This window comes from Salvelinus namaycush, chromosome 19 (genome assembly GCF_016432855.1).
Source record: "Salvelinus namaycush isolate Seneca chromosome 19, SaNama_1.0, whole genome shotgun sequence".
NCBI classification, from domain to species: domain Eukaryota; kingdom Metazoa; phylum Chordata; class Actinopteri; order Salmoniformes; family Salmonidae; genus Salvelinus; species Salvelinus namaycush.
The window spans coordinates 28,745,993-28,860,218 of record NC_052325.1 but is presented as its reverse complement, the minus strand read 5'-3'; the positions used below and the strand labels follow the sequence as shown (position 1 = coordinate 28,860,218).

Genomic DNA, 114,226 nt, shown 5'->3' with positions numbered 1-114,226 from the left:
TCTAAAATACAGTGACCCCCTCTCATATCATTACTAAGCCAAGCAATGCCAAGAGCTGAACAAAGAAAATAGTCCCATCATCCATCTGGTCTTGGGGCTGAGTTCACAATCCTGTTCTACTAACACACTGAAGCCTCAGGACCAGAACATCCAATCAATCAGAATAAAACTAATTACAACGCAGTCAAAACAAAACTACATTGCTTATTGGGAAACACAAGCACAAAGCAAAATGCAGTGCTATCTGGCCCTAAATCGACAGTACACCGTGGCTAACTATTTGACCATGGTTACTGATCAAAATCTTTAAAAAAACTTGACAAAGTACATGCTCGGTGAGTAAAATCTTACCATTGAGAAGGGTAGACACAGGAAAACCTGGCTCCCTGTAGAGGAAAGGCTGTGCAACCACTGCACAACAGCAGAACCTGAGACAGATCTGCATTTCCTGACAAAATGTAAAAAATATAAAACAATTAGAGAGTGTCATTTCCCCAAATTTGAAACCCTCATTCAAGGTTTGAGAGAGAGAATGACAGAGAAAAAGAGAGATAATGACAGAGAGAGAGAGAGAGATAATGAGAGAGAGAGAGAGTGTGTGTACCTTACCAAAGGAGAGCAGGACCTGTTTGTTGAGTTGTTGGCCAATAGCATACTCCAAGGTCAAGCTGGTTGACCAAACCACATCCATTATTATCATATTTCCCAGGATGCTCTATTGCAGTTAGATTTCTTAAAAATAGTTTGTTTCCATATCTGTGTTTTTGCATGTACATTGATTGATTTATTAATCAATTAATTCATTTTATGCTACACAAAGATAAATAACATACTTTTTTCTAAACTAATCCAATCTGTAAATTGGATTTATTGCACCGTTACTGAAATGGTTGTTCCCGATTAGCTGGTTTAGGTAGTCTCCGTTAGATAGGTTTCTAATTCTGACAGTCATTCTAAATGTAAATTGTGGGTAAATAGAAGTCCCAATTGTTGGCAAGCCCCACTCAGGCTGGATTCTAATAGGAATTAGACATCACTTTGCAAACCAGCATAATGTAGGATGATGCTGGTTGTGTGGGTGACCATGGTCCAAAACACAGTAAAGACTGGTCACCAGCAAAACCACATCTAAGGCTGGCCACCAGAGAAAACACAACAAAGGCTGGTCTCCATTCCAAGACTATGCTGGTCTGTGCTGTTTTTTTCAGCAGGTTACAGTACAGTATATCTGTTTATCAAAGTAAGGTGGATAACCCCTTGGTCCTGCTTTCTGACATTCCCCTCAGGTCTTGATGTGCATGGTGTGTCCAAGCAGCAGACTAATGAAGATCAGTAGTTTATATGAAAATCATTCCTGCATGTCTCGTCCTGGCCCTAAAGCTGATCTGGGTACTGATCATCTGAGTAGTGTAACGACTTTCTTCCTGAGATGAAGGAGAGGACCAAAATGCAGCGCGGTTAGTGTTCAACATGTTTAATTGAACATAAACGGTGAAACACTTACAACAATACAAAAACAACAAATGTGAAAGTCGAGACAGTCCTATCTGGTGCAGAACACAAACACAGAGACAGGAAACAAACACCCACAAAATCCCAACACAAAACAAGCCTCCTATATATGAGTCTCAATCAGAGACAACGACTACCATCTGCCTCTGATTGAGAACCCACACTAGGCTGACATAGAAACAGACAAACTAGACACACAACATAGAATTCCCACCCAGCTCACGTCCTGACCAACTAAACACATACAAAACAAGAGAAAACAGGTCAGGAACGTGACAGAACCCCCCCCTCAAGGTGCGAACTCCGGGCGCACCCCTAAAAACTCAAGGGGAGGGTCTGGGTGGGCATCTGTCTGCGGTGGCGACTCCAGCGGTGGACGAGGGCACCACTCCACCATTGTCTTTGTCCACCTCCTTAGCGTCCCTTGAGTGGCGACCCTCGCCCCCGACCATGGTCCAGGAACCTTCACCAACTCCCCTCTACAATAGAGGAGACAACTCAGGACAGAGAGGTAGTTCAGGACAAAGAGGTAGCTCAGGACAGAGAGGTAGCTCAGGACAGAGAGGTAGCTCCGGACTAGTGGCAGCTCCGGACTGGAAGGCAGCTCATGACTGGAGTCCAGCTCATGACTGGAGGGCAGCTCATGACTGGAGGGCAGCTCATGACTGGAGGGCAGCTCATGACTGGAGGGCAGCTCATGACTGGAGGGCAGCTCATGACTGGAGGGCAGCTCATGATTGGAGGGCAGCTCATGACTGGAGGGCAGCTCATGACTGGAGGGCAGCTCATGACTGGAGGGCAGCTCATGACTGGAGGGCAGCTCATGACTGGCTGGCAGCTCTGGCAGCTCCTGACTGGCTGGCGTCTCTGGCAGCTCCTGACTGGCTGGCGTCTCTGGCAGCTCCTGACTGGCTGGCGTCTCTGGCAGCTCCTGACTGGCTGGCGTCTCTGGCAGCTCCTGACTGGCTGGCGTCTCTGGCAGCTCCTGACTGGCTGGCGTCTCTGGCAGCTCCTGACTGGCTGGCGTCTCTGGCAGCTCCTGACTGGCTGGCGTCTCTGGCAGCTCCTGACTGACGGACGGCTCTAGCGGCTCCTGACTGACGGGCGGCTCTAATGGCTCGGGACAGACGGGCGGCTCTAATGGCTCGTGGCAGACGGATGACTCAGATGGCGCTGGGCAGACGGATGGCTCAGACGGCGCTGGGCAGACGGATGGCTCAGACGGCGCTGGGCAGACGGATGGCTCAGACGGCGCTGGGCAGACGGATGGCTCCGATGGCGCTGGGGAGACGGATGGCTCCGATGGCGTTGGGCAGACGGACAGTTCAGACGGCGTTGGGCAGACGGACAGTTCAGACGGCGTTGGGCAGACGGACAGTTCAGACGGCGTTGGGCAGACGGGCAGTTCAGGCGCCGCTGGGCAGACGGGCAGTTCAGGCGCCGCTGGGCAGACGGGCAGTTCAGGCGCCGCTGGGCAGACGGGCAGTTCAGGCGCCGCTGGGCAGACGGCAGACTCTGGCCGGCTGAGACGCACTATAGGCCTGATGCGTGGTGCCGGAACTGGAGGTACCGGGCTGAGGGCACGCACCTCAGGGCGAGTGCGGGGAGGAGGAACAGGGCTCTGGAGATGCACTGGAAGCCTGGTGCGTGGTGTAGGCACTGGTGGTACTGGGCTGGGGCGGGAAGGTGGCGCCGGATATACCGGACCGTGAAGGAGGACACGCGCTCTTGAGCACCGAGCCTCTCCAACCTTACCAGGTTGAATGGTCCCCGTAGCCCTGCCAGTGCGGCGAGGTGGAACAACCCGCACTGGGCTATGCAGGCGAACCGGGGACACCACCTGTAAGGCTGGTGCCATGTACGCCGGCCCGAGGAGACGTACTGGAGGCCAGATATGTTGGGCCGGCTTCATGACATCCGGCTCGATGCCCAACCTAGCCCTCCCAGTGCGGCAAGGTGGAATAGCCCGCACTGGGCTAAGCACGCGTACTGGGGACACCGTGCGCTTTACCGCATAACACGGTGTCTGACCAGTACGACGCCCTCTCACTCCACGGTAAGCCCGGGGAGTTGGCTCAGGTATCCAACCCGGCTTCGCCACACTCCCCTTTAGCCCCCCCCAAGAAATTTTTGGGTGAGCCTCTCGGGCTTCCAGCCTCTCTTACGTGCTGCCTCCTCAATCCAGCGCTCCTGGGCTGTGGCTGCCTCCTTCTCCTCCCAAGAGTGGCGATTCTCTCCCACCTTTGCCCAGGGTCCTTTTCCGTTTATGATTTCCTCCCATGACCATTCCTCCTGGTACCGCTGCTGCTGTTGCTGCTGCCCGTTGCCACGCTGCTTGGTCCGGGTTTGGTGGGTGTTTCTGTAACGACTTTCTTCCTGAGATGAAGGAGAGGACCAAAATGCAGCGCGGTTAGTGTTCAACATGTTTAATTGAACATAAACGGTGAAACACTTACAACAATACAAAAACAACAAATGTGAAAGTCGAGACAGTCCTATCTGGTGCAGAACACAAACACAGAGACAGGAAACAAACACCCACAAAATCCCAACACAAAACAAGCCTCCTATATATCAGTCTCAATCAGAGACAACGACTACCATCTGCCTCTGATTGAGAACCCACACTAGGCTGACATAGAAACAGACAAACTAGACACACAACATAGAATTCCCACCCAGCTCACGTCCTGACCAACTAAACACATACAAAACAAGAGAAAACAGGTCAGGAACGTGACAAGTAGAGATGTGTTCATATCATTCTATAATTACAGTTCCTCTTGTTGTCCTGCTGTTGATGTACTCATGTTTGTATTTGATTACATTTATATGAGGTGACTGAAAGACACGATGTCTCTTTTTCATGTGAATGTTTGTGCTTATGTTTCCATGTAGAGATTCAGCTGGTGGTGTTCAGTTCATCAGTTCTCCCCATTGATCAATATCTCCATTAAAACAGGTTTAGCGTCATCCTTAACCCTATCAGAGAAAATGTGAAAAGTTATCTGTCGTGTCTTTGGCATCATTAAAACTGAAGACTTATTTATCAAATAACTCTCTGTAATTATTATTACGCGATTAAACTGATTAATCATGTAACTGTAATTAACTAGGAAGTCGGGGCACCAAGGAAAATATTCAGATTACAAAGTTATAATTTTCCTAATATAACTTTCAGATATTTTAATATCTGATCAATTAGTCTTCGAATTAATGAGTTATTATTTACCTCACGTTAGTCTCATTCCAAACGTCGTAAATTGTTGGTTATCTGCACGAACCCAGTCTTCACTATGAGTCATCCATACATCAATTGTCTTAAAATCATTTATTTACTAACTAAGTAATTCACAGAAATGCATAACAAACAGTAGATATGGTTACAAGGAAATTATAGCGGATGTGCCCTAATGGGCTAAACCGGTATGGCGGCTTGTTAGACAGAGTGATAATTATAACAATTGAAATACTAATCCTTTGCACATGAACGCTCACTCATTCGGGAACAATTGCAATCAATATATATATTTACGCTCAGTGTGTCGTCGGGATCTCTGTTGAAAAGTTTGTTTCTGTTGGAGAGTTTGTCCGCTCTCTCTCTCTGTTGTGGTTAGAATGGATAGTTCAGAGTGACATTCATTCACGTCGTTATAGAATAGATGTTTTCGGCGGTTGTCGGTCTTCGCGTTCAATGATACCGAATTCCTAGCTGCAGACTAGTAATTAATATCAAAGACTTGTTCTTATTCTGTCGGTATCGATAGTCTAAGAGTTTAACCATGTGGTATGGTTAAAAGATTCAGCCATCTACTCAAACCTTAGCTTATACTCAGGTAAATGGTCTCTACTCAAACCTTGGCCCTCTCGTGGTAAGCTGGTCTGCAACCGTTAGCCATCTCGTAATTGAGGTAAGCTCGGTCTGACAATAGAAAACCTGGGTGGGGGTTTTATTCGGAAGAGCAGAAAAGGGCCTGTCCCATGATGCCAGACCATAACTGTGCTCATGGGCGGTCCTCTGATTTAGTTAAACTCCAAAGGGAATTGGAGTTTCCTTCATTTAACAGTCCAAAATCACATTACACAATTTCACAAACAGTATCATCCTCACTCATTCATCTTATACAACAATTAGATGTAAGCCTCATATCTGAGGCTATTGTATAAACAGCGTTATGGTAATGTGGCCATATTGTCTCCCATGAGTTTCACAAAATTGTACCAAATGGACCAGTTCGTAGCTGGATTCTTCACCGATCTTTTATACCTTCTCCAGAACATAAATGTCGTTCGGTTCTCCAGTTCGGAGAGGTGGAAGAAATTCCTTTGTTCTCTCTATGAAACTCAATCTCTCTCTATACTGTCTGGCCATGAGGCAGGATCTTCCCTAGGAATTTACAACCTCTCTGACCACAGCAGCCTGGTTGTAGGAGACAGAGAGAGATGTGCCGAGGTAGAGGGATGGTGCTCGCGGTGTCCAAAGAGGGCAACGTCATGACACCTGACTGCAGTTTGGCCACCTTTGATGGCCACTGGCACGCTGGAGAAGTGTGCTCTTCACGGATGAATCACAGTTTCAACTGTACAGGGCAGATGGCAGACAGCATGTAGGGCATTGTGTCGGGGAGTGGTTTGCTGATGTCAACGTTGTGAACAGAGTGCCCAATGGTGGCGGTGGGGTTATGGTGTGGGCCAGCATAAGCAAGGACAACAAACACAATTGCATTTTATCAATGGCAAGTTGAATGCACAGAGAAACCGTGACGAGATCCTGAGGCCCATTGTCGTGCCATTCATCTGCCGCCATCACCTCGTGTTTCAGCATGATAATGCACGGCCCCATGTCGCAAGGATCTGTACACATTTTTTGGAAGTTGAAAATGTCCCAGTTCTGGGATGCTCTGGATCGACATTGTGTTCCAGTTCCTGCCAACATCCAGCATCTTCACACAGCTATTGAAGAGGAGTGAGACAACATTCCACAATCAATGGCCTGATCAACTCTATGCGAAGGAGATGTGTTGTGCTGCATGAGGCAAATGGTGGTCACACCAAATACTGACTGGTTTTCTGGTCCACACCCCTACCTTTTTTTTAAGGTATCTGTGACCAACACATGCATATCTGCTTTCCCAGTCATGTGAAATCCAGAGATTAGGACCTAATGAATTTACTTCAGTTGATTGATTTCCTTAAATGTAATTCAGTAAAATCTTAGAAATTGTTGCGTTTATATTTTTGTTCAGTGTATACTATGATTAAAGAAAAGTCTCAGTTAGTCTAGAAATGTTTTTATTAAAGCCTCTAGATTTAAGCGCTATACTAGTACAGTGATAATTTCACCAAAACCTGTAAATACATATACTGTGTAAGAAAAATAATAATACATCACTCTTGCATATAAAGCTTATACTGATACTAAGCATGGCTATCAACTTGACTTTCTGCTTTACATTGCTAGATAAAGCTAACAAATGTGTACATGCTCAGGTAATACACAATGTTTCTACTTCATAAAAGCTCCCCTCATGAGCTTATATTGAAAGAAAGTGTTGGCAGCGTCCAATCCAAATCGAAGAACAGGCATGACTGTAGACTCAAGGAAACCACCTCCGTCCTTCCCAGGTGTGTTGCTCTTCTTGAACTCCTCTATCTCCTGTCTCATTAAGTCAGCCTTCTCCTTGTGGCCCTTCTCCAGCAGATCCTTCTGCTCCTGCACCTTGCACTCCAAGGCCCTGTGGAAGTCCCGTTCCTGTTGCTTCATCTCCTCCTTCATCTTCTCTTCCATCTGCTTCAACTTCTCGTCTTTGCTTCTGCGATCGTCCTCCATGGTGCGCTCCATCTCCAACCGTTTCTCTTCAGCAGCCTTCTTCTCCTGCTCCAGCACAGCTGATCTCTCCTTCTCCTCTGCATGGTCCAAAGGAAGAGTTGAGGTAGGAAAACACTCTACCTTCTGGACTACTCATATTCTCTCTCATATGGAGTCAACAGACAGCCCCTGATCTTTTCCATGTTCTGGAGTAGGCCATAACTTTTAGAATACTCTTTCAAACATCCCAGATCTATGTTGACTTAACATCCCAATGCTATATTTTGGACTTACCATAGATTCTTTTCTCATTTTCCGTCAATTTTTTGTCAGCCTGCAAGATGGAATTCTTCTCTAGACTCTTCTCCCTCAGGAACTGCTCAAGAATCTCCTCAGCCTGCAGAAAACACCCCCAAAGGCTACATGTTTTACCATTGTTTGATGGCAATCTAAAACCGGTTGGATGTGTTTTTGGTATGATGCTGTAGATGCCTAGAAATACTTTATGGAAGATAATGTGAATGATAACAGTAACAGAGGTTGATAGAAACAGCAATCCATCTACGACATTGAAACTACTGTGAGTGGATCGACCTGAAAGACGAGAACAACTCCAGTATTCAATATGGATTTTTTTATGAATGTTTCAGCCCTAGCAAGGATTCAGCTCGAAGCTCTTACCCCAACTCCTTTATCAGGCTCGGCTCGGTACTGTGCAACCATGTTGTCATGGTGATTGCAGTAAAGCTCATATCCTCCAGGTGTGGTGTAGATCCCCTCCTTAATCTTCTGGGCCATCGGAGCAGACAGCTTCTCCAGAAGGGCCGCACACTTCTTCTCTGAGGCATCCTCGTTCTGAATGAGAAGGTCAGCGTAGTGCTTTGCAATGGCCACCTGCAGGAGTCAAGACTGTTTTAGGGAAGCATTTGTAAAAAGTGGTCCTTGACAGAGTTAAGAACTAAGGCAGTGTTTGTACCAGGCACAGATCTGAAATGATGACCCTTACCGCCAACGCTTTCAAGAAATCTCCATTTTCGTCTTTGAAGGATCGTTTCATGAAAGCCTGCGTGGCCTGGTGGTCTGAGCGGAGGTGATGAGCTGAAATCTGACCCATGTCCACAGGGAATAAGGCCTTCACCTCCTCCATGCCCCTCTGGTATACTACCTGGCCCTCATCCACAGCAGCCTGGTTCTCAATTTGAGCCATGGCCAGCACCGCATTCTCCAGACAGGGCACAGAGCCTTTGGCTATGGTCTCCACATAGGTGTTAACCAAGTGGCCGAGCACTGCAATCAGATAGAGGCGGGAAGAAAAATATAAGTGTATACATTTGGTGGTACAATAACATAGGATACATTCAATGCATCTGTGCAAAATCTGCTGATATTTGACTTACTTCTCCCGGTTACGTTGTGGCCCCCTTTGACAGTTTTTGTACGGCTCTCCTGGAAAATAAAGCAGCAGAAAGTGTCTGCAACCTTTCGGAAGCTTCCACACAGGCCAGCCTCGTCCATGGAATCCAGGTGGGGCATGTTGGCAGGAGTTGTAGGGGTGGGGAATACAAAGCACTTGCGCGAGGGGAAGTAGTTCCTGATGCACTCTCGTGGGAGGTTGTACATCAGATTCTTTTTACCCCCACCTGAATGATAGTCAGCATTCACCATTACAGTTGACATTACTCTATTTTTAGGGCTGGTTTCCCAGACACAGATTAGTCCTTGTCCTGGACACAAAGTGTGTTCAGTGGAGAATCTCGTCTAGAGGCCTAATCTGTGTCTGGGGTACCGGCCCTTAGTTCACCAAAAAACACAATCATTAACAGACAAGCATATAAAGAGATATGCTTACATTAACATGAGGCAGAAGACTTTATGACCAATAAACAAACTGGATAAAATCATTTGGTTTATGTGTCTGTTTGATTATGAGTGTAATCCTACATTACATTTTCATAGGAATGATTTTATAATAGGTCATTTTGACAGGCAGAGCCAAAATCAATCATCTTGTTTCACAACCCCTATGTTCTCTGTGAGATAATGATTATTCCAACTGTATAATTGTTAATGGTGCACAATTCTATGTAGAGACATTGTGCACAGTTGATCATTGGGGTGGTGGCTAGTCACCTTTTCTGAGCTCCAGGGAATGCTCCAGATACTCATCTTCGGTGACGTTTCTGCCGTCGATCTCGAGTAGTAGAGTGAAATCTCTGATGGCCCACACAAAATTCGGAAAGAACTGCACAAACTGGGCGTCCCCTCCTTCCTCGTCATCGTGAGAGGATGAAGCTGCACTGGAAGAATTCACCTTGATCCGCTCTGTCAGCTCACTCACATATCTATAAGGCCGGTTGAGGATTGACTGATAAAAGCTACCAAAGTTCCAAAAAATACTGTGCGTCTGCATTGACATGTGCCTGCTACGGTTGTACAAGGACTTGCTATACAACAGTTATAGCATACAAGTCATTTCAGTTTCATTTTGAATGGACTGTGTCCACATGCACTGAGTAACCCCTAAGGGAATGGATATAACAAAGTACAGTGTATTGAACATTCTGCAAACACATAATTAATGCTGTCAGTAACACAATATATTGCTCCAAGTCTATAAGAACATTTTGCTCAGCATCCAATAGATATACAAACATACAGCACTTTCACTTTCAATATGAAAGGGAGTTCCAAGAAATGGCCCGGTTGGGGGAAATATCCCCTGTCCTGTTAAAGTCAACAGGAGAGGAAACAGGGGAGGTTTGCCATGGGGAAATAGATATTGGTTTAAAGGATACTGGAGGTTCTCCACGGCTTGATTGTCGATGGTCCCTCGACTGTTGTAGACCAGAGTACTGCTTAACAGAATGGCCAAGGAGAAGATCCAGGCATCATTCTTAGAATCTCCCTGAAACAAGTATGACAACAGCAACATGCTTATTGGTGATACGGCTAAATGAAATGAAATAATTTCAAATACACTATATATACAAAAGTATGTGGACACCCCTTCAAATTAGTGGGTTCGGCTATTTCAGTCAAACCTGTTGCTGACAGGTGTATAAAATCGAGCACCAAGCCATGCAATCTCCATAGGGAAACATTGGCAGGAGATTGGCTCAGTGACTTTCAACGTGGCACCATCATAGGATGCCACCTTTCAAACAAGTCAGTTCGTCAAATTTCTGCCCTGCTAGGGCTGCTCCGGTGAACTATTAGTGCTGTTATTGTGAAGAGGAAATGTTTAGAAGCAACAACACAACGGCTCAGCCGTGAAGTGGTAGGCCACACAAGCTCACAGAACGGGACTGCTGAGGGCTGAAGCTCGTAGCGCATAAAATCGTCTGTCCTCGGTTGCAACACTCACTACCGAGTTCCAAACTGCCTCTGGAAGCAACGTCAGCACAAGTACTGTTCATTGGGAGCTTCATGAAATGGGTTTCCATGGCCAAGCAGTAGCACAAAAGCCTAAGATCACCATATGCAATGCCAAGTGTCGGCTGGAGTGGTTTGCTGCCATTGCTACCATTGGACTCTGCAGCATTGGAAACACATTCTCTGGAGTGATGAGTCACGTTTCACCATCTGGCAGTCCGACAGACGAATCTGGGTTTGGTGGATGCCAGGAGAACGCTACCTGCCCGAATGCATTGTGCCAACTGTAAAGTTTGGTGGAGGAGGAATAATGGTCTGGTGCTGTATTTTATCGTTTGGGCTAGGCCCCTTAATTCCAGTTAAGGGAAATCTTAACGCTACAGCATACAATGACATTCTAAACAATTCTGTGCTTCCAACTTTGTGGTAACAGTTTGGGGAAGGCCCAGTTTGCCCATGATTTTGGAATGAGATGTTAGACGAGCAGGTGTCCACATACTTTTGGTCATGTAGTGTATGTGTGGTTAGATACTTGTTCACTGTGCTGGATTACTAATGTGAATTGTAAAGAGACTGAACTTTGACCTCTCACCTTCTCCACATCCCCCAGCCCCTCTGTATCCAGCAGCACCAGGGTGTGGTCTCTTTTTTCAGGGTGAGGCACACACCACATCCAGATTCCCTTAGTCTTGGATTGGATGGTGGCTCCCAGGGCAAAACCTAAATCAATATTTCAAAGACCGTTTTAAGACGAAAAAATTGAATAGACTTTTTCTTCTGAAAGAAATGTACAAATGCAAAAAAATTGGGAATTGTCTATTGAGGCATAGATTATTCAGATATGTCTCTCAGCATCAGTCAGTCTCTGTCTCACCTTTTCTCTTTCCAGCCAGCTTGTTCATGAGGTAGGACTTGCCGGTGCGGTACAGCCCGACCACCGACACCACTACGACTTTCTGGTTCAGTCCCATCAGGTACTTGATGGCACCAGGAACTACATGAAGCTCGCCATCGGCGTTTTCGACCAGACACATTGGGGAATCCATGGTCAAGTGGCTTCACAGGATGATTAGCCTACAGCCCCCAGAAATATTCAATCTTTAATACAATTATGAATTAAATATAGTTCAGGTGAATTATGTGAATATTATATAGATTAGGACTACCCCGAAGGTTATGTAAAAATATTATTAAGATCTGCATAATTAAACAGCTGAGCCATACGCATACAAAATTAAAAGTGAAGTTAAAATATTGTCCAATGTTAGCTTCAATTTCATTACGAAATTTGTCTTCAAACATGTAACTGTTTTCCTGCTATGGAAAAGCATTAGTCGATAGTAGCCTACTCACATAAACGACCTCTCCAAAAGCCTGCTCCAAACCAACTGCAAAATTGCAGAGGATGTCGCAATCTCGAGTACCTATTTCAAGGGGGTTTCAACTAGTTACCACAGCCACAAAGTGAAAATTGTCTGTGATCATACAAATGAATGAAAACAAAAAAAAATTGCTTTTTGGTCTTAATTTAAGATTAGGGATAGACATAATGTTAGCAGTGTGGTTAAGTTTAGGTTTAAAATCACATTTTGAGAAGGGAAATAGGCGAGGTCTAAGACGTTGTGGCTGTAGTAACTAGTGGTACCTATTTGTCTGCAGATACAGAAAGTGAAAGTTGTCTAGACTATATGTCTCTTATTTTCACCAGTTAAATAAGATATGGAACTGACGCATCCGACTTTGAATTTAAAAAAAAAGAATAATAATTGTTTTAATGGCGTTATTGAGCCAATGAACTGTCTTGTTCTAGATAGGAATAGTGATTCGTTCTAGTGCAAGTTGGAACAAGGAAACTCGGGTATGGTCGACTTGCTAACTGGTTGTAGTTCTACGTGTTGGCTATTAACATATCGCGTTCAAACCGTTAGCAAGTCGAACTTTTCTGAGTTCCTAGTACCTACCAGCACATGAACGCGGTATATGTCAGGTCATGTTTCACTGCAGCAGAGAATTTTTCGGGGGGGAAACGTCGTGCTTTCCCGGAAGCTTAATTGTTAACGTAAGAGCAACACTTTCAGTTTCAATATCACAACCGATCTCTTTTGCCGTGCAAACGCGGACGACAGACTGAACAACAACCTCACTGTACGGTACAGTGTTGCCGAGGTAAGCCTAAACTCTCTTTCACTTCTAAATGTGGCCTTTTTTACTATATGATATATAGCTATTGATTTGCAAAATGACTGGTATAATGTTGGCTGGTGATTGGTGATTATTTTTATTTTTTTACAATAAACATTTGCGGTCAATTAATCGATTGGATGACCACGCCTGTACATGCAAGCACATTCATAACTATTCATGTAGTCTATTCATGGAGTAGCCTCTACGAATCAGAGAGTGGAAGACTCCTCTCCTGTCTTTGAATTTGAACGTATTTTTCCTGTTGTCTGCTGTTATTATTTTTATGACACACATACAGTACCAGTTAAAAGTTTCGACACACCTACTCATTCCAAGGTTTTTCTTTAATTTGACTATTTTCTACATGGTAGAATAATAGTGAAGACATCAAAACTATAAAATAACACATATGGAATCATGTAGTAACCAAAAAAGTGTTAAACAAATCAAAATATATTTTATATTTGAGATTCTTCAAAGTAGCCACCCTTTGCCTTGACGACAGCTTTGCACACTCTTGGCATTCTCTCAACCAGCTTCACGAGGTAGTCACCTGGAATGCATTTCAATTAACAGGTGTGCCTTGTTAAAAGTTCATTTGTGGAAATTCTTTCCTTCGAAATGCATTTGAGCCAATCAGTTGTGTTGTGACAAGGTAGGGGTGTTATACAGAAGATAGCATTTGGTACTATTTGGTAAAAGACAAAGTCCATATTATGGCAAGAACAGCTCAAATAAGCAAAGAGAAACGACAGTCCATCATTACTTTAAGACATAAAGGTCAGTCAGTACGGAACATTTCAAGAACTTTGAAAGTTTCTTCAAGTGCAGTCTTAAAAACCATCAAGCGCTATGATGAAACTGGCTCTCATGAGCACCGCCACAGGAAAGGAAGACCAAGAGTTACCCCTGCTGCAGAGGATAAGTTCATTGGAGTTACCAGCCTCAGAAATTGTAGCCTAAATAAATGTTTCACAGAGGTCAAGTGACAGACACATCTCAACATCAACTGTTCAGAGGAGACTGCGTGAATCAGGGCTTCATGGTCGAATTGCTGCAAAAAAAACACTACTAAAGGACACCAATAATAAGAAGAGACTTGCTTGAGCCAAGAAACACAAGCAATGGACATTAGACTGGTGGAAATCTGTCATTTGGTCTGATGATTCCAAATGTGAGATTTTTTGTTCCAACCGCCGTGTCTTTGTGAGACTCAGAGTAGGTGAACAGACAATCTCTGCATGTGTAGTTCCCACCGTGAAGCATGGAGGAGGAGGTGTGATGGTGTGGGGGGTGCTTTGCTGGTAACACTGTCAGTGATTTATTTAGAATTCAAGACACAATAACCAGCATGGCTACCACAGCATTCTGCAGCGATACACCATCCCATCTGCTTTGCGCTTAGTGGGACTATATATCATTTGTTTTCCAACAGGACAATGACCCATCACACCTTCAGACTGTGTATTTTTAAAATATATATATATTTTTAAATGTAACCTTTATTTAACTAGGCAAGTCAGTTAAGAACACGTTCTTATTTACAATGATGGCCTACCGGGGAACAGTGGGTTAACTGCCTTGTTCAGGGGCAGAACGACAGATTTTTACCTTGTCAGCTCGGTCCAGCAACCTTTTGGTTACGACCCCAATGCTTTAGTGGATGTTGAGAATTGAATGTTCACCTCTCTACCATGTAAGGGCTATTTGACCAAGAAGGAGGGTGATGGAGTGCTGCATCAGATGACCTGGCCTCCACAATCAACCGACGTCAACCCAATTGAGATGGTTTGGGATGAGTTGGACCCCAGAGTGAAGGAAAAGCAGCCAACAAGGGCTCAGCATATGTAGGAACTTCTTCAAGACTGTTGGAAAAGGATTTCAGTTGAAGCTGGTTGAGACAATGCCAAGAGTGTGCAAAGCTGTTATCAAGGCAGTGTGGTTACTTTGAAGAATCTTAAATATAAAAAAAATAAATTGTTTAACACTTTTTTGGTTACTACATGATTCCATATGTGTTATTTCAAAGTGTTGATGTCTTCACTATTATTCTACAATGTAGAAATAGGAAAAATAAAGAAAAACCCTTGAATGATGTGGGGGTGTCTGACTGCTGAGGGCTGAAGCTCGTAGCGCATAAAATCGTCTGTCCTCGGTTGCAACACTCACTACCGAGTTCCAAACTGCCTCTGGAAGCAACGTCAGCACAAGTACTGTTCATTGGGAGCTTCATGAAATGGGTTTCCATGGCCAAGCAGTAGCACAAAAGCCTAAGATCACCATATGCAATGCCAAGTGTCGGCTGGAGTGGTTTGCTGCCATTGCTACCATTGGACTCTGCAGCATTGGAAACACATTCTCTGGAGTGATGAGTCACGTTTCACCATCTGGCAGTCCGACAGACGAATCTGGGTTTGGTGGATGCCAGGAGAACGCTACCTGCCCGAATGCATTGTGCCAACTGTAAAGTTTGGTGGAGGAGGAATAATGGTCTGGTGCTGTATTTTATCGTTTGGGCTAGGCCCCTTAATTCCAGTTAAGGGAAATCTTAACGCTACAGCATACAATGACATTCTAAACAATTCTGTGCTTCCAACTTTGTGGTAACAGTTTGGGGAAGGCCCAGTTTGCCCATGATTTTGGAATGAGATGTTAGACGAGCAGGTGTCCACATACTTTTGGTCATGTAGTGTATGTGTGGTTAGATACTTGTTCACTGTGCTGGATTACTAATGTGAATTGTAAAGAGACTGAACTTTGACCTCTCACCTTCTCCACATCCCCCAGCCCCTCTGTATCCAGCAGCACCAGGGTGTGGTCTCTTTTTTCAGGGTGAGGCACACACCACATCCAGATTCCCTTAGTCTTGGATTGGATGGTGGCTCCCAGGGCAAAACCTAAATCAATATTTCAAAGACCGTTTTAAGACGAAAAAATTGAATAGACTTTTTCTTCTGAAAGAAATGTACAAATGCAAAAAAATTGGGAATTGTCTATTGAGGCATAGATTATTCAGATATGTCTCTCAGCATCAGTCAGTCTCTGTCTCACCTTTTCTCTTTCCAGCCAGCTTGTTCATGAGGTAGGACTTGCCGGTGCGGTACAGCCCGACCACCGACACCACTACGACTTTCTGGTTCAGTCCCATCAGGTACTTGATGGCACCAGGAACTACATGAAGCTCGCCATCGGCGTTTTCGACCAGACACATTGGGGAATCCATGGTCAAGTGGCTTCACAGGATGATTAGCCTACAGCCCCCAGAAATATTCAATCTTTAATACAATTATGAATTAAATATAGTTCAGGTGAATTATGTGAATATTATATAGATTAGGACTACCCCGAAGGTTATGTAAAAAATATTATTAAGATCTGCATAATTAAACAGCTGAGCCATACGCATACAAAATTAAAAGTGAAGTTAAAATATTGTCCAATGTTAGCTTCAATTTCATTACGAAATTTGTCTTCAAACATGTAACTGTTTTCCTGCTATGGAAAAGCATTAGTCGATAGTAGCCTACTCACATAAACGACCTCTCCAAAAGCCTGCTCCAAACCAACTGCAAAATTGCAGAGGATGTCGCAATCTCGAGTACCTATTTCAAGGGGGTTTCAACTAGTTACCACAGCCACAAAGTGAAAATTGTCTGTGATCATACAAATGAATGAAAACAAAAAAAAATTGCTTTTTGGTCTTAATTTAAGATTAGGGATAGACATAATGTTAGCAGTGTGGTTAAGTTTAGGTTTAAAATCACATTTTGAGAAGGGAAATAGGCGAGGTCTAAGACGTTGTGGCTGTAGTAACTAGTGGTACCTATTTGTCTGCAGATACAGAAAGTGAAAGTTGTCTAGACTATATGTCTCTTATTTTCACCAGTTAAATAAGATATGGAACTGACGCATCCGACTTTGAATTTAAAAAAAAAGAATAATAATTGTTTTAATGGCGTTATTGAGCCAATGAACTGTCTTGTTCTAGATAGGAATAGTGATTCGTTCTAGTGCAGGTTGGAACAAGGAAACTCGGGTATGGTCGACTTGCTAACTGGTTGTAGTTCTACGTGTTGGCTATTAACATATCGCGTTCAAACCGTTAGCAAGTCGAACTTTTCTGAGTTCCTAGTACCTACCAGCACATGAACGCGGTATATGTCAGGTCATGTTTCACTGCAGCAGAGAATTTTTCGGGGGGGAAACGTCGTGCTTTCCCGGAAGCTTAATTGTTAACGTAAGAGCAACACTTTCAGTTTCAATATCACAACCGATCTCTTTTGCCGTGCAAACGCGGACGACAGACTGAACAACAACCTCACTGTACGGTACAGTGTTGCCGAGGTAAGCCTAAACTCTCTTTCACTTCTAAATGTGGCCTTTTTTACTATATGATATATAGCTATTGATTTGCAAAATGACTGGTATAATGTTGGCTGGTGATTGGTGATTATTTTTATTTTTTTACAATAAACATTTGCGGTCAATTAATCGATTGGATGACCACGCCTGTACATGCAAGCACATTCATAACTATTCATGTAGTCTATTCATGGAGTAGCCTCTACGAATCAGAGAGTGGAAGACTCCTCTCCTGTCTTTGAATTTGAACGTATTTTTCCTGTTGTCTGCTGTTATTATTTTTATGACACACATACAGTACCAGTTAAAAGTTTCGACACACCTACTCATTCCAAGGTTTTTCTTTAATTTGACTATTTTCTACATGGTAGAATAATAGTGAAGACATCAAAACTATAAAATAACACATATGGAATCATGTAGTAACCAAAAAAGTGTTAAACAAATCAAAATATATTTTATATTTGAGATTCTTCAAAGTAGCCACCCTTTGCCTTGACGACAGCTTTGCACACTCTTGGCATTCTCTCAACCAGCTTCACGAGGTAGTCACCTGGAATGCATTTCAATTAACAGGTGTGCCTTGTTAAAAGTTCATTTGTGGAAATTCTTTCCTTCGAAATGCATTTGAGCCAATCAGTTGTGTTGTGACAAGGTAGGGGTGTTATACAGAAGATAGCATTTGGTACTATTTGGTAAAAGACAAAGTCCATATTATGGCAAGAACAGCTCAAATAAGCAAAGAGAAACGACAGTCCATCATTACTTTAAGACATAAAGGTCAGTCAGTACGGAACATTTCAAGAACTTTGAAAGTTTCTTCAAGTGCAGTCTTAAAAACCATCAAGCGCTATGATGAAACTGGCTCTCATGAGCACCGCCACAGGAAAGGAAGACCAAGAGTTACCCCTGCTGCAGAGGATAAGTTCATTGGAGTTACCAGCCTCAGAAATTGTAGCCTAAATAAATGTTTCACAGAGGTCAAGTGACAGACACATCTCAACATCAACTGTTCAGAGGAGACTGCGTGAATCAGGGCTTCATGGTCGAATTGCTGCAAAAAAAACACTACTAAAGGACACCAATAATAAGAAGAGACTTGCTTGAGCCAAGAAACACAAGCAATGGACATTAGACTGGTGGAAATCTGTCATTTGGTCTGATGATTCCAAATGTGAGATTTTTTGTTCCAACCGCCGTGTCTTTGTGAGACTCAGAGTAGGTGAACAGACAATCTCTGCATGTGTAGTTCCCACCGTGAAGCATGGAGGAGGAGGTGTGATGGTGTGGGGGGTGCTTTGCTGGTAACACTGTCAGTGATTTATTTAGAATTCAAGACACAATAACCAGCATGGCTACCACAGCATTCTGCAGCGATACACCATCCCATCTGCTTTGCGCTTAGTGGGACTATATATCATTTGTTTTCCAACAGGACAATGACCCATCACACCTTCAGACTGTGTATTTTTAAAATATATATATATTTTTAAATGTAACCTTTATTTAACTAGGCAAGTCAGTTAAGAACACGTTCTTATTTACAATGATGGCCTACCGGGGAACAGTGGGTTAACTGCCTTGTTCAGGGGCAGAACGACAGATTTTTACCTTGTCAGCTCGGTCCAGCAACCTTTTGGTTACGACCCCAATGCTTTAGTGGATGTTGAGAATTGAATGTTCACCTCTCTACCATGTAAGGGCTATTTGACCAAGAAGGAGGGTGATGGAGTGCTGCATCAGATGACCTGGCCTCCACAATCAACCGACGTCAACCCAATTGAGATGGTTTGGGATGAGTTGGACCCCAGAGTGAAGGAAAAGCAGCCAACAAGGGCTCAGCATATGTAGGAACTTCTTCAAGACTGTTGGAAAAGGATTTCAGTTGAAGCTGGTTGAGACAATGCCAAGAGTGTGCAAAGCTGTTATCAAGGCAGTGTGGTTACTTTGAAGAATCTTAAATATAAAAAAAATAAATTGTTTAACACTTTTTTGGTTACTACATGATTCCATATGTGTTATTTCAAAGTGTTGATGTCTTCACTATTATTCTACAATGTAGAAATAGGAAAAATAAAGAAAAACCCTTGAATGATGTGGGGGTGTCCTAACTTTTGACTGGTACTGTACACACACACACACACACACACACACACACACACACACACACACACACACACACACACACACACACACACACACACACACACACACACACACACACACACACACACACACAGTGTCCTACTCAATAAAAAGTTATTATGCGTGTCCTTGCCTTCGTTTCTATAGGTCAGCATCATGTCAGGCCAGACAGTATCCATGAAAGAACCAGTATGTCTGATAGAGAACGACAGTGATGGGAAGCTGCGTGTGGTCCGCAGCGCACTGGACATCCTGGACAAGATTGACCAGCATGTGGTAGTGGTGTCGGTGGTCGGGCTGTACCGCACCGGCAAGTCCTACCTCATGAACAAGCTGGCTGGGGAGAGGAAAGGTAAGCACATCCACTAAAGCATTTTTTAAATCAATGTTCTGATCAAGTTTCATGAGCCTAAAATAAAAGATCCTTGACATGTCCTATATACACAAGAAGCTTATTTCTCTGAAATGCTGTGCACCAATTTTCTTACATCCCTGTTAGTGAGTATTTCTCCTTTGCCACGATAATCCATCCACCTGACAGGTATGGCATATCAAGAAGCTGATTAAACTGCATGATTATTACACCGGTACACCTTGTGCTGGGGCCAATAAAAGCCACTCTAAAATGTTCAGTTCTGTCTCACAACACAATGCCACAGATGTTTCAAGTTTTGAGGGAAAGTGCAATTGGCATGCTGACTTCAAGATTGTCCACCCGAGCTGTTGCCAGAGAATTGAATGTTAACTTCTCTACCATAAGCCACCTCCAACGTCATTTTGACAGTACATCCAACCGACCTCACAACGCAGACTACGCGTAGCCATGCCAGTCCAGGACCTAAACTCAGCAAAAAAAGAAACGTCCCTTTTTCAGGACCCTGTCTTTCAAAGATAATTCATAAAAATCCAAATAACTGCACAGATCTTCATTGTAAAGGGTTTAAACACTGTTTCCCATGCTTGTTCATTGAACCATGAACAATCAATGAACATGCACCTGTGGAACGGTCATTAAGACACTAACAGCTTACAGACGGTAGGCAATTAAGGTCACAGTTATGAAAACTTAGGACACTAAAGAGGCCTTTCTACGGACTCTGAAAAACACCAAAAGAAAGATGCCCAGGGTCCCTGCTCATCTCTGTGAATGTGCCTTAGGAATGCTGCAAGGAGGCATGAGGACTGCAGATGTGGCCAGGGCAATAAATTGCAATGTCCATACTGTGAGACTCCTAAGACAGCGCTACAGGGAGACAGGACGGACAGCTGATCGTCCTCGCAGTGGCAGACCATGTGTAACAACACCTGCACAGGATCGGTACATCAGAACATCACACCTGCGGGACAGGTATAGGATGGCAACAACAACTGCCCTAGTTACACCAGGAACGCACAATCCATCCATCAGTGCTCAGACTGTCCGCAATAGGCTGAGAGAGGCTGGACTAAGGGGTTGTAGGCCTGTAAGGCAGGTCTTCACCAGACATCACTGGCAACAATGACGCCTATGGGCACAAACCCACCATCGCAGGACCAGACAGGACTGGCAAAAAGTACTCTTCACTGACTAGTCGCGGTCTTGTCTCACCAGGGGTGATGGTCGGATTCGCGTTTATAGTCGAAGGAATGAGCGTTACACCGAGGCCTGTACTCTGGAGCGGGATCGATTTGGAGGTGGATGGTCCGTCATGGTCTGGGGCGGTGTGTCACAGATTCATCGGACTGAGCTTGTTGTCATTGCAGGAAATGTCAACGCTGTGCGTTACAGGGAAGACATCCTCCTCCCTCATGTGGTACCCTTCCTGCAGGCTCATCCTGACATGACCCTCCAGCATGACAATGCCACCAGCCATACTGCTCGTTCTGTGCGTGATTTCCTGCAAGACAGGAATGTCAGTGTTCTGCCATGGCCTGCGAAGAGCCCGGATCTCAGGCCCATTGAGCACGTCTGGGACCTCTTGGATCGGAGGGTGAGAGCTAGGGCCATTCCCCCCAGAAATGTCCGGGAACTTGCAGGTGCCTTGGTGGAAGAGTGGGGTAACATCTCACAGTAAGAACTGGCAAATCTGGTGCAGTCAATGAGGAGGAGATGCACTGCAGTACTTAATGCAGCTGGTGGCCACACCTGATACTGACTGTTACTTTTGATTTTGACCCCCCCCCCTGTGTTCAGGGACACATTATTATATTTCTGTTAGTCACATGTCTGTGGAACTTGTTTAGTTTATGTCTCAGTTGTTGAATTTTGTTAAGTTCATACAAATATTTACACATGTTAAGTTTGCTGAAAATAAATGCAGTTGACAGTGAGAGTGTAGTGAGATGCGTACTGGCGGTAGAGAAGTCAGGCGCAGGAGAGAGCGAAAACTGATTTACAACGGTGTCGTTTAATATCCATAAACCACCGTCAACAGAACAATACAATAAATGGGTCAAACAAAACCCGGTAAATACCAGCATACCGTGCATAAGCACTACAAGAAACAATTACCGACAAGGACATGGGGGGGAATAGAGGGTTAAATACACAACATGTAATTGATGGAATTGGAACCAGGTGTGATGGAAGACAAGACAAAACCAATGGAAAATGAAAAGTGGATCAGCGATGGCTAGAAGGTCGGTGGCTTCGACCACCGAACACCGCCCGAACAAGGAGAGGGACCAACGTCGGAGGAAGTCGTGACAGAGAGGACGTTTCTTTTTTTGCTGAGTTTATATATCCGGCTTCTTCACCAGCGGGATCGTCTGAGACCAGCCACCCGGACAGTAGATGAAACTGTGGGTTTGCTCAACTGAAGAATTTCTGCACAAACGGTCAGAAACCGTCTCAAGGAAGCTCATCTGCGTGCTCGTCGTCCTCGCCATGGTCTTGTCCTGGCTGAAGTTCGGTGTCTTAACCGACTTCAGTGGGAAGATGCTCACCTTCAATGGCGTTATGGTATGTCCAGGCATAAGCTACTGACAACAATACCGTGACGAGATCCTGAGGTCCATTGTCGTGCCATTCATCCGCCGCCATCACCTCATGTTTCCGCATTATAATGCAGGGCCCCATGTCGCAAGGATCTGTACACAATTCCTGAAAATGTCCCAGTTCTTACATGGCCTGCATAGTCACCAGACATGTCACTCATTGAGAACTTTTGGGATGCTCTGGATCGACATGTTCGACATCGTGTTCCAGTTCCCACCAAAATCCAGCGACTTCGCACAGCCATTGAAGAGGAGTGGGACAAAATTCCTCAGACCACAATCGACAGCCTGATCAACTCTATGCAAAGGAGATGTGTTGCACTGCATGAGGCAAATGGTGGTCACACCAGATACTGACTGGTTTTCTGATCCACCCCCCTATTTTTTATGTTTTATTTTCTGATTTCCTTATTTGGACTGTAACTCAGTAAAATCTTTGAAATTGTTTAATGTATTTTTGTTCAGTGCACATAACAATATGCATGACCTCAACACTGTTATATGGTTAAGGAATGATTATGTATAAGATAATTATTTCTCATAAAGATAGGGTAATAGAAATGTGAAACAGAATGTGTTAACTTATGTACTGCATTTGTCATTGAGTTAGAGACAGATATGCTGCACCAAAGTACAGATTTGTCCTGTTCTGACCACATTAAGATTTGATGTTTTTTTCTCTCCAATATTGGAAATTCGACACACACTGTTATTGCATTGTGGAAACTACAGTTTCTCTTTGTTTTACACCATAACGTACAACCAGACAGCAGAGCAAACATGCAAAAAACATTTTGTTCCGACCACATTTGTTCTAAGTGGGTTGTGTAGATAAGGGTGTCGTTTTGCACTGGCTGCTAGTTTCACTTTCAGTCTGTCAGTATTATATACAGTATAACTAGACAAAAATGGTTCATCTGAAAACCAGCAGCCTTGAGTAAACACTTTACATCCTGCTGCCTCTTTACAGATTCCATCCTAAGAACCATTTTTATCCTCTGTCCTCAAGGTTTTGCCCTGGGAGCCACCATCCAGTCCAAAACTAAGGGCATCTGGATGTGGTGTGTGCCTCACCCTGAAAAAAGAGACCACACCCTGGTGCTGCTGGATACAGAGGGTCTGGGGGACGTGGAGAAGGTGGGAGGTCAAAGTTCACTCTCTGTCAAAAACCTTTTATGGCTGTTTAGATGACAGAGTATAACACTGCTATGGGTAAAATCCCATGTTATCTCAATAAACTTTGTCTAGTACTGATAGCTGATGTCATCAACTGTATATAATGTCTAACTTATAAATGTATGATATATACCAATTGATTCTAAAGAGTATAACAAATAAATAATGACCCATGAGCTTAGTTATAAGCTTGTTTTACTCCAATGTTTGTATATGTAATTAAACACTGTATAATATCATGATTAACTACAATTATGATGTCACGGATGGTGAGTCATTGCACCCGTAGCTCAGTCTATGAATTTGAGTGGTTACATTTCTCCAGGCCCATCCCTCAGATTTTTTTTGTTAGTTTCTTTTACCAAAACTGAGGCAGGGTGCAGCTTTGTTAATGTTTCAATTAAGTATTCCAGCTTTGACCTTTATTTAGGTAGGGAGCCCATAAAACGGCGTATGGAGTAGACATTTAGTTACTGACTTAATTTCACTCTAGTATGAACAGAGTACCAATGTGTTCCTTCTGTTGTGTCTGCAGGGTGATGAGAAGAATGACAACTGGATCTTTTCCCTGGCTGTCCTGCTCAGCAGTACTCTGGTGTACAACAGCCTGGGAACCATCGACAACAACGCCCTGGAGAAACTACAGTATCCTTCAGCAGGCCTATAAAGAAATATAGTGTAGTGTTGTATGTCTGGATTCATTTCATCCCCAACAACCGAACTGACCTCAAAAAGCGCTAATCGCTCAGCACTATACTGTATGTTAGTAAATCTGGGTTCATTTTGTCCTCAACACCGCCTTCTACAGCTATGTGACAGAACTGACAGAGCACATCAAGGTGAAGTCCAACCAGCGAGACGGGGAGGAATCTTCAGAGTACCTGCGTTACTTTCCTTCCTTTGTGTGGACAGTCAGAGATTTCACCCTGACCCTGGAGGTTGATGGGAGACCCATCACAGCCAATGAGTACCTGGAGAACGCTCTTAAACTGAGAACAGGTGAAGGGAACACCAGCTAGCACAGCTAACTTAATCTCTTAATCTAAACCATGGTTAGATTGAATTTACCAATGTTGACAATACCTTTACAAAAGACATGTTGGATATAAAAATATGAAATGCTTTTCTTCCACACAAAAAATGTCACGGTTAAACATTTAATTTGTTAATTAATGATTGATGTACTTTTCCTTTCATTTACAAAGGTCATAGTAAGAAAGATCAGGCATACAATCTGCCTCGTAGCTGCCTGCGGAACTATTTCTCTCCTCGCTGGTGCTTTGTGTTTGAGAGGCCAGCCAGCGGAGACAAAATGAGACGTATGGAGGAGCTGACCGACGCTGACCTGGAGCCTGCCTTTGTGGAGCAAGCCAAGGAGTTCTGTGACCACGTCTTCAAGGAGGCCAAGACCAAGACCCTGAAACAGGGCCTGAAAGTTACCGGCAGACGTGAGTATTACAACACTGGTATTGAGGATGGAAAGCACTTATGAAAGTAGGTCATGATGTTTGATAATACAACTAAACTACTGCTGCTACTATAACCAGTTCCTCTATTATTATTATTATGATGATTACTACAACCACCATGACCAGTACAAGTAACAACGCATTAGTACTTCAATTCCTACTAATTCTACTACTTACTTTACTTCTATACAAGCACCACTGACCACTACAGTACTACCACCATCACTACCACAACTACCAGATATGCTGATTTCCTGCCCTCTCCTGCAGTGCTGGGAAACCTGGCAGAGACGTATGTGTCTGCCATCCGGAGCGGGCAGATCCCCTGCCTGGACAATGCTGTGTTGGCTCTGGCCCAAATTGAGAACTCCAGTGCCATCGAGAGGGCCAGGGCCCACTACCAAAAGGGCATGGCTGACTGGGTAGCCTACCCCACAGAGACCCAAGAGGAGCTGTCTGAAGTGCATGCTGTCATGGAGAAGGAGGCTGTGGCCATATTCATCAACAACTCCTTCAAAGACGAGGACCAGAAGTACCAGTTGGAGCTCATGGTATGGGAATGTAGATTCTATATTCAATGAGTCAATATTCAATTCAGTGATGCATGTATTTAACAAGATGAGGATAATTTGTCATTTGTGTGAGCTACCCCTTTATGCTACACTTACATGTACATTTTAGTCATTTAGCAGATACACTTATCCAGAGTGACTTACAGCAGCAATTAGGGTTAAGTGCCTTACTCAAGGGCACATTGACAGATTATTCACCATTTATTACCTCAACTGAACCAAGACGTTCTGGTACATTCTGAACCAACCTCTCAAACACAAAAATAGAAAGTGCTTCAAGAGGAGTATGAGAAGATCTGTGAGAGGAACTACAAGGAGTCCCAGAAGGCATGCGAGTCCAAAATCGAATGCATCTTTGCCCCCTTGGAGGAGAAAATAAGGGATGGCTCCTACATGACCCCTGGAGGATACAAAGAGTACTGCAACGACCTGAAACTGGCCACCAGCGAATACAGATCTGAGGGAGGCAGGGGAGTGAAGGTATGTTGGGGAGGTGGTGCTATTTTAGGATATTATGTAATTATCATGTTTTGTGGATGCTGGTCAAAGGAGTTATGAATGCACTGATGTGATGTTGAAAGTTAAATATTATGTGTGGTGGTTCCAGGCTGAAGAGGTACTGAAGGAGTACTTGGAAAGGAAGGCCATCATTGGTCAGACCATCCTGTCAGCAGACCAGTCCCTCACTGAAGCTGAGCAGAGAGCAGAAGGTGATATAGGTCACCATGAATATGCACTCCATGACCTGGCAACAACATTCTAATGACCACCAAATGGAGGCTTACCTCTCGTTCTCTTTGATATTTATCTCTCTCTCTCACATACTCTGTCTACCTGCAGCGGAGCAAGCGAAAAGGGAGGCATCTGAGCGGGAGAATCGAGCCATGGAGGAGCAGCTGGTTGTCCAGGAGAGGTTGAGAGCGGACCAGCAGAGGACGTATGAGGAGAATGTGAACCAGCTGATGGAGAGGATGGAGAGAGACAGTAGAAATGCCGTGGCAGAGCACGATAGAGTTCTGCAGGCCAGACTTAAGGTAGGAATTTAAAAAACACAAACATTGAGGACAACACTTTAAAACTACAGGAACTCTAGGGGTAAGATTAACTGTGTATGTGTTTTGTTTTAATGACACAGTCCGTGATGTGTAAAAACAAACCTTGTAATTTCAGGAGCAGAATGACCTTCTCCAACAAGGGTTTGATGACAGAGCACACCAAATGCAAAGAGAGATAGATGCGCTTAAGGGTGCGAAGGCACAAGAGGAAGAGAAAAAACCCTCATTTATGAGCACAGCTCTGGATACTGTTGGGACTGCAGCTACCTTGTTCCTTCCAGGAATACTTCCCAAAGTAGGAGGAATGGCTGTGAAATGGCTGTCTAAGTGGTTCTGATGTAGGTTCCCGAGGAGGATGATGAGCTATTATTCTTATAGACATATGGATTGACTGAATGTGTATTTATTGGTAGTTGATTCATGGATTTAGATTAAGCACTCAGTCAAGGTTTTATTTGATGTTATTTTTTTTTGTACGTCATTTGAATAAATAATTAGCATGCCTAATCATAATGAAGTAGAATTTTTAGAAAGCACTCTTAAAAATGGTTTTGCATTTGTTTTACTATTACCAAATAGGCCTACTTCTTTTTAACACTGACGACATTTACATGCAGACCAATATCCTGTTATTATTCGGGATACTCAAGTACTCTGTTTTTGAGTTGATGCATATAAACGTCATATTCCATTTACAATAACCCGAAAAAGCTTGTATCCCGGTTATGAGAATCCCGTATAAGATGCCTGGGATATGCTGATCTTAGACGGTAAACTGTGGCATGTAAATGTCCTATTCCGTTTACTGTTTTCCACGGTCTGCACAGGCTCAATTTCACATATCATTGGTGTTGTGTGATGATGTTTTCATCTGATTGTCAAACAAATCACTTTAAAAAGTAGGCTAAAAGCACATTTCGATCCACCATGATAATTTATTTTGCTGATACTCCGTACTGGACCATATAGCCTACTGGCTACTTTCACCCCTAATTTAGACACGTTTTATCTATAATTTTCGAGATTTGGTAGGCCATATTATAATTTCTGAGATTTGGTTGGTCATTTGTTTATCAACTATAGTTAGATACATGCAGCTTCTCGTCTGTCATGACTAAATATTGTAGTGCTCACCAGAATAATGTCTTACATAGATAGCATGAAGGCATTATTAATGTAGTTAACACCGGTATAGTTGTCTGTTTTGTTTAGGAACCAGGGAGAAAACGCAGTAACTCCAAAACAGTGGAACTATTGGTCCTGTGCAAAATGTCCAAATGTCATCAGTTGACTGGTTTTAAGGAAATACAAATTTGAGAACTATAAAACATGTTTCTGATAAGACTTTACTTCGTCTTGGGTGAATATTTGATGTCTTTGAAATACTGGCTGGTTGCAGAATAGTGTCATAACAACGCATTCACATTTTCTCAAGAGATGCTGAAATAAATATTTCTCCACTCCTGTTCCCAAGACAAAACTAACATTTATTGTATCATTTTACTGCAAGAAATGCATAATTCAGTAGGAGTTAATATTATATTACACTACATGTGAGTGGTTATAGGCCTAGAGTCAGTATCCTTATTTTCAGTTACTATTCCATTTAACCCATTTGAATTTAAATTAGGAATATTCTGTTTATTATTTTATTTATTTATTTCACCTTTATTTAACCAGGTAGGCCAGTTGAGAACAAGTTCTCATTTACAACTTCGACCTGGCTAAGATAAAACAAAGCAGTGCGACACAAACAGCACGGAGTTACACATGGAATAAACAAACGTATAGTCAATAACAAAATACAGAAGTCTATATACAGTGTGTGCAAATGAAGTAAGATTAGGGAGGTAAGGCAATAAATAGGCCATAGTGGCGAAATAATTACAATTGAGCAATTAAACACTGGAGTGATAGATGTGTAGAAGATGAATGTGCAAGTAGAGACACTGGGGTGCAAAGGAGCAAAAAATAAAAATAACAATATGGGCATGAGGTAGTTGGGTGGGCTATTTACAGATGGGCTATGTACAGGTGCAATGATCTGTAAATTGCTCTGACAGCTGATGCTTAAAGTTAGTGAGGGAGATATGAGTCTCCAGCTTCAGTGATTTTTGCAATTCGTTCCAGTCATTGGCAGCAGAGAATTGGAAGGAAAGGTGGCCAAAGGAGGAGTTGGCTTTGGGGGTTACCAGTGAAATATGCCTGCTGGAGCGCGTGCTACGGGTGGGTGCTGCTATGGTGACCAGTGAGCTGAGATAAGGCGGGGCTTTACCTAACAAAAACATAGATGACCTGGAGCCAGTGGGTTGGGCGACGAATATGAAGCGAAGGCAACCAACGAGAGCATAGAGGTCACAGTGGTGGGTAGTATATGGGGCTTTGGTGACAAAACGGATGGCACTGTGATAGACTGCATCCAGTTTGCTGAGTAGAGTGTTGGAGGCTATTTTGTAAATGACATCGCCGAAGTCAAGGATCGGTAGGATAGTATATTTGGCAGCAGGAGTGAAGGATGCTTTGTTGCGAAATAGGAAGCCGATTCTAGATTTAATTTTGGATTGGAGATGCTTAATGTGAGTCTGGAAGGAGAGTTTACAGTCTAGCCAGACACCTAGGTATTTGTAGAAATGTCATTTCCATCAGTCATTTCCATCACAAACCATCACAAACTGACAAGGTGTGGTGGAGATTTTCCATTCACCATTTGTATCTATGTTTTTTTGTCCATGGAACTAGGCTTGATCTGTGGCTGAGAAACCGCCCCATAAGGTTCAGCTTCATCTAGAAAAGTGTCAATAAAAACCAAAGCGAACATAATCTGTTTCTTAATAGTGTGACCCTATGGTTGAGAGAATGCCACTTCCTTTTCCTACCATTAGTGTACTGTACAGTGTTTTAGACATTACAAAGGTCATTGGATTTTCATTGAGCCCACACATTCACACCCCTTAATAGTGGGTCCAAAGGCAAGGGTTATGGGTAGGTTATCCATATGGGTTGAGAGAGCGATAGAGCGTTTTCTGTTATTGTGGATGTGTCTTCCTGTGGCTGCTTACATATTGAACAGAAACTATAAGTCCAGTTTTACATCCAAATGAACATCAAAGACCAAAGTATTTAATCTAGGAGCTGAAGGAATAGCTACTGTAGAAATTGCCGTCATAACATTTTCAGCAACCTGTTTGAATGACTCATCTCACTGCTATTTTCCCACTGCTATTACAAGGTGACTCAGTAAATAGGAGAAATGTTGGTGGGGCAACAGTTGATTGAATGCACTGCATTTTCCCCAAGGGAACTTCAGGTGTGCCATTTGTTATTCAGAAACACACAATGCGTGAGAGAGAATCAATGGCCTTAGCAATGGGGAGAAGAGGGAGAGAGAAGTCATGCAGAAGAACAACTCCTGACTTGTTATAACTTTCTGGTTGTTAAGAGTGAGATTAACATGATTAAATTAGCAAAAAAATTATAGGTAATCAAATTTTAGAACTCAAGATCAACACAGGAGAAAAAGATTGACAGAGAGTGAGTTAAAAAAAACAATCTTAATCGTGTTAGCTAGCCAAATTAAAATGTGTCCAACTAGCTCACCATCTAGTTCCAACTGTTTACTGGTGGTAACCATAGGAACATGGCCACTGAGGCAGTGCTAGCAGCAGAAGCAGAGACTAATAGACCCCCCCCCTTTTTTTGAATTTCCAGCAGTTATTGTCGTGGAAATATTCAGTCAATCATATTTCTCAAATACCTGAGCCTGTGAGTTCAAATATACTTTTATTACGTCTGTGGTGGCATATTTCTGCTTTACCAAATGAGGAGTTTTAACAAACTTCACACACCAGTCAGAGTTATACTTAAACTACATCTTTAATAATAAGAGCTTTGCAATAGCCTTTGACTTTCAATGATGCGCCATCTCTAATGAACCATTGAAAAGTCACAACAGAAAAGTACAAAGATCATTTATAGTCAAGATACACCCCTCTCAACTTACATGACGAACCACAGATCTTAGGAACAGTTTACAAAGAAATATTTTTACTTGAGAGAGAGGACTATCCCAGATAGCATTCACTATAAATTATCGTTCAGTTTGGCCCCTAAAACGAGGTTCTAATCTCGTTCCTGGTACTTCATAGCACAAAAACATTACCTCATGTTATCTGGAATGCTCTAGGTTTTATCACCCAAAGACATCGATAGCTCTGTCAGTGCTATCTATAGAGGCCCATCCTCAGTGGAACACACACACAATAGTTAACAGAACACTCTATTCTGTTGAATAAAACAACCATTATCATGCAATACAAGCATTATAACATAATCTTGCAATTTTCCACGACACGACAAGCCGAGCTGGTTCATGAAAACAACTAACTTTCCAGTCTTGGCACATACTTCTTATACATTTTCCTCCTTACATCACACCCATAGTAAACTCCTCTTAATGACTCATTCCCTCTGGCATTTAGCCACCGTTATCTTATTGCCTTGCACTAAGTTTAGTTTGGTTTCATATTAGGGCATGGAAACAGTAGAGCCACAGCAATAGTTTAAAAAGACAGACATGTTCTCGACTAAGACAGGTGAGTGCATGTAGGACCAGTCCTTGGCACTTTACAGAAATAACCAGACATGTCATCCTGCTAACTCCTCTGAAAGGGACACCCATGTTCTGGAAAAGACCCAAGCGGTGTAACCATAGCAACAGTATATCAGGCGATAACACAGTTACAGGAATAACCAGTCGTGTCCACACCCCGACAGGTGCATGTCTAATGGTGTCTAATGACCCAGGGCACACATAGAGTGCACTAGTTTTGCTGACTATCCTGAAATGTATAATGGCCACACATGTTCTGGAAAATTCTCAATAGAATCAAACCAGAGAAGGGAAGAATCAATTTTAGACACAGAATTCTGAGGGAGAACCCAGAAACTTTATTTGCCGACTGCTCACACAACAGGACTGTTGCAAACCTGTTATTTTACACAGACCACACTACTGCCTGGTATACAGCTGTAACCCATTTCAGCTATACCACAAAGAAAGGCATCTGCAAGAGAAGGCAAATCCACATTTTTGAGGACAGTGAGAAGGATCAGGAAAACAGGTTTCTGACGGTGAACATGTACCAGAACGGCACTGTCATGGTCCAGGGCAGTGAGGCTGCACTCAGCTCTTTTGTGCAAGACTTCCCCACCCTAAGGAAGATAGCGGAAACAAAAAAGACAAGGACAGCACCCCGACCTCTCCCCTCAGGCACCCCAACAGCAGGAGCCCAGGCCCACACCTACACCCACACAACAGGTCTATCCTCCCCCCTGCCTGCCTACCACCACCACCACCAGAGCCAAGACCACACTACCATCAGCCTACTGAGAGACAGGCTGGCTCTGTTAGAGGTATGGGTTAATGAGCTACACCACCTCGAGCCCAGACATAGAGCTACTACAGGACCAGATCAACCAGTGCAGGGCGCAGCTGAAGAACTCTGTCCAGGAGCTGAGAGAGAGCCTTACCACAGCTCTTGAGGAGGTAAAGGCCACCATGAGGAGAGAGCTGTGTGCAGGTAAAGGAGGAGATGGCAAAGGAATGAGTGAGTGCAGGTAAATGAGTGAGCTGAGTGCAGGTAAAGGAGGAGATGACAAAGGAATTTTCTGTAATCAAGAGGGTGCTGCAGCACAGAGAGCAAACTGTAGAGACCCCTAGAGAGAAGCTGCAGCCCCTCACCACCCCTAAAGCTTTATTTCAGGCCATACTGTTTCTAACTGCCTTAATCTCACCCATAGAACCAACAGTGACAGCACCATCAACAAAAATGGAAGGGATCTGTTGCAGCTCTGTCGAAGCCAGGGTCTGTACTTTGTTAATGCTAGGTTACAGGGGGACTCTTTGGGGAGATTCACCTATTGCTCACCTCTTGGCCACAGCACAGTAGACTATATGATTACAGACATTGACCCTTTCTCTCTCAGCTCATTCACTGTCAAGCCACTAACACCTCTGTCTGATCACAGCCAAATTACATTGTTCCTCAAAAGAACAGACATGGAAACAACCACACATTCACAGCCCAGTAAGCTATACAACATCAGAAATTCATACAGATGGGCCCAAAACAGCACAGAAGAATACTAGAAAGCAACCTGTAACCAAAATATCCAAACACTCTTAGATAACCTTCTGGATACCACATTCACTCACAGTAAAGAAGGCATCAATCTAGCAGTACAAAACATCAACTATATATTCAGGCAAACGGCAAAAGAAGCACAACTGAAATTGATAAAAAAACAAAACAAAAAAGACCACAGATGACAATGGGTTTGATGCAGATTGTAAAATTACAATCCAACCAAAAGCACAGAGACCCAAATAATGGTGAATTACGCCTTCATTACTGTGAAACTTTAAAATTATAAAAACGTACATTCTGAACCAAAAAAGCAGAGTGCAACAGCAAGCAGCTGACACTAATTGAGGAGTCCAGAAACACAAACAACTTCTGGCAAAATTGGGGGAAAACTACAAAAATCTAAATAAGAGGAATTAGTGATACAAAATGGTGACATATGGACAACCCATTTTAAAACACTCTACAACACCGTTCAAATTGACACAAACGCAGAACAATGCCAAATTCAAGAGAAGTTGAATGGATTAGAAAAAGCTATAAAGGACAATCAAAATCCATTGGACTCCCCAATTACTGACCAGGAGATCTATAAGAAACTTCAGGCCCTCAAATTTAAAAAAGCATGCGGACCTGATGGCATCCTAAATGAGATGCTCAAACTGTTTAATTTGAAAACTGTTTAATTTGATCTTGAGTGTAAGTTATTTCCCTGACATCTGGAATCAAGGACTCATAACCCCAATCTTTAAGAACGGAGACAAATTTGACCCTAACAATTACAGAGGCATTTGTGTGAACAGTAACCTGGGGAAGGTTTTCTGTAGTATTATAAATGTAAGAGTTCTAAACTTCCTTAATAAGCACAATGTCTTGAGTAAAAGCCAAATTGGATTTATACCAAAACATCGCACAACTGATCATATTTGCACCTCACACCCTGATAGATAATTATGTCCACCAAAATAATAGCAAAATATACACTTGCTTTCTTCCAAAAAGCATTTGATTCTATTTGGCATACAGGACTGTTCTACAAAGTTATTGAAAGTGGTGTACAGGGTAAAACATATTACATAATTAAATCAATGTATACTGGCAATACGTGCAGCATTAAAATTGGCAAGAAAATAACAAAATTCTTTAACCAGGGACGGGGCCTTTGCCAGGGTTGTAATCTGAGCCCTGCACTCTTCAATATTTACATCAACGTATTGTCCACTATTCTAGACAAATCCTCAGCCCCTGGTGTTAGTCTCCACAATTCAGAGGTTAAATGCCTACTCTTCACAGATGACCTATGCCTGCTGTCACCCACAGCACATGGCCTACAGCAGAGCCTGGACCTACTAGAGCAGACCTGGGCCCTGGCAGTAAACCCCCAAAAGACTAAAATAATGCTTTTCCAGAGAAGATCCAGATCTCAGGGAATTAAACCAAAGTTCTCAATTGGTACAAAATATATAGAGTACTGCACACACTACAATTACTTAGGTTTAAAAAATAAGCTCAACTGGACACCTTAATGATGCAGTGAATGAACTGAGAGAGAAAGCACGCAGGGCATTCTACGCCATTAAAAAACAAATTCAAATTGAAATACCTATTCAAATTTGGCTAAAACTAATTGAATGTGTCATTGAACCAGCGAGGTGTGGGGTCTACTTGCAAAACAAGATTTCACCAAATGGGACAAATTCCCCATTGAAACCCTACATGCAGAGTTCTGTAAGATTCTCCTACATGTCCAGAGGAAAAATACAAACAATGCATGCAGGGCAGAATTGGGCCAATATCCACTAATAATAAAAACTCAAAAAAGAGCAATTAAGTTTAGGAAACATCTAAAATACAGTGACCCCCTCTCATATCATTACTAAGCCAAGCAATGCCAAGAGCTGAACAAAGAAAATAGTCCCATCATCCATCTGGTCTTGGGGCTGAGTTCACAATCCTGTTCTACTAACACACTGAAGCCTCAGGACCAGAACATCCAATCAATCAGAATAAAACTAATTACAACGCAGTCAAAACAAAACTACATTGCTTATTGGGAAACACAAGCACAAAGCAAAATGCAGTGCTATCTGGCCCTAAATCGACAGTACACCGTGGCTAACTATTTGACCATGGTTACTGATCAAAATCTTTAAAAAAACTTGACAAAGTACATGCTCAGTGAGTAAAATCTTACCATTGAGAAGGGTAGACACAGGAAAACCTGGCTCCCTGTAGAGGAAAGGCTGTGCAACCACTGCACAACAGCAGAACCTGAGACAGATCTGCATTTCCTGACAAAATGTAAAAAAATATAAAACAATTAGAGAGTGTCATTTCCCCAAATTTGAAACCCTCATTCAAGGTTTGAGAGAGAGAATGACAGAGAAAAAGAGAGATAATGACAGAGAGAGAGAGAGATAATGAGAGAGAGAGAGAGTGTGTGTACCTTACCAAAGGAGAGCAGGACCTGTTTGTTGAGTTGTTGGCCAATAGCATACTCCAAGGTCAAGCTGGTTGACCAAACCACATCCATTATTATCATATTTCCCAGGATGCTCTATTGCAGTTAGATTTCTTAAAAATAGTTTGTTTCCATATCTGTGTTTTTGCATGTACATTGATTGATTTATTAATCAATTAATTCATTTTATGCTACACAAAGATAAATAACATACTTTTTTCTAAACTAATCCAATCTGTAAATTGGATTTATTGCACCGTTACTGAAATGGTTGTTCCCGATTAGCTGGTTTAGGTAGTCTCCATTAGATAGGTTTCTAATTCTGACAGTCATTTTAAATGTAAATTGTGGGTGAATAGAAGTCCCAATTGTTGGCAAGCCCCACTCAGGCTGGATTCTAATAGGAATTAGACATCACTTTGCAAACCAGCATAATGTAGGATGATGCTGGTTGTGTGGGTGACCATGGTCCAAAACACAGTAAAGACTGGTCACCAGCAAAACCACATCTAAGGCTGGCCACCAGAGAAAACACAACAAAGGCTGGTCTCCATTCCAAGACTATGCTGGTCTGTGCTGTTTTTTTCAGCAGGTTACAGTACAGTATATCTGTTTATCAAAGTAAGGTGGATAACCCCTTGGTCCTGCTTTCTGACATTCCCCTCAGGTCTTGATGTGCATGGTGTGTCCAAGCAGCAGACTAATGAAGATCAGTAGTTTATATGAAAATCATTCCTGCATGTCTCATCCTGGCCCTAAAGCTGATCTGGGTACTGATCATCTGAGTAGAGATGTGTTCATATCATTCCATAATTACAGTTCCTCTTGTTGTCCTGCTGTTGATGTACTCATGTTTGTATTTGATTACATTTATATGAGGTGACTGAAAGACAGGATGTCTCTTTTTCATGTGAATGTTTGTGCTTATGTTTCCATGTAGAGATTCAGCTGGTGGTGTTCAGTTCATCAGTTCTCCCCATTGATCAATATCTCCATTAAAACAGGTTTAGCGTCATCCTTAACCCTATCAGAGAAAATGTGAAAAGTTATCTGTCGTGTCTTTGGCATCATTAAAACTGAAGACTTATTTATCAAATAACTCTCTGTAATTATTATTACGCGATTAAACTGATTAATCATGTAACTGTAATTAACTAGGAAGTCGGGGCACCAAGGAAAATATTCAGATTACAAAGTTATAATTTTCCTAATATAACTTTCAGATATTTTAATATCTGATCAATTAGTCTTCGAATTAATTAGTTATTATTTACCTCACGTTAGTCTCATTCCAAACGTCGTAAATTGTTGGTTATCTGCACGAACCCAGTCTTCACTATGAGTCATCCATACATCAATTGTCTTAAAATCATTTATTTACTAACTAAGTAATTCACAGAAATGCATAACAAACAGTAGATATGGTTACAAGGAAATTATAGCGGATGTGCCCTAATGGGCTAAACCGGTATGGCGGCTTGTTAGACAGAGTGATAATTATAACAATTGAAATACTAATCCTTTGCACATGAACGCTCACTCATTCGGGAACAATTGCAATCAATATATATATTTACGCTCAGTGTGTCGTCGGGATCTCTGTTGAAAAGTTTGTTTCTGTTGGAGAGTTTGTCCGCTCTCTCTCTCTGTTGTGGTTAGAATGGATAGTTCAGAGTGACATTCATTCATGTTGTTATAGAATAGATGTTTCGGCGGTTGTCGGTCTTCGCGTTCAATGATACCGAATTCCTAGCTGCAGACTAGTAATTAATATCAAAGACTTGTTCTTATTCTGTCGGTATCGATAGTCTAAGAGTTTAACCATGTGGTATGGTTAAAAGATTCAGCCATCTACTCAAACCTTAGCTTATACTCAGGTAAATGGTCTCTACTCAAACCTTGGCCCTCTCGTGGTAAGCTGGTCTGCAACCGTTAGCCATCTCGTAATTGAGGTAAGCTCGGTCTGACAATAGAAAACCTGGGTGGGGGTTTTATTCGGAAGAGCAGAAAAGGGCCTGTCCCATGATGCCAGACCATAACTGTGCTCATGGGCGGTCCTCTGATTTAGTTAAACTCCAAAGGGAATTGGAGTTTCCTTCATTTAACAGTCCAAAATCACATTACACAATTTCACAAACAGTATCATCCTCACTCATTCATCTTATACAACAATTAGATGTAAGCCTCATATCTGAGGCTATTGTATAAACAGCGTTATGGTAATGTGGCCATATTGTCTCCCATGAGTTTCACAAAATTGTACCAAATGGACCAGTTCGTAGCTGGATTCTTCACCGATCTTTTATACCTTCTCCAGAACATAAATGTCGTTCGGTTCTCCAGTTCGGAGAGGTGGAAGAAATTCCTTTGTTCTCTCTATGAAACTCAATCTCTCTCTATACTGTCTGGCCATGAGGCAGGATCTTCCCTAGGAATTTACAACCTCTCTGACCACAGCAGCCTGGTTGTAGGAGACAGAGAGAGATGTGCCGAGGTAGAGGGATGGTGCTCGCGGTGTCCAAAGAGGGCAACGTCATGACACCTGACTGCAGTTTGGCCACCTTTGATGGCCACTGGCACGCTGGAGAAGTGTGCTCTTCACGGATGAATCACAGTTTCAACTGTACAGGGCAGATGGCAGACAGCATGTAGGGCATTGTGTCGGGGAGTGGTTTGCTGATGTCAACGTTGTGAACAGAGTGCCCAATGGTGGCGGTGGGGTTATGGTGTGGGCCAGCATAAGCAAGGACAACAAACACAATTGCATTTTATCAATGGCAAGTTGAATGCACAGAGAAACCGTGACGAGATCCTGAGGCCCATTGTCGTGCCATTCATCTGCCGCCATCACCTCATGTTTCAGCATGATAATGCACGGCCCCATGTCGCAAGGATCTGTACACATTTTTTGGAAGTTGAAAATGTCCCAGTTCTGGGATGCTCTGGATCGACATTGTGTTCCAGTTCCTGCCAACATCCAGCATCTTCACACAGCTATTGAAGAGGAGTGAGACAACATTCCACAATCAATGGCCTGATCAACTCTATGCGAAGGAGATGTGTTGTGCTGCATGAGGCAAATGGTGGTCACACCAAATACTGACTGGTTTTCTGGTCCACACCCCTACCTTTTTTTTAAGGTATCTGTGACCAACACATGCATATCTGCTTTCCCAGTCATGTGAAATCCAGAGATTAGGACCTAATGAATTTACTTCAGTTGATTGATTTCCTTAAATGTAATTCAGTAAAATCTTAGAAATTGTTGCGTTTATATTTTTGTTCAGTGTATACTATGATTAAAGAAAAGTCTCAGTTAGTCTAGAAATGTTTTTATTAAAGCCTCTAGATTTAAGCGCTATACTAGTACAGTGATAATTTCACCAAAACCTGTAAATACATATACTGTGTAAGAAAAATAATAATACATCACTCTTGCATATAAAGCTTATACTGATACTAAGCATGGCTATCAACTTGACTTTCTGCTTTACATTGCTAGATAAAGCTAACAAATGTGTACATGCTCAGGTAATACACAATGTTTCTACTTCATAAAAGCTCCCCTCATGAGCTTATATTGAAAGAAAGTGTTGGCAGCGTCCAATCCAAATCGAAGAACAGGCATGACTGTAGACTCAAGGAAACCACCTCCTTCCTTCCCAGGTGTGTTGCTCTTCTTGAACTCCTCTATCTCCTGTCTCATTAAGTCAGCCTTCTCCTTGTGGCCCTTCTCCAGCAGATCCTTCTGCTCCTGCACCTTGCACTCCAAGGCCCTGTGGAAGTCCCGTTCCTGTTGCTTCATCTCCTCCTTCATCTTCTCTTCCATCTGCTTCAACTTCTCGTCTTTGCTTCTGCGATCGTCCTCCATGGTACGCTCCATCTCCAACCGTTTCTCTTCAGCAGCCTTCTTCTCCTGCTCCAGCACAGCTGATCTCTCCTTCTCCTCTGCATGGTCCAAAGGAAGAGTTGAGGTAGGAAAACACTCTACCTTCTGGACTACTCATATTCTCTCTCATATGGAGTCAACAGACAGCCCCTGATCTTTTCCATGTTCTGGAGTAGGCCATAACTTTTAGATTACTCTTTCAAACATCCCAGATCTATGTTGACTTCGTGCAAGATTATCACCAATTGATTGTGAGAAGTCACTCCAACCAGAAACCTGAATGGACCCAGATAATAACATCCCAATGCTATATTTTGGACTTACCGTGGATCTTTTTCTCATTTTCGGTCAATTTTTTGTCAGCTTGTAGGATGGAATTCTTCTCTAGACTCTTCTCCCTCAGGAACTGCTCAAGAATCTCCTCAGCCTGCAGAAAATACCCCAAAAGGCCACATGTTTTATCATTGGTTGATGGCAATCTGTTTCTGGTATGATGCTGCAGATGGAAGCTAATGTGCATCATAACAGTAACAGAGGTTGATAGAAACAGCAATCCATCTACGACATTGAAACTAAGTGGATCGGCCTGAAAGATGAGAACAGCTCCAGTGTTTAATATGGATTTTTTGATGAATGTTTCAGCCCTAGAAAGGATTCTTACCCTAACTCCTTTATCAGGCTCGGCTCGGGTACTGTGCAACCATGTTGTCATGGTGATTGCAGTAAAGCTCATATCCTCCAGGTGTGGCATAGATCCCCTCCTTAATCTTCTGGGCCATCGGAGCAGACAGCTTCTCCATCCTCGTTCTGAATGAGAAGGTCAGCGTAGTGCTTTGCAATGGCCACCTGCAGGAGTCAAGACTGTTTTAGGGAAGCATTTGTAAAAAGTGGTCCTTGACAGAGTTAAGAACTAAGGCAGTGTTTGTACCAGGCACAGGTCTGAAATGATGACCCTTACCGCCAACGCTTTCAAGAAATCCCCATTTTCGTCTTTGAAGGATCGTTTCATGAAAGCCATTTGGTGGTACAATAACATAGGCTACATTCAATGCATCTGTGCAGAATCTGCTGATATTTGACTTACTTCTCCCGGTAACTTTGTGGCCCCCTTTGACAGTTTTTGTACGGCTCTCCTGGAAAATAAAGCAGCAGAAAGTATCTGCAACCTTTCGGAAGCTTCCACACAGGCCAGCCTCGTCCATGGAATCCAGGTGGGGCATGTTGGCAGGAGTTGTAGGGGTGGGGAATACAAAGCACTTGCGCGAGGGGAAGTAGTTCCGGATGCACTCTCGTGGGAGGTTGTACATCAGATTCTTTTTACCCCCACCTGAATGATAGTCAGCATTCACCATTACAGTTGACATTACTCTATTTTTAGGGCTGGTTTCCCAGACACAGACTAGGCCTTGTCCTGGACACAAAGTGTGTTCAATGAAGAATCTCGTCTAGAGGCCTAATCTGTGTCTGGGGTACCGGCCCTTAGTTCACCATCCAAACACACAATCATTAACAGACATGCATATACAGAGATATGCTTAAATTAACATGAGGCAGAAGACTTTATGACCAATAAACAAATTGGAAAAAATAATTGTCACTTGATTTATGAGTCTGTTTGATTATGAGTCTAATCCTACAATACATTTTAATAGGAATGATTTTATAACGTGTAATTTAGCAAGTGTCAGAGCCAATATCAATCTTCTTGTATTTTCAAACTCTTTGTTCTTGTGAGAATGATTGTTCCAACTGTATAATTGTTCATGGGGAGCACTATTCTAGAGACATTGTGCACAGTTGATCATTGGGGAGGTGGCTAGTGCTAATGTCACCTTTTCTGAGCTCCAGGGAATGCTCCAGATACTCATCTTCAGTGACGTTTCTGCCGTCGATCTCGAGTAGTAGAGTGAAATCTCTGATGGCCCACACAAAATTCGGAAAGAACTGCACAAACTGGGCGTCCACTCCTTCCTCGTCATCGTGAGAGGATGAAGCTGCACTGGAAGAATTCAACTTGAACCCGATCTGTCAGCTCACTCACATATCTTTACGGTCGGTTGAGGATTGACTGATAAAAGCTACAAAAGGTCAAAAAAATCATGTGCGTCTGCATTGACATGTGCCAGCGACAGTTGTACAAGGACTTGCTATACAACAGTTATAGCATACAAGTCATTTCAGTTTCATTTTGAATGGACTGTGTCCACATGCACTGAGTAACCCCTAAGGGAATGGATCCAACAAAGTAGTGTGTTGAACATTCTGCAAACACGTAATTAACGCTGTCAGTAACACAATATATTGCTCCGGGTCTATAAGGACATTTTGCTCAGCATCCAATAGATATACAAACATACAGCACTTTCACTTTCAATATGAAAGGGAGTTCCAAGAAATGGCCCGGTTGGGGGAAATATCCCCTGTCCTGTTAAAGTCAACAGGAGAGGAAACAGGGGAGGTTTGCCATGGGGAAATAGATATTGGTTTAAAGGATACTGGAGGTTCTCCACGGCTTGATTGTCGATGGTCCCTCGACTGTTGTAGACCAGAGTACTGCTTAACAGAATGGCCAAGGAGAAGATCCAGGCATCATTCTTAGAATCTCCCTGAAACAAGTATGACAACAGCAACATGTATTGGTGATCTGGCGAAATGAAATGAAATAATAAAAAATACACTATACATACACAAAAGTATGTGGACACGCCTTCAAATTATTGGGTTGAGCTATTTAATCACAGCCGTTGCTGACAGATGTATAAAATCGAGCACACAGCCATGCAATCTCCATAGACAAAGATTGGCAGGAGAATGGCCTTACTGAAGAGGTCAGTGACTTTCCAACAAGTCACATTGTAAAATTTCTGCCCTGCTAGAGCTGCTCCGGTGGACTGTAAGTGCTGTTATTGAGAAGTGGAAACATCTAGGAGCAACAACGCAAAGGCTCAGCCGTGAAGTGGCAGGCCACACAAGCTCACAAAACAGACCGCCGAGTGCTGAAACGCATAGAGCTTAAAAATTGCCTGTCCTCGGTTGCAACACTCACTACCGAGTTCCAAACTGCCTCTGGAAGTAACGTCATTACAAGAACTGTTCGCAGGAGGCTCATGAATGGGTTTCCATGGCCAAGCAGCCGCACACAAGCCTAAGATCACCATGCGCAATGCCAAGCGTCGGGTGGAGTGGTGCAAAGCTCACCGCCATTGGACTCTGGAGCAGTGGAAAAGCATTCTCTGGAGTTATGAATCACGCTTCACCATCTGGCAGTCCGACGGACAAATCTGTGTTTGACGGATGCCAGGAGAATGCTACCTGCCTGAATGCATAGTGCCAACTGTAAAGTTTGGTGGAGGAGGAATAATGGTCTGGGGCTGTTTGTCATGGTTTGGGCTAGGCCCCTTAATTCCAGTGAAGGGAAATCTTAATGCTACAGTATACAATGACAATCTAGGACAATTCTATGCTTCCAACTTTGTGGCAACAGTTTGAGAAATGCCCTTTCCTGTTTCAGCATGACAATGCCCCCGTGCACAAAGTGAGGTCCCTACAGAAATGGATTGTCGAGATCAGTGTGGAAGAACTTGACTGGCCTGCACAGAGATCTGACCTCAACCCTGTCAAACACCTTTGGGATGAAATGGACCGTCAACTGCGAGCCAGGCCTAATCGCCCAACATCAGTGCCCAACCTCACTAATGCTCTTGTGGCTGCATGGAAGCAAGTCCCCGCAGCGATGTTCCAACAACTATTGGAACGCCTTCCCAGAAGAGTGAAGGCTGTTATAGCAGCAAAGGGAGGACCAACTCCATATTAATGCCCATGATTTTAGAATAAGATGTTCGACGAGCAGGTGTCCACATACTTTTGGTCATGTAGTGTATGTGTGTTCAGATATTTGTTCACTGTGCTGGATTACTAATGTGAATTGTAAAGAGACTGAACTTTGACCTCTCACCTTCTCCACGTCCCCCAGCCCCTCTGTATCCAGCAGCACCAGGGTGTGGTCTCTTTTTTCAGGGTGAGGCACACACCACATCCAGAATCCCTTAGTCTTGGATTGGATGGTGGCTCCCAGGGCAAAACCTAAATCAATATTTCAAAGACCATTTTTTTAAATTAAATTGTTGTTTTTTTACCCCCTTTTCTCCCCAATTTTGTGGTATCCAATCGCTAGTAATTACTATCTTGTCTCATCGCTACAACTCCCGTACGGGCTCGGGAGAGACGAAGGTCGAAAGCCATGCGTCCTCCGAAGCACAACCCAACCAAGCCGCACTGCTTCTTAACACAGCGCGCCTCCAACCCGGAAGCCAGCCGCACCAATGTGTCGGAGGAAACACCGTGCACCTGGCCCCTTTAGTTAGCACGCACTGCGCCCGGCCCGCCACAGGAGTCGCTGGAGCGAGATGAGACAAGGATATCCCTACCGGCCAAACCCTCCCTAACCCGGACGACGCTAGGCCAATTGTGCGTCGCCCCACGGACCTCCCGGTCGCGGCCGGCTGCGACAGAGCCTGGGCGCGAACCCAGAGACTCTGGTGGGACAGCTAGCGCTGCGATGCAGTGCCCTAGACCACTGCGCCACCCGGGAGGCCCCGCAAAGACCATTTTAAGAATAATTTATTTTTTAAATATATATTTTTAAAGAATTGTCTATTGAGGCACAGATGATGCCCAAACCAGTTTGTGAATTCAGATATGTCTCTCAGCATCAGTCAGTCTCTGTCTCACCTTTTCTCTTTCCAGCCAGCTTGTTCATGAGGTAAGACTTGCCGGTGCGGTACAGCCCGACCACCGCCACCACTACGACTTGCTGGTTCAGTCTCATCAGGTACTTGAGGGCACCAGGAACTACATGAAGCTCACAGTCGGTGTTTTCGACCAGGCACATTGGGGAATCCATGGTCAAGTGGCTTCACAGGATGAGTAGCCTACAGCTCCCAGAAATAGTCAATCTATAATACAATTATGAATTAAATATAGTTCAGGTGAATATGATATAGCCTAGGACTACTGTATAGGCTATGTAAAAAAAAAAAAAAAAAAGATCTGCATAATTAAAATGGCTGAGCCATATGCATAGACAATTAAAAGTGAAGTTAAAATATTGTCCAATGTTAGCTTCAATTTCATTATGAAATTCATCTTCAAACATTAAATTGTTTTCCTGCTATAGAAAAGCATTCGTCGATTCTAGCCTACTCACATAATTGACTTAGAATGTAGAATACCTACCTGTAGAATACCTACAGTGCATTCGGAAAGTAGTCAGACCCCTTTTACCCTCATCAATCTACACACAATACCCCTTAATCACAAAGCAAAAACATGTTTTTAGAAATGTTTGCAAATGTATTACAAAAAGAAACTGATATCACATTTACATAAGTATTCAGACTTGTTACTCAGTACTTTGTTGAAGCTTCTTTGGCAGCAATTACAGCTTTGAGTCTTCTTGGGTATGACGCTACAGGCTTGGCATGCCTGTATTTGGGGAGTATCTCTCATTCTTCTCTGCAGATCCTCTCAAGCTCTGTCAGGTTGGATGAGGAGCGTTACTGACCAGCTATTTTCTCCAGAGATGTTCGATCGGGTTCAAGTCCGGGCTCTTGCTGGGCCACTCAAGGACATTCAGAAACTTGTCCAGAAGCCACCCCTGCGTTTTCTTGGCTGTGTTCTTAGGGTCGTTGTATTGTTGGAAGGTGAACCTTCACCCCAGTCTGAGGTCCTGAGTGCTCTGGAGCAGGTTTTCATCAAGGATCTCTCTGTACTTTGCTCCGTTCATCTTTCCCTCGATCCTAACTAGTCTCCCAGTCCCTGCCTCTGATGGTGCCAGGTTTCCTCCAGATGTGACGATTGGCATTCAGGCCAAAGAGTTAAATCTTGGTTTCCTCAGACCAGGGAATCTTATTTCTCATGCTCTGAGAGTCTTTAGGTGCCTTTTGGCAAATTCCTTGCGGGCTGTCATGTGCCTTTTACTGAGGAGTGGTTTCTTTCTGGCCACTCCACCATAAAGGCCTCATTGGTGGAGTGTTGCAGAGATGGTTGTCCTTTTGGAAGGTTCTCCCATCTCCACAGAGAAACTCTGGGTCTCTGTCAGAGTGACCATCGGCTTCTTCGTCACTTCTCTGACCAAGGCCCTTCTCCCTCGATTGCTCAGTTTGGCCAGGCAACCAGCTCTAGGAAGAGTCTTGGTGGTTCCAAACTTCTTCCATTTAAGAATGATGGAGGCCACTGTGTTCTTGGGGACCTTCAATGGTGCACAATTTTTTTGGTACCCTTCATCAGATCTGTTCCTCGACACAATCCTGTCTCAGAGCTCCACGGACAATTCCTTCGAACCTCATGGCTTGGTTTTTGCTCTGACATGCACTGTCAACTGTGGGACCTTATATAGATAGGTTTGTGTCTTTCCAAATCATGTCCAATCAATTGAATTTACCACAGGTGGACTCCAAACAAGTTTTAGCAACATCTCAAGGAGGATCAATGGAAACAGGATGCACGTGAGCTCAATTTCGAGTCTCATAGCAAAGGTTCTGAATACTTCTGTTTTCTATTTTTAATACATTTGCAAACATTTCTAAAAAAGCTGTTTACACTGTCATTATGTGGTATTGTGTGTAGATTAATGAGGAAAACATTTAATTTAATCAATTTTAGAATAAGATGTGACGTAATTTTTTAAAGAAAAAGTCAAGGGGTCTGAATACCTTCCGAATGCACTGTATTCCAAGGGGGGTTTCTACTAGTTACCACAAGTCAAAATTGTCTATAATATATTTATTTAAACAAGTTGCTTTTTGGTCTTAATTTAAGGTTAGGCATAATGTTAGCATTGTGGTTAAGGTTAGGATTAAAATAACATTGTAAGTAGGGACATTATAACTAGTGACACCCATTTGGCTGCAGATTCAGAAAGTGAAAGTTGCCTAGACTATTTTTCTTCACTTATTTTCACCAGTCAAAAAAGAGATGGAATTTACGCATCCGAATTTTTTATGAATTAACAAAATGTTAAATTGTGTGAACGGCGTTAATGAGCCAATTGTCGGGCTATTGTTCTCCCTAGGAATAGTGCTGCCTTCAAGTGCTATTTGGACTCGCTAACTGGTTGTAGTTATGTGTTGGTTATACACAGGGCACGACGTTAGTTAAAAAAAAGTCCCTACTCAGCTTCAGTGATACATGACCTGACCCATGCCGCATTTAATTCATTAGTAAATCGTATATGTCAGAGTTCCTAGTATCAACCAGCACATGAACGCGGCATAAGTATGGTCTTTTTTTGATACGTCGTGCTTTCCCAGAAACCTAATTTTAAACATTAGAGAATCACTTTCAGTTTCAATATAATCACGGATCTCTTTTGCCGTCCAAACGCGGACAACAGACTGAACAACAACCGCACTGTACAAACGTCGCCGAGGTAAGCCTAAACTCCCTTGCGCTGCAACATGATAGCTTTTTTACTATATGATATATAGGTATTGATTTGCAGTAATGTAAGCTGGTGAAACACCAGCCATCACAAGTCGACTGTTGAATTAACTTTATTTTAACTTACTTTACCTGTTGTCTGCTGGATTTGTCCTTATGTAAGTGGTCATCTGAGACAAAATCCACAGGGACGTTTTATTAGCCCTATTTAAGTATGCTGGTCTGACCGAGGTAAAGTCAGTTTCAGGTTGGATATTCGACGGTTTTCCTTACATCCTTACATTTTCCTCACATCCACCAACAGCAGTTAGGGACCGTCAACATAGTGACAAATCAAATTTTTCACATTTCAATAGCTCTTTAACTATTACTCCTAACACTTTCAAAACTGGTTGTAGCGAACCCGATGGCATAGACACACATTGCACTCCCTTTAGTTTGTCCATTTTCATCTCACATACATTTAAGTCATTTAGCACATGATTTTACATGAATTTTTCAAAATGTATAATTTCAATAGCTCCTTGGTCATGTGACCTGGTGACTTCAAACAAGGTTCAGAATGTCCACTCAGTGGGCTTACATATTGCACACCCTTTAGTTTGTCCATTTTCATCTCACAAGATTTTAAAAGATGTTTTCAAAATGTAGAATTTCAATAGCACCATGGTCATGTGACCTAATGACTTCCAACAAGGTTCAGAATGTCCACTGACTACCCTTCTATATTGCACACCCTTTAGTTTGTCCATTTTCATCTCACAAGATTTTAAAATAATTTTTCAAAATGGAGAATTTCAATAGCTCCTTGGTCATGTGACCTAGTGACTTCAAACAAGGTTCAGAATGTCCACTCAGTAGGCCTACACATTGCACACCCTTTAGTTTGTCCATTTTCATCTCACATGGTTTTGCATAAATTTTTCAAAATGTAGAATTTCAATAGCTCCTTGGTCATGTGACCACTCCTGGGCCAGACTACACTCAATCATATGACCCACTGAAGAGATGAGTCTTCAGTAAAGACTTAAAGGGTGAGACCGAGTCTGCGTCTCTCACATGGGTAGGCAAACCATTCCATAAAAATGGAGCTCTATAGGAGAAAGCCCTGCCTCCAGCTGTTTGCTTAGAAATTCTAGAAACAATTAGGAGGCCTGCGTCTTGTGACCGTAGCGTACGTGTAGGTATGTACGGCAGGACCAAATCGGAAAGATAGGTAGGAGCAAGCCCATGTAATGCTTTGTAGGTTAGCAGTAAAACCTTGAAATCAACCCTTGCCTTAACAGGAAGCCAGTGTAGGGAGGCTAGCACTGGAGTAATATGATGAAATTTTTGGTTCTAGTCAGGATTCTAGCAGCCGTATTTAGCACTAACTGAAGTTTATTTAGTGCTTTATCCGGGTAGCCGGAAAGTAGAGCATTGCAGTAGTCTAACCTAGAAGTAACAAAAGCATGGATTAATTTTTCTGCATAATATTTTGGACAGAAAGTTTCAGATTTTTGCAATGTTACATAGATGGAAAAAAGCTGTCCTTGAAACAGTCTTAATATGTTCGTCAAAAGAGAGATCAGGGTCCAGAGTAACGCCGAGGTCCTTCACAGTTTTATTTGAGACGACTTTACAACCATCAAGATTAATCAAATCAAATCAAGTTTATTTTATATAGCCCTTCGTACATCAGCTAATATCTCGAAGTGCTGTACAGAAACCCAGCCTAAAACCCCAAACAGCAAGCAATGCAGGTGTAGAAGCACGGATTAATTGTCAGATTCAACAGAAGATCTCTTTGTTTCTTGGGACCTAGAACAAGCATCTCTGTTTTGTCCGAGTTTAAAAGTAGAAAGTTTGCAGCCATCCACTTCCTTATGTCTGAAACACAGGCTTCTAGCGAGGGCAATTTTGGGGCTTCACCATGTTTCATTGAAATGCACAGCTGTGTGTCATCTGCATAGCAGTGAAAGTTAACATTATGTTTTCGAATGACATCCCCAAGAGGTAAAATATATAGTGAAAACAATAGTGGTCCCAAAACGGAACCTTGAGGAACACCGAAATGTACAGTTGATTTGTCAGAGGAAAAACCATTCACAGAGACAAACTTATATCTTTCCGACAGATAAGATCTAAACCAGGCCAGAACTTGTCCGTGTAGACCAATTTGGGTTTCCAATCTCTCCAAAAGAATGTGGTGATCGATGGTATCAAAGGAAGCACTAAGGTCTAGGAGCACGAGGACAGATGCAGAGCCTCGGTCTGACGCCATTAAAAGGTAATTTACCACCTTCACAAGTGCAGTCTCAGTGCTATGATGGGGTCTAAAACCAGACTGAAGCATTTCGTATACATTGTTTGTCTTCAGGAAGGCAGTAAGTTGTGCAACAGCTTTTTCAAACATTTTTGAGAGGAATGGAAGATTCGATATAGGCCGATAGTTTTTTATATTTTCTGGGTCAAGGTTTGGCTTTTACAAGAGAGGCTTTATCACCGCCACTTTTAGGGAGTTTGGTACACATCCGGTGGATAGAGAGATGTTTATTATGTTCAACATAGGAGGGCCGAGCACAGGAAGCAGCTCTTTCAGTAGTTTAGTTGGAATAGGGTCCAGTATGCAGCTTGAAGGTTTAGAGGCCATGATTATTTTCATCATTGTGTCAAGAGATATAGTACTAAAACACTTAAGTGTCTCTCTTGATCCTAGGTCCTGGCAGAGGTGTGCAGACTCAGGACAGCTAAGCTTTGGAGGAATACGCAGATTTAAAGAGGAGTCCGTAATTTGCTTTCTAATGATCATGATCTGTTCCTCAAAGAAGTTCATGAATTTATTACTGCTGAAGTGAAAGCCATCCTCACTTGTGGAATGCTGCTTTTTAGTTAGCTTTGCGACAGTATCAAAAATAAATTTCGGATTGTTCTTATTTTCCTCAATTAAGTTGGAAAAATAGGATGATCGAGCAGCAGTGAGGGCTCTTCGATACTGCACGGTACTGTCTTTCCAAGCTAGTCGGAAGACTTCCAGTTTGGTGTGGCGCCATTTCCGTTCCAATTTTCTGGAAGCTTGCTTCAGAGCTCGGGTATTTTCTGTGTACCAGGGAGCTAGTTTCTTATGACAAATGTTTTTAGTTTTTAGGGGTGCAACTGCATCTAGGGTATTGCGCAAGGTTAAATTGAGTTCCTCAGTTAGGTGGTTAACTGATTTTTGTCCTCTGACGTCCTTGGGTAGGCAGAGGGAGTCTGGAAGGGCATCAAAGAATCTTTGTGTGGTCTGAGAATTTATAGCACGACTTTTGATGCTCCTTTGTTGGTGTCTGAGCAGATTATTTGTTGCGATTGCAAACGTAATAAAATGGTGGTCCGATAGTCCAGGATTATGAGGAAAAACATTAAGATCTACAACATTTATTCCATGGGACAAAACTAGGTCCAGAGTATGACTGTGGCAGTGAGTAGGTCCAGAGACATGTTGGACAAAACCCACTGAGTCGATGATGGCTCCGAAAGCCTTTTGGAGTGGGTCTGTGGACTTTTCCATGTGAATATTAAAATCACCAACAATTAGAATATTATCTGCTATGACTACAATGTCCGATAGGAATTCAGGGAACTCAGTGAGGAACGCTGTATATGGCCCAGGAGGCCTGTAAACAGTAGCTATAAAAAGTGATTGAGTAGGCTGCATAGATTTCATGACTAGAAGCTCAAAAGATGAAAACCTCTTCTTTTTTTTGTAAATTGAAATTTGCTATCGTAAATGTTAGCAACACCTCCACCTTTGCGGGATGAACGGGGGATATGGTCACTAGTGTAACCAGGAGGTGAGGCCTCATTTAACACAGTAAATTCATCAGGCTTAAGCCATGTTTCAGTCAGGCCAATCACATCAAGATTATGATCAGTGATTAGTTCATTGACTATAACTGCCTTTGAAGTGAGGGATCTAACATTAAGTAGCCCTATTTTGAGATGTGAGGTATCATGATCTCTTTCAATAATGGCAGGAATGGAGGAGGTCTTTATCCTAGTGAGATTGCTAAGGCGAACACCGCCATGTTTAGTTTTGCCCAACCCAGGTCGAGGCACAGACACGGTCTCAATGGGGATAGCTGAGCTGACTACACTGACTGTGCTAGTGGCAGACTCCACTAAACTGGCAGGCTGGCTAACAGCCTGCTGCCTGGCCTGCACCATCTTTCATTGTGGAGCTAGAGGAGTTACCTAGTGACTTCAAACAAGGTTCAGAATGTCCACTCAGTAGGCCTACACATTGCACACCCTTTAGTTTGTCCATTTTCATCTCACATGGTTTTACATGAATTTTTCAACATTTTGAATTTCAATTGCTTCTTGGTCATGTGACCTAATGTCAGCTGACTACCCTTCTATATTGCACACTCTTGTTTGTGTACTATAAAATCACTCAGTGTAACGTACATTTTTCATAGTTTCAAATTTGCAGTAGCTCCTTGGTCATGTCAATTACACACCTAAGAAGCGTGCAGTGGAAATACACCCATATTGCATAACCTCTATCATGTATCTTCTATATTGTTGTACATTATTATTCGTTTGACAATTAGGGGGTTCAGTCCAGTGTTGTGTTTACCCTTTTCTTTAATATTTATCTATAATAATTGGTAGTTCTAAGTACTTATTTTCCCAGTTTTTTATTTTTCCACACTATTTAACAGCGGTACACAATAGGAGAGAGACAGATAATATCTCCGTTCGTCGTTAATATCGACCATAAAGGAAAAGGGCAAAGTACGAGAGTCATGCTATTAATTCTCCAAAGCAGGGATGGAGGGTGAGCTAGTGAGGTAGGCTGCAGTGGTCAATACATATACTGAACATGTAACCACAGTAATGGTGGCCAGTAAATCAATGAATAAAAATGGAATATTGACCAAAAAAAAAAACTTTAATCTTTCCAACATGTCAACAGACACTTAACTTCAATTAAGTATGAAACATTTCACAGTGTTAACTTTCTTTCTTCTTTCTTTATCCCTGGTTGATGTACATTTCAGAGCCTCTTCAGTGTGGATGGGGTATAGCATACATTTTCAACAACAAAGACTGCACTTCCAGTTTGTGTTCTTCACTCTGTTGAACTCGTTTGTCTTCATTCCTAGTTACAGCACATTCCACCATTGGCATGCAAAACATTCAATCTAAAACAAAACAAAGCGTAACACATTATAAATAATATCAAATATCAATGCAGTATGACGAATGACGAATTAGCCATCCATTGTGTTATATCATAAATTGTCTTATATGCCGTCACTGTTGTCAAAAGATAATAAACATGTTAAATAAAGTTACTAACCCAGGCAGTCTTTGGGCCACATCCAGGTTCTTTATCAGTGGCACACATGAAGCAGTTGTTGGCTTTGTTGAACTCTGAAATCATAGGCATGAACGGAACATATGGCTGTCCCACACAACTACATAAAAATAAAGAATTTACATTTACTTTGAATTAAATGTTGTCACATACCAGACATTTTTAGTATATCCTCAGCCATTTCTTTTCACAGTTGCTCCATGTGTTTTAGAAGGTTCCATATCAATTTGGGAGTGGATGTTGGGGAAGTTCTGTGCAACTTCCTTGGCCATCTACACCAAAAACTAAAATAGAGTTTTTGACCTAATTGTCACATAACAGCTAACCATTCATTATTGAAAATATAACTATCAAACCTGCATTACAAAGACCCCACAGCTGAAGGTGTCCTGCTGCATGGTGTGAGTTATTTCCCCTCCTTTACACTTTATGTCCGCCCAGTCGTCTTTTCCATGGCAGGATCTTCTCATTTTGAAGTATTCTCTTTTTAAAACTTCTTATGGCTGCATCCCGCTACCGGGATCGATATGACAACAGCCAGTGAAAGTGCAGGGCGCCAAATTCAAACAATAGAAATCTCATAATTAAAATTCCTCAAACATACATGTGTCTTATATCATTTTAAAGGTAATCTTGTTGTTAATCCCACCAAAGTGTCCGATTTCAAATATGCTTTTCAGCGAAAGCACTACAAACGATTATGTTAGGTCACCACCAAACCACAATAAGCACAGCCATTTTTCAAGCGAAAGATAGCAGTCAGAAAAAGCAGAAATAGAGATAAAATTAATCAGTAACCTTTGATTATCTTCATCAGATGACACTCATAGGACTTCATGTTACACAATACATGCATGTTTTGTTTGATAAAGTTCATATTTATAACAAAAAATCTGAGTTTACATTGGCGCGTTAAATTCACTAGTTCCAAAAACATCAAGTGATTTTGCATAGCCACATCGTTTCAACAGAAATACTCATCATAAATGTAGATGATAATACAAGTTATACACATGGAATTATAGATATACCTCTCCCTAATGCAACCGCTGTGTCAGATTTCAAAAAAACTTTACGGAAAAAGCAAATCATGCAATAATCTGAGACGGAGCTCAGAACAATAGCCAAATTAGCCGCCATGTTGGGGTCAACAGAAACCAGAAAATACATGATAAATGTTTCCTTACCTTTGATGAACTTCATCAGAATGCAGTCCTAGGAATCCCAGGTCCACAATAAATGCTTGATTTGTTCGATAATGTCCGTTATTTATGTCCAATTAGCTACTTTGGTTAGCGCTTTTGGTAAACAATTCCAAAGTCACAAAGCGCGTCCACTATAACGTGACGAAATGTCCAAAAGTTCCGTAACAGTCAGTAGAAACATGTCAAACGATGTACTGAATCAATCTTTAGAATGTTGTTAACATACATCTTGAATAACGTTCCAACCGGAGAATTAGATTGACTTCAGAAGAGCGGTGGAACGGAGGTCCTCCTCATGTGAACGTGCATGTGAAAGTGCATGTGAAAGCATGGTCAGCTCGTGGCAGACCTGACTAATTCCTGTCTCCTTCGGCCCCCCTTCACATTAGAGTCATCAGACAAAGTTCTATTGACTGTTGACATCTAGTGGAAGCCGTAGGACATGAAAACTCATCAATATCTCGCTGTAATTTCAATGAGAGCTTGGTTGAAAATCTGCCACCTCAGAAACAATTCAAACAGGAAGTGGAACTTCTCAGGTTTTTGCCTGCCATATGAGTTCTGTTATACTTACAGACATAATTCAAACAGTTTTAGAAACTTCAGAGTGTTTTCTATCCAATACGAATAATATGCATATATTAGCAACTGGGACTGAGGAGCAGGCAGTTTACTATGGGCACCTCTGTGCACCTTTCATCCAAGCTACTCAATACTGCCCCTGCAGCCATAAGAAGTTAATGTATAAATAATGGAATTATGATTAGTTATAGGCAAATGAATACACAAGCCAAATTTGTATGCTGTTTTTCGTATCACTATAATCTAGTAGTAATTTATTAGTAGAGGTAATTTCCTTTATGCCCCATTCTACACACAGCCTAAATTATAGGCACTGAACCATTTACAGGACAATAAAAGTAGCATATAGGATCCAACCCTATCACAGAGCGAATAAATTTACAGTCGTGGCCAAAAGTTTTGAGAATGACACAAATATTAATTTTCACAAAGTCTGCTGCCTCAGTTTGTATGATGGCAATTTGCATATACTCCAGAATGTTATGAAGAGTGATCAGATGAATTGCAATTAATTGCAAAGTCTATCTTTGCCATGCAAATGAACTAAATCCCCCAAAAACATTTCCACTGCATTTCAGCCCTGCCACAAAAGGACCAGCTGACTTCATGTCAGTGATTCTCTCGTTCTAAAAGAAAAAGAAACGCACACCTATTTAGGCGAGGTGCTGGCTAGCGGAGTAGAAAACTTGAAAATAAAGGAGAGCCGCACACTCTAGGAGCTCAGATGCAAAAATATTTAATTTACCAACGTTTCGACAGGCAAGCTGTCTTCATCAGGGCCACAAAAGGACCAGCTGACTTCATGTCAGTGATTCTCTCGTTAACACAGGTGTGAGTGTTGACGAGTACAAGGCTGATCACTCTGTCATGCTGATTGAGTTCAAATAACAGACTGGAAGCTTCAGAAGGAGGGTGGTGCTTGGAATCATTGTTCTTCCTCTGTCAATCATGGTTACCTGCAAGGAAACACGTGCCATCATCATTGCTTTGCACAAAAAGGGCTTCACAGGCAAGGATATTGCTGCCAGTAAGATTGCACCTAAATCAACCATTTATCGGATCATTAAGAACTTCAAGGAGAGCAGTTCAATTGTTGTGTAGAAGGCTTCAGGGCGCCCAAGAAAGTCTAGCAAGCGCCAGGACCGTCTCCTAAAGTTGATTCAGCTGCGGGATCGGGGGAACCATCAGTACAGAGCTTGCTCAGGAATGGCAGCAGGCACTCTGCACGCACAGTGAGGCAAAGACTTTTGGAGGATGGCCTGGTGTCAAATAGGGCAGCAAAGAAGCCACTTCTCTCCAGGAAAAACATCAGGGACAGACTGATATTCTGCAAAAGGTACAGGGATTGGACTGCTGAGGACCAGGGTACTGTCATTTTCTCTGATGAATCCCCTTTCCGATTTTTTGTGGCATCCGGAAAAAAGCTTGTCCGGAGAAGACAAGGTGAGTGCTACCATCAGTCCTGTGTCATGCCAACAGTAAAGCATCCTGAGACTATTCATGTGTGGGGTTGCTTCTCAGCCAATGGAGTGGGCTCACTCACAATTTTGCCTAAGAACACAGCCATGAATAAAGAATGGTACCAACACATCCTCCAAGAGCAACTTCTCCCAACCATACAGGAACAGTTTGGTGACGAACAATGCCTTTTCCAGCATGATGGAGCACCTTGCCATAAGGCAAAAGTGATAACTAAGTGGCTTGGGTAACAAAGCATCGATATTTTGGGTCCATGGCCAGGAAACTCCCCAGACCTTAATCCCATTGAGAATTTGTGGTCAATCCTCAAGAGGCGGGTGGACAAACAAAACCCCACAAATTCTGACAAACTCCAAGCATTGATTATGCAAGAATGGGCTGCCATCAGTCAGGATGTGGCCCAGAAGTTAATTGACAGCATGCCAGGGCGGATTGCAGAGGGCGGATTGCAGAGGTCTTGAAAAAGAAGGGTCAACACTGCAAATATTGACTCTTTGCATCAACTTCATGTAATTGTCAATAAAAGCCTTTGACACTTATGAAATGCTTGTAATTATACTTCAGTATTCCATAGTAACATCTGACAAAAATATCCAAAGACACTGAAGCAGTAAACTTTGTGGAAGTTAATATTTGTGTCATTCTCAAAACTTTTGGCCACGACTGTAGAGCGTTTGTAGACTTTAAGAAAAAAATATGAAGTGACAGTTTCATCAGTATGTGCTTAAAGAAAGTCATATCACAAAGATCACAGATGACAGTGCCCACCAATCTATGACAATAGAGAATGAATTGTAAGCACCAAAGTGTGTGTGTCAAAATAATATCTGAAAATGTCAGTTGTTGAACATAATACTTCTATTTGCAATAGCAATTTATGATATATGCAGTTGAGGAATATTCCATGTACCAACACTACATGTAGGACGGACATAAGACATTCCCACATACAGTATTTTTTATATTTTTTATTTCACCTTTCACCTATGCAACCAGGTAAGCCAGTTGAGAACAAGTTCTCATTTACAACTGCGACCTGGCCAAGATAAAGCAAAGCAGTGTGACACAAACAACAACACAGAGTTACACATGGAATAAACAAACGTACAGTCAATAACACAATACAAAAGTCTATATACAGTGTGTGCAAATAAGTAAGATTAGGGAGGTAAGGCAATAAATAGGCCGTAGTGGCGGAATAATTACTATTTCGCAAATAAATACTGGAGTGAGATGTGCAGAAGATGAATGTGCAAGTAGAGATACTGTGGTGCAAAGGAGAATTTAAAAAAATATAAATAAAATAAATAACAATATGGGGATGAGGTAGTTGGATGGGCTATTTACAGATGGGCTACGTACAGGTGCAATGATCTGTAAGCTGCTCTGATAGCTGATGCTTAAAGATAGTGAGGGAGATATGAGTCTCCAGCTTCAGTGATTTTTGCAATTCGTTCCAGTCATTGGCAGCAGAGAACTGGAAGGAAAGGCGGCCAAATGAGGAATTGGCTTTGGGGTGACCAGTGAAATATACCTGCTGGTGCGTGTGCTACGTGTGGGTGCTGCTATGGTGACCAGTGAGCTGAGATAAGGCTGAGTTTTATCTAGCATAGACTTATAGATGACCTGAAGCCAGTGGGTCTGGCGACGAATATGTAGTGAGGGCCAGCCGACGAGAGCATACAGGTCGCAGTGGTGGGTAGTATATGGGGCTTTGGTGACGAAACGGATGGTACTGTAATAGATTGCATCCAATTTGCTGAGTAGAGTGTTGGAGGCTATTTTGTAAATGACATCGCCGAAGTCAAGGATCGGTAGGATAGTCAGTTTTACGAGGGTATGTTTGGCAGCATGAGTGAAGGATGCTTTGTTGCGAAATAGGAAGCCAATTCTAGATTTAATTTTGGATTGGAGATGCTTAATATGAGTCTGGAAGGAGAGTTTACAGTCTAACCAGACACCTAGGTATTTGTAGTTGTCCACATATTCTAAGTCAGAACTGTCCAGAGTAGTGATGCTAGGCGGGTGGGCAGATGCGGGCAGCGATCGGTTGAAGAGCATGCATTTAGTTTTTCTTGCATTTAAGAGCAGTTGGAGTCCACAGAAGGAGAGTTGTATGGCATTGAAGCTCTTCTGGAGGTTAGTTAACACAGTGTCCAAAGAAGGGCCAGAAGTATACAGAATGGTGTCGTTTGCATAGAGGTGGACCAGAGAATCACCAGCCGCAAGAGCGAAGTCATTGATGTATACAGAGAAAAGAGTCGGCCCGAGAATTGAACCCTGTGGCACCCCCATAGAGACTGCCAGAGGTCCGGACAACAGGCCCTCACATTTGACACACTGAACTCTATCTGAGAAGTAGTTGGTGAACAAGGCGAGACAGTCATTTGAGAAACCAAGGCTGTTGAGTCGGCCGATAAGAATGCGGTGATTGACAGAGTCGAAAGCCTTGGCCAGGTCGATCGATACGGCTGTACAGTATTGTCTTTTGTTGATGGAGATTATGATATCGTTTAGGACCTTGAGCGTGGCTGAGGTGCACCCATGACCAGCTCGGAAACCAGATTGCATAGTGGAGAAGGTACGGTGGGATTCGAAATGGTCGGGGATCTGTTTGTTAACTTGGCTTTCGAAGACCTTAGAAAGGCAGGGTAGAGGGCCTCCCGGGTGGCGCAGCGGTCTAGGGCACTGCATCGCAGTGCTAGCTGCGCCACCAGAGTCTCTGGGTTCGCGCCCAGGCTCTGTCGCAGCCGGCCGCGACCGGGAGGTCCGTGGGGCAACGCACAATTGGCATAGCGTCGTCCGGGTTAGGGAGGGTTTGGCCGGTAGGGATATCCTTGTCTCATCGCGCTCCAGCGACTCCTGTGGCGGGCCGGGCGCAGTGCGCGCTAACCAAGGGGGCCAGGTGCACGGTGTTTCCTCCGACACATTGGTGCGGCTGGCTTCCGGGTTGGAGGCGCGCTGTGTTAAGAAGCAGTGCGGCTTGGTTGGGTTGTGCTTCGGGAGGACGCATGGCTTTCGACCTTCGTCTCTCCCGAGCCCGTACGGGAGTTGTAGCGATGAGACAAGATAGTAATTACTAGCGATTGGATACCACGAAAATTGGGGAGAAAATGGGATAAAATTTAAAAATTAAAAATGATAAAAATTAAAAAGAAAGGCAGGGTAGGATAGATATAGGTCTGTAACAGTTTGGGTCTAGCGTGTCTCCCCCTTTGAAGAGGGGGATGACCGCGGCAGCTTACCAATCTTTGGGGATCTCAGACGATACGAAAGAGAGGTTGAACAGGCTAATAATAGGGGTTGCAACAATTGCGGCAGATAATTTTAGAAAGAGAGGGTCCAGATTGTCTAACCCAGCTGATTTGTAGGGGTCCAGATTTTGCAGCTCTTTCAGAACATCAGTTATCTGGATTTGGGTGAAGGAGAAATGGGGGAGGCTTGGGCAAGTTGCTGTGGGGGGTGCAGAGCTGTTGACCGGGGGATGGGTAGCCAGGTGGAAAGCATGGCCAGCCTTAGAAAAATGCTTATTGAAATTCTCGATAATCGTAGATTTATCTGTGGTGACAGTGTTTCCTAGCCTCAGTGCAGTGGGCAGCTGGGAGGAGGTGCTCTTATTCTCCATGGACTTTAGTGTCCCAGAACCTTTTGGCGTTTGTGCTACAGGATGTAAATTTCTGTTTGAAAAAGCTAGCCTTTGCTTTCCTAACTGCCTGTGTATATTGGTTCCTGACTTCCCTGAAAAGTTGCATATCACAGGGGCTATTCGATGCTAATGCAGTACGCCACAGGATGTTTTTGTGCTGGTCAAGGGCAGTCAGGTCTGGAGTGAACCAAGGGCTATATCTGTTCCTGGTTCTACAGTTTTTGAATGGGGCATGCTTATTTAAGATGGTGAGGAAAGCACTTTTAAAGAATAACCAGGCATCCTCTACTGACGGAATGAGGTCAATATCTTTCCAGGATACCCAGGCCAGGTCGATTAGAAAGGCCTGCTCGCTGAAGTGTTTTAGGGAGCGTTTGACTGTGATGAGGGGTGGTCGTTTGACCGCAGACCCATTACGGACGCAGGCAATGAGGCAGTGATCGCTGAGATCCTGGTTGAAGACAGCAGAGGTGTATTTAGAGGACAGGTTGGTCAGAATGATATCTATGAGGTTGCCCGAGTTTACGGATTTGGGGTTGTACCTGGTAGGTTCCATGATGATTGAGGGCATCCAGCTTAGATTGTAGGAAGGCCGGGGTGTTAAGCATATCCCAGTTTAGGTCACCTAACATTACAAACTCTGAAGATAAATGGGGGGCAATTAATTCACATATGGTGTCCAGGGCACAGCTGGGGGCTGAGGGGGGTCTGTAACAAGCGGCAACAGTGAGGGACTTATTTCTGTAAAGGTGGATTTTTAAAAGTAGAAGCTCGAACTGTTTGGGCACAGACCTGGATAGCATGACAGAACTCTGCAGGCTGTCTCTGCAGTAGATTGCAACTCCACCCCCATTGGCAGTTCTGTCTTGGCGGAAAATGAATACACATACATAAAGGCATTTTTCAGCTATGATTTTACCACTCAGAATCCAGAATGGATATGACAATGGGGCCAGCACAGGATGTAATACACCCTTACAACAATCTACTTTTGTTCTTCTTGACTTGTTATCTGGTAAATTGCTACTATGTGTCAAAAAAAGAGCCCCAATTAGGGGTTAGTGTACTCCAGTAATAAAGGGCATGAGAGACTAGTCAGTGGTAGAATTGAGTTGGCACTTTATTGGCCCAAACATTCACAGACCCACAAGGTTGAGGTTACTCATGGACAGTAATTAGTAATACTTTTTTTTTTGCATTGATGCATTGTGTCTTCTAACTGTCCAAGAATAGGATCCAAAGTGTTCGGAAATATTTGTTCCCATAAATACAAAGGAGAATGTCTCTCCTCATACCTCTGGCTCTTTAGTCAGACTGCCAGACTGTGCACCACAGAGCCAATCAGGAGAGAATACATACAGGTCAACGGTGCCAATTGAAAGTCAAAGGGTTTACAGAGAACCCCTGTGGTTCAAGTCTGCTCTGCACATGTCTGAAAGTGACAGAGCCAGCAGCCAAGAGAGTTTTTCACAGTATGTCATAAAAAAGTATTACACTTATGAATGTATGTAAAATGCTAATATGTATTAGATCCAGTACAATGGAATAACTAAGACCTGAATCTGAAAGCAGCGTGTTCCGATTCCTCCTTCTCTTTCTGTCCAGCAGGGTCAACCAAAAACACTTGGCCTGATGGTTCATACAGATACTGGGGAAGCAATATAGAAATGTATTGATCCCTTAAATTATTTTACTATTAAATGACTGTTGCGTCAAAAAACAGAACACTCTAAACATGAGCACAATGGCAGCTCTTCCTTTAAAGAACTCCAGGCCTCAAGAGGGCAGATAACCCAAAAACAACGGGTGGAACTTAAAAATTGAGCCAGGATTTCTGGAGGGACTACTTTTACATGCGCACCTGGCAGATAAGCATGGGTATAAAATGTTTGGGCTCAGCTTTGCTTGGGTCCTCAACATACAAACAGCTCATTGTTCAACCCTAAAGACGCAACTGGTATGTAATGTTTGGAATTATTTATTATGTTGCATCCAGTGCTTAGCACAATTTACATGTTTAACTCTGGTAGGAGTGGTGACTTCTTTTGTTGTGGATATTTTCTGACTGCAGAAGTAATTGCTTGAAGTGCTAGATTAAATTGTTTAAACGTTTACTTTATTCAAAGCCATGCTTTGTTGCTGTGTCATGCATTGTTTGTGTAAAATAATGCATGTTTATTCTGTTTAAGGTTATCTTCCTATTCCCTAATCCTTATTCCTCTGTCATTCAACTACTCTATTCAACAAATCAACTGTTTCAACATATTCAACAAATGGCATCAAAACCATAATAAAACACTAAAAAGGAATTGAGTTGTCCCTTTGCATCCTTCACGTGTTGAGCAAGCCGTTTTCAAGTTTGGGCAGAGCTGAAATAATTATAACACCTAGACAACTTGACAATGACCCATATCACAACCCTCATACCTCTTCACAAAAATGTACCTAAATCAATTTTGGAAAAAGGATTTTACTTACAAAAGACGTAGGAATTTATTTCCCCAGTTAGATATAGGTTCAGTAGGCCACATGACCAAGGAGCTATTGAAATTCTAAATATTGAAAAATTCATGTAAAACCTGTGAGATAAAAATTGACAAACGAAAGGGTGCGCAATGTGTAGGCCCACTGAGTGGACATTCTGAACCTTGTTTGAAGTCACCAGGTCACATGACCAAGGAGCTATTGAAACTACATTTTGAAAAATTCATGTAAAATCATGTGAGATGAAAATGGACAAACTAAAGGGTGTGCAATATAGAAGGGTAGTCAGTGGACATTCTGAACCTTGTTTAAATTCAGTAGGTCACATAACCAAGGAGCTATTGAAATTTGAATGTAAAAATAGTTTGTACTTTGTTTACGCTCCCTAACTAATTCAACTTGGAATACAAAATGCTGCTCACATTTCCACAGGTTTATTAGCTTTGGAAATTGAATTAATGTCCAAATCGTGAAAATAAGACCTGTGCACAATTTTTCCAACATGACACTCATTTGGAGTCTGTGGCTCAAGTGGTTTGAAAGCGTGAATATCTGTTGAATATCCAACTTGAAACTGTCTTTACCTCGGTGCTGGACAGTAGGCCTATGGTTGGTATTCCTGTTTTTATTTTCAACACTGATGTAATTAGTACAGTCATTGGCTTTGAAAGTATTCACCCACCTTGGCATTTTTCCTATTTTGTTGCCTTACAACCTGGAACTAAAATAGATTTTTTGGGGGGGGTTGTATCATTTGATTTACACAACATGCCTACCATTTTCAAGATTCAAAATATTTTTTTATTGTGAAAGAAACAAGAAATAAGAGGAAAAAAAACAACTTGAGCGTGCATAACTAATCACCCACCCAAAGTCAATATTTTGTAGAGCCACCTTTTGCAGCAATTACAGCTGACAGTCTCTTGGGGTATGTCTCTATAAACTTGGCACATCTAGCCACTGGGATTTTTGCCCATTCTTCAAGGCAAAACTGCTCCAGCTCTTTCAAGTTGGATGGGTTCCGCTGGTGTAGAGCAATATTTAAGTCATACCACAGATTCTCAGTTGGATTGAGGTCTGGGCTTTGACAAGGCCATTCCAAGACATTTAAATGTTTCCCCTTAAACCACTCAAGTGTTGCTTTAGCAGTATGCTTAGGGTCATTGTCCTGCTGGAAGGTGAACCTCCATCCCAGTCTCAAATCTCTGGAAGACAAACAGGTTTCCCGCAAGAATTTCCCTGTTTTTAGCACCATCCATTATTCCTTCAATTCTGACCAGCTTCCCAGTCCCTGCCGATGAAAAACATCCCACAGCATGATGCTGCCACCACCATAATTCACTGTGGGGATGGTGTTCGGTAAGGAGAGGTTTTGGGTTTGCACCAGACATAGCGTTTTCCTTGATGGCCGAAAAGCTACATTTGTCTAATCTGACCAGAGTAGCTTCTTCCATATGTTTGGGGAGTCTCCCACATGCCTTTTGGTGAACACCAAACATTTGTTTATTTTTTTCTTTAAGCAATGGCTTTTTTCTGGCCACTCTTCCGTAAACCCCAGCTCTGTGGAATGTACGGCTTAAAGTGGTCCTATGGACAGATACTCCAATCTCCACAGCGGAGATTGTTGCTGCTCCTTCAGGGTTATCTTTGGTCGCTTTGTTGCCTCTGATTAATGCCCTCGTCTGGTCTGTGAGTTTGTGGGTGGCCCCCTCATGGTAGGTTGGTTGTGCTGCCATATTCTTTGCATTTAAATTTTTTTTATTTAACGGTGCTCTGTGGGATGTTCAAAGATTCAGATTTTTTTTATAACCCAACCCTGATCTGTACTTCTCCACAACTTTGTCCCTGACCTGTTTGGAGAGCTCCTTGGTCCATGGTGCCACTTGCTTGGTGTTGCAGACTCTGGGGCCTATCAGAACAGGTGTGTATATATACTGAGATCATGTGACAGATCATGTGACACTTAGATTACGCACAGGTGGACTTTATTTAACTAATTATGTGACTTCTGAAGGTAATTGGTTGCACCAGATCTTATTTTGGGGCTTCATAGCAAAGGGGGTGAATACATATGCATGCACCACTTTTCCGTTTATAATTTATTTTTATTTTTTTGAAACAAGTTCTTTTTTTCATTTCACTTAACCAATTTGGACTATTTTGTGTATGTCCATTACATGAAATCCACATAAAAAAAAAAGAAGAAAAAAAAAAAAGATTTAAATTACAGGTTGTAATGCAACAAAATAAGAAAAATGCCAAGGGGGATTAATACTTTTGCAAGGCACTGTACATGACAAAAACGTGTACAATATGGCCGAGCCTAACTGAACCACAGCTGACTGCGAGGAAACGTGCTTCGGTAGATTACTTTCGGTTATGTTCGGCTATTGTTGACAGTGTGGGTCATGTACTAGTGGTGCGCGGGTCAGCTGTTTGTTCACCCTCACCCGCCGCAATTGCTAATAACCCATTCCCAACCGCCCGACTACATGTGATGAAGTGACAATCTGAAGCCCACACCCAACCCTAATCCGCAAATATAGATAATGCGCCATAGGCTACAGTCAGACTGCAGAACGATTTTTTTGTCAGAGGTTGCAGGATTTATTTAGCCTGTTTTAGGTATGTTTCTGATTATAATTTCCCGACATTTTGGTAGGCTATTTGTTAATCAACTTGTCTATAATTAGATACATGTAGCTTCTCTTTTGTCATTATATGTTGCACTAGAAGACTAAATAAACCCTTGCTCAACAGAATAATGTAATAGATCGATTGAATAATTCATATCTAGTTAACATCGGTAAAGTTCTCGGTCATCTTTCACATAGCAAAGACGTTTAGAGACTGGGAAGAAAATACAATAACACAACAAAAAAACGAAAGATTTTTTGTGCAAAATGTCCAATTGACATCAGTTTGACCGGTTGTAAGGAAAAAGAAAGCTGTGAAAACGACCCAACTTGTTTCTAATAAGATGCTTTGATGCATATTTTGTTGTTGAAATACTAACAGCTTTTATGATGTTTTTATGATAAAGCCAGCACCTCTACAGATGGTATCTAACTGAGAATTGCCTTCTCTCAAGATGCAGAAATTAATAAATCATATTTATCCAGTCCTGTTCCCAAGTCCAAATTTTGCCTACATTTGGTGTATCATTTTACTGCAAGAAATGCTTAATTCTGCAGGAGTTATTATTAAGACTATAGCCCTATTCACACGGGACTAGTATTACTAGAGAACGTTCTTTCTCTTTTTTTCTATAATTTGACAGTTGACAGAATCCTGGTGTGAAGATAGTTCAACAAATCCAGGCGGTAACAAGCTACACTGATAACTCGAGTTTGGTTATTGTCATGATGGAGGCCAGGCAGTGAGTAATCCGGTTTAGTTATGTTTAATAACTCAGAAATTGTTTGTATTGAAACGGATCAGAGGGTGAATATTTGTATTCGGTAGAGAGGATGTTATAGATTATATTTCTCTCAGAAAAGGGGAGATGTAGTGATGTCTGATTTGTCCCTAATTGATTGGTTATGCGTGTCATCGTCATAACCGAATATGACTAACCAAGCAATGACGACTAGCAGATAAAAGCTCTGTGGACTGCATGTTAATTCCTTGATTTAAATGTCAGTAAAAAAAAATTGTAACATTAGTTTAGTTTTTCTTTAACATCGACAACACACGTAACTGTGTCAACTAGGACATTGGGGTAGACAGCCCTTTGTCCACAGCAACATTGAGATTATTCTGCCCCGAAACGGTTGCTGTATCTATACCTCTTTCTTAATAATAATAAAAAGGATTTTGTCGCTCTTTTCAGAAAGGAAAAGTAAGCATGTTTATTTTTTCCCAAGTGTCTCTGAACCTCAGTGGTAGTTTTACCTGTTGACTTCTCGAGGTTATTCTCACCAGTTGTGGTGAGGCTGGCTGAGGTGGTCGTCTGAGTGAGGGGATGGGAGTTGGCTGGCTCACAGTTGGGGCCTGTGTGCTGTCCTCACTGGTAGACTGGGTGACTCCTTTGTTGTGCTGCTAATTGTCTCTCTGGAGTAGGTGACTCTAGAAAAGCCTGAAGGTGTCGCCTGTTTCTCCGAGCGATGGTGCCGTGTCCAGTTTCCACAACGTAGGATCTCGGCTCTGGAGATTTGCTGATGACAACTGGTAGTGTTTTCCATCCTTTCTCTCCATCCAGCTTGACTCTTACTCTGTCCAGGGTTTAATTCTGGTAGGGGGTGCACTGAATGCCTCCTCTTATAGAAGAACGGTTAAGCTTGTTTGGCTTTCTGGTCCTTCTGTTTAACACCGTCGTAGCTGATGCGTTTTGGTTGGAGTTTCCCATCCAGCACGGGGACCGTCGTCCAGATCTGATGTCATGTAATGAGTTGCGCTGGGCTTGCTCCTGTTGCGCTGATGGACGTACAGCTTTCTCCGCAGCTCCGTTTGCCTGCAGGTAATGGAGACTGGAGGTAGTATGAGTGAAACGTCATTCAGGGGTCGCTACTGCTCGTGTGCCTGTTTTGCATGTTATTTTGGCATTAATACGTGTCACATATCGGTTTGTAAAATTTAACAAAGCCGCATACAAACATGTTCTATTTTTTTGCTTTCTTGAGTAATGCAGCTCCAAGGCAGGTGTTTCAGCCTAGCTCTGCTTTCTGTGGTGGTGGGGCAGCTAGCGGAAAATACGGAGCGTTGGGGTTGGTAATGTTCTCTGGTTGCACCGTGATTGGCTCAGTGTTCTGTCACTTATGGGGACACTATGTCACCGCAAAATCTATGGGGAGAGCTTGAAAATTCAACCCCTTTGGGTGCTGCCATAGATTTACATTAGAAGTGCCCATCCAAGAAGGCTCAAGGTCATTGGCCACAGATAAAATGATGTCAAATCACTTTTATCTACCGTAGCTTTGATAGGACTGATCATGTCAACATCATACTTTCAAAATCTTAGCTAACAAGCTAGCAGTAATCATCATGAATTAAGTCGACAATCTACTGGCAAATCCTTTTCATATGAAGAGAAATTATGGATAAAACGTATCGATGCTCATCGGCCATTGGACATAAACATTACACAACAAGTTGGAAATCGCAAATTCAACAATGGAAGGAATCAGTGGCTAACTGCAAGCATTGCAAAGTAATCACTAGCCTGCTATTCAGTGGAGTGGGTATGTGGTTGGTGTGATTACTGATAATGACGCCGAAGGACATGGCCGGTGTTTTACGATCCCTGAACCAATTGTGCTATTGTGTGTTTTTTTCGCGTTATTTGTAACTTATTTTGGACATAATGTTTCTGCCACCGTGTCTTATGACCGAAAAGAGCTTCTTGATATCAGGGCAGCGATTATCCGGTCTTTTGCAGGAGGAAAAGATGGAGATATCATGGACTACGGTCCGGGTGCCTTGTAAGGATCCGTCGCTGAGAGGGTAATCTACCTTTAACATCGGTCCTATTAACCAATGTACAATCAATCGATAATAAAATAGACGAACTATGAGCACGTATATCCTACCAACATAAAAATCAGTAATTTCTTATGCTTCATGAGTCGTGGCTGAACGACGACATGATTAACACACAGCTGGCGGGTTTTAAGCTTTTTCGGCAGGATAGAACAGCGGCGACCTATGCATATTTGTAAACAACAGCTGGTGCACGAAATCTAAGGAAGTCTCAAGGTTTTGCTCGCCTGAGGTAGAGTATCTCATGATAAGCCAAGGACCGCACTCAATGAGCTGTATTCGGCCATAAGCAAACAGGAAAACACTAATCCAGAGCAGAAAGCACCAGTGACTCAGTCAATAAGAAAGTGGTCAGATGAAGCAGATGCTAAGCTACAGGACTTTTGCTAGCACAGACTGGAATATGTTCCGGGATTCTTCCGATGGCATTGAGGAGTACACCACATCAGTCACTGGCTTCATCAATAATAATAAATTACTTACTTGCCTCGAAGCGAGCATATAACACTGAAACATGCATGAACACTGCCTGGTATACAAACTGCTCGGCCTCCAATCGCAAGGTACTACAGAGGGTAGTGCGTACGGCCCAGTACATCACTAGGGCCAAGCTTCCTGCCATCCAGGACCTCTATATCAGGCGGTGTCAGAGGAAGGCCCTAAAAATTGTCAAAGACTCCAGCCACCCTAGTCATAGACTGTTCTCTCTGCTACCGCACGGCAAGCGGTACCGGAGCGCCAAGTCGAGGTCCAAAAGGCTTCTTAACAGCTTCTACCCCCAAGCCATAAGACTCCTGAACAGCTAATCAAAGGGCTACCCAGACCCCTCTTTTACGCTGCTATTATTCTCTGTGCATAATCTATGCATAGTCACTTTAACTCTACCTACATGTACTGGCGAACCGGTGCCTCCGCACATTGACTCTGTACCGGTACCCCCTGTATATAGCCTCGCTTGTTATTTTACTGCTGCTGTTTAATTATTTGTTTTATTTTCTATTTTTTACTTATGTATTTTTTACTTAACTTCTTAAAGCATTGTTGGTTAAGGGCTTGTAAGTAAGCATTTCACTGTAAGGTCTACACCTGTTGTATTCGGCGCATGTGATAAATAAAATTGGATTTGACTTGATTTGATTTGGTCCAAGTCTGGGTTTAAGGGTCTATTTTCCAAGCTTAAAATGATAAACATTGGCCATGCTGTCAATCCAGCATGACTTCTGCCGCATTCAAACCAATTGGGAACTGGGAAATTTCAGATTTCATTGAGTTCAAGACAACTGGGAACTCGGAAAAAAACTAGCTCTGACTAGGAAAATACGGTCATCTAACTCGGAATTCCAAGTCGGGAAGTCGGGCCTCTTTCTAGAGCTCCTAGAAAGATCACTGACGTCATGATTCAACCTTGATTTTTTTCAGAGTTCCCAGTTGTCTTGAAAGCCCATAAATCCAGAGAATGCCAGACAAAGTTGGATGACAAAATTTGCCCATGAAGGACTGCCGCGCCACCTTCCTGTTCGAGTGAGCACAGCACAACAATGTTGTCGTCCCCTTATGCCATAGATAGTACATCGCAATTGTCAGTAGAAACCACATTTGTTCAAGCAAGTCAACCATTTCAGCTGTTTTTTTAAAGGCAGTAAATGAGGCTGAATGAACTGTTTCGCTGCCAGACAAGTCTCCACTGAAGCCAGGTGTAGTAGCAGTGGTAAGAATTAACTCCATGGTGCTGAAAAGAAAGCTCTGCTGTTGGGACATCTTTATGTAGGCCGTAACATGCTGACCAGACCGGACACGTCGTGTGCGCGAGCGTCGCAAAATACATTTAGAAATCCATGTTTAATTATTGCAGCCACACTGCTCACGCGCGCCAACGAGCGTCTGCGATGCCAAGGGCTAAAATAGAACTCCTTTCTATTTCTGACGCAGATCGCGCTGCAAGTCCTGCCTCTCCCATCTCCTCATTGGTTTATAGAAGCAGGTACCCACGTGCCATCTCCTCATTGGTTATACCCACGTGGGTGATTGAAAGACGAAATGTTTTGCCGGTTGTCGTGGTAATACTATGAAAGTGTAGATGCCAATCACCATATAAGTTCAAAGATGAAAAAGCCTGGAAGGAGGAGAGATGACTAGAAACGATTCGGTTGGCCGTTTTATGTGTGGATTAATTGTTGGAGTAGAGGACCTTGTGCATTTCAGGTAAAATAACAACTCAATATTTATATCCCAGGACAAATTAGCTAGCAACAGCAAGCTAGCTAAATAGGACAAATTAGCTAGCAAGTGCAAGCTAACTAGCTAAATTGCCATACATGTTTAATGCTTTTCGACCTGTCCCCAAATTAATGTCATTGGTTCAGAGTTTGTTTTGATATTTCAACCTGTGTGTTGTGATTGCGTTTGGTGTAGGGTGACAACACATGTATGCACAATGGCGCACGTGTGCAGCCGGTTTGGGTTCCGTGTAACAGTTTGAGGGCACCATTTGTCACCATTATGGTGCAATTATTGTATTGTTCAGTGTTGTGGTGGCTTTGCTGGCATGCATCTAAAAGAAAATCTTTGCGTTTGCGCCACCAAGATTTACAACCTAAAATTGCTACTGTTAACCACCTCTTTTACCACTTCACCAAATATTTTCCAAACATTACTTTTCTGGCCCTTTTATTTTCAACTTTCTTTTCACAGCTTTTGTCTTATTGAATTAAACTTTGACAATGTCCTTTTTGCATCCATGGGTTGATGTTTTCTGCCTGTTCCCAAAAGCGTTATTTGGCGATTGGCTGTGTAGCTATTTGGCGAGTTTACAGTTAAGCCCTAAAGTTTAGGCTTATGCATTAATACCAGATATTCTAAAATAATGAAAGAAAAACCTCAATGTAGCCTATATAAATTGCATAATAATTATACATTTATGGATTTTTTTAAAGGTTTTGTTTCTTTATTCAACCCTGAGCCTGCCTGCCGTTCTGTACCTCTCGGACTCTACTCTGGATTACTGACCTCTGCCTACCCTTGACCTGTCGTTTGCTTGCCCCCCTGTTTTAGTAATACACTTTTGTTACTCTAAACTGTCTGCATCTGGGTCTTCTCCTGAGCCTTGACAGGAGGTGGAGATATGATATTCATACACTTAGGTTAACCCGACTTTGAGGCGCCGGTCGGTTCTGTCACTTGTATTTTCAATCTCTTCACGCATTGCACGTGATAGTGATGCACGGGCTGACTCATAACACACAGTTATATCCGTGTAGCCACGGGGCTATAGCGGTGTGACAGTGCATCCAGCTTGATATTCTTGGATCCCGGTCGGTAGGAGAGGGAGAAGTTAAACCGGATGAAAAGCAGGGCCCACCTAGCTTGCCTGGAATTGAGACGCTTGGCGGTGCGTAGATATTCCAGGTTCTTGTGATCCATTCACACAATGAACGGATGTTCTGCCCCCTCCAACCAGTGTCTCCACTCCTCCAACGCCATCTTCACTGCGAGAAGCTCACGATTCCCCACATCGTAATTCCTCTCTGTGGCGTTGAGACGATGGGAGAAGAAGGTGCAGGGCAGAACGACAGGACAGGACAGGCCCCACTCCGACATCCGAACTGACGGGTCAGGATGAACCAATATGGGAGCAGTGGTGAAGCGGTGCTTGAAGTCCCGGAACGCCCGGTCAGCAGCTGGGGACCACGTGAACAGAACCTTGGGAGAGGTGAGTGCAGACAGGGGTGAAGCCAGGGTGCTGTAACCCCAGATAAAGTGGCGATAAAAGTTGGCAAATCCCAGGAACCGTTGCAGCTGCACTCTGGACGTAGGCTGGGGCCAATCCACCACCGTTCTCACCTTCCCAGGTTCCATCTGTACATTCCCTGCAGCGATGATGTAACCAAGAAAGGGGATGGTGGAGCGATGAAATTCGCATTTCTCCACTTTCATAAAAAGCTGGTTCTCCAGGAGGCGCTGGAGGACCTGTCGAACATGGAGCACGTGTTCTTGGGCTGAGTGGGAGAAAACGAGGATGTCGTCGAGGTAGACGAAGACGAACCAGTTCAACATGTTGCGGAGAACGTCATTAACCAGGGCCTGGAACACAGCTGGGGCGTTGGTAAGGCCAAATGGCATAACCAGGTATTCGTAGTGACAAGTGGCCATGTTGAAGGCTGTCTTCCACTCGTCCCCTTCCCGTATCCGCACCAGGTGGTAGGCATTCCACAGGTCCAACTTGGAGAAAACGGTGGCCCCCTGGATTGGCTCGAAGGCCGAGGCGATGAGTGGTAGCGGTTAACGTTTTTTCATCGTGATGTCATTGAGGCCCCGGTAGTTGATGCACGGGTGCAGGGTTTTGTCCTCTACAAAGAAGAACCCTGCGCTGCGGGGGAGGCAGAAGGACGGATACACCCTGCAGCTAGGGAGTCCTCGATGTAGGTCTCCATATCCTTGGTCTCCGGACCCGACAGAGTGTACAGTCGTCCCTAAGGCGGTGTGGTGCCTGGGAGAAGGTCAATCCCGCAGTCATGGGGTCGGTGCCGAGGAAGTGAAGTGGCCCGGGCCTTACTGAAAACCTCCCGGAGGTCGTGGTACTCCGCGGGAAGGGTGGAGAGGTCCGGGGCAACTTCCGAGCCCACAGGAAGACGTCCCGGGGCAGGCTCCGCTGACTTCAGACAATGGCATGGCAGAATGGGCTCCAGCCCATGATGGCACCAGCAGTCCAATCTGAGGGGATTGTGTCGCTGGAGCCAAGAGAATCCCAATACCACAGGAACCTGGAGACTTAATTAGCATAAATTGGATTGCCTCGCTGTGGTTCCCTGACACTCGTAGGTTGATTGGAGTTGTATTGTGGGTGACCCGGCCTATACAGCGCGCCATCCAGCGCTCTAACATCCATGGGAATGGAGAGGGGCTGAGTGTAGATGCCCCGCTCGGACACCAGGGTAGCGTCAAAAAAACTAATTGATCCCAGAGTCGATGAGTACCCGGAGAGATTTTGACTGGTTCCCCCACAGCAGGATGGCATGAAAAGGAGTGCGAGTAAGGGGAGAGGAAAAGTTCTCAGTTTGGTCCACTAGAGCGCTCGCCCCTTACGGTGAGCCTGGTCTTTCAGTGGACAAGAGGACACAAAATGACCAGTAGTCCCGCAATACAGGCAACTCTTCGTGTGAAACCGGTGTAGATGTTCTGCTGGGGACAGCCTAGCTGCATTCGCTCGGGAAAAGTTGAAATGGCAGACTTCGGAGACTCAAGGGGAAACTCGGGTAGCCTCGGGTCCTCTCGGCCACAGACACGTAGGGGACTTCCGGGATGACTCAGAGGCGAAGTGGAATCCTTGGGCGAGCGAGTGGAATCGGAACTCCTCTCCTTCCTACGTTCCTGTAGCCGCATTGCCTTGACCATCGATCCGGATGGTCAAGGCAATGAGCGAGTTGAGAAGTCAGTAGTTCCCAGGATGCTACCTCATCCTTCACTTCCTCTGATAATCCGTGCAAGAACGCGTCGAACAGCGTTTCTCGTTTCCAAGCACTCAGCTGCTAACGTGCAGAAATCCACTGCATAGTCTGCCACACTGCAGGAGTCTTGTCAAAGCTGGAGTAACTTCCGGGCAGCCTTTCTCCCGGACAATTGAGAATTGAAAACCTCCGCCACAAACTCCTCCAGACTGAAGCATATGGTCGACTGTTGTTCCCACACGGCCGTAGCCCAGGCGAGAGCCCTCCCGGACATCAGCATGATGAGGTATGCTATCTTCGAGCGGTCGAAGAGGCCTGCAACTCAATGATAAGAGAATACTGTGCGAGAAATGCCCGACAGGTTCCCGACTCTCCAACTAAGCGTTCTGGGGGAGGTAAGTGAGGTTCTCCGGAAACCGGGGAGGCCGCACTGCTAACAGCCAGGTTACTGAGGGGCTGGGAGGTTACCGTTGTGGTAGGCTGCCTGACACAACCTGCGGAATTGCTCCAGCAATGTTTTCAACGTGCGGTCATGGCATTCGGCCAAGGTATGGAACCCACGAAGAAACTCCTTGTGCCTTCCAATGGTGGCTCCTTGGGAGGAGACGATGTTGCGGCACTGGTCCAAGTCTGCTGGGTTCATCATGGCCAGTTTGTACTGTCAAGACTCAGGAGATGACCCAAATGCAGACAGTTTAGAAGTAACAAAAGTTTATTTCAAAAACAAGGGGGCAAGCCAACGACAGGTCAAGAGCAGGCAGAGGTCAGTAATCCAGAGCAGAGTCAGAGAGGTACAGAACAGCAGGCAGAGTCAGGGCAGGCAGAGATCAGTAATCCAGGGTGGTGTGACAAAGTACAGAACGGCAGGTAGGCTCAGGGTCAGGAATACTAGTAAACAGGAACTAGAGAAAGACAGGAGCATGGGAAAAATGCTGGTAGGCTTGACGAAACAAAACGGACAAACAGAGAACACGGTATAAATACACTTGGATAATGGGGAAGATGGGCGACGCTGGAGGTGGGGTGTACAAGCACCAAGACAGGTGAAACAGATCAGGTTGTGACACCTCCTACCGCCAAAAGGACTAACAGCATGTACAACGGGTAGAGTAAGTCTAAATATAACTGTATTAAAATTCTGACTTGTAGGAGACTATTGCGTCTTTTTTAGGGCGACTTCGGTCAGACTGATAATCCATGGATTAGCGATGGTAACAGTCTGATATTTAGGCAATTCATGGAGCAATATTGTGTCCGTTTCTTGTAAACTAGAAAATGTGATATAGGCTAGTCTCATGTGTTGAAAGAAACCAAGTAACAATTTAAAATATGTACCTTTTTAAGATTAAATAATTATTTTGTCACTGTAAACCCAATCTGTTTTGATAAGCATTTATTCACTCCATATCACCATGGCGCCTTTATCACTTTACATTTAATTGCACAAAAAAAGTTGGACTTTTATGACACACACACAATCAAAAGTTCTCATGTGTGTCCTTGCCAGTGTTTCTATAGAACATCAGGCATCATGGCAGGCCAGACAGTATCCATGAAGGAACCAGTATGTCTGATAGAGAACGACAGTGATGGGAAGCTGCGTGTGGTCCGCAGCGCACTGGGCATCCTGGACCAGATTGACCAGCATGTGGTAGTGGTGTCGGTGGTCGGGCTGTACCGCACCGGCAAGTCCTACCTCATGAACAAGCTGGCTGGCGAGAAAAAAGGTGAGTACATCCACTAAAGCATTTTTGAATCTATGGTCCGACCAAAGTCCAAACTAAAATATAAACACAACATGTAAAGTGTTGGTCCCATATTTCATGAGCCTAAATAAAAGATTCCTGAAATTTTCCATATACACAAAAAGCTTATTTCTCAAATGTTGTGCGCGAATTTGCTTACATCCCTGTTAGTGAGCATTTCTCCTTTGCTAAAATAATCCATCCACCTGACAGGTGTGGCATATCAAGAAGCTGATTAAACCGCATGTACAGTTGAAGTTGGAAGTTTACATACACCTAAGCCAAATACATTTAAACTCAGTTTTTCACAATTCCTGACATTTAATCCTAGTAAAAATTCCCTGTATTAGGTCAGTTATGATCACCACTTTATTTTAAGAATGTGAAATGTCAGAATAATAGTAGTGATTTATTTCAGCTTTTATTTCTTTCATCACATTCCCAGTGGGTCAGAAGTTTACATACACTCAATTAGTATTTGGTAGCATTGCCTTTATATTTTTTAACTTGGGTCAAACGTTTCGGGTAGCCTTCCACAAGCTTCCCACAATAAGTTGGGTGAATTTTGGCCCATTCCTCCTGACAGAGCTGGCGTAACTGAATTAGGTTTGTAGGCCTCCTTGTTCACACACGCTTTTTCAGTTCCGCCCACACATTTTCTATGGGATTGAGGTCAGGGCTTTGTGATGGCCTCTCCAATACCTTGACTTTGTTGTCCTTAAGCCATTTTGCCACAACTTTGGAAGTATGCTTGGGGTCATTGTCCATTTGGAAGACCCATTTGCGTCCAAGCTTTAACTTCCTGACTGATGTCTTGAGCTGTTGCTTCAGTATATATCCACATACCTTTCCATCCTCATGATGCCATCTATTTTGTGAAGTGCACCAGTCCCTCCTGCATCAAAGCACCCCCACAACATGATGCTGCCACCCCCGTGCTTCATGGATTGGGATGGTGTTCTTCAGCTTGCAAGCCTCCCCCTTTTTCCTCCAAACATAATGATGGTCATTATGGCCAAACAGTTCTATATTTGTTTCATCAGACCAGAGGACATTTCTCCAAAAAGTATGATCTTTGTCCCCATGTGCAGTTGCAAACCGTAGTCTGGCTTTTTGATGGCGGTTTTGGAGCAGTGGCTTCTTCCTTGCTGAGCGGCCTTTCAGGTAATGTCAATATAGGACTCGTTTTACTGTGGATATGGATACTTTTGTACCTGTTTCCTCCAGCATCTTCACAAGGTCCTTTGCTGTTGTTCTGGGATTGATTTGCACTTTTCGCACCAAATTACATTAATCTCTAGGAGACGGAACGTATCTCCTTCCTGAGCGGTATGATGGCTGCATGGTGTTTATACTTGCGTACTATTGTTTGTACAGATGAACGTGGTACCTTCGGGCGTTTGGAAATTGCTCCCAAGTATGAACCAGACTTGTGGAGGTCCACATTTTTTTTCTGAGGTCTTGGCTAATTTCTTTTGATTTTCCCATGACGTCAAGCAAAGAGGCACTGAGTTTGAAGGTAGGCCTTGAAATACATCCACAGGTACACCTCCAGTTGACTCAAATGATTTCAATTAGCCTATCAGAAGCTTCTAAAGTCATGACATAATTTTCTGGAATTTTCCAAGCTGTTTAAATGACTTGTGTCATGCACAAAGTAGATATCCTAACCGACTTGCCAAAACTATAGTTTTTTAACAAGAAATTTGTGGAGTGGTTGAAAAACAAGTTTTAATGACTCCAACCTAAGTGTATGTAAACTTACGACTTCAACTGTACCTTGTGCTGGGAACAATAAAAGGCCACTTTAAAATGTGCAGTTGTCATACAGCACAATGCCACAGATGTCTTGAGGGAGTGTGCAATTTGCATGCTGACTTCAGGAATGTCCACCCGAGTTGTTGCCAGAGAATTGAATGTTCACTTCTCTACCATAAGTCGCCTCCAACATCGTTTTGGCAGTACGTCCAACCGACCTCACAGAGCAGACCACGTGTAACCAATCCAGGCCAGGGCATATACAGGGCCTGCTGGAGGTCATTTTGCAGGGCTCTGGCAGTGCCCCTCCTTGCACAAAGGCGGAGGTAGCGGTCCTGCTGCTGGGTTGTTGCCCTCCTACGGCCTCCTCCACGTCTCCTGATGTACTGGCCTGTCTCCTGGTAGCGCCTCCATGCTCTGGACACTACGCTGACAGACACAGCAAACCTTCTTGCCACAGCTCGCATTGATGTGCCATCCTGCATGAGCTGCACTACCTGAGCCACTTGTGTGGGTTGTAGACTCCGTCTCATGCTACCACTAGAGTGAGAGCACCGCCAGCATTCAAAAGTGACCAAAACATCAGCCAGGAAGCGTAGGAACTGAGGAGTGGTCTGTGGTCACCACCTGCAGAATCACTCCTTTATTGGGGGTGTCTTGCTAATTGCCTATAATTTCCACCTTTTGTCTATTCCATTTGCACAACAGCATGTGAAATGTATTGTCAATCAGTGTTGCTTCCTAAGTGGACAGTTTGATTTCACAGAAGTGTGATTGACTTGGAGTTACATTGTGTTGTTTAAGTGTTACCTTTATTTTTTTGAGCAGTGTATAACCGGCTTCGACACCGGCGGGATTGTCTGAGACCAGCCACCGGGACAGCAGATGAAACTGTGGGTTTGCTCAACTGAAGAATTTCTGCACAAGGAAGCTCATCTGCGTGCTCGTCGTCCTCACCATGGTCTTGACCTGACTGCAGTTCGGCGTCTTAACATACTTCAGTGGGCAAATGCTCACCTTTGATGTTATGGTATGGGCAGGCATAAGCTACTGACAACGAACACAATTGCATTTTATCTATGGCAATTTTAATGCACAGTGATACTGTAACGAGATCCTAAGGTCCATTGTCGTGTCGTTCATCCGCCGCCATCACCTCATAGTTTCAGCATGATAATGCACGACCCCATGTCGCAAGGATCTGTACACAATTCCTGGAAGCTGAAAATGTCCCAGTTCTTCCATTGCCTGCATAGTCACCAGACTTGTCACTCATTGAGCATTTTTGGGATGCTCTGGATCAACGTGTACGACAGTGTGTTCCAGTTCCTGCCAATATCCAGCGACTTCGGACAGCCATTGAAGAGGAGTGGGACAACATTCCACAGGCCACAATCAACAGCCTGATCAACTCTATGCGAAGGAGATATGTTGCGCTGCATGAGGCAAATGATGGTCACACCAGATACTGACTGGTTTTCTGATCTACGCCCCTACTATTTTTTAAAGCTATCTGTGACCAACATATGCATTTGAAATCCATAGATTCGGGTGTAATGAATTTATTTCAATTTTCTGATTTCCTTTGGACTGTAACTCAGGAAAATCTTTGAAATTGTTTCATGTATTTTTGTTCAGTGTACATAACAATATGCATGACCGCAACACTGTTATATGGATAAGATAATCATTTCTCATAAAGATAGGGTAATAGAAATGTGAAACAGAATGTGTTAACTTATGTACTGCATTTGTCATTGAGTTAGAGACAGATATGCTGCACCAAAGTACAGATTTGTCCTGTTCTGACCACATTAGGATTTGATGTTTTTTTCTCTCCAATATTGGAAATTCGACACACACTGTTATTGCATTGTGGAAACTACAGTTTCTCTTTGTTTTACACCATAACGTACAACCAGACAGCAGAGCAAACATGCAAAAAACATTTTGTTCCGACCACATTTGTTCTAGGTGGGTTGTGTAGATCAGGGTGCCGTTTTGCACTGGCTGCTAGTTTCACTTTCAGTCTGTCAGTATTATATACAGTATAACTAGACAAAAATGGTTCATCTGAAAACCAGCAGCCTTGCGTAAACACTTTATATCCTGCTGCCTCTTTACAGATTCCATCCTAAGAACCATTTTTATCCTCTGTCCTCAAGGTTTTGCCCTGGGAGCCACCATCCAGTCCAAAACTAAGGGCATCTGGATGTGGTGTGTGCCTCACCCTGAAAAAAGAGACCACACCCTGGTGCTGCTGGATACAGAGGGTCTGGGGGACGTGGAGAAGGTGGGAGGTCAAAGTTCACTCTCTGTCAAAAACCTTTTATGGCTGTTTAGATGACAGAGTATAACAGTGCTATGGGTAAAATCCCATGTTATCTCAATAAACTGTGTCTAGTACTGATAGCTGATGTCATCAACTGTATATAATGTCTAACTTATAAATGTATGATATATACCAATTGATTCTAAAGAGTATAACAAATAAATAATGACCCATGAGCTTAGTTATAAGCTTGTTTTACTCCAATGTTTGTATATGTAATTAAACACTGTATAATATCATGATTAACTACAATTATGATGTCACGGATGGTGAGTCATTGCACCCGTAGCTCAGTCTATGAATTTGAGTGGTTACATTTCTCCAGGCCCATCCCTCAGCTTTTTTTTGTTCGCTTTTTTTTAACCAAAACTGAGGCAGGGTGCAGCTTTGTTAATGTTTCAATTAAGGATTCCAGCTTTGACCTTTATTTAGGTAGGGAGCCCATAAAACGGCGTATGGAGTAGACATTTAGTTACTGACTTAATTTCACTCTAGTATGAACAGAGTACCAATGTGTTCCTTCTGTTGTGTCTGCAGGGTGATGAGAAGAATGACAACTGGATCTTTTCCCTGGCTGTCCTGCTCAGCAGTACTCTGGTGTACAACAGCCTGGGAACCATCGACAACAACGCCCTGGAGAAACTACAGTATCCTTCAGCAGGCCTATAAAGAAATATAGTGTAGTGTTGTATGTCTGGATTCATTTCATCCCCAACAACCGAACTGACCTCAAAAAGCGCTAATCGCTCAGCACTATACTGTATGTTAGTAAATCTGGGTTCATTTTGTCCTCAACACCGCCTTCTACAGCTATGTGACAGAACTGACAGAGCACATCAAGGTGAAGTCCAACCAGCGAGACGGGGAGGAATCTTCAGAGTACCTGCGTTACTTTCCTTCCTTTGTGTGGACAGTCAGAGATTTCACCCTGACCCTGGAGGTTGATGGGAGACCCATCACAGCCAATGAGTACCTGGAGAACGCTCTTAAACTGAGAACAGGTGAAGGGAACACCAGCTAGCACAGCTAACTTAATCTCTTAATCTAAACCATGGTTAGATTGAATTTACCAATGTTGACAATACCTTTACAAAAGACATGTTGGATATAAAAATATGAAATGCTTTTCTTCCACACAAAAAATGTCACGGTTAAACATTTAATTTGTTAATTAATGATTGATGTACTTTTCCTTTTATTTACAAAGGTCATAGTAAGAAAAATCAGGCATACAATCTGCCTCGTAGCTGCCTGCGGAACTATTTCTCTCCTCGCTGGTGCTTTGTGTTTGAGAGGCCAGCCAGCGGAGACAAAATGAGACGTATGGAGGAGCTGACCGACGCTGACCTGGAGCCTGCCTTTGTGGAGCAAGCCAAGGAGTTCTGTGACCACGTCTTCAAGGAGGCCAAGACCAAGACCCTGAAACAGGGCCTGAAAGTTACCGGCAGACGTGAGTATTACAACACTGGTATTGAGGATGGAAAGCACTTATGAAAGTAGGTCATGATGTTTGATAATACAACTAAACTACTGCTGCTACTATAACCAGTTCCTCTATTATTATTATTATGATGATTACTACAACCACCATGACCAGTACAAGTAACAACGCATTAGTACTTCAATTCCTACTAATTCTACTACTTACTTTACTTCTATACAAGCACCACTGACCACTACAGTACTACCACCATCACTACCACAACTACCAGATATGCTGATTTCCTGCCCTCTCCTGCAGTGCTGGGAAACCTGGCAGAGACGTATGTGTCTGCCATCCGGAGCGGGCAGATCCCCTGCCTGGACAATGCTGTGTTGGCTCTGGCCCAAATTGAGAACTCCAGTGCCATCGAGAGGGCCAGGGCCCACTACCAAAAGGGCATGGCTGACTGGGTAGCCTACCCCACAGAGACCCAAGAGGAGCTGTCTGAAGTGCATGCTGTCATGGAGAAGGAGGCTGTGGCCATATTCATCAACAACTCCTTCAAAGACGAGGACCAGAAGTACCAGTTGGAGCTCATGGTATGGGAATGTAGATTCTATATTCAATGAGTCAATATTCAATTCAGTGATGCATGTATTTAACAAGATGAGGATAATTTGTCATTTGTGTGAGCTACCCCTTTATGCTACACTTACATGTACATTTTAGTCATTTAGCAGATACACTTATCCAGAGTGACTTACAGCAGCAATTAGGGTTAAGTGCCTTACTCAAGGGCACATTGACAGATTATTCACCATTTATTACCTCAACTGAACCAAGACGTTCTGGTACATTCTGAACCAACCTCTCAAACACAAAAATAGAAAGTGCTTCAAGAGGAGTATGAGAAGATCTGTGAGAGGAACTACAAGGAGTCCCAGAAGGCATGCGAGTCCAAAATCGAATGCATCTTTGCCCCCTTGGAGGAGAAAATAAGGGATGGCTCCTACATGACCCCTGGAGGATACAAAGAGTACTGCAACGACCTGAAACTGGCCACCAGCGAATACAGATCTGAGGGAGGCAGGGGAGTGAAGGTATGTTGGGGAGGTGGTGCTATTTTAGGATATTATGTAATTATCATGTTTTGTGGATGCTGGTCAAAGGAGTTATGAATGCACTGATGTGATGTTAAATATTATGTGTGGTGGTTCCAGGCTGAAGAGGTACTGAAGGAGTACTTGGAAAGGAAGGCCATCATTGGTCAGACCATCCTGTCAGCAGACCAGTCCCTCACTGAAGCTGAGCAGAGAGCAGAAGGTGATATAGGTCACCATGAATATGCACTCCATGACCTGGCAACAACATTCTAATGACCACCAAATGGAGGCTTACCTCTCGTTCTCTTTGATATTTATCTCTCTCTCTCACATACTCTGTCTACCTGCAGCGGAGCAAGCGAAAAGGGAGGCATCTGAGCGGGAGAATCGAGCCATGGAGGAGCAGCTGGTTGTCCAGGAGAGGTTGAGAGCGGACCAGCAGAGGACGTATGAGGAGAATGTGAACCAGCTGATGGAGAGGATGGAGAGAGACAGTAGAAATGCCTTGGCAGAGCACGATAGAGTTCTGCAGGCCAGACTTAAGGTAGGAATTTAAAAAACACAAACATTGAGGACAACACTTTAAAACTACAGGAACTCTAGGGGTAAGATTAACTGTGTATGTGTTTTGTTTTAATGACACAGTCCGTGATGTGTAAAAACAAACCTTGTAATTTCAGGAGCAGAATGACCTTCTCCAACAAGGGTTTGATGACAGAGCACACCAAATGCAAAGAGAGATAGATGCGCTTAAGGGTGCGAAGGCACAAGAGGAAGAGAAAAAACCCTCATTTATGAGCACAGCTCTGGATACTGTTGGGACTGCAGCTACCTTGTTCCTTCCAGGAATACTTCCCAAAGTAGGAGGAATGGCTGTGAAATGGCTGTCTAAGTGGTTCTGATGTAGGTTCCCGAGGAGGATGATGAGCTATTATTCTTATAGACATATGGATTGACTGAATGTGTATTTATTGGTAGTTGATTCATGGATTTAGATTAAGCACTCAGTCAAGGTTTTATTTGATGTTAGTTTTTTTTGTACGTCATTTGAATAAATAATTAGCATGCCTAATCATAATGAAGTAGAATTTTTAGAAAGCACTCTTAAAAATGGTTTTGCATTTGTTTTACTATTACCAAATAGGCCTACTTCTTTTTAACACTGACGACATTTACATGCAGACCAATATCCTGTTATTATTCGGGATACTCAAGTACTCTGTTTTTGAGTTGATGCATATAAACGTCATATTCCATTTACAATAACCCGAAAAGCTTGTATCCTGGTTATGAGAATCCCGTATAAGATGCCTGGGATATGCTGATCTTAGACGGTAAACTGTGGCATGTAAATGTCCTATTCCGTTTACTGTTTTCCACGGTCTGCACAGGCTCAATTTCACATATCATTGGTGTTGTGTGATGATGTTTTCATCTGATTGTCAAACAAATCACTTTAAAAAGTAGGCTAAAAGAACATTTCGATCCACCATGATCATTTATTTTGCTGATACTCCGTACTGGACCATATAGCCTACTGGCTACTTTCACCCCTAATTTAGACACGTTTTATCTATAATTTTTGAGATTTGGTAGGCCATATTATAATTTCTGAGATTTGGTTGGTCATTTGTTTATCAACTATAGTTAGATACATGCAGCTTCTCGTCTGTCATGACTAAATATTGTAGTGCTCACCAGAATAATGTCTTACATAGATAGCATGAAGGCATTATTAATGTAGTTAACACCGGTATAGTTGTCTGTTTTGTTTAGGAACCAGGGAGAAAACGCAGTAACTCCAAAACAGTGGAACTATTGGTCCTGTGCAAAATGTCCAAATGTCATCAGTTGACTGGTTTTAAGGAAATACAAATTTGAGAACTATAAAACATGTTTCTGATAAGACTTTACTTCGTCTTGGGTGAATATTTGATGTCTTTGAAATACTGGCTGGTTGCAGAATAGTGTCATAACAACGCATTCACATTTTCTCAAGAGATGCTGAAATAAATATTTCTCCACTCCTGTTCCCAAGACAAAACTAACATTTATTGTATCATTTTACTGCAAGAAATGCATAATTCAGTAGGAGTTAATATTATATTACACTACATGTGAGTGGTTATAGGCCTAGAGTCAGTATCCTTATTTTCAGTTACTATTCCATTTAACCCATTTGAATTTAAATTAGGAATATTGTTTATTAATTTTAAATATTTTGTTTATTTCACCTTTATTTAACCAGGTAGGCCAGTTGAGAACAAGTTCTCATTTACAACTGCGACCTGGCTAAGATAAAACAAAGCACTGCGACACAAACAACACGGAGTTACACATGGAATAAACAAGCGTACAGTCAATAACAAAATACAAAAGTCTATATAGTGTGTGCAAATGAAGTAAGATTAGGGAGGTAAGGCAATAAATAGGCCATAGTGGCGAAATAATTACAATTAAACACTGGAGTGATAGATGTGTAGAAGATGAATGTGCAAGTAGAGACACTGGGGTGCAAAGGAGCAAAAAATAACAATATGGGCATGAGGTAGTTGGGTGGGCTATTTACAGATGGGCTATGTACAGGTGCAATGATCTGTAAATTGCTCTGACAGCTGATGCTTAAAGTTAGTGAGGGAGATATGAGTCTCCAGCTTCAGTGATTTTTGCAATTCGTTCCAGTCATTGGCAGCAGAGAATTGGAAGGAAAGGTGGCCAAAGGAGGAGTTGGCTTTGGGGGTTACCAGTGAAATATGCCTGCTGGAGCGCGTGCTACGGGTGGGTGCTGCTATGGTGACCAGTGAGCTGAGATAAGGCGGGGCTTTACCTAACAAAAACATAGATGACCTGGAGCCAGTGGGTTGGGCGACGAATATGAAGCGAAGGCAACCAACGAGAGCATAGAGGTCACAGTGGTGGGTAGTTGTCACGCCCTGGCCTTAGTATTCTTTGTTTTCTTAATTATTTTAGTTAGGTCAGGGTGTGACATGGGGAATGTATGTGTTTTTTGTAGTGTCTAGGGTGGTTGTAAGGTTTAGGGGGTTTATTAGAGTAGTTGGGTTTATGTTTAGTATAGAAGTCTAGCTGTGTCTATGGTTGAGTGTAGGTATCTAGGAAAGTCTATGGTTGCCTGAATTGGGTCTCAATTAGAGACAGCTGGTTATTGTTGTCTCTGATTGGGAGACATATTTAAGGCAACCATAGGCTTTAGCTGTTTGTGGGGAATTGTCTATGTCGAAGTGTTTTGTGTCAGCACTTATGTTTGTATAGCTTCACGGTCTGTTTTGTTGGTTTGTTTTGTTTTTTCCTTCTTTAAATAAAAAGATGTACTTTCCACGCGCTGCGCCTTGGTCCTCTCTCAGTCCCTTTGACGATCGTGACAGTAGTATATGGGGCTTTGGTGACAAAACGGATGGCACTGTGATAGACTGCATCCAATTTGCTGAGTAGAGTGTTGGAGGCTATTTTGTAAATGACATCACCGAAGTCAAGGATCGGTAGGATAGTATGTTTGGCAGCAGGAGTGAAGGATGCTTTGTTGCGAAATAGGAAGCCGATTCTAGATTTAATTTTGGATTGGAGATGCTTAATGTGAGTCTGGAAGGAGAGTTTACAGTCTAACCAGACACCTAGGTATTTGTAGTTGTCCACATATTCTAAGTCAAAACCATCCAGAGTAGTGGATGCTTGTGTAGAGAATATTTTAATTCTTAGTCATTTCCAAACAGGCTATAATGTCTTTAATTTGTGGTAGAACTTTAGCTTTTTTTGTATTTTATGTATTTAGTGTAAACAATATGCTTGCTGTAATACTATTCAAAGCATGATAAGCTGTCTGTCAATTTTCTCCAGACACTGTAGAAATGTCATTTCCATCAGTAATTTCTATCACAAACCATCACAAACTGACAAGGTGTGGTGGAGATTTTCCATTCACCATTTGTATTTATGTTTTTTTGTCCATGGAACTAGGCTTGATCTGTGGCTGAGAAACCGCCCCATAAGGTTCGGCTTCATCTAGAAAAGTGTCAATAAAAACCAAAGCGAACATAATCTGTTTCTTAATAGTGTGACCCTATGGTTGAGAGAATGCCACTTTCTTTTCCTACCATTAGTGTACTGTACAGTGTTTTAGACATTACAAAGGTCATTGGATTTTCATTGAGCCCACACATTCACACCCCTTAATAGTGGGTCCAAAGGCAAGGGTTATGGGTAGGTTATCCATATGGGTTGAGAGAGCGATAGAGCGTTTTCTGTTATTGTGGATGTGTCTTCCTGTGGCTGCTTACATATTGAACAGAAACTATAAATCCAGTTTTACATCCAAATGAACATCAAAGACCAAAGTATTTAATCTAGGACCTGAAGGAATAGCTACTGTAGAAATTGCCGTCATAACATTTTCAGCAACCTGTTTGAATGACTCATCTCACTGCTATTTTCCCACTGCTATTACAAGGTGACTCAGTAAATAGGAGAAATGTTGGTGGGGCAACAGTGGATTGAATGCACTGCATTTTCCCCAAGGGAACTTCAGGTGTGCCATTTGTTATTCAGAAACACACAATGCGTGAGAGAGAATCAATGGCCTTAGCAATGGGGAGAAGAGGGAGAGAGAAATCATGCAGAAGAACAACTCCTGACTTGTTATAACTTTCTGGTTGTTAAGAGTGAGATTAACATGATTAAATTAGCAAAAAAATTATAGGTAATCAAATTTTAGAACTCAAGATCAACACAGGAGGAAAAGATTGACAGAGAGTGAGTTAAAAAAAAACAATCTTAATCGTGTTAGCTAGCCAAATTAAAATGTGTCCAACTAGCTCACCGTCTAGTTCCAACTGTTTACTGGTGGTAACCATAGCAACATGGCCACTGGGGCAGTGCTAGCAGCAGAAGCAGAGACTAATAGACCCCCCCTTTGAATTTCCAGCAGTTATTGTCGTGGAAATATTCAGTCAATCATATTTCTCAAATACCTGAGCCTGTGAGTTCGAATATACTTTCATTACATCTGTGGTGGCATATTTCTGCTTTACCAAATGAGGAGTTTTAACAAACTTCACACACCAGTCAGAGTTATACTTAAACTACATCTTTAATAATAAGAGCTTTGCAATAGCCTTTGACTTTCAATAATGCGCCATCTCTAATGAACCATTGAAAAGTCACAACAGAAAAGTACAAAGATCATTTATAGTCAAGATACACCCCTCTCAACTTACATGACGAACCACAGATCTTAGGAACAGTTTACAAAGAAATATTTTTACTTGAGAGAGAGAGGACTATCCCAGATAGTATTCACTATAAATTATCGTTCAGTTTGGCCCCTAAGACGAGGTTCTAATCTCGTTCCTGGTACTTCATAGCACAAAAACATTACCTCATGTTATCTGGATTGCTCTTTAGGTTTTATCACCCAAAGACATCGATAGCTCTGTCAGTGCTATCTATAGAGGCCCATCCTCAGTGGAACACACACACAATAGTTAACAGAACACTCTATTCTGTTGAATAAAACAACCATTATCATGCAATACAAGCATTATAACATAATCTTGCAATTTTCCACGACACGACAAGCCGAGCTGGTTCATGAAAACAACTAACTTTCCAGTCTTGGCACATACTTCTTATACATTTTCCTCCTTACATCACACCCATAGTAAACTCCTCTTAATGACTCATTCCCTCTGGCATTTAGCCACCGTTATCTTATTGCCTTGCACTAAGTTTAGTTTGGTTTCATATTAGGGCATGGAAACAGTAGAGCCACAGCAATAGTTTAAAAAGACAGACATGTTCTTGACTAAGACAGGTGAGTGCATGTAGGACCAGTCCTTGGCACTTTACAGAAATAACCAGACATGTCATCCTGCTAACTCCTCTGAAAGGGACACCCATGTTCTGGAAAAGACCCAAGCGGTGTAACCATAGCAACAGTATATCAGGCGATAACACAGTTACAGGAATAACCAGTCGTGTCCACACCCCGACAGGTGCATGTCTAATGGTGTCTAATGACCCAGGGCACACATAGAGTGCACTAGTTTTGCTGACTATCCTGAAATATATAATGGCCACACATGTTCTGGAAAATTCTCAATAGAATCAAATCAGAGAAGGGAAGAATCAATTTTAGACACAGAATTCTGAGGGAGAACCCAGAAACTTTATTTGCCGACTGCTCACACAACAGGACTGTTGCAAACCTGTTATTTTACACAGACCACACTACTGCCTGGTATACAGCTGTAACCAGGCATTTCAGCTATACCACAAAGAAAGGCATCTGCAAGAGAAGGCAAATCCACATTTTTGAGGACAGTGAGAAGGATCAGGAAAACAGGTTTCTGACGGTGAACATGTACCAGAACGGCACTGTCATGGTCCAGGGCAGTGAGGCTGCACTCAGCTCTTTTGTGCAAGACTTCCCCACCCTAAGGAAGATAGCGGAAACAAAAAAGACAAGGACAGCACCCCGACCTCTCCCCTCAGGCACCCCAACAGCAGGAGCCCAGGCCCACACCTACACCCACACAACAGGTCTATCCTCCCCCCTGCCTGCCTACCAACACCAGAGCCAAGACCACACTACCATCAGCCTACTGAGAGACAGGCTGGCTCTGTTAGAGGTATGGGTTAATGAGCTACACCACCTCGAGCCCAGACACAGAGCTACTACAGGACCAGATCAACCAGTGCAGGGCGCAGCTGAAGAACTCTGTCCAGGAGCTGAGCACAGCTCTTGAGGAGGTAAAGGCCACCATGAGGAGAGAGCTGGAGCAGGTAAAGGAGGAGATGGCAAAGGAATTTTCTGTCATCAAGAGGGTGCTACAGCACAGAGAGCAGACTGTAGATACCCCTAGAGAGAAGCTGTAGCCCCTAACGACCCCACTGACCCACCTTCACCCACAACCCCCCCCCCCCCCCCATACCGACAACCCTTTACCCACACCCCCAGTCAACAAGGAGGCTCACATGGGGACACCTACTACAGAGAGAAGCTCTCTGCCCCCCCCTGACACACCCCCACACACCCTCCTTGTACACAGGCCCTGTGTACCCCATCCCCTGACTGTAAAACCCACTGATGTGGCCATCCTCATTGACTCAAATGGGAAATTCATCCAAGAGGATAAACTCTTCCCCCACCACAAGGTGTCCAAAATATGGTGTCCAAAAACACAGGATGCACTCCACATCCTGTCCCAGTCTGACTTTGGCACACCAGTCCACATTATTATTCACACCGGCACCAACAACCTGCGAGAGGAGCAGGAGAGAGTAGGGAGCTCTGGTCAACAGAGTAGCAGAGAGGGCCTTTGAGTGGTTCCCCAACTCCCACATCCCCATCTCCACTCTGCTGCCCCGCAAAGACTTTCATCCCCATACCATTCAGAAAGTCAACCCTGACATCACCAGAGGGTGTGGCCTACTCCCGAACGTGCACGTTGCTCACCACCCAACAATCACCCCAGAGCATCTGCACGACCACTCGCACCTGAGGAAGCAGACAGTAGGGATGTGTGCCAAGTCTCATCACGAACCGGCTCAAAGCCCGTAACAAAAGGGAGACCACGTGGAGATAAGGAATAACAAAACATATATTTATTAAATAAAGTAACTAAGTACAATATACAATGGTGTGTGTAATCAGTAGTGTAAGTGAGTGTTTATCATGCATGAATGTGATAATGCAGGGTGTTGAAAGGTGCCAAAGCAAACAACCAAAAAGCACCAAGATACACAACAAAATCTATCAAGGTGTCTGCATGGAGAGAGTCTCTTCCATGAATGGGGAAGTGGTGTATTTATCCTGGGACACACTGGGCCCAGGTGTTTCCCATGTAGCTGACGACCCTCCCAACTCCGCCCACCGGCATCCTAATAAGGAAACAAGAACAGAGAGAGAATACGTCAGACAGAGTGGGAGGGTCGTCACACGTGGTACTTGGTAGACAAACATCCCATGCCGCAGAGGACCACCCAGATACCCCTACCAGACCACTGCACCACCAAGGAGCCCCAGGCACTCTCAACGCCCCACCAGACCCAGCGCACCCCACAGGCCCCACCCACCACCAGAGCATCACCACATTCATCGGCTTAGCCAGACTGGACCGGGCCCAGCCTACTACCCCGCATCAGACCACCACCTCTACCAGACCAGAGAGGAAGCCCCAAGGCCCAGACCTGGCCCCCCTCCACTTCACAGGGTCCAACAGCAGGACCAGGGCAGCTACGCAGAGGTCGTCAGAGGACATGAGAACCCTGTAGGATTAAGTGAGATTAAACAGCTCCTCCAATACATCTGCACTAAACACACGCACACACACACACACACACACACACACACACACACACACACACACACACACACACACACACACACACACACAGACACACACACACACACCTATTGTACTAAAAGTTTACTTGTTCAATGAATAGGAACATATATATACAGTTGAAGTCAGAAGTTTACATACACTTAGGTTGGAGTCATTAAAACTCGTTTTTCAACCAGTCCACAAATTTCTTGTTCACAAACTATAGTTTTGGCAAGTCGGTTAGGACATCTACTTTATGCATGACACAAGTAATTTTTCCAACAATTGTTTACAGACAGATTATTTCACTTATTTCACTGTATCACAATGTTTACATACACTACATACACAAAGTTTACATACACTAAGTTGACTGTGCCTTTAAACAGCTTGGAAAATTCCAGAAAATGATGTAATGGCTTCAGAAGCTTCTGATAGGCTACTTGAAATCATTTGAGTCAATTGGAGGTGTACTTGTTGATGTATTTCAAGGCCTACCTTCAAACTCAGTGCCTCTTTGCTTGACATCATGGGAAAATCAAAGGAAAACAGCCAAGACCTCAGAAAAAGAATTGTAGACCTCCACAAGTCTGGTTCATCCTTGGGAGCAATTTCCAAACGCCTGAAGGTACCACGTTCATCTGTACAAACAATAGTACGCAAGTATAAACACCATGGGACCACACAGCCATCATACCGCTCAGGGAAGGAGACGCGTTCTGTCTCCTAGAGATGAACGTACTTTGGTGCGAAAAGTGCAAATCAATCCCAGAACAACAGCAAAGGACCTTGTGAAGATGCTGGAGGAAACAGGTACAAAATTATCTATATCCACAGTAAAATGAGTCCTATATCGACATAACCTGAAAGGCCGCACAGCAAGGAAGAAGCCACTGCTCCAAAACCGCCATAAAAAAGCCAGACTACGGTTTGCAGCTGCACTTGGGGACAAAGGTCGTACTTTTTGGAGAAATGTCCTCTGGTCTGATGAAACAAAAATAGAACTGTTTGGCCATAATGACCATCGTTATGTTTGGAGGAAAAAGGGGGACGCTTGCAAGCCGAAGAACACCATCCCAACCGTGAGGTACGGGGGTGGCATCATGTTGTGGGGGTGCTTTGCTGCAGGAGGGACTGGTGCACTTCACAAAATAGATGGCATCATGACGATGGAAAATTATGTGGATATATTGAAGCAACATCTTTGAGACATACTTGAGACAAACTTCCAAAGTTGTGGCAAAATGCTTAAGGTCAACAAAGTCAAGGTATTGGGGTGGCCATCACAAAGCCCTGACCTATATCCCATAGAAAATTTGTGGGCAGAAATGAAAAAGCGTGTGCGAGCAAGGAAGCCTACAAACCTGACTAAGTTACATCAGCTCTGTCAGCAGGAATGGGCCAAAATTCACCCAACTTATTGTGGGAAGCTTGTGGTAGGCTACCTGAAATGTTTGACCCAAGTTAAACAATTTAAAGGAAATTCTACCAAATACTAATTGAGTGTATGTAAACTTCTGACCCACTGGGAATGTGATGAACGAAATAAAAGCTGAAATAAATCATTCTCTCTACTATTATTCTGACATTTCACATTCTTAAAATAAAGTGGTGATCCTAACTGACCTAAGACAGGTTATTCTTACTAGGATTAAATGTCAGGAATTGTGGAAAAACTGAGTTTAAATTAATTTGGCGTAGGTGTACGTAAACTTCCAACTTCAACTGTATATAACATATATTGTTTTTGCTGTTATCCTGTTTATCTCACTCTTAACAACGTAATAGTTGGTAGTTACTGTATTTATGACTGCTATTCTTTCTTTTTGCAATATGAAATCACTATCAGTTAGCATGTGGAACATTCAGGGCCTAATCTCATCATTCTTTGGACTGAAGAGTTTAGCACTGAAGTTCAACAATAAACTTAAAGATGTTGACGTCATCATTCTGTAGGAGACATGGTGTAAAGCTGACATTGTCACTCACTGTCCCACAGACTCTGGAGGATTGATAATTTGGTACAAATCCGAACTAAAAAATCTAATTGATCCCCTCAAAATGGGTAAATATCACATTTGGTTAAAACTGAAAAAATAACTTGTACTGACAGAAAATATGTGTTCCTTTGCGCAATATATATCCCCCCTCAGAATCCCCAAATTACTCAGAGGAGATCTTCCCCACCCTTGAAGAAGAGACGTGCCATTTCCAGGCCCAGGGAAATGTTCTCATCTGTGGGGACACAAATGCGCGCACAGGAATACTACCTGATCTAACGACCATATGAGGGGAAAGCTTTATTTCAGGCCATACTGTTTCTAACTGCCTTAATCTCACCCATAGAAACAACAGTGACAGCACCATCAACAAAAACGGAAGGGATCTGTTGCAGCTCTGTCGAAGCCAGGGTCTGTACTTTGTTAATGCTAGGTTACAGGGGGACTCTTTGGGGAGATTCACCAATTGCTCACCTCTTGGCCACAGCACAGTAGACTATAGGATTACAGACATTGACCCTTTCTCTCTCAGCTCATTCACTGTCAAGCCACTAACACCTCTGTCTGATCACAGCCAAATTACATTGTTCCTCAAAAGAACAGACATGGAAACAACCACACATTCACAGCCCAGTAAGCTATACAACATCAGAAATTCATACAGATGGGCCCAAAACAGCACAGACGAATACTAGAAAGTAACCTGTAACCAAAAAATCCAAACTCTCAAAATATTTTTAAAAAGACCACAGATGACAACTGGTTTGATGCAGATTGTAAAATTACAATCCAACCAAAAGCACAGAGACCCAAATAATGGTGAATTACACCTTCATTACTGTGAGACTTTAAAATTATAAAAACGTACACTCAGAACCAAAAACAAAAAAGCACAGTGCAACAGTGCAAAAGCTGACACTAATTGAGTAGTCCATAAACACAAACAACTTCTGGCAAAATTGGGGGGAAAAACTACAAAAAACTAAATGAGAGGAATTAGTGATACAAAATGGTGACATATGGACAACCCATTTTAAAACACTCTACAACAGCGTTCAAATTGACACAAACGCAGAACAATGCCAAATTCATGAGAAGTTGAATGGATTAGAAAAAGCTATAAAGGACAATCAAAATCCATTGGACTCCCCAATTACTGACTAGGAGCTCTATAAGAAACTTCAGGCTCTCAAATTAAAAAAAGCATGCAGAACTGATAGCATCCTAAAGGAGATGCTGAAACCCACTAGTGCAAAATTTCAATTGGCTATATTAAAACTGTTTAATTTGATCCTGAGTGTAAGTTATTTCCCTGATATCTGGAATCAAGGACTCATAACGCCAATCTTTAAGAACAGAGACAAATTTGACCCTAACAATTACAGAGGCATTTGTGTGAACAGTAACCTGGGGAAGGTTTTCTGTAGTATTATAAATGTAAGAGTTCTAAACTTCCTTAATAAGCACAATGTCTTGAGTAAAAGCCAAATTGGATTTATACCAAAACATCGCACGACTGATCATATTTGCACCTCACACCCTGATAGATAATTATGTCCACCAAAATAATAGCAAAATATACACTTGCTTTCTTCCAAAAAGAATTTGATTCTATTTGGCATACAGGACTGTTCTACAAAGTTATTGAAAGTGGTGTACGGGGTAAAACATATTACATAATTAAATCAATGTATACTGGCAATACGTGCAGCATTAAAATTGGCAAGAAAATAACAGAATTATTTAACCAGGGACGGGGCCTTCGCCAGGGTTGCAATCTGAGCCCTGCACTCTTCAATATTTACATCAACGTATTGGCCACTATTCTAGAAAAATCCTCAGCCCCTGGTGTTAGTCTCCACAATTCAGAGGTTAAATGCCTACTCTTCACAGATGACCTATGCCTGCTGTCACCCACAGCACATGGCCTACAGCAGAGCCTGGACCTACTAGAGCAGTACTGCCAGACCTGGGCAATGGCAGTAAACCCCAGAAAGACTAAAATAATGCTTTTCCAGAGAAGATCCAGATCTCAGGGAATTAGACCAAAGTTCTCAATTGGTACAAAATATATAGAGTACTGCACACACTACAATTACTTAGGTTTAAAAATAAGCTCAACTGGACACCTTAATGATGCAGTGAATGAACTGAGAGAGAAAGCACGCAGGGCATTCTACGCCATTAAAAAACAAATTGAAATTGAAATACCTATTCAAATTTAGCTAAAACTAATTGAATGTGTCATTGAACCAGCAAGGTGTGGGGTCTACTTGCAAAACAAGATTTCACCAAATGGGACAAACACCCCATTGAAACCCTACATGCAGAGTTCTGTAAGATTCTCCTACATGTCCAGAGGAAAACTACAAACAATGCATGCAGGGCAGAATTAGGCCAATATCCACTAATAATAAAAACTAAAAAAAAAAGCAATTCAGTTTTGGAAACATCTCAAATACAGTGAACCCCTCTCATATCATTACTAAGCCAAGCAATGCCAAGAGCTGAACAAAGAAAATAGTCCCATCATCCATCTGGTCTTGGGGCTGAGTTCACAATCCTGTTCTACTAACGCACTGAAGCCTCAGGACCAGAACATCCAATCAATCAGAATAAAACTAATTACAACACAGTCAAAACAAAACTACATTGCTTATTGGGAAACACAAGCACAAAGCAAAATGCAGTGCTATCTGGCCCTAAATCGACAGTACACCGTGGCTAACTATTTAACCTTGGTTACTGATCAAAACCTTAAAAAAACCTTGACAAAGTACAAGCTCAGTGAGCACAATCTTACCATTGAGAAGGGTAGACAAAGGAAAATCAGGCTCCCTGTAGAGGAAAGGCTGTGCAACCACTGCACAACAGTAGAACCTGAAACAGATCTGCATTTCCTGACAAAATGTAAAAAATATAAAACAATTAGAGAGTGTCATTTCCCCAAATTTGAAACCCTCATTCAAAGTTTCAAAGACCTCTCTGATGAGGATAGACTACTACCCATCCTGTTGGGGGAGGACGCAGGGAGCTGTGGGTTGGCAGCGCACTACATTGCTGCCTGCCATAAGATGAGGGACAGTGTCTGACAGACCAATCAACCTGCACATTTCCTCTACTGTATGCTTATTGTTATTGTTCAATGTATGGTTATTTTGACCCTTGGTTATTGTTACTGTTGTCCTGTTGACAATTTTTATTATTATTTTAATATTGTAAATATCCAAAGTAAGCTTTGGCAATATGTACATTGTTACGTCATGCCAATAAAGCAAAGTGAATTGAGAGAAAGAGAGAGAATGACAGAGAGAGAGAGAGATAATGACAGAGAGAGAAAGAGAGAGATAATGACAGAGAGAGAGAGATAATGAGAGAGAGAGAGAGAGAGTGTAACTTACCGAAGGAGAGCAGGACCTGTTTGTTGAGTTGTTGGCCAATAGCATACTCCAAGGTCAAGCTGGTTGACCAAACCACATCCATTATTATCATATTTCCCACGATGCTCTATTGCAGTTAGATTTCTTAAAAATAGTTTGTTTCCATATCTGTTTTTGCATGTACATTGATTGATTTATTAATATATTAATTAATTTTATGCTACACAAAGATAAATAACATACTTTTTTCTAAACTAATCCAATCTGTAAATTGGATTTATTGCACCGTTACTGAAATTGTTGTTCCCGATTTAGCTGGTTTAGGTAGTCTCAATTATTCTTTTTTTAAATCCTGACATTCATTCTAAATGTAAATTGTGGGTGAATTAAAGTCCATGGTCCAAAACACAGTAAAGGCTGGTCACCAGGAAACCACATCTAAGGCTGGCCACCAGAGAAAACACAACAAAGGCTGGTCACTAGACTATGCTGGTCTATGCTATTTTTTTCAGCAGGTTACAGTACAGTATATCGGTTTATCAAAGTAAGGTGGATAACACCTTGGTCCTGCTTTCTGACATTCCCCTCAGGTCTTGAAGTGCGTGGTGTGTCCAAGCAGCAGACTAATGAAGATCAGTAGTTTATATGAAAATCATTCCTGCATGTATCGTCCTGGCCCTAAAGCTGATCTGGGTACTGATCATCTGAGTAGAGATGTGTTCATATCATTCCATAATTACAGTTCCTCTTGTTGTCCTGCTGTTGATGTACTCATGTTTGTATTTGATTACATTTATATGAGGTGACTGAAAGACACGGTCTCTTTTTCATGTGAATGTTTGTGCCTATGTTTCCATGTAGAGATTCAGCTGGTGGTGTTCAGTTCATCAGTTCTCCCCATTGATCAATATCTCCATTAAAACAGGTTTAGCGTCATCCTTAACACTATCAGAGAAAATGTGAAATGTTATCGAATAGAGATGAAGCAAGGTTTATTCAAACAACAATCACAATTACAAAACATGACAATGGTCATCCCTTAATTAAGTGAAAAGCGCATTGAAGATGAGCAGTTCCATTCTAGCCTTATGTGTAGTATAGAACAACACATTTGACCTCGACAAGTTCAGCAAGCTCAATTATTTTACCCTACATCCAAGAACAAAACACAAATCTTAACTCTCCAATTTTAAGATTAATCTATAACTTTTAAATATGACGTAATATTATCAGAATGAGAAATCAGTGGTTATAAACTGAGGAACTGACGTCTGTGAAGTCACAGCTGGTTTGGCCCCATTGTACCATTGTTGCACAGCAGTCTTTCTGTTGCACTATTTCCTAGTAGTTTTACTGGGCACTTCTGGTTAATGATGAGACTGGAGAAAGGGGTGGCTGCTGATCTGGACCATTGACAAATCTCTGGTGAATCCTTTAGACCTCTGAGCCAGGGCTTTTGCCAGTTGTACCTGTGTTGACTTTGGGCAGAGTTGTGTCTTTAGAGTTGCCAACTGCTCCTGTTTTGAGTTTGGGCGTGGCCATCTTGTCTTGCTTGAGTGTCATGCGCTCCTTATCAGGGATATTGCCAACCGCACCTGATTTGAGATTGAATCTGACCTGCTCCTTGAACACAATCGCCTTGTGTTGCTCACGGGCTTTCTTATAGTTAAAGTAGTGACCTAAGCCATTGCTGACACTCTCCATGACACCCTGTGCTATGGCTCTGAAGTTACGAGACTGCTCTTCCTTCTCCTCGCACTTGGCCTCCTCCTTCTCTCTCAGGCTCTGTATCTCCTCCTTCATGGCTGCCTCTTTCTCTGTGAAGCCCTTAGCCATCAGCTTTTCCTGCTCATGGAGCTTGCTATCTAGCGCTCTCTCCAACTCCTGTTGCTTCTCCTTCGCCTCCTGGACCATCTTAGCCTAGAATCACAGAGGGACAACATAACAAGCAAGCTGCATCTTCTCAAAGACTACTGTGTTTACCTTCCTCAATTACTACAATCTATCTGTGGTTATAGTTAAAAATATATAATTTTATGAGACATGATATACTATAGGTTCCCAGTGTCCATACATACCTCTAGCTGACAGATTCCCTCCTGATGACTCCTCTCCCTCTCCTGGATCAGTTTCTCTAACTGGTGCTGTTTCTCTGCCTCCATCTTCACTGCCTGTTCAGCCAGGGCTCTCTTCTCTTGCTCCTCTGTGTCAGAAAAGACAGTAGCCAATGGCTATTTCTCATGTGCAAACTGATTGATTCCTGGTCTGAAAACCATTTGAACACCAAAATGTGGCCCAGTATCTGAGATAAAAGTAAGAGGATTGATGTCTTTCATTTTTGCATTGTTGTTTTCCTTTGTTTTTCTCTTTTGTTAATTTTGTTGGTGGCTTGGGGGGGTGACATCTTGGATGGTTAAGAGGCATCTGTCGGGAAAATGTGGGGGGATCTTGGAGGGTTAGCGGTTGGGAGCTTGGGCCAGTGGCCGATAGGTGGCTGGTTCAGGTCCCCATTTTGACATGGTGGAAGACCTGTCGACGTGCCCTTGGGCGGTGCTTGGACCCTGGTTGATATTGTGGGTCACTGTGGATGGGAGTCTGTTAGATGACTGAATGTAATGCAAATGTTGAGCGGCTTCACTGCAGGTAGATTGTATGTTCAATAAAAATATATAATAACAAAAAGAGGTGCGTCAGGCCACAAAGGCATACATGGTGTTTTCCAGATGCGAGTCAGTAACAGACTACTACTACTTACATTAACACTAAAAGATTCAAAGTGGATTCAAAACAATTTATTTATGAACTGAAATGCATTTTATATACAACTTCAAATGATAATATCCAAATTAATCATATTTTGCTTCAATAGACAACATTCTCAAAGAATATAATACCATAAAAAGAAGACTGAACAAAAATAGAAACGCAACATGTAAAGTGTTGGTCCCATATTTCACAAGCTGAAATAAAATATCTCAGAAATTTTCCATACACATAAAAAGCTTCTTTCTCTAAATTTCTTGGCACAAATGTGTTACATCCCTGTTAGTGAGCATTTCTCCTTTGCCAAGATAATCCATCCACCTGACAGGTGCGGCATATCAAGAAGCTGATTAAACAGCATGATCATTACAGAGATGCACCTTGTGCTGGGAACAATAAAAGGCCACTCAAATGAGCAGTTGTCACACAACACAATGCCATAGATGTCTGAAGTCGAGGGAGCATGCAATTGGCATGCTGATTGCAGGAATGTCCACCAGAGCTGTTGCCAGAGAATTGAATGTTCATTTCAGTATGTCTAACCGGCCTCAACACCGCAGACCACATGTAACCACACCAGCCCAGGACCTCCACATCCACTTTCTGCACAAACTGTCTCAGGGAAGCTCATCTGCATGCTCGTCGTCCTCAACAGTGTCTTGACCTGACTGCAGTTTGGCCACCTTCGATGACCACTGGCATGCTGGAGAAGTGTGCTCTTCACGGATGAATCACAGTTTCAACTGTACAGGGCAGATGGCAGACAGCATGTAGGGTGTCGTGTTGGCGAGCGGTTTGCTGATGTCAACATTGTGAACAGAGTGCCCCATGGTGGCGGTGGGGTTATGGTGTGGGCCAACATAAGCAACGGACAACAAACACAATTGCATTTTATCGATGGCAAGTTGAATGCACAGAGAAACTGTGACGAGATCCTGAGGCCCATTGTCCTACAATTCATCCGCGGCCATCACCTCATGTTTGAGCATGATAATGCACGGCCCAATGTCGCAAGGATCTATACACAATTTTTGGAAGTTGAAAATGTCCCAGTTCTGGGATGCTCTGGATCGACATTGTGTTCCAGTTCCTGCCAACATTCAGCAACTTCACACAGCTATTGAAGAGGAGTGGGACAATATTCCTGTCACGCCTTGACCTTAGAGATCCTTTTAATTCTCTATTTGGTTAGGTCAGGGTGTGACGAGGGTGGGTAATCTATGTTTTCTATTTCTTTGTTGGCCGGGTATGGTTCCCAATCAGAGGCAGCTGTCTATCGTCGTCTATGATTGGGGATCATACTTAGGCAGCCTTTTTTCCACCTTAGTTTGTGGGATCTTGATTTTGTATAGTTGCTGTGGAGCCTGCAGAACTTTACGTTCGTTTTGTCTTTTATTGTTTTTTCGGTGTTCATTTGTAATAAAAGTAAGATGTTCGCCTACCACGCTGCACCTTGGTCTAATTCTTCCATCAACGAGCGTAACAATTCCACAATCAATGGACTGATCAACTCTATGCAAAGATGCGTTGTGCTGCATGAGGCAAATGGTGGTCACACCAAATATTGACTGGTTTTCTGGTCCACATCCTACCTTTTTTTTAAGGTATCTGTGACCAACAGATGCATATCTGCATTCCCAGTCATGTTAAATCCATAGATTAGGGCCTAATGAATTTATTTCAGTTGATTGATTTCCTTAAGTGTAATTCAGTAAAATCTTTGAAATTGTTGCGTTTATATTTTTGTTCAGTGTATATTATGATTGCAGAAAAGTCTTAGTTATAGTCTAGAAATGTTTTTATTAAAGCTTCTAGATTTAAGCGCTATACTAGTACAGTGATAATTTCACAAATCTGTAAATACATATACTGTATGAGAAAAATAATACATCACTCTTGCATATAAAGCTTATACTGATACTAAGCATGGCTATCAACTTGACTTTTCGCTTCACATTGCTAGATAAAGCTAACAAATGTGTACATGCTCAGGTAATACACAATGTTTCTACTTCATAAAAGCTCCCTTCATGAGCTTATATTGAAAGAAAGTGTTGGCAGCGTCCAATCCAAATCGAAGAACAGGCATGACTGTAGACTCAAGGAAACCACCTCCTTCCTTCCCAGGTGTGTTGCTCTTCTTGAACTCCTCTATCTCCTGTCTCATTAAGTCAGCCTTCTCCTTGTGGCCCTTCTCCAGCAGATCCTTCTGCTCCTGCACCTTGCACTCCAAGGCCCTGTGGAAGTCCCGTTCCTGTTGCTTCATCTCCTCCTTCGTCTTCTCTTCCATCTGCTTCAACTTCTCGTCTTTGCTTCTGCGATCGTCCTCCATGGTGCGCTCCATCTCCAACCGTTTCTCTTCAGCAGCCTTCTTCTCCTGCTCCAGCACAGCTGATCTCTCCTTCTCCTCTGCATGGTCCAAAGGAAGAGTTGAGGTAGGAAAACACTCTACCTTCTGGACTACTCATATTCTCTCTCATATGGAGTCAACAGACAGCCCCTGATCTTTTCCATGTTCTGGAGTAGGCCATAACTTTTAGATTACTCTTTCAAACATCCCAGATCTATGTTGACTTAACATCCCAGATCTATGTTGACTTCGTGCAAGATTATCACCAATTGATTGTGAGAAGTCACTCCAACCAGAAACCTGAATGGACCCAGATAATAACATCCCAATGCTATATTTTGGACTTACCGTGGATCTTTTTCTCATTTTCGGTCAATTTTTTGTCAGCTTGTAGGATGGAATTCTTCTCTAGACTCTTCTCCCTCAGGAACTGCTCAAGAATCTCCTCAGCCTGCAGAAAATACCCCAAAAGGCCACATGTTTTATCATTGGTTGATGGCAATCTGTTTCTGGTATGATGCTGCAGATGGAAGCTAATGTGCATCATAACAGTAACAGAGGTTGATAGAAACAGCAATCCATCTACGAAATTGAAACTAAGTGGATCGGCCTGAAAGATGAGAACAGCTCCAGTGTTTAATATGGATTTTTTGATGAATGTTTCAGCCCTAGAAAGGATTCTTACCCTAACTCCTTTATCAGGCTTGGCCCGGTACTGTGCCACCATGTTGTCATGGTGACTGCAGTAAAGCTCATATCCTCCAGGTGTGGTGTAGATCCCCTCCTTAATCTTCTGGGCCATCGGAGCAGACAGCTTCTCCAGAAGGGCTGCACACTTCTTCTCTGAGGCATCCTCGTTCTGAATGAGAAGGACAGCGTAGTGCTTTGCAATGGCCACCTGCAGGAGTCAAGACTGTTTTAGGGAAGCATTTGTAAAAAGTGGTCCTTGACAGAGTTAAGAACTAAGGCAGTGTTTGTACCAGGCACAGATCTGAAATGATGACCCTTACCGCCAACGCTTTCAAGAAATCCCCATTTTCGTCTTTGAAGGATCGTTTCATGAAAGCCTGCGTGGCCTGGTGGTCTGAGCGGAGGTGATGAGCTGAAATCTGACCCATGTCCACAGGGAATAAGGCCTTCACCTCCTCCATGCCCCTCTGGTATACTACCTGGCCCTCATCCACAGCAGCCTGGTTCTCAATTTGAGCCATGGCCAGCACCGCATTCTCCAGACAGGGCACAGAGCCTTTGGCTATGGTCTCCACATAGGTGTTAACCAAGTGGCCGAGCACTGCAATCAGACAGAGGCGGGAAGAAAAATATAAGTGTATACATTTGGTGGTACAATAACATAGGCTACATTGTTTTTATTACACCTTTATTTAACCAGGTAGGCTAGTTGAGAACAAGTTCTCATTTACAACTGCGACCTGGCCAAGATAAAGCAAAGCAGTGCGACACAAACAACAACACAGAGTTACACATGGAATAAACAAGCGTACAGTCAATAACACAATAGAAAAAAAAGAAAGTCTATATACAATGTGTGCAAATGGCATGAGGAGGTAAGGCAATAAATAGGCCATAGTAGCGAAGTAATTACAATTTAGCAAATTAACACTGGAGTGATAGATGTGCAGATGATGATGTGCAAGTAGAAATACTGGTGTGCAAGAGCAGAAAACAATATGGGGATGAGGTAGGTAGATTGGATGGGCTATTTACAGATGGGCTATGTACAGCTGCAGCGATCGGTTAGCTGCTCAGATAGCTGATGTTTAAAGCTAGTGAGGGAAATATAAATCTCCAGCTTCAGCAATTTTTGCAATTTGTTCCAGTCATTGGCAGCAGAGAACTGGAAGGAAAGGCGGCCAAAGCAAGTGTTGGCTTTGGGGATGACCAGTGAGATATACCTGCTGGAGTGCGTGCTACGAGTGGGTGTTGTTATCGTGACCAGTGAGCTGAGATAAGGCGGAGCTTTACCTAGCAAAGACTTATAGATGACCTGAAGCCAGTGGGTCTGGCGACGAATATGTAGCGAGGGCCAGCCGACGAGAGCATACAGGTCGCGGTGGTGGGCGGTATATGGGGCTTTGGTGACAAAACGGATGGTACTGTGATAGCAAATTGGATGGAGTCTAAGTAGAGTGTTGGAGGCTATTTTATAGATGACATTGCCGAAGTCGAGGATCGGTAGGATAGTCAGTTTTAAGAGGGTATGTTTGGCGGCGTGAGTGAAGGAGGCTTAGTTGCGAAATAGGAAGCCGATTCTAGATTTCATTTTGGATTGGAGATGTGTAATATGAGTCTGGAAGGAGAGTTTAGTCTAGCCAGACACCTAGGTATTTGTAGTTGTCCACATATTCTAAGTCAGAACCGTCCAGAGTAGTGATGCTAGTCGGGCAGGCGGGTGCGGGCAGCGAACGGTTGAAAAGCATGCATTTAGTTTTACTAGCTTTTAAGAGCAGTTGGAGGCCATGTAAGGAGTGTTGTATGGCATTGAAGCTCGTTTGGAGTTTGTTAACACAATGTCCAAAGAAGGGCCAGATGTATACAGAATGGTGTCGTCTGCGTAGAGGTGGATCAGGGAATCACCCGCAACAAGAGCGACATCGTTGATATATACAGAGAAAAGAGTCGGCCCGAGAATTGAACCCTGTGGTATCCCCATAGAGACTGCCAGAGGTTCGGATAACAGGCCCTCCGATTTGACACACTGAACTCTGTCTGAGAAGTAGGCGAGGCAGTAATTTGAGAAACCAAGGCTGTTGAGTCTGCTGATAAGACAGAGTCGAAAGCTTTGGCCAGGTCAATGAATACGGCTGCACAGTACTGTCTTTTATCAATGGCGGTTATGATATCGTTTAGTACCTTGAGCATGGCTGAGGTGCACCTGTGACCAGCTCGGAAACCGGACTGCACAGCGGAGAAGGTACAGTGGGATTCGAAATGGTCAGTGATCAGTTTATTAACTTGGCTTTCAAAGACTTTAGAAAGGCAGGGCAAGATGGATATAGGTCTGTAACAGTTTGGGTCTAGAGTGTCACCCCCTTTGAAGAGGAGGATGACCGCGGCAGCTTTCCAATCTTTAGGGATCTCGGACAATACGAGAGGTTGAACAGACTGGTAATAGGGGTTGCAACAATGACGGCGGATAATTTTAGAAAGAGAGGGTCCAGATTGTCTAGCCCAGCTGATTTGTACGGGTCCAGGTTTTGCAGCTCTTTCAGAACATCTGCTGTCTGGATTTGGGTGAAGGAGAAGCTGGGGAGGCTTGGGCAAGTAGCTGCGGGGGGTGCGGAGCTGTTGGCCGGGGTTGGGGTAGCCAGGAGGAAAGCATGGCCAGCCATAGAGAAATGCTTATTGAAACATTCAATGCCTCTGTGCAGAATCTGCTGATATTTGACTTACTTCTCCCGGTAACTTTGTGGCCCCCTTTGACAGTTTTTGTACGGCTCTCCTGGAAAATGAAGCGGCAGAAAGTATCTGCAACCTTTCGGAAGCTTCCACACAGGCCAGCCTCGTCCATGGAATCCAGGTGGGGCATGTTGGCAGGAGTTGTAGGGGTGGGGAATACAAAGCACTTGCGCGAGGGGAAGTAGTTCCGGATGCACTCTCGTGGGAGGTTGTACATCAGATTCTTTTTACCCCCACCTGAATGATAGTCAGCATTCACCATTACAGTTGACATTACTCTATTTTTAGGGCTGGTTTCCCAGACACAGACTAGGCCTTGTCCTGGACACAAAAGTGTGTTCAATGAAGAATCTCGTCTGGAGGCCTAATCTGTGTCTGGGAGACCGGCCCTTAGTTCACCATCCAAACACACAATCATTAACAGACACGCATATACAGAGATATGCTTAAATTAACATGAGGCAGAAGACTTTATGACCAATAAACAAACTGGATAAAATAATTGTGTCACTTGATTTATGAGTCTGTTTGATTATGAGTCTAATCCTACAATACATTTGCATAGGAATGATTTTAGAACGTGTAATTTAGCAAGTGTCAGAGCAAATATCAATCTTCTTGTTTTTCAACCTCTTTGTTCTTGTGAGAATGATTGTTCCAATTGTATAAATGTTCTTGGGGAGCACTATTCTAGAGACATTGTGCACAGTTGATCATTGGGGTGGTGGCTAGTGCTAATGTCACCTTTTCTGAGCTCCAGGGAATGCTCCAGATACTCATCTTCAGTGACGTTTCTGCCGTCGATCTCGAGTAGTAGAGTGAAATCTCTGATGGCCCACACAAAATTCGGAAAGAACTGCACAAACTGGGCGTCCCCTCCTTCCTCGTCATCGTGAGAGGATGAAGCTGCACTGGAAGAATTCACCTTGATCCGCTCTGTCAGCTCACTCACATATCTATAGGGCCGGTTGAGGATTGACTGATAAAAGCTACCAAAGTTTAAAAAAATACTGTGCGTCTGCATTGACATGTGCCTGCTACGGTTGTACAAGGACTTGCTATACAACAGTTATAGCATACAAGTCATTTCAGTTTCATTTTGAATGGACTGTGTCCACATGCACTGAGTAACCCCTAAGGGAATGGATATAACAAAGTACAGTGTATTGAACATTCTGCAAACACATAATTAATGCTGTCAGTAACACAATATATTGCTCCAAGTCTATAAGGACATTTTGCTCAGCATCCAATAGATATACAAACATACAGCACTTTCACTTTCAATATGAGAGGGAGTTCCAAGAAATGGCCCGGTTGGGGGAAATATCCCCTGTCCTGTTAAAGTCAACAGGAGAGGAAACAGGGGAGGTTTGCCATGGGGAAATAGATATTGGTTTAAAGGATACTGGAGGTTCTCCACGGCTTGATTGTCGATGGTCCCTCGACTGTTGTAGACCAGAGTACTGCTTAACAGAATGGCCAAGGAGAAGATCCAGGCATCATTCTTAGAATCTCCCTGAAACAAGTATGAAAACAGCAACATGTATTGGTGATCTGGCGAAATGTAATGAAATTATTTAAAATATATGTGTGTTTAGATATTTGTTCACTGTGCTGGATTACTAATGTGAATTTGAAAGACTGAACGTTGACCTCTCACCTTCTCCACATCCCCCAGCCCCTCTGTATCCAGCAGCACCAGGGTGTGGTCTCTTTTTTCAGGGTGAGGCACACACCACATCCAGATTCCTTTAGTCTTGGATTGGATGGTGGCTCCCAGGGCAAAACCTAAATCAATATTTCAAAGACCATTTTAAGAAAAAAAGTATGTAATACAATTTATTTCTAAACCAGTGTACAGATGAACATTTGTAAGTCGCTCTGGATAAGAGCGTCTGCTAAATGACTTAAATGTAAATGTAAAATAAACATTTAATTGGGCATTGACTATTGATGTACAGCTGATGATCAAACCAGTCTGTACATTTGAATTTGTTTCTCAGCATCAGTCTCACCTTTTCTCTTTCCAGCCAGCTTGTTCATGAGGTAGGACTTGCCGGTGCGGTACAGCCCGACCACCGACACCACTACGACTTTCTGGTTCAGTCCCATCAGGTACTTGATGGCACCAGGGACTACATGAAGCTCCCCGTCGGCGTTTTCGACCAGACACATTGGGGAATCCATGGTCAAGTAGCTTCACAGGATGATTAGCCTACAGCTCCCAGAAATAGTCAATCTATAATAAAAGTATTAATTAAATATAGTTCAAGTGAATTATTTATATAAGTTCATTATCGATTCCTTCTATAAATTAAGCTCACAATGTGAATATAGTCTAGGACTACTGCATAGGCTATGCAAATACATTATTAAAAAGATCTGCACCATGAAACAGCTTAGCCATATGCATGCAACATTTAGTTGAATTATTGTCCAATGTCAGCTTCAATTTCATTATGAAATTCGTCTGCAAAAATTTAATAGTTTCCTGCTATGGTACAGCATTCGTCGGTCCTACTTACATAGACGACTCCTCCAAAAATCCTCTCTAAACCAACTGAGGTTAATCGCAGAGGAACAATGTCCTGCTGGCTATATATTTGCTGCGAAACAGAAAGTGAAAGTTGCCTAGGCTATATTTTTGTTCACTTATTTTAACCAGTCCAATACGAGATTGACCTGACGCAAACTACTTTGTAATTCATCAACAAAATCTTTCAAAATGTCGGAAGGAAATGCAATAGAAATAGCCAATTATCGAGCTATTGTTCAACTAGGAATAATTCACGTGGTAGTCGGAACTAGAAACTGGAGAGAAGAAAAAACACGGAGCTCTAAAATCTCCGACTTCAGTGCGTTCATGTAAACTGGGAAATCTGGAGAAAAAAACGAGCTCCGACTGAGATTGATTTCCATCTCGGAATTCCAAATCGGGAAATCGGGCCTCTTTCTAGAGCTCCCACTTTCCGACATGAAGATAACTGAAGTCATGACATGATTTGACCTCGTTTTTTTACCGAGTTCCCAGTTGTCTTGAACGCACCATTATATACGTGCGATTCAACCAGTTAGGAAGTCTGACATTTCGGAATGTCCTAGTTCCCACTAGCACGTGATCGCGGCATTTAATGAATCACTGCGCAGAGCAGGGACTTTTATAAATCACCTATTTCTTTTACTATCCTAACGCTGACCACAGGCTGAATAATAACCCACTTCAGCGTTGCCGAGGTAAACTCCCTTGCACTGCTTACATTTAGGATTATTTTTTACATATTGATTTGCAAGTTGACTGGTTATATGAAAAATACTTGATCCATCCTTAATAATGTAGGCGTTTGCGGTTCATTAATTGATTAGATAACCAGAAAAAATCTTCTGACATAGGCTATATCTGCCACATGATTTAGCCTATGGTAGAAACAGTATGTGAACTTTTCTGTAGTCTACATGCTGGACATAAAATGTATGACAACGTACTGTATTGAGACTGAATTAGAGGGTGATGCCTCTGGAATTTATACACTGATTGAGTAGGTAAAGTTATGGAGATTGTACTCCTATTAGAGAGAAGGTGAGAAAGACAGTTCCTCAGTTTAGGGTTCTTTAATGTTGATTGGAGGTTAAATGTTTGCAATTCTGTGACATGTCACTCAGCTTTGATTATCCAATTAACTATCCATTTATCCATACAAGATGTGGTCTGGAAATAATAAACATGAATACAATGGCATCAATACTAAGGCGGCACATTCATTTAGCAATAACAGAACAAGATATACAGCTTTCATCTGTTGTAACAATCCAATGACTGTAACGAAATTACAAGTAGCTAGCAACATCAGACAAACCATCTAACAATGACAGGTGAAAATGTAGCTAACAATGTTAGATAGCTACCATAAAAAATAGACACAATTGATCAGTTTGGCCTGGCGGGCAGCTCTAGGAAGAGTTTTGGTGGTTCCAAACTTCTTCCATTTAAGAATGATGGAGGCCACTGTGTTCTTGGGGACCTTCAGTGCTGAAGCATTTTTTTTGGTACCCTTCCCCAGATCTGTGCCTCGACACAATCCTGTCTCTGAGCTCTATGGACAATTCCTTTGACCTCATGGCTTGGTTTTTGCTCGGACATGCACTGTTAACTGTGGGACCTTATATAGACAGGCGTGTGCCTTTCCAAATCATGTCCAATCAATTGAATTTACCACAGATGGACTCCAAGTTGTAAAAACATCTCAAGGATGATCAATGGAAACAGATGCACCTGAGTTCAATTTCTAGTATCATAGCAAGGGTTCTGAATACTTGTGTAAATAAAGGAACTGTATATAGAGACTTTACAGTTGGCACTATGTATTCGGACAGGTAGCATTCTCCTGGCATCCGCCACACCCAGATTTGTCTGTCAGACTGCCAGATGAGGGAGTGTGATTCATCACTCCAGAGAACGCGTTTCCACTGATCCAGAATCCAATGGCTGCGAGCTTTACACCACTCCAGCCGACGCTTGGCATTGCACATTGTGATCTTAGGCTTGTGTGTGGCTGCTCGGCCATGGAAACCCATTTCATGAAGCTCCCGACTAACTGTTCTTGTGCTGACATTGATTCTAGAGGGAGTTTGGAACTCTGTTGTGAGTATTGCAACCGAGAACATATGATATTTTACGCGCTTCAGCACTTGCCGGTCTCATGCTGTGAGCTTGTGTGGCCTACCACTTTGCGGCTGAGCCATTGTTGTTCCTAGACGTTTCCACTTCACAATAACAGCACTTACATTTGACCGAGCCAGCTTTAGCAGGGCAGAAATTTGACGAAGTGACTTGTTGGAGAGATGGCATCCTATGACTGTGCCATGTTGAAAGTCACTGAGCTCTTCAGTAAGGCCATTCTACTGCCAATGTTTGTCTATGGAGATTGCATGGCTGTGTGCTCGATTTGATACGCCTATCAGAATTGGGTGTAGCTGAAATAGCCGAATCCATACCCGCACCCCACCTGCCGACCCCTTGCGCCCTCATAGTTTGGGAACCACTGCTGTAGGTTACATCCCAGTAAACACAGACCAACACCGATGTCTTTTGGATGTCTTGAATCAATCATAGACGTCTGTTTGGTTCAGACATCGTCCGGTCTGGACCGGCCTTGATTTGGTCGAAAAATAGATGGTATTTTCAACTTTCATTCAGAACTGAAAAATGACCCAATTTTTAAAAACTATTTTAGACGTATTTTCAACGTCTTTGTGCTTTCTGGGACTATTCTAGCTTTGTGGGGTATAGGAGAGGGAATTTATTTTGTCTGGCGTAGGGCGACAGAACGGCCAGGACCGGGCCTGAATTTATTATAATTTTTTTGTCACTGTCCACCCAATCTGTTGATAAGTCTTGATTCACTCATTATCACCTGTTCCTGTGCCTCCTTTATCACATTACATTTAATTGCAATAAAACGTCTGTAGGGACTGTGACACACACACAGTACCCTACCCAGTTAAAAGTTATTGGGTGTCCTTGCAATCGTTTCTATAGGACAGCATCATGGCAGGCCAGAGAGTATCCATGAAGGAACCAGTATGTCTGATTAGAGAACGACAGTGATGGGAAGCTGCGTGTTGTCCGCAGTGCACTGGACATCCTGGACCAGATTGACCAGCATGTGGTAGTGGTGTCGGTGGTCGGGCTGTAATGCACCGGCAAGTCCTACCTCATGAACAAGCTGGCTGGAAAGAGGAAAGGTGAACCACTCAAGCATTTTTTTTATCTATGGTCCAAAGTCCGAACAATGTACATAACAATATGCATGACCGCAACACTGTTATATGGTTAAGGAATGATTATGTATAAGATAATTATTTCTCATAAAGATAGGGTAATAGAAATGTGAAACAGAATGTGTTAACTTATGTACTGCATTTGTCATTGAGTTAGAGACAGATATGCTGCACCAAAGTACAGATTTGTCCTGTTCTGACCACATTAGGATTTGATGTTTTTTTCTCTCCAATATTGGAAATTCGACACACCCTGTTATTGCATTGTGGAAACTACAGTTTCTCTTTCAGTTTTACACCATAACGTACAACCAGACAGCAGAGCAAACATGCAAAAAACATTTTGTTCCGACCACATTTGTTCTAGGTGGGTTGTGTAGATCAGGGTGTCGTTTTGCACTGGCTGCTAGTTTCACTTTCAGTCTGTCAGTATGATATACAGTATAACTAGACAAAAAGGTTAATCTGAAAACCAGCAGCCTTGCGTAAACACTTTATATCCTGCTGCCTCTTTACAGATTCCATCCTAAGAACTGTTTTTATCCTCTGTCCTCAAGGTTTTGCCCTGGGAGCCACCATCCAGTCCAAAACTAAGGGCATCTGGATGTGGTGTGTGCCTCACCCTGAAAAAAGAGACCACACCCTGGTGCTGCTGGATACAGAGGGTCTGGGGGACGTGGAGAAGGTGGGAGGGCAAAGTTCACTCTCTGTCAAAAACCTTATGGCTGTTTAGATGACAGAATATAACATTGCTATGGGTAAAATCCCATGTTATCTCAATAAACTGTGTCTAGTACTGATAGCTGATGTCATCATCTGTATATAATGTCTGACTTATAAATGTGTGATGTATACCCATTGATTCTAAAGAGTATAACAAATAAATAATGACCCATGAGCTTAGTTCAACTGTCATACCCCATCAGAACCCAAAATATAAGCTTGTTTTACTCCAATGTTGTAAATGTAATTAAACACTGTATAACATCATGGTTAACTACAATGATGATGTCACGGATGGTGAGTCATTGCACCAATAGCTCAGTCTATGAATTTGAGTGGTTACATTTCTCTAGGCTCATCCCTCATTTTTTTTTTTTTTTTAAAACCAAAACTGAGTTAGGGTGCAGCTTTGTTAATGTTTCAATTAAGTATTCCAGCTTTGACCTTTATTTAGGTAGGGAGCCCATAAAACGGCGTATGGAGTAGACATTTAGTTACTGACTTAATTTCACTAGTATGAACAGAGTACCAATGTGTTCCTTCTGTTGTGTCTGCAGGGTGATGAGAAGAATGACAACTGGATCTTTTCCCTGGCTGTCCTGCTCAGCAGTACTCTGGTGTACAACAGCCTGGGAACCATCGACAACAACGCCCTGGAGAAACTACAGTATCCTTCAGCAGGCCTATAAAGAAATATAGTGTAGTGTTGTATGTCTGGATTCATTTCATCCCCAACAACCGAACTGACCTCAAAAAGCGCTAATCGCTCAGCACTATACTGTATGTTAGTAAATCTGGGTTCATTTTGTCCTCAATACCGCCTTCTACAGCTATGTGACAGAACTGACAGAGCACATCAAGGTGAAATCCAACCAGCGAGACGGGGAGGAATCTTCAGAGTACCTGCGTTACTTTCCTTCCTTTGTGTGGACAGTCAGAGATTTCACCCTGACCCTGGAGGTTGATGGGAGACCCATCACAGCCAATGAGTACCTGGAGAACGCTCTTAAACGGAGAACAGGTGAAGGGAACACCAGCTAGCACAGCTAACTTAATCTCTTAATCTAAACCATGGTTAGATTGAATTTACCAATGTTGACAATACCTTTACAAAAGACATGTTGGATATAAAAATATGAAATGCTTTTCTTCCACACAAAAAATGTCACGGTTAAACATTTAATTTGTTAATTAATGATTGATGTACTTTTCCTTTTATTTACAAAGGTCATAGTAAGAAAAATCAGGCATACAATCTGCCTCGTAGCTGCCTGCGGAACTATTTCTCTCCTCGCTGGTGCTTTGTGTTTGAGAGGCCAGCCAGCGGAGACAAAATGAGACGTATGGAGGAGCTGACCGACTCTGACCTGGAGCCTGCCTTTCTGGAGCAAGCCAAGGAGTTCTGTGACCACGTCTTCAAGGAGGCCAAGACCAAGACCCTGAAACAGGGCCTGAAAGTTACCGGCAGACGTGAGTATTACAACACTGGTATTGAGGATGGAAAGCACTTATGAAAGTAGGTCATGATGTTTGATAATACAACTAAACTACTGCTGCTACTATAACCAGTTCCTCTATTATTATTATTATGATGATTACTACAACCACCATGACCAGTACAAGTAACAACGCATTAGTACTTCAATTCCTACTAATTCTACTACTTACTTTACTTCTATACAAGCACCACTGACCACTACAGTACTACCACCATCACTACCACAACTACCAGATATGCTAATTTCCTGCCCTCTCCTGCAGTGCTGGGAAACCTGGCAGAGACGTATGTGTCTGCCATCCGGAGCGGGCAGATCCCCTGCCTGGACAATGCTGTGTTGGCTCTGGCCCAAATTGAGAACTCCAGTGCCATCGAGAGGGCCAGGGCCCACTACCAAAAGGGCATGGCTGACTGGGTAGCCTACCCCACAGAGACCCAAGAGGAGCTGTCTGAAGTGCATGCTGTCATGGAGAAGGAGGCTGTGGCCATATTCATCAACAACTCCTTCAAAGACGAGGACCAGAAGTACCAGTTGGAGCTCATGGTATGGGAATGTAGATTCTATATTCAATGAGTCAATATTCAATTCAGTGATGCATGTATTTAACAAGATGAGGATAATTTGTCATTTGTGTGAGCTACCCCTTTATGCTACACTTACATGTACATTTTAGTCATTTAGCAGACACACTTATCCAGAGCGACTTACAGCAGCAATTAGGGTTAAGTGCCTTACTCAAGGGCACATTGACAGATTATTCACCATTTATTACCTCAACTGAACCAAGACATTCTGGTTTGTTCTGGTACATTCTGAACCAACCTCTCAAACACAAAAATAGAAAGTGCTTCAAGAGGAGTATGAGAAGATCTGTGAGAGGAACTACAAGGAGTCCCAGAAGGCATGCGAGTCCAAAATCGAATGCATCTTTGCCCCCTTGGAGGAGAAAATAAGGGATGACTCCTACATGACCCCTGGAGGATACAAAGAGTACTGCAACGACCTGAAACTGGCCACCAGCGAATACAGATCTGAGGGAGGCAGGGGAGTGAAGGTATGTTGGGGAGGTGGTGCTATTTTAGGAAATTATGTAATTATCATGTTTTGTGGATGCTGGTCAAAGGAGTTATGAATGCACTGATGTGATGTTGAAAGTTAAATATTATGTGTGGTGGTTCCAGGCTGAAGAGGTACTGAAGGAGTACTTGGAAAGGAAGGCCATCATTGGTCAGACCATCCTGTCAGCAGACCAGTCCCTCACTGAAGCTGAGCAGAGAGCAGAAGGTGATATAGGTCACCATGAATATGCACTCCATGACCTGGCAACAACATTCTAATGATCACCAAATGGAGGCTTACCTCTCGTTCTCTTTGATATTTATCTCTCTCTCTCACACATACTCTGTCTACCTGCAGCGGAGCAAGCGAAAAGGGAGGCATCTGAGCGGGAGAATCGAGCCATGGAGGAGCAGCTGGTTGTCCAGGAGAGGTTGAGAGCGGACCAGCAGAGGACGTATGAGGAGAATGTGAACCAGCTGATGGAGAGGATGGAGAGAGACATTATAAATGCCTTGGCAGAGCACGATAGAGTTCTGCAGGCCAGACTTAAGGTAGGAATTTAAAAAACACAAACATTGAGGACAACACTTTAAAACTACAGGAACTCTAGGGGTAAGATTAACTGTGTATGTGTTTTGTTTTAATGACACAGTCCGTGATGTGTAAAAACAAACCTTGTAATTTCAGGAGCAGAATGACCTTCTCCAACAAGGGTTTGATGACAGAGCACACCAAATGCAAAGAGAGATAGATGCGCTTAAGGGTGCGAAGGCACAAGAGGAAGAGAAAAAACCCTCATTTATGAGCACAGCTCTGGATACTGTTGGGACTGCAGCTACCTTGTTCCTTCCAGGAATACTTCCCAAAGTAGGAGGAATGGCTGTGAAATGGCTGTCTAAGTGGTTCTGATGTAGGTTCCCGAGGAGGATGATGAGCTATTATTCTTATAGACATATGGATTGACTGAATGTGTATTTATTGGTAGTTGATTCATGGATTTAGATTAAGCACTCAGTCAAGGTTTTATTTGATGTTAGTTTTTTTTGTACGTCATTTGAATAAATAATTAGCATGCCTAATCATAATGAAGTAGAATTTTTAGAAAGCACTCTTAAAAATGGTTTTGCAGTTGTTTTACTATTACCAAATAGGCCTACTTCTTTTTAACACTGACGACATTTACATGCAGACCAATATCCTGTTATTATTCGGGATACTCAAGTACTCTGTTTTTGAGTTGATGCATATAAACGTCATATTCCATTTACAATAACCCGAAAAAGCTTGTATCCCGGTTATGAGAATCCCGTATAAGATGCCTGGGATATGCTGATCTTAGACGGTAAACTGTGGCATGTAAATGTCCTATTCCGTTTATTGTTTTCCACGGTCTGCACAGGCTCAATTTCACATATCATTGGTGTTGTGTGATGATGTTTTCATCTGATTGTCAAACAAATCACTTTAAAAAGTAGGCTAAAAGCACATTTCGATCCACCATGATAATTTATTTTGCTGATACTCCGTACTGGACCATATAGCCTACTGGCTACTTTCACCCCTAATTTAGACAAGTTATTGCCTATAATTTTCTAGATTTGGTTGGCCATATTATAATTTCTGAGATTTGGTTGGTCATTTGTTTATCAACTATAGTTAGATACATGCAGCTTCTTGTCTGTCATGACTAAATATTGTAGTGCTCACCAGAATAATGTCTTACATAGATAGCATGAAGGCATTATTCATGTAGTTAACACCGGTATAGTTGTGTTTTGTTTAGGAACCAGGGAGAAAACGCAATAACTCCAAAACAGTGGAACTATTGGTCCTGTGCAAAATGTCCAAATGTCATCAGTTGACTGGTTTTAAGGAAATACAAATTTGAGAACTATAAAACATGTTTCTGATAAGACTTTACTTCGTCTTGGGTGAATATTTGATGTCTTTGAAATACTGGCTGGTTGCAGAATAGTGTCATAACAACGCATTCACATTTTCTCAAGAGATGCTGAAATAAATATTTCTCCACTCCTGTTCCAAGACAAAACTAACATTTATTGTATCATTTTACTGCAAGAAATGCATAATTCAGTAGGAGTTAATATTATATTACACTACATGTGAGTGGTTATAGGCCTAGAGTCAGTATCCTTATTTTCAGTTACTATTCCATTTAACCCATTTGAATTTAAATTAGGAATATTGTTTATTCATTTTAAATATTTTTGTTTATTTCACCTTTATTTAACCAGGTAGGCCAGTTGAGAACAAGTTCTCATTTACAACTGCGACCTGGCTAAGATAAAACAAAGCACTGCGACACA

General features: G+C 42.8%; 6 protein-coding genes and 1 pseudogene across 8 annotated transcripts; 3 read left to right on the top strand and 4 right to left on the bottom strand.

Annotated features, from left to right (window-relative positions):
* Positions 1-6,779: 6,779 nt before the first annotated feature.
* Positions 6,780-12,765, bottom strand: LOC120064293 (guanylate-binding protein 1-like). Of its 2 annotated transcripts, XM_039014751.1 has the most exons (11): positions 12,655-12,741; positions 12,047-12,117; positions 11,568-11,767; positions 11,286-11,413; positions 10,117-10,226; positions 9,452-9,663; positions 8,719-8,961; positions 8,328-8,608; positions 8,003-8,215; positions 7,616-7,718; positions 6,780-7,419 (listed from the first exon to the last, which is right to left on the bottom strand). In XM_039014751.1, the coding sequence occupies exons 3-11, from the start codon at positions 11,737-11,739 to the stop codon at positions 7,019-7,021; spliced, it is 1,863 nt and encodes a 620-aa protein (XP_038870679.1). In that variant the 5' UTR covers positions 11,740-11,767; positions 12,047-12,117; positions 12,655-12,741; the 3' UTR covers positions 6,780-7,018. The 2 variants fall into 2 exon arrangements, with proteins under 2 accessions (XP_038870679.1, XP_038870680.1); XM_039014752.1 differs by lacking the exon at positions 12,047-12,117 and having other exon boundaries at positions 12,655-12,765.
* LOC120064290 (guanylate-binding protein 1-like) lies at positions 11,917-28,276 on the top strand. Its single transcript, XM_039014747.1, has 13 exons — positions 11,917-12,859; positions 15,665-15,709; positions 15,944-17,221; positions 19,532-19,736; positions 23,370-23,497; positions 24,072-24,181; positions 24,345-24,535; positions 24,742-24,984; positions 25,276-25,556; positions 25,845-26,057; positions 26,185-26,287; positions 26,418-26,611; positions 26,748-28,276. The coding sequence occupies exons 4-13, from the start codon at positions 19,541-19,543 to the stop codon at positions 26,967-26,969; spliced, it is 1,881 nt and encodes a 626-aa protein (XP_038870675.1). The 5' UTR covers positions 11,917-12,859; positions 15,665-15,709; positions 15,944-17,221; positions 19,532-19,540; the 3' UTR covers positions 26,970-28,276.
* On the bottom strand, positions 12,329-17,128 carry LOC120063968 (guanylate-binding protein 1-like). The gene is made up of 4 exons (XM_039014277.1): positions 17,017-17,128; positions 15,929-16,128; positions 15,647-15,774; positions 12,329-12,346 (listed from the first exon to the last, which is right to left on the bottom strand). The coding sequence occupies exons 2-4, from the start codon at positions 16,098-16,100 to the stop codon at positions 12,329-12,331; spliced, it is 318 nt and encodes a 105-aa protein (XP_038870205.1). The 5' UTR covers positions 16,101-16,128; positions 17,017-17,128.
* A 10,259-nt stretch (positions 28,277-38,535) lies between the features above and the next one.
* LOC120063967 lies at positions 38,536-44,028 on the bottom strand (annotated as a pseudogene).
* A 2,460-nt stretch (positions 44,029-46,488) lies between these two features.
* On the top strand, positions 46,489-82,784 carry LOC120064289 (guanylate-binding protein 1-like). The gene is made up of 11 exons (XM_039014746.1): positions 46,489-46,554; positions 73,735-73,954; positions 77,896-78,023; positions 78,600-78,709; positions 78,873-79,063; positions 79,270-79,512; positions 79,804-80,084; positions 80,373-80,585; positions 80,706-80,808; positions 80,939-81,132; positions 81,269-82,784. The coding sequence occupies exons 2-11, from the start codon at positions 73,759-73,761 to the stop codon at positions 81,488-81,490; spliced, it is 1,881 nt and encodes a 626-aa protein (XP_038870674.1). The 5' UTR covers positions 46,489-46,554; positions 73,735-73,758; the 3' UTR covers positions 81,491-82,784.
* Positions 82,785-95,282: 12,498 nt separating this feature from the next.
* LOC120064288 (guanylate-binding protein 1-like) lies at positions 95,283-105,850 on the bottom strand. 2 transcript variants are annotated; one of them, XM_039014743.1, is made up of 11 exons: positions 105,366-105,850; positions 104,856-105,079; positions 104,501-104,628; positions 104,247-104,356; positions 103,582-103,793; positions 102,832-103,074; positions 100,431-100,711; positions 100,106-100,318; positions 99,769-99,871; positions 96,386-96,510; positions 95,283-96,227 (listed from the first exon to the last, which is right to left on the bottom strand). In XM_039014743.1, the coding sequence occupies exons 2-11, from the start codon at positions 105,025-105,027 to the stop codon at positions 95,742-95,744; spliced, it is 2,073 nt and encodes a 690-aa protein (XP_038870671.1). In that variant the 5' UTR covers positions 105,028-105,079; positions 105,366-105,850; the 3' UTR covers positions 95,283-95,741. The 2 variants fall into 2 exon arrangements, with proteins under 2 accessions (XP_038870671.1, XP_038870672.1); XM_039014744.1 differs by lacking the exons at positions 95,283-96,227; positions 96,386-96,510 and adding an exon at positions 98,740-99,479 and having other exon boundaries at positions 105,366-105,849.
* A 2,575-nt stretch (positions 105,851-108,425) lies between these two features.
* On the top strand, positions 108,426-113,930 carry LOC120063788 (guanylate-binding protein 1-like). The gene is made up of 10 exons (XM_039014085.1): positions 108,426-108,582; positions 109,176-109,303; positions 109,899-110,008; positions 110,172-110,362; positions 110,569-110,811; positions 111,103-111,383; positions 111,682-111,894; positions 112,022-112,124; positions 112,257-112,450; positions 112,587-113,930. Exons 1-10 carry the CDS (start codon positions 108,555-108,557, stop codon positions 112,806-112,808), a joined length of 1,713 nt encoding a protein of 570 aa, XP_038870013.1. The 5' UTR covers positions 108,426-108,554; the 3' UTR covers positions 112,809-113,930.
* Positions 113,931-114,226: the final 296 nt, after the last annotated feature.

Excerpts from the sequence above, each read along its gene's own strand:
- LOC120064293 (XM_039014752.1), bottom strand. The coding sequence starts at position 11,739 with ATGGATTCCCCAATGTGTCTGGTCGAAAACGCCGATGGCGAGCTTCAT. Across the intron at positions 8,962-9,451 it reads TTCCCTGGAGCTCAGAAAAG|GTGGGGGTAAAAAGAATCTG; the intron begins GTGACTAGCCAC and ends ACTATCATTCAG. Across the intron at positions 8,609-8,718 it reads CCACAACGTAACCGGGAGAA|TGCTCGGCCACTTGGTTAAC; the intron begins GTAAGTCAAATA and ends ATCTGATTGCAG.
- LOC120063968 (XM_039014277.1), bottom strand. The coding sequence starts at position 16,100 with ATGGATTCCCCAATGTGTCTGGTCGAAAACGCCGATGGCGAGCTTCAT. Across the intron at positions 15,775-15,928 it reads GCTGGCTGGAAAGAGAAAAG|GTTTTGCCCTGGGAGCCACC; the intron begins GTGAGACAGAGA and ends ATATTGATTTAG.
- LOC120064290 (XM_039014747.1), top strand. The coding sequence starts at position 19,541 with ATGTCAGGCCAGACAGTATCCATGAAAGAACCAGTATGTCTGATAGAG. Across the intron at positions 23,498-24,071 it reads GTCTGGGGGACGTGGAGAAG|GGTGATGAGAAGAATGACAA; the intron begins GTGGGAGGTCAA and ends TTGTGTCTGCAG. Across the intron at positions 26,288-26,417 it reads AGCTGAGCAGAGAGCAGAAG|CGGAGCAAGCGAAAAGGGAG; the intron begins GTGATATAGGTC and ends GTCTACCTGCAG.
- LOC120064289 (XM_039014746.1), top strand. The coding sequence starts at position 73,759 with ATGGCAGGCCAGACAGTATCCATGAAGGAACCAGTATGTCTGATAGAG. Across the intron at positions 78,024-78,599 it reads GTCTGGGGGACGTGGAGAAG|GGTGATGAGAAGAATGACAA; the intron begins GTGGGAGGTCAA and ends TTGTGTCTGCAG. Across the intron at positions 80,809-80,938 it reads AGCTGAGCAGAGAGCAGAAG|CGGAGCAAGCGAAAAGGGAG; the intron begins GTGATATAGGTC and ends GTCTACCTGCAG.
- LOC120064288 (XM_039014743.1), bottom strand. The coding sequence starts at position 105,027 with ATGGATTCCCCAATGTGTCTGGTCGAAAACGCCGACGGGGAGCTTCAT. Across the intron at positions 104,357-104,500 it reads GGCTGGGGGATGTGGAGAAG|GGAGATTCTAAGAATGATGC; the intron begins GTGAGAGGTCAA and ends TACTTGTTTCAG. Across the intron at positions 100,712-102,831 it reads CCACAAAGTTACCGGGAGAA|TGCTCGGCCACTTGGTTAAC; the intron begins GTAAGTCAAATA and ends GTCTGATTGCAG.
- LOC120063788 (XM_039014085.1), top strand. The coding sequence starts at position 108,555 with ATGAACAAGCTGGCTGGAAAGAGGAAAG. Across the intron at positions 109,304-109,898 it reads GTCTGGGGGACGTGGAGAAG|GGTGATGAGAAGAATGACAA; the intron begins GTGGGAGGGCAA and ends TTGTGTCTGCAG. Across the intron at positions 111,895-112,021 it reads AGGGAGGCAGGGGAGTGAAG|GCTGAAGAGGTACTGAAGGA; the intron begins GTATGTTGGGGA and ends TGGTGGTTCCAG.